The 140,743-nt window shown below is 41.8% G+C and overlaps 3 protein-coding genes, 1 long non-coding RNA gene and 2 pseudogenes across 6 annotated transcripts; 4 read left to right on the forward strand and 2 right to left on the reverse strand.

Moving 5' to 3' along the window:
- The first annotated feature begins 4,284 nt into the window (after nucleotides 1–4,284).
- Nucleotides 4,285–12,989, forward strand: SNRPB (small nuclear ribonucleoprotein polypeptides B and B1). 2 transcript variants are annotated; one of them, XM_043479979.1, is made up of 7 exons: nucleotides 4,285–4,439; nucleotides 7,107–7,258; nucleotides 8,951–9,062; nucleotides 10,551–10,703; nucleotides 11,422–11,560; nucleotides 11,889–12,014; nucleotides 12,685–12,989. In XM_043479979.1, the coding sequence occupies exons 1-7, from the start codon at nucleotides 4,437–4,439 to the stop codon at nucleotides 12,693–12,695; spliced, it is 696 nt and encodes a 231-aa protein (XP_043335914.1). In that variant the 5' UTR covers nucleotides 4,285–4,436; the 3' UTR covers nucleotides 12,696–12,989. The 2 variants fall into 2 exon arrangements, with proteins under 2 accessions (XP_043335914.1, XP_043335911.1); XM_043479976.1 differs by having other exon boundaries at nucleotides 12,829–12,989.
- A 1,070-nt stretch (nucleotides 12,990–14,059) lies between these two features.
- On the reverse strand, nucleotides 14,060–14,323 carry LOC122448907 (annotated as a pseudogene).
- Nucleotides 14,324–33,743: 19,420 nt separating this feature from the next.
- TGM6 (transglutaminase 6) lies at nucleotides 33,744–79,225 on the reverse strand. Of its 2 annotated transcripts, XM_043480257.1 has the most exons (13): nucleotides 79,133–79,225; nucleotides 60,076–60,249; nucleotides 59,335–59,577; nucleotides 58,426–58,544; nucleotides 57,463–57,591; nucleotides 55,644–55,821; nucleotides 55,008–55,146; nucleotides 51,226–51,329; nucleotides 50,905–51,147; nucleotides 42,140–42,481; nucleotides 35,772–35,926; nucleotides 35,350–35,483; nucleotides 33,744–34,187 (listed from the first exon to the last, which is right to left on the reverse strand). In XM_043480257.1, the coding sequence occupies exons 1-13, from the start codon at nucleotides 79,137–79,139 to the stop codon at nucleotides 34,034–34,036; spliced, it is 2,121 nt and encodes a 706-aa protein (XP_043336192.1). In that variant the 5' UTR covers nucleotides 79,140–79,225; the 3' UTR covers nucleotides 33,744–34,033. The 2 variants fall into 2 exon arrangements, with proteins under 2 accessions (XP_043336192.1, XP_043336193.1); XM_043480258.1 differs by lacking the exon at nucleotides 57,463–57,591.
- LOC122448718 lies at nucleotides 47,735–67,775 on the forward strand. Its single transcript, XR_006271730.1, has 3 exons — nucleotides 47,735–47,746; nucleotides 48,417–48,419; nucleotides 67,537–67,775. It is a non-coding gene; the product is annotated as an uncharacterized LOC122448718 (long non-coding RNA).
- Nucleotides 79,226–105,097: 25,872 nt separating the features above from the next.
- On the forward strand, nucleotides 105,098–110,729 carry LOC122448908 (annotated as a pseudogene).
- A 6,454-nt stretch (nucleotides 110,730–117,183) lies between these two features.
- Nucleotides 117,184–117,797, forward strand: LOC122448744 (activated RNA polymerase II transcriptional coactivator p15). Its single transcript, XM_043480323.1, has one exon. It carries the CDS (start codon nucleotides 117,228–117,230, stop codon nucleotides 117,609–117,611), a length of 384 nt encoding a protein of 127 aa, XP_043336258.1. The 5' UTR covers nucleotides 117,184–117,227; the 3' UTR covers nucleotides 117,612–117,797.
- The last annotated feature ends 22,946 nt before the right edge of the window (nucleotides 117,798–140,743 follow it).

A 140,743-nucleotide genomic window follows, 5' to 3' on the forward strand; every position in this document is an offset into this window, starting at 1 on the left:
AAAATCCAGATGCATATCACAATTATCTTGGAATTTTTTGAAAACTACAAATGCCTAGGTATTGTTTTTTTTCCACCAGAGCTTCATACATGTTGGTAATGAGCAGTCATGTTTAAAAACAATTGGACTATATGATGATCTTTTATTTTATCTAGTTTGTTTCACTTTTTCTATTTCATATTCAGTGCTTCCATTTCATTTAGTTGGTTTTTCATTTTCTCCATCTCTTTTTTTAAAGTGTTCTTTCTTAAGCCTTTATCAAGTGTAGTAGAAAAGCTTTTGTATACATATATATAAATATTATGTATAATATATGTATTAGAAAATTTATTAATTTTTGCCTAACCAAAAAAATTTATGACATTTTGATTCCACTTGTTTGACTTAGTATGAATAGAATGCTAGATTTCTAACTAAAAATAGATATGCAACAAAAAAAAGGTTTACTGTATAACAAAGGGAACCATAGCCAATATCTTATAATAACCTGTAATGGAAAATAATTTCAAAAATAATATATGTGTATATGTATAATGGAATCATCTTGTTGTGCATCTGAAACACTGTAAGCCAACTATACTTCAATAAAAAAATATATATATTTTTAAAAAATTAAGAAAAAATCTTTTTATGTGCAAATAAGTTCAGAAACACATCATCACCTCAAAAGTACAATTTTTGTGCAAATTAAAGCAAATAAAGTTTAATTTATAGCAAATTAAGTGGATTAATGTGTCAATCATACACTTTAATATAAAGTAAATCAAAAGTACCTTATTATGTTGAGTTATTAAAAATGAAGATGAAACTACACTATGTGTACAAATAAACAGTATGTCTACAAACAAACAGTATGTTTATAAACAATCTAAGAATCAGACATTGCCCTCTAAGGAAATTTCTAATGGTGAGAGAGAGCAAATAAGAATGAGTTAGAACTAATTTAGAGAAATCTAAGCAGTATAAGGGAATATGACATTATTCTTTAATTTACCTTGTGAGGAATCAGAGTAAATATAGTTAATTCTAAGCATTTTAGGTGAAATCAAGCTCAAAATCACTCATTCATTTCAAATGAAATTTCTTATTGCTCCTTAGAGATATTCACATGTAACAGTCGATATATTCAAACAAGTACAGATTCAAGTGTAATCAAAAGGACCTTCTTGGGATAACTTAGAGTGTATCTAAGAGTTTATGTGAAATCAAGATAAAAATCATCCATTCATTTCAAACAGCTTCAGAAGTACTTTGTAAATTTTATGTATGCAAACAAGCTCAGAAAACATACATTCATCTCAAAATTTCCTGCTTCCCTCAGTCACCAGGGGGAGCTCCTCAGGCCTGGCACAAAGGCCGGTCTTTTCCTCATGACAGACAAGCTGATTTGACTGCTGGCAAAATCTCAGCTCTCTGTCCCCCTCCAGAGGCTGAGTACGTATTTCAGTTCCAGAAACTAAGTCCTACTCTCCCATTTCAGAAGCTAAGACCCCACTCCCCACACCAGAAGTTAAAGATCCCACTTCTCCATCTAGAGGCTAAATTCCCACCACATGCCCTACTGGCTAGGTCCACATATCCCCTTTACAGAGGCTGAACCCCAGTTCTGGCTGCAGAGGTCACCTGATGCCACACAGACTACATCCTGCTTCTCTCATCTGAGTCGGTCTCTGCTTCTCCATCCAGGAGCTAGGTCCTCAGAGCTCTCATTAGAGGTTAGAGGTCCACACCCCTCCTTCTAGAGGCTGAGTCTGGACTTTGGCTCCACAGGCAGTCCCTAGCTCTCACTTGAGAGGCGGAGCCCCTGCTTTCTCTCCAGAGGATGAGAACTCACTGCTGGCCCCAGAGCCTGAGTCCCTATCCCTCTTCCAGAGTCTGAGTCCCTATTTCAGATCCAGAGTCTAGTGTCAGCTTGTGCTGCTAGCAACTGTCCCCATATTCTGCTTCAGAGGCTATATACGTGCCCCTTGTCCCATAGTCTTCAATTGCTACTTTTCCTTGCAGAAGACAAGTCCTTACATTCACAAGTACTTTTAATGGGGTGCCAACAAAACTACTGGAACCAGAGCCAATCAGTAATCTTCCCAGTTCTCTTCTCCTTAAGGTGAGTTAGAGTGTATTTAGTCAAAATTAAGCAATATATTAATAAATACAAGCTCAGGATCAGACATTGTTTTCAAGAGTAATTGTAACTTCTTAGGCAGTCAGAGTATAGCTGGTCTAAATTAGTCAATGTATGTGAAATCAAGCTTAAAATCACTCACCCACTTATAAATGAAATTTATAAACTTCATAAGTGATATGTAAATTTTATATGTACAGACTTACTCAGAAATACATATATGACACAAATATACAATCCCACATCACTCTACCTAACCCTCCAAACTGGAAATAATTATTTTGTATTAGGTTAATCATGTTTCCATTATGGCTTGTAATTGCAATAATCTTTTATTTTTTGTCTTGCTACTGATTGTGAAAACTGATAGATGTCTTCTACTATTGTGATTTTTGCTTAGTACAATAATTGCATCATGATTAGTCAACAGAAAATAGTAGAATTCTGTATCAGTAAAACTACCATTTAATAGAAAAACCTGTAGTCACTTTTTAAAATCCAGATGCATATCACAATTCTCTTGGAATTTTTAAAAAAATACAAATGCCCAGGTATTGCTCTTTTTCCTTCAAAGCTCCAGATGTGTTTCTAATCAGCAGCCATGTTTAAAAACAAGTGGACTATATGATTATTTTTTACTTTTACCTAGTTTGTTTCCCTTTTTCTATTTCATATTTGGTGCTCCCATTTCTTTTAGTTTATGTTTTCCAATTTCTCTCTTTTTTTTTTTTGACGTTCTTTCTCAAGTCTTTACCAATCATAGTAGAAAAACTTTTGTATACATATATACATAAATAGTATGTATAATATATACATATTTTAGAAAACCTGTGAATTTTTGCCTAAATAAAAAATTTGACATTTTGATTCCACTTGTTTAACTTAGTCTGAATAGAATGCTAGACTTCTAATTAATATTCACTTAAAATTCTGAAATACTTCCATGTATTTTGGCATCTAGAAAAAAAAGTCTAAAAAGTTTATTATCTTAGTGATTAAAAAAATTTGAATTAGGCTTGACACTTCTAATCCAATTCTGAATATATAAAGAAATATTATGTTGCAAAAAAATAAGAAAATTAGCGTGTGATATAGTATTATTAACTAAAGTACAGATTTTGTCCAAATCTCAAAAATACAAAAAAAAAATTATGGAAATTCAAAATATAAAAAAATTAAAACATTAATTTTCTTTTTTATGTCTACCTGAATGGTCATATTTTCTGTAATGCATTGGAAATACATTATTTTTGTGTGTGTTAGGACATTTTAGTAAAGGTTATTATTGAAAAAAAAAGTCATGGGACTGGATGGGATTGACTGATAAATTCATTCATTCAAATATTTATTAAGCCCTTGTTTTGTGCTAAGCAGTATTCTTCTAGGCACTACAGCAATGAACAATGCACAAAGAAAAATTCATATCCTTTGAACTCACATTCTAATGCGGAGGGACAATAAAATAACACATATACAGTATGTTAGTAATCAGTGTTAAGAAGAAAGGTGTTAATAAAACAGGGATGGGTGGGAAGGTTGCAGTTTTAAAAAAGGACGGCCAGGAAAGCCCTCAGTGGGAAAATGTTACTTGAGCTTAATTCATGAAGGTGAGGCTGTCAGCTGTTCACATACCTGGACGACTAGCATTCCAGGCAGAGGCAACAGCACATGCAAAGGTGCTGAGCAGAAGCAGGTCGAGTAAGCTCACGGAAAAGCAGGGACTATGGCTGTAGACAAGAGATGAAAATGAAAGTCGCTCAGTGGTGTCTGACTCTGCGACCCCACGGACCGATACAGTCCATGGAATTCTCCAGGCCAGAATATCGAAGTGAGTAGCCCATCCCTTCTCCGGGGATCTTCCCGACCCAGGAATCAAACCGGGGTCTCCTGCATTACAGGCAGATTCTTTACCAGCTGAACTACCACGGAAGTCCTGTAGACAAGACAGCCGGGATAAAGTACTGGGAGATGAGGACCGAAAGTTAACGGGCTGGGACGCGGGGGAATGGGTTGTGAGGGTGGGTGGTGAGGGTGAAGAGGAGCAGCTCTAGTACCGACGGAAGCTAGGAAGCTGTCCAACAAAGAGGATCCGAAGATAGCACCGCCCAAAGCTCCGCCCTGCTCTAAACTCATAACTCTGCGCTTCTGCCGGAACTCAAGGGCCAACTCCGGGACCGGAAGCAGCTTTCTACCCGACCCCATTTTGCCCGCGGTTGCATTTCCGGTAGCGGCGGCGGGAAGCGAGTTACTAGCGGGCTTCTAGGCCTCCGTGAAAGCGAATCCGGCGGGAATCCGAGCCATCAGAACCGCCACCATGGTGAGAAGGCGCAGACCAGCAGCACGGGAGCTCCTGAGTCTCTTGTGGGGTGGGGACCGCGATTAACCGGGAAGGAGGTCATGGGTTGGCCGCTCAGGGGGTGAAGGCCCGGGCCGCGGCGCCTCCGTCTGGGTAGGAAAGACTCAGACCGTCGTCCCTCGGTGGTTTGGGGGAGGAGAAGGCTGGAAATAAGGGACCGAGGCCAGAGTCGCTTGGTGCGCTCGAGGTTAGCGCTGGGGCTCTGCAAGCGCAGTGGCCTTAGCGCTTGGGAACCCATAGGCGCTGAGTAAACTTTGCGGCATAAATGTATGTGGGGGGCTTCTGAGCAGGCACTAACGCCGTAGAAGGACTGAGGAAGACCCAGTGAGAGGCTCAGACTTGTGAAGGGTGAGGGTCCGAGGAGTTGCGGAAAGAGGTGGAAGGGCTTGTGGCCGCAAACAGTCTTGATTCCGGTAGATGGGGAGGAGGGAACGGAGGAAGAGTGAGCGGAGGAAAAGTTCAACTCTTTTGTGCAGCATACATTTATTTATGCTTGAGTATGCCTGACTTTTCAGGCCCTGGGGCTACACAGTGAAGTGTTTCCTTTCTTCACCGAGTTCACTCTTATTTGGAGACACGGGTAACATATTTAGGAGTGGTAATTCAGCGTTAAGTAAAAGTAACGGCGGGGGCGCCTGGCAGAGTCCTAAAAGACTCACGCTTTCCCCCAGCGAAAATGCGAGAGAATAGTATAGATCCGAAGGACTGCAAGAACAAAGCGTGAAGGGTAGCACTGTTGAAAGTTCTTAGAGGAGAAAGGGAAGAATGGGGTGGGAGGAATTGGCGGGAATCTGATTATTAAAGGCTTTACATGCTATTTAATTTCGTTGGTGGTAAGGGATGCCACTGAACGATTTTTAACAAGCAAATGGGCACGTACTTATTTGTGTTCAGAAAGATAACTGTTGTGTAGCTGTTATATATTGGGTGTACCGGAAGCAGGATGTTGTTTAGAGAGTTGGTTAGAAGATAGGCACTGGATTCAGGCTGACTAGCTTTCAGCACAGCTTAACCTCTTATAGCCTCGTGACCTCATCTGTAAAGTCTGATTTTAAGGATTAAATGAGATAAGTAGTGTTTGTGGCAGTGCCTGCCAGTCAGCACCCAGTGCGAATTAGCTGTAGAAGACAGATGGAGCAATAAATGTTACTGTAAAGGTTCAGACCCAAGTGGTTAGAAGCTGTGATTACAGTTTAGTTAAAATGGTCATGTAAAAGAAACTGCACCACATAAACTTGAGTCTTCACGGTGACAAGAGTCAAGATTCTGATCCATGCATTTGTAGGTTTAGAAAACCTGTGCTTGTCCAACCTCACAGAGATGAATAGCAAGCACAGTGCCTGGTACCTCAAAGGCTCTTGGATGAGTTAGGACTGGTCAGACTAATGGGAGGCTGATATAACAAATGCCGGGTTGTTTATTCATAGAAATGTAACTGCCAAGGGCACTTGACAGTCCTCTTGTGAGGTCTATGTACTCTATATTAGCAGAACTACATTTGAAGGCAGGCTGTGAAGCTGAAAATGTTGTTGGGTTAAGGAGTATAGCAGCTTACATATTCTCATTATGTGTTCAAACTCATTAGCACTCTGACTACTAGGAGGTTTTCTGTTTCTGAATGTAGTCTTGGAGATACACTAACAAATCACTGATTTGGGGGGTCCATTCTCCTTTTCTAAGCTGATCATCCCCTTTCTGATAACAGGCTCTTCATTGATTGGGTTCTTAGGGCCAGTCCCATTCCAGCTCTTTTACTCGGTCCTTTTTTTTTTTTTTTTAGCTCAGTCTTTTTAATGAGATGGTGGTGTTCCACAGCACTGGAGTTGCCTGTAATCTGCACAGTGGCAGATGGCCACTAGTCTCTAATATGCATGGGTTTCAGTAGTTTGGAGCCATCTTACCCTCTCACTTCTGAAACATATACAACATTCAGTTCAGTTCAGTCGCTCAGTTGTGTCCAGCTCTTTGTGACCCCATGGACTGCAGCACACCAGGCCTCCCTGTCCATCACCAACTCCCATAGTTTACTCAAACTCATGTCCATTGAGTTGGTGATGCCATGCAACCATCTCATCCTCTGTCGCCCCTTCTCCCACCTTTAATCTTTCCCAGCATCAGGGTCTTTTAAGATGAGTCAGTTCTTCGCGTCAGGTGGCCAATATATTGGAGTTTCAGCTTCAGCGTCAGTCCTTCCAATGAATATTCAGGACTGATATCCTTTAGGGTGGACTGGTTGGATCTCCTTGCTGTCCAAGGGACTCTCGAGTCTTCTCTGACACCACAATTCAAAAGCATCAATTCTTCAGCACTCAGCTTTTTTTTTTTTTCCTCAGCTTTCTTTATAGTCCAACTCTCACATCCATACATGACTACAGCATAGACAAAGATATACAACATAGACAAAGGCAATTGTTATATGAAAAAGATGATTTTACGGGAAGGGAGAATAACAGGTCAGGTTTGAAAACAGGTGAGAGAATTCCTAGGAAATGGCTGTGGTTGAAAGATAGAACTGAGAATACTGAGAAAGAAAAACAGAAAAGAAGGCTGCAGCAGAAGTTTTAAGGAAAGACAACAGGTTTGTGGGTCCAAAAGAGCTGAGTCTCATTCCTGCTGATTTCTTTGCAGACCGTGGGCAAGAGCAGCAAGATGCTGCAACACATTGACTACAGGATGAGGTGTATCCTGCAAGATGGCCGTATCTTCATCGGCACCTTTAAAGCCTTTGACAAGCATATGAATTTGATCCTCTGTGACTGTGATGAGTTCAGGAAGATCAAGTAAGGAGGGGCTGTGGGGGGAGGGGCTGAGTGGATGGGGAGTGCATTGGGTGGGTGGGCCAAGTGGTAGGTGGGGACCAGCTGGCTGGTTCCTCTCAGTTTGCTCTCCTGTTTTACAGGCCAGATTAAAATGGAGAGTTTCTTAAATCTCTTTCCTTAGTCTTGCTCTTTACTTCTAGCAGAGTACAAGTTGTAAGGAGGGCTGCCAGGCTTTTTATTTCTCTGACTTTGTGTGCCCCTGGGTACTGGGGTAAAGGGCTCTCATGTTCTCCCCACAGGTGTGTAAGGGGGGAGAGCTTGATTTTCTGTCCTCATTGCCTATTTGTAAAGCTGTAGCCTAAAGGGCTCTCACAGTGCAGCCTGGTCTGAAACTGCTTTAAGAAGCCTCTGACCCTCTTCAGGGTAAGTGCTCAACTCCCCTTGTGGGTTTGGGGCCAGTGATTTTTGTTGTCATTTATAGAAACAATTGGAGAATACAGTCCCATAATTTGTTAGATAATTCCCTTGTCTTAGGACTCACAGATCTTAAGCTTCTAGCTTAGTAAAAGATGTGGTCTAGTGTTTCATTCTGTTTTACAGTCAAGGCATCTTGAGGCCCAAAGAAGTTATATAATTTCCTTGACCATTCCGCTCTCTTTTGCCACTGGAGTGTCCATAGTATGTTGCCAGTGGCTGTCAATTCCCTTTGATTCTCTTTGGGACTTTTGTTTCCTTTGTGGCATGAGGTCAAGAAGTATAGGACAGAAAATGTAGTGATGGCTGAGTGCCAGGTGCACATTAGAGAGTGGCCAACAGTTTTAAATGAGACTAACTTTATTCTGGTAATGAAAATGTGCCCATTAGAAAATATTTTTTAAAAGTACATAGAAATATATGAGAAAAAAGATACCCAGAAAGGATTTTTTTTTAATTGTGAAAAGGCAGTACATGCTTTTTTTAAAAAAATAAGATTCATAGATAGGTTTTAAAAAAGAGGAAAAAATGATCACCCACAGGAAATTTATATAAAATATCATTAAAACGAAACCTTTAAGTAATTTTAAAAAATCAAGGTATTTTGTATTTCCTTTAATTTTAGAATATTGACTTTGACTTTCCTTTCCCTATCTTGTTGCAGTTACTTTTTCCCAGTCTATCTTGTTTATATTTTGCTCATCTTTTTCTGCTTGTGGATATTTGGAGATTTGTTTTTGTTCTTTGAGGATAGAAGTATAATTTCTATGTAGCTAATCTCTTAACCTTTTCCTTTATGGCTTCTATTTCTAAAGTGAGGTGAGAGAGTTATAGTTCTGTGGGGTTGAATTAATACTGGAAGGATACTGCATGTAAGTAGTTAGTGGGATTCAGTTGACTTGAGGAATTGTTTCAACTGCCTTCCTGACATTGTTAAGGCCTTAAGGTGAAGGAAGAAAAAGGGTAGTGGCAACAAAGAGTTGACTGAGGAAAGGCTTTCACAGTGGCTTTGTGAGTGAGCCAGGGCTGGGCTTTCTTGACTTTTGTCCTATCTCTTGGTCTGTGCATCCTCTTGGCATGGGACACAACCATCTAATGGGGGGAGGTTACAAGTTTAGCCTGTCAGTAGATTTAGTGTAAAACAAGACTTGGAGGGCCCGTAGGTAGGTGAACATGAACTTTACCCTTTTTCTAATGCTTATTTTTTTTGTTTGTTTCTTCTCCTAAACCTGTCTTTAGACCAAAGAACTCAAAACAAGCAGAGAGAGAAGAGAAGCGAGTCCTTGGTCTCGTGCTACTTCGAGGGGAGAACCTGGTCTCAATGACAGTAGAGGGACCACCTCCAAAAGATGTAAGTCAGAACTTGAGAGCCGGTGCAAGGCCAGGAACCTTGTGCAAGGGAGGTGCCACCCTGAGCTGGGGCCTGTGTGGGGTTCTCTGTTTCATTGCAGTACTCACAGGTATCTTCTGGTTTCTGTTTCCCTTATACGGATAATAAACTAGAATCTTAAAGAGGTTACTTTGCAAGTCAGAAGTAAGGAACTAGGATTTGAGGGTTTGTAACTTTAAAGCCGTCTCTTCCTTAGTTGAAGTACATAGTCAATAGAAGAGGCACTTAAGGCCTCCTGGGTCAGTTCTTAATGTGATGACAGTCTAGTTGGACCATAAAAAATTGTAACTCCAAACAATAGAATACATGTATATTTTTTGTATAGTTATGGAATAATAGTTAATATTTAAGTTAATATTTAATTAAGCATCTGCTATTTGCCAGGCCCTTCAGTATTTAATCCATGTAACAGTCTTTTGAGATAAATTATTCCCACTTTATAGATAATGCAAATTGAAATTTAGTAACTTGCACAAGCTGGAAAGTGCCGAAACTGTCATTTGATTCCAGGCAGTATTGGTTCATTAACATCAGCCTCCCTTTAGAAATAGAAGAGGCTTTAGAGAATCTAACCAAATTTGTTTTCCCCTTTTCATTTTAAGATACTGTTTGTTAAAGGAATAATCTTGTTACCTTGTTTTAATTTTTGTCCACATATATATATATGTTGGGTTTTTTTTTTACTTGTAATAGCTATGTATCATTCTGCTTTTTAACTTAACATTGTAAACATTTTTCCAGTTGCTGTATTCAAAAGTCATGTTAATGACGTAAAGATACTTTCAAGTGAGTGCAGAGTAGTTTATCCTAGTTATTTCCTTCTGTTTAGACTCTTATATACAAAGGATGTTAACCATGTTTCTGATTCAAGGCCTATGTACCTATTCATAGCTTTGGTATCTATTTCCAGTAGAATTTGCTACTCTAATATAGCCAGTTGTAAACCTTCAGGACCACAACCAGTTTTGTTAAAACCTCTTCATTGGCAGATAAGGAAACAGTACTAGAATGGTAGGATTCAGTTCAGTTCAGTCGCTGTCGTGTCCGACTCTTTGCGACCCCATGAACTGCAGCCCACTATCCCTACTATCACCCACTAAGTGAGAATCAGAGCTAGGTCTGGACCTCATATCTCTTTGTCAGGTCAAATAATCTATCATAGACACCCTTTTGGGTGGAGACTTGGCTGTTTGTTTATTTAATTTTCATAGGAATGCATATTGGTTGAGTTGTGCAGGTTTCTCTTGACTTAAAACTCTTAAGTTCTTTTAGCCTGCTAGGCATATAATCTTGGATGGAGGAGGATTGGTGTTAATAGGAATGGATAGTATTTATAAGAAGGTGTTTTGATGTCCTGTAAATCTGAGGGGTTCTCTTGGTATGATATTCCAAAGTGTACTTATTATTCTCTAGGCCACAAGCATATTAACATATATATTTATTTTTCAGACTGGCATTGCCCGAGTGCCACTTGCTGGAGCTGCTGGGGGCCCAGGGATTGGCAGAGCTGCTGGTAGAGGAATCCCAGCTGGGGTTCCTATGCCTCAGGCTCCTGCAGGACTTGCTGGGCCAGTCCGTGGGGTTGGCGGTCCATCCCAACAGGTGAGGAGTTGGAGGAAGGGGCGCCAGCTTCTGTAGTTAAAGGATAGAGTGAAGATCTGAGTCCAGAATGACCAACTAGGCTGTGATTGTCAAGCTATCAGTATTTCACTGTGCTTCATACATGGTTGAAAAGTCAAGCAAAAAGGAAAGCTTGCTATTATGCATTATGTTGATGCTGTAAGAGATGCATGAAAAGTTTTTGACAAGCTGTTTTAGAGTAAAGTATTTCCATGACAACATTTGAAACCTTGACCCTTGAACAATATGGGGATTAGGAATGCCAACTCTGCAGGTGAAAATTTGTGTATAACTTTACAGTTGGCTCATTATATCCATGGATTCAAGCCAAGATTGTGCACAGTACTGTAGTATGTATTTAGGGAGAAGAATGCATATAAGTGGACCCTGGCAGATTAAAACCATGTTCAAGGATCAGCTGGACTATAGCTTTTACAACCTATTGTCAGTCCTGTTTGAGCATGCAAATGCCTTATCTAATTTGGATTGGGCATCCTTAACCTAGGCCTGGAAAACAGGAATTGAACTTAAATCATGCTTGATCTCCTCTGGCATAATAGGTTTTGATATGAAGTCGGATGCTTTGAGTTGTAGCTCAGCGGATTTGGTGTCTGCTGTTTGTTTACCAAGTTGGAGGGGAGAGAGGGACACTGCACTGCACTGCACTGTTCCGCCTAACTTCTTTCCTCTGTCTTCCTAGGTGATGACCCCACAAGGAAGAGGTACTGTTGCAGCAGCTGCAGCTGCTGCCACAGCCAGTATTGCAGGGGCCCCAACCCAGTACCCACCTGGCCGTGCAGGTCCTCCACCACCTATGGGCCGAGGGGCACCCCCTCCAGGTGAGGAGCCCAGGAGGAGTCCATTGTTAATTGATAGAAGATGCCTTAGCTGGATTTATGATGAGACATAACCTTGACTGAAACTGATGATGAGTTTGTGTAATTAAGCAGGATTACTCTGAGATCCAGCTTGGTTGACTGACTTTGGAACTGGCCAGACAAGAGCTCTCTCTCTGGCTCAAGTCCTAGTGCTAGGAAGGGCTGGAAGGGTGGAATGGTCCCTCTGTCTTAGAATGTGGTGAACAGTCTTGTCCGTTTCCTGCTACCTTTTTTCTTTTCTTGCTATGATGGACACTTGAGCTGTATTCTTGGGACTTTTCTCTTGCAGGCATGATGGGCCCACCTCCTGGTATGAGGCCTCCCATGGGTCCCCCAATGGGGATCCCACCTGGACGAGGAACTCCTATGGGCATGCCGCCACCGGGGATGCGGCCTCCTCCCCCAGGGATGCGAGGTAAGTGCCTGTAGCAGTGGCGTTGATTCCCTAGAGCTATGTTGGGTTAGGAATTGGAGAGAAGGAGTTTGACCATACCTTCTTGGCTTTTATGCCTTAAGTTTAGGGAAGTGAACACTTAGAGGACAACTTTGTTCAGAAAGGAAAGAGGGACCTTACCCTCCCTCCTAGAATAGTGAGAACCTCCCGGTACACAGTACTTCCAGTGTCTAAGGCAGTATTCTCTGGTCATTGTAAAATAGTGCATTTTGTTGCATGACCAAGAAAGGTCTTAGGCCCTTTGGTTTGGGAGTGGCTAGTAATTAAGGAGGGATTCTGGGCTTTGCTGTACTATTTATTATGGATTATCTGTTTAACTCCAGTTTGAGAAATGCTGATGTAGATCAGTTCTCTTGTTTTATAGGTGAGAAACAGGCCCATAGAGAGCTCAGTGTCCAGGCCAGGGTTCTTTTCATGAAGCCACAGTGGCCTATAAGTTAACCCGTGGCCAAACTGGCTGATCACTGTATTTACAGTTTTCTGTTACTGAGCTTTATAAGCATAGGAGCCCATGGCCCCAGTGAAGTCCCCCTCTGATCATTTGGTAATTGCCGGGTGTGGGGAGGCTGGGGTAGGGTGGGGATTTGAGTTGCAGATCAGGCACTGACTAAACTTCTTACTCTTACTTCAGGCCTTCTTTGACCTTGGCCACAGAGTTATGGAAGTAGCTCCACAGAGGCTTGGGCCCGATTCTCCAGGGCCACGTTACCACACCTGTTTGTTTGTTAAGCCGTTGTTCGCGGAGTCTCACCGGATTGTCTGGTTTCCCTTACAGGGCCCCCTCCCCCGGGAATGCGCCCACCAAGGCCCTAGGCTCATCTTGGCCCTCCTCAGCTCCCTGCCTGTTTCCCGTAAGGCTGTACATAGTCCTTTTACTTCCTTGTGGCCTGTGACACTAGTTTATAATAAACTCTTTAAGAGAATATTATAAATGCACCTAGTATGTTTGTTTATTTTCAGAAAAACTGTTGATGTATTGGGTGCTTGATAAAAATCAAGAAGGGTTGCCTTGGAAAAACTAGCCCTAATCCTTAGCTGTTTCCCTTGTAAAATACTGTATTCATTTGCAGGGATGCACAGCCTCATTCAAGAGAATTATTAAACTGTAAGCAGACATTTTCACCTGTTCTACTGGCAGAACTGATTTTGTTAAAATTAACATTAATACTGTATTGGTGAGGATTGTGAATTGGTATGTCCTCTTTGGAAGGCACTAATCAAGATAACTTCTTAAGCAGCACTTTATTTTCTTTAGAAACTAAATTTACAATTCCATCTTAAAGTTGAAAATTGGCAACAAGTCTTTACAATTTAGGATTTTCCTCCATAGCCTCTCTGAAGATCTTAATTCCTAAACTATACCATGAGCTCTGAAATGGTGTTCACCACACCATTCTGGAAGTTTTCACATCTTAAATGTGAGATCTGACACCTCTTGTTAACAAAGGGAACTGTTAAAAGCTGTCTTCCTCTTGGCTAACGCAGTCCACCAGCAATGTTAACAATTTACTATTTAAAAACAAAACTACTCTCAAGCATTGCTTGAAACTGTTAGGCTGGGAATCCTTTCCAGAGCATTCACTCCCTGAGAGAAAAGAGAGATCCTAACCAGTTGCTTCTACGGACAATAACCCTAGTTCGGTGTATGTAACGTAATGTCCTTTGAAGCATAACTCAAAAGGTCAGGAATCCTTGGTCATCCTGACAAACTTAATGGTATTTACGTACAAGATATATCTAAAACTGATCCCAGACCAAGTATTGCAACCATAATCCCAAATAATTCCATTATTTAGCACACGAAATTCCTACTGAGTTGCCAGAGCTAGCGAGAAGCAAAGAGTGATGGTTCATCATCTTTTACAAGTAAGAAAAAAAGCAAGAAGTGAAAGGAAACTTCTCCTTCCTAAATTTGTCAAATTGATGGCTATCTTCATGTCTTTGATATGACTGAGAGTCCTCAATTTCCTGATTTGAGGAGTCCGTTTCCAAAGTTACTGTCAAGATCAAGACGCACTTTCAGGTTTTTCTTTGCCATAGCCCAAGAACTCCAGTCTTTCAATAGGAATCTCCTTCATTGCTTTCTAAACATACTGCTGGTAGCACTTGAAGAGGCCAGTGCATGGGTCCCTGGAGCCGTCCCCGTCGAGGAACTTACTGGCAAACCAGCGATTGAACCACTGGTTGTATTCAGCTTTCAAGTTGGTGCAAGCTTCCCCTACACTGTTAACAATGTCAGTGTCTGTGGTGGTTGAGCAGTGCTTTATCATTTTTCTACAGTAAACTACGAAGCAAATACTGAGACTTCCCTGATCCAGTGGCTAAGAATCTGCCTTCCAACTCAGGGGACAATTCCTGGTTGGAGAACTAAAATCCCATAGGCCTTGGAGCAACTAAGCCCATGTGCCTCAACTATTGAGCCTGCATGCTCTAGAGCCTGCATGCCACAAGAGAAGCCTGTGCACTGCCAAGAAAACCCATCACAGCCAAAATAAAAAAAGTATGAAGCAAGTAATAAAAATGGAATCCTATTGGAAGAGGAACAGTTTTGATATAACTTTCTCCTGGGGTCATATGTAGAAGACATTGGATAAAATTCTAACACATGACATTAGGAATAGGAGGGAAATTTACAAACATGATAGAGGTTTTTTGTTGTTTTTTTCTAATGGGAAAAAAAAAAAAAACACCCACAGCTAACATAATGAAAGGTTGAAAACTTTACCCTTAAGATCAGAAATAAGTATCCCCACTTCAACCACTGCTATTTAAAATTATACTGGAAACTCTAGCCAGAGTAATAAGGAAGAAAAAGCCAAATTGGAAAGGAAGATTGTATAGATTCTGTATGTGGAAAATCACAAAGAATCCATAAGAAAGCTCCTAGATGTGATAATTTAATTCAGCAAAATTGCAGGTTATGAGATTGCACATAAATTGTATTTCTATATACTATCTACAGTCTGAAAAAAGGTAAAGTCCATTTATAACAGCATCCAGGAGAGTAATATAATTAGGAATCAATTTAACCAAGGTTGTGAAAGATATGTATGCTGAAAATTAAGAACATCCTGAAAAAATGGAAATACCTACCATATTCATGAATTGTAAGACAGTATTAAAATGGCTGTGTTTCCCAAAGAAATATAGATTAGATGCCATCTGTAACAAAATTCCAAGATATCTTTTTGCAGAAATGAAGCTCATCCTCAAATTCTGTGAAGCTGCAAGGGACACTGAATAGCAAGAACAATCTTGATAACTCACTTCTTAATTTCCAAACTTAACTACAAAGCTTGAGTCATCAAAACTATGGTACTGGCATAAGGATAGATACAGACCAATGGAATAGAATTGAGAACCCAGAAATAAGCCATTGCATATTTGACCACGAAAGTGTCAACACCTTTCACTGGGAAAAGGATAGTCTGTTTGACAAGTGGTGCTAAGACAATCAGAAAACCACTTAGAAAAGAATGAAGTTGGTCACCTGCCTTACTTCATATATCACTCATTAACTCAAAATGGATCAGCAGTCTATAAGAACTAAAACAAAATTGCTAGAAGAAAACAAGTCTTGATGACCTTGGGCTGCATTCTTATATTTGACACTAAAAGCTCAAGGGAAAAAAAAAAAATGGATTTCATCAGATTTAGAAATTGCATCAAAGGACATTATCAAGAATGTGAAAATGTAACTTACAGAATGGAAGAAAATATTTGCAAAGCATATATCTGATTTGTGTTTAAAATCCAGACTACTAATTGTATATAAAGAACTTTCAAAACTCAACTATAGATAAACAGCCCAATTAAAAAGTCAACAAAGGAATACACATTTCTTCAAAGAAGACATACAAATGGACAACACATGAAAAACTTCATCATTGGTCATTAAATTCAAAATCAAACACACAATGAGATATCACTTTAACCCACTAGGATGACTTTAATGGGGAAAAAAATCTGGTAAGGATCTGGAGAAATACTGCATTACTGGTAAGAATGTAAAATGTTGCAGCGACTATGTAAAATGATTTGGTGGTTCCTCAAAAAGATAAACAATTATCATACAATTCTACTCTTAAGTATGTATCCAAGAGAAATGAAAATATATGTCTACACAGAAGCTTGTATACGAATGTTTGTAGTAGAATTCATAACAGGCAAAAGGTGGGAACAGCCCAGCTGTCCATCAGTGGATTAATTGATAGGTAAATTGTGGGCTGTACATTCAATGGAATATTATTCAGCCATAAAAGGAATGAAATATTGATACTGCTACTACTTGGATGAACCTTGAGTATATTCTGCTAAGTAAAAGAAATTGATCCCAGAGAGACAGCAGTGAGCAGCCCTTAAGAGGGATCTTACTTTCCTGCTCAGGAATTGAACATGGGTAGCTTGGATGAAGGGGCTTCCCAGGTGGCACTAGTGGTAAAGAACCCATCTGCCAATGCAGGAGACATAAAGAGATGCGGGTTCAATCCCCTGGAGGAGGGCATGGCAACCCACTCCAGTATTGTTGCTTGGAGAATCCCACGGACAGAGGAGCCTGGTGGGCTACAGTCCATAGGGTTGCAAAGAATTGGACATGACTGAAATGACTTGGCACACAGGCACGCAGCCTGGATGAAAACCAGGAATCCTAGATACTAGACCACCAGGGGCTAGAGGTTAGAAGGAAAGTTCCCCTCTTACCCTTTTGAAAGAATGTTTCAAGGAGGCAGAAACTGAAAACAGGTGCAAAGTTTATTATTTGAGACAGCATGAGATGTGGGAGAGCACAACAGAGAAACTTTATTTAATACAGGTGGATGAATCTAGAGCATGTATACAGAGTGAAGTAAGTCAGAAAAATAATGTATTAACACATATATGGAATCTAGAAAAAGGATATTGATGAAGCTATTTGCAAGGAAGGGATGGAGATGCAGATGTAGAGAATGGACTTGTGGATGCAGTGGGGGAGGAAAAGGGGGACAAATTGATAAAGTAGCATCAGTATATATATATATATACTATCAGGTGTAAGATGGATAGCCAGTGAGAAGTTGCTGTGTAGAACAGGGAGCCCAATCTGGTGCTCTGTGATGACCTGAAGGGATGGGATGGGGGGGGAGGAGGGGAGGGTTGTGTGTATAATTATGGCTGATTTGCATTGTATGGCAGAAACCAACAGTACTGTAAAATTTTTCTTAAAAATTTACATATACTATATGGCGTTAAAAAAATACTGCAAAGAAAACCAAAACTGAAGCAAGCCAGAAATACACAGCTAGAGAAAGAGTATGGGCACCCTCTACTGAGGCAGGACACAGATTAGAGGTGATTTGTTGTTCAGTCGATCAGTCATGTCCAACTCTGTAACCCCATGGACTGCAGCACGCCAGCTTCATCTCCTGGAGCTTGCTCAAACTCATGTTCATTGAGTCAGCGATGCCATTTAACCATCTCGTCCTTTGTTGTCCCCTTCTGCCTTCAGTCTTTCCCAGCATCAGGGTCTTTTCTAATGAGTCAGCTCTTCACATCAGGTGGCCAAAATATTGGAGCTTCAGCTTCAGCATCAGTCCTTCCAATGAATATTCAGGGTTGATTTCCTTTAAGATTAACTGGTTTGATCTTGCTATCCAAGGGACTCTCAAGAGTCTTCTCCAGCATCACAGTTCAAAAGCATCAATTCTTTGGTGCTCAGCCTTTATGGTTCAACTCTCTCATCCATACATGACTATTGGAGAAGCCATAGCTTTGACTATATGTACCTTTGTTGGCAAAATGATGTCTGCTTTTTAATACGCTGTCTAGGCTTGTCATAGCTTTTCTTCCAAATAGCAAGCATATTTTAATTTTATGACTGCAGTCACCATCCGAAGTGATTTTGGAGCCCAAGAAAATCTGCCACTGTTTCCATTTTCTCCCCATCTATTTGCTATGAAGTGATGAGACTGGATGCCATGATCTTTGTTTTTTGCATGGTGAATTTCAAAGCCAGCTTTTTCACTCTACTCTTTCATTCTTGTCAGGAGGCTCTTTAGTTCCTCTTTACTTTCTGCCATTAGGGTGGTGCCATCTGCATATCTGAGGTTGTTGATATTTCTCCCAGGAATCTTGGGTCCAGCTTATGATTCATCCAGCCTGTCATTTCACATGATATACTCTGCATAGAAGTTAAGTAAGCAGGGTGACAATACAGCCTTGATGTATTCCTTGCCCAATATTAGCCAGTCCATTGTCCCATGTCTGATTCTAACTTGCTTCTTGTCCTCCATACAGGTTTCTCAGGAGACAGGTAAGGTGCTCTGCTATTCCCATCTCTTTAAGAATTTTCCACAGTTTGTTGTAATCCACACAGTCAAAGGCTTTAGTGTAGTCAATTAAGCAGAAGTAGATGTTTCTCTGGAATTGTCTCACTTTTTCTATGATCCAGTGAATGTTGGCAATTTGGTTTCTGGTTCCTCTGCCTTTTGTAAATCCAGCTTGTACATTTGGAAGTTCTCTGTTCATATACTGTTGAAGACTAGGTTGAAGAATTTTGCACATTACTTTGCTAGTATGTGAAATGTGTGCAATTGTACAGTAGTTTGAACATTCTTTGGTATTGCCCTTCTTTGGGATTGGAATGAAAACTGACAGTCTTATGTACCTCTTAATTTGTTACCCCTTTATTGCCCCCCCTTTTCCTCTCTGTGTTGGTAACCATGAGTTTGCTTTCTGTGAGAGAGTGAGTCTGTTTCTTTTTGTTACATGCACTAGTTTGTTGGATTTTTTAAGATTCCACACACAAATGATATCATACAGTATTTGTCTTTATCTGATTTATTTCACTTAGCATAGTGACCTCCAAATCCATTCATTTTGTTGCAAATGGCAAAAATTCCTTCTTTGCTATGTCTGAATAGTATTCCTTTATATATACATGCATATGCTATATATGTATAATATATATACTAGATCTTTAGGTGTATCTGTATGAAAGTGTTAGTTCCTCAGTTGTGTCTAACTCTTTGTGACCCCATGGACTGTAGCCTGCCAGGCTCCTCTGTCCATGGAATTCTCCAGGCATGAATACTGGAGCGGGTTGCCATTCCCTTCTCCAGGGGATCTTCTTGAGCCAGGGATCGAACCCAGGTCTCCTCTATTGCAGGCAAATTCTTTACCATCTGAACCACCAGAGGAGCCCCTATCTATATCTGTATATACCGGACTTCCGTGGTAGCTCAGACAGTAAAGCGTCTGCTGACAATGCGGGAGACTCGGGTTCGATCCCTGGGTTGGGAAGATCCTCTAGAGAAGGAAATGGCTACCCACTCCTGTACTCTTGCCTGGAAAATCCCATGGACGGAGGAGCCTGGTAGGCTACAGTCCATGGGTTTGCAAAGAGTCGGACACGACTGAGCGACTTCACTTTTCACTTCATATATGCCAGTTCAGTTGCTTCAAGGGAAACAGAAATGGATAGGAGAGTTTCTACTCTATACCATTTAGAACTTAAAATATTTAACAATGTGAGTTCATTACCTAGTTTAAAAAATTAAGTGCATTTTAAAAATTCAAAATTGTAAAATAATGAATGTACTTAATAAAGCAAATCCACCAGGAGGCAGCATTGCTCTGCCAGGAGGAAGGAAGCAGCAGATAATGTGAGCTCAATCTTATTCATGGATGCTGGGGTTGTGGTTTTTTTTTTTCCCTCCCTAATACTCTGTATTTTCTAATTTTCTACAAAGACCTATACAGAAATAAAATACACTTAAGGAAAGAAGGAAGTGTCAAGCCCTGCCCCTTTTTAGCTATGTCTGTATGTATAAACTCCTGAAAGTAGGGTTACCGAGGGAGGGAGAGTGGGGCTACATTTAAAAAGTTGATAGACCTACCAGGTAGCCCTCCAGTGGTATTACCCTACACCACTCACAATGGTGAGTGTATAGTTACAGTGTTAAACATCTTATTCAGTTTAAGTTCAAAATAGCTTCCTTGTTTTAATTAGTATGTATTTAGCTAAAGGGACACTAGTCATATTTTCATATATTTAAAAGTAATTTACATTTATTTTTCAGTAAACTACTTCCTTCACTCTACCAAGGGCTGGAAGTTAGTCCATGTTGTTTCCTACTTTGTGCACTGAACACATGCTGTTGAATGAATTAATGATGAGTAACTTTTCTAAGCTCATTTTCCTCATCTATTAAGTGGGAGTGTGTCTTCTTGTTGTCTCATGGTGGGCAGCATTGTGCCCTTCACCAGCTTTGATTTGTATATCTGAGACTGATCTATCTGTGCACCACAAGTGTTTGAAACGATTTATTATAGATGTAATGAGGCTTTCTGGGGAGGCAGGGCAGGGTCCCAAACAGGTCTGAAAATGTTTTGAGAGAGCAGGGTGGGGCAACTCTCCCATTTCACTGTGGTTGTTGGGGTAGGGGATGATGTGGTGAGGTCCCATAAAAGGGCCAGGGCATGTATGGCTTGGACATCCCGCAGGTGCCAAGGGAGGGTGCCCATAGTTTTCTTATGAGCTTTGAAGCTGTCAGCAGTCAAACAGCAAAAAAGAAGTGGGCCTTGGTATGATAGAACCTTATCTCTTGTTGTTTAGTCATTAAGTAGTATCTGACATTGACTCCATAGACTGTAGCATGCCTTATATCACTGAAGATTAGATGAGGTAATATACACAATAAGCTTGCCATAGAGGAAATGGTCAATAAAGATTTGCCATTATTATTATTTTTGAGTCTTTCAATTCTAGCTTCATAAGAAGTTTTTTTCCCTTGTTTTTTCATTTTGAATGTAACCTTAGAATTTTTTTTTTCTACTGATCTGTTGTCGCTGTAGATCTCATTGTAGAGTGAGATCTATAGTGACAATATTGACAAATTTTCTTACATATCATATGGCTTACTTTGAACCATACTTACCTTGAGTCTTTGTTTCATCCCACTGAACCAAGTACAGTGCTTTGCATGAAGTCTAAGGAAGAAAATGCCTGTTTCCAGAATCCTCATATTGAACTCAGCCCAATGCTGAGTGCTTCATATATGTCATGTCAGGGAATGCTATTTGACATGAATGAAAGAGAATATCCCTGTGGTATTGGCTGGGGAGGCTGGTTGGTAAATCTGAATATGTGTATATCTGCTCCTAGATAAACACTCAACAGAAATTCTGACATATGCTCACAAGAAGACATGTATAGGAAAGCACACAGTGACTATTCATAACAGCCAAAACTGGGAAGTACCCAAAGATTCATTGACAGTACATAAACCAACTTGTAGTATATTCACACACTGGAATGTTGCACATCAAGGAGTATGAAAGATACACAGTAAAACAATGAAATATGGATGAATCTTCTATAAAAATGTCAAGTGACAGAAACCAAAGACCAATCACAAAATACATATTGTGTAATTCCACTCATATGAAGGACAAAAACTAATCTTTGCTTCTTCAGTCTAGGATGTTTACCCTTAAAGGGGGCACAAAGGGAGTTTTCAGGGTGCTTGGTAGTGTTCTATTTTTTTGATCTGAGTGCTGGTTACCTAGGGGGGTTCAGTTTATGAAAATTCAGGAAGTTTCACATACAAATGCGTTTCTGTGTCTATGTTAAGCCCCTAAAAAAAAAAAAAATCCTCATAGGGAAAAATCTGAAAGGAACAAAATATTAATAGAATTCTTTGTACTTGATGAGCTAACATCCTTGAAGGTGGAGAAAGATAATAAATAATAAATACCCAAGTAAATAATTGCTTTGGAGAAAAGGATGAGGTCTGAGTTGCAGAGTGATGTGAGCATGATGCTATTTAATGAAGTTGGTCAGAAAAGGCCCTACTGATAAAGAGCTATTTGAGCAGAAACCTGTTGGATATAAGGGAGCAAGTCATGCAGAAAAGATTGGGGATTGAGAAGAAGGATTCCAGATGGAGGGCACAACAACTGCAAAGGCACTAAGGTGGGAGTGAGTTTTTCTGAGACTATCAAGAAGGTCACAGGCTACTTACCAATTGATTTCAGTTGTTAAGGTTTGTCAGTGGAGGATACTTGAAGAGACATTGCAGGAAGAGAGGGCTTTCTGTCCTGGTTCTGCTGTGCTCTAGAGGATTTCTGCAGGGAAAGTGACTTTTAAAAAAAAATGTATTTTTAATTGGAGGATAATTGCTTTACAATGCTGTTTGTTTCTGCCCTACGGCATGAGTCAGCCATAAGTATACATATGTACCCTCCTCTTAAACCTCCCTGCAACCCTGACCCCACCCCACCCCTCTAGGTTGTCACAGAGTACGAGGTTGAGCTCCTTGTGTTATATAGCAACTGCCCATCAACCATCTGTTTTACCTATGGTGATGTATATGTTTCAATGCTACTCTCTCAATTTGTCCCACTCTCTCCTTCCCCTGCTGTGTCCACAAGTCTGTTCTCTATTTCTATGTCTCTATTCCTGCCCTGCAAATAGGTTCATCAGTACCATTTTTCTAGATTCTATATATATGCGTTATATACAATATTTGTTTTTCTCTTTCTGACTTTCTTCACTCTGTATAACAGGCTCTAGTTTCATCCACCTTAGTGGAATTGACTCAAATTCATTCCTTTTCGTGGCTGAGTAATATTACATTGTATTTATGTACCACATCTTCATCCATTCTTCTGTTGGTGGACATTTAGGTTGCTTCTCTCTGACAAAAATTGTAGCGATATCTTTTTCAATCCATTTCCCTGAATAATGATAATAAAAACAAAAATAAACAAGTAGGACCTACTTAAAGGCTTTTGCACAGCAAAGTCAACCATAAACAATATGAAAAGACAATGCACAGAATGGGAAAAAATATTTGCATTTCAAAAATATTTGCAAAATGATGCAACTGACAAGGGATTAGTCTCCAAAATTTACAAACAATTCATGTGGTTTAATATCATAAGAAAAAACCCAACAAAAAATGGGCAGAAGACCTAAACAGACATTTCTCCAAGGGAGACATACAGACGGCCAACAGGCACATGAAAATGATGCAAATCAAAACTACAGTGAGATACCACCTCACAGTCAGAGTGGATACCATCAAAAAATAATAAATGCTGGAGATGTGGAGAGAAGGGAGCCCTCCTACACTGTCGGTGGGAATGTAAATTGGTACAGCCCCTATGGAGAACAGTATGGAGGTTCCTTAAAAACTAAAAATAGAGTTATCATATGATCCTGCAATCCCACTCTTGGGCATATATCCAGAGAAATGTGGTCTGAAAGGATATATGCACCCCATTGTTCATTGTAGCACTGTTTACAATAGCCATTTACAGTGTAATTATTGATAGGTATGTTCTTATATCAATAGTCTCAGATATGCAGATGATACCACCCTTATGGCAGAAAGTGAAGAGACACTAAAGAGCCTCTTGATGAAAGTGAAAGAGGTGAAAAAACTGGTTTAAAATTCAGCATTCAAAAAACAATGGAAACAGTGACAGACTTTATTTTCTTGGGCTCCAAAATCACTGTAGATGGAGACTGCAGCCTTGAAATTAAAAGACGCTTGCTCCTTGGAAGAAAAGTTATGACCAACCTAAACAATGTATTAAAAAGCAGAGACATTACTTTGCCAACAAAGGTCTGTATAGTCAAAGCTGTGGTTTTTCCAGTAGTCATGTATGGATGTGAGAGTTGAACCATAAAGAAGGCTGAACGGCAAAGAATTGATGCTTTTGAATTGTGATGTTGGAGAAGACTCCTGAGAGTCCCTTGGATAGCATGGAGATCAAACCTGTCAATCCTAAAGGAAATCAACCTTGAATATTCATTGGAAGGACTGATGCTGAAGCTGAGGCTTCAATGCTTTGGCCACCTGATGCGAAGAGCTGACTTGTTAGAAAAAACCCTGATGGTGGGAAAGATTGAAGGCCGGAGGAGAAGGGAATGACAGAGGATGAGATGGTTGGATGGCATCACTGACTCAATGGACATGAGTTTGAGCAAGCTCTGGGAGATGGTGCAGGGCAGGAAAACCTGACATGCTACAGTCCATGTGGTCACAGAGTCGGACACTACTGAGCGACTGAACAACAAATGTTCTTATTGCTATGTTGTTTAGTATTTTTTGGTTGTTTTTGTTCCTTTCTTCCTCTTTTATTTTCTTCATTTGTGATTTGATGATTATCTTCTGTGTTATTTTGGAAACTTTTCTGTGTTTTTGGTGTGTATCCATTATAGGTTTTTTGTTCATATACAACTGTATATATAAGTATATATACACATACACATATGTATATGTGATTATTTTAAGTTTATGTTCTTTCCAGTTTGAATGCATTCTTACAATCTTGCATTTTTACTCTCCCCATAGTTAGTGTTTTTGGCATCATATTTTACATCATTTTTTGTGTGTATCCCTTAACTAACTACCTATTGTGGATATAGGTGGTTTCACTGATTTTGTCTTGTAACTTTTCTACTAAATTTATAATTGGTTGACCTTTACTGTATGTTTGCCTTTATGAATGAGATTTTCCTTTTGTAATTTTCCTTTTTTCTGATTGTGGTATTTTCTTTTCTACTTGGAGAAGTCCCTTCAATATTTCTTGTGAAGCTGGTGTAGTGTTGCTGAACTCTTTTAGCTTTGCTTGTTTGTAAAACTATAAAGTCTGAATGATAGTCTTTCTGGATAGAGTATTCATGCTTATAGGTTTCTTCCTTTCATCATTTAGAGGGATGGACCCTATAGGGAGGACTCCAAAATGGTACCAGCCAACAGTACTGTCCTTGTAGTAGAACAAACTCTCAAAAATGGTCATCATGAGCATCCCTTTCCCCAAGGGGAGTCCCAGTTGCCTCCTGCCTCTCCAGGAGGCTTTCCAAGATCAGCAAATGGGTCTGACCCAGGACCCTCATATTACTCTTTCTGAGTTGGGCCTCAGAGTGTGGGATTTGTGTGCAAGATTTTGAATGAAGTCTCTGGTTCCCACAGCCCTTGCTTTCCCATACTCAAGCCCCACTGGTCTCCAATCCAGGCTTCTGGGAGCTCATCTTTCTGCTTCAGGACCTCCAGACTAGGGAGCTTGATGTTGGCCTCACACCCCTTGCTCCTTGGGGGAAACCCCTCCAATTGTGGTTATCCTTCTGTTTGCGGTTGCCTACCCAGGTGGGTGGGTCTTGACTATACTGCATCTCCACCCCTTCCTTCCCTTCTAATTGTAGTTCCTTCTTTGTGTCTTTAGTTATAGAAAGTCTTTCCTGCCATTTTTCAGGTCATTCTCATAAAGAGTAAATAGTTGTAATTTTGGTGTGCTCATAGGACAAGGTAATCTCAGGGTCTTCCTACTCCATGATTTTGGCCACATTTTGAGTAATTCCAAGGTTTTTGACCTGAAAAGCTGGAAAGAAGGAGGTTCCACTAACAGTGGGAAAGGACAGGAGTCAGAGATTCAGTTTGGATGTGTTATGTTAGACACAAAAATTGAGAAACATTTATTTAACAACATCTACCAAGCCTTGACATGAACAATGGAAATTCATGGCATATTAGCTGTTCTCCCACTACCCACCACCACCACCTCTGTAGTCCTACAAGGACATGGTAGGCCATGAGGACTAATGAAAGGGACAGACTTTATGGGAGAAGAGTACAGAACCACTTGCCAGGGTGGTTGTAAAAATCAACAGTGACATCAGTGGCAAATGATTAGAGAAGGCCAGCAGCACAGCTAACCTAAGGTCTCTGTAACGGTTGGGGCAAGCAACAGACAGATAAACCAGCCAGAAGTTTAACAAGGGAGATCTAGGAAGGAGTCAACCAGAGTGGATCTTTGTAAGATCTCTGCTTAATTCCTGGTGGCTGTGCTCATGCTCACGGCTGTGAGCACCTAAGGAGAGACCAGAGAGGACACCAGCCAGCTACTCCTTCCGTGTTGGAGGTGAGGTAGTGTAAACACAGAGCATAAAATGTGGACCCGACTTGAAAGTTGCTTGAACTTTAAACGTGTTCTCTGAACCACTCATAGATCCATCAGCAAAGAATGGGTGTCTTACTGGCTTAAGATGCTTTCAGCACAACCTCTGACTAATCACATGTTGTCCAAGAGTGACCTCTAGGAAGTCAGGCTTAAAAGTAAAAGCAAGAATTAAAAAGAACCCTAAGTAGAGACATCATCCAGCACACAATGTAAGGGAAATAGATTTCATGGAGTTAATCCAAGCAAACAAATCCAGGACACACAAAAACACTATTAACAACCACCCCTCCTGTGGGATTAGAATTCTGAGTTGCAATGATACATAAAATGTCCAATCTTCAACAGAAAGTATAAGACATGCAACACACGCATACACACATACTCACACCCAGGAAAGTGTGACTCCCACAGAGAAGAAAGCAGTCAATAACACAATCTCTTTGGGGGCCCAAATGTTAGACTTAGCAGAACAAGACTTCAAAGCAGCTATTATCATTATGTTCACCTAACAAATCTGTAGAACATCCAGCAAAAACAGAACACACATTCTTCTCAAGCACACATGGAACATTCTCAAGGATAGACTAAATGCCAGACAACAAAAGAAACCTCAATCAATTATTTTTCAGATTAAACTTTTTATTTTGCGGTAAGTATAGATTTACATGCATCTGTAAGAAGCAACATGGAGAGATCCCACATATTCTTTACCTAGTTTCCCCTAGTGGTAACATCTGGCAAAACATCTTGTATGGTATCACAACCAGGATATTAACAATGCATCAAGAGAGAGAATATCCCATCACAAGGATCCTTGTTATGCCCTTTTATACCCACACTCTTTCTCCTTCAACTACCTCCTTAACCTTTGGCAACCACTAATCTGTTCTCTATTTCTACGATTTTGTCGCTTCAAGAATGTTACATACTGTTGGCTCTCTGCATCTATGGGTTCCACTTTCATGGATTCAACCAACCATGGACTGACATTCTGCAACTGGCTGAATTCATGGATGCAGAATCACTGGATGAATACAATTGACAGTACTGTGTTGTTTTGTATAAGGGACTTGAGTATGCTTGGATTCTGGTGTCTGAGAAGGTCCTGGAACCAATCCCTATAGATATTGAGGGATGATTGTACATGGGATCAGATAGCAGGTGACATTTTAGAATTGACTTTTTTCACTCAGCATGGTTCTAGGAGATTCTTCCAGGTGTTGCGTGTATCAGGTCTGTTCTTTTTTATTGTTAAGTAGTATTCCACAGTATGGATGTACCACAGTTTAACTACTCACCAGCTGAAAGACATCTAGGTTGCTTTCCATTTGGGTCTTCTACAAATCAAGCTGCTATAAACATTTATGTACAGGTCTTTATGTGGTCACATTTTTCGTTTCTTGGAATAAGTGCCAAGAGTACAATTGTTGGGTTATGTTAGTTGCATGTTTTTTAAAAAAGTTTTTTTTTTTTTTATTGCCAAACTATTTTACAAAGTAGCTGTAACATTTCATTTACCCCAGCAATGTAAAGAGTTATCATGTTACTCAGTATCCTTGCCGACATTTGGCATTGTCACTATTTTTAAAGCCATTTTGTTGGTATGTAGTGCTATCTCTTTGTGGTTTTAATGTGTAATTTCCTAATGTCTAATAACAATATATTTTCAGTGCTTGTTTGCCATCTTTATCCTATTCAAGGAAAAGTTTATGTATATTTCACGTTTTCTTAGAGAGGTTTTTGCTGTTCTTTACATATTCTAAATGCTAGTTCTCTGTCAGATACATGGTTTGCAAACATTTTCTCCCAGTGTGTAGCCTGTCTTTTCATTCTCTTAACAGAATCTTTTTGTAGAGCAAATGTTTGATTTTTGATGAAGTCTAATTTATCAGTTTTTCTTCTTGGAATTTTGATAGGAATTGCATTAAACCTGTATATCAGTTTGAGTAGAACTGACTTTTTAATTATGTTGAGGCTTTCAATTTATGAACATGGTATGTCTCTCCATTTATTTGGGTCTTCTTTGATTTCTTTCACCAACATTTTTATAGTTTTCAGCATATAAATACATATGTTTTGGTAACTTTACATCTAAATTTTTTTAGTGATTATAAATATATTTTAAATTTTAGTTTGGATTAGTCATTGATGGTACATAGAAATACATTTGATTAAGGAATTGGCTCACACAACTATGGAGGCTGACAGATCATATATATATCCTATTGATATATATATATATCCTATATATACATATATATATATATCAGAATCAATAGGATATCTATATATCCTATATATATATATCAGAATCAATAGGATAGCTATATATCCTATATATATATATCAGATATATATATATATCCTATTGATATATATATCCTATTGATATATATATATCCTATATATATATATATCCTATTGATTTTGTTTCTGCAGAGAACCCTGACTAACATGAGCATCACCACCACCACAATCACCCCTCTGCCTTTTTTGCTTCAATTTAAGAAAAAGTCATAAATTGGAGGGAAGGGACTGACTACAGAGGGGCATGTAACAATTTGGGGGAGATAAAAAAAGAGTCTGATAACCCACTCTGCGGGACCAATAGATAGAATGCCAGGCATCTTTCTGAGGGACAGCCTTTTAGGCCTACTGAAAGGATGACACAGACGAGAAGCTATTGAAGTGGTCAGGTTCAAGGTACTGGCCTCTGAATCCCCTCTTGTTGGTTGCTATACAGGAACTGAAGATCAGGGCCACTGACCAATGTTAAAAGGAAGGTATTGAGCTGCAAGACACTTTGGATGTATTGGCTTCCACTTTGTCCCTTGAACACATCATGCTTATTTCCACCTCTACCTCACTGCCTGTGTGAGTCAAGGTTCTTGGTTGCAACCAATAAAAACAAAAACAAAAACTGACTCTTGTTGACTTAGGCAAGAGGCAATGGAGTTGAAATTATGTATAGAGAGGATGCTAACAGGCCAGACATAGGGAAATATGGGATTCCATGAGTATCCACAGAATTAAAAAGCAGGCAGCAGGTAACAGTATGGCAGACTATATATTTCCAAAAATATCTACAGCAGTATTTCCAATCCTATAAGCTCTTCCAGAATCTTTCCACTTCTTATCATGAATCGGGTCTACTTCTCCTCCCCTTGAACCAAGAGTAACTTTGTAACTTCTTTGATGAATAGAATGTGGCAGAGTGACACTGTTGATCCCCAATCCTAGGTCATAAGGGCAATATGGCTTCCATCTGACTCTTTCATGAGGTTCTCCTCCTTGAAACCCAGCCACCATGTTGTGAGGAAGCCCAGGCTTATGTGGAGAGGTAGTAGATACATATTTTGGCCCACAGCCCCAGCTTAGGGTCAGTCAATAGCCAGCACTGACCACCAGAAAGGTAAGTAAACAAGCCTTCAAATGATCCCAGACCTAGGTTTTGCACAGCCCCAGCTTCACTAGGTTGAGCAGAGGTGGCTATCTCTACCAAGCCCTGCCCAAATTGCAGATTCATGAGAAAAATAATTATGGTCATAATTTAAGCCTTTATGGGTTGGTTTGTTACACAATGACTGGTAATAGGAACATTCACAACCATGTCATAGCAGAAATCACATGGTTATGACACTGCCCAGGGCTCTACCACCATTAAATAAATTAGTATGTGTACTTGAAACAGTTTCTGGCATGTAAGGAACTCTCCAGGAAACACACTCATTTAGGTTTTGATCATTATCTTTATTTTTATCATCAAAATTTCAGCTTATATGTCACTTCCTCAGAGAATCTTTCTCTGATGCCATTATCTCCCCACCATCTGGGGACAGATGGCCTTCAGTTTTATTTATTTGTTTTTTGTCATGTGTCACTAAATTTAGTTAGCTTATTTACTCACAAATTTGCTTATTTACCTGTGTCTCTCACTTTACTTTTTATACTTTAAAAAATGTGATTGAATACCTCTGTTTACCAGTTGGAAGGTAATCCCCTTAGTGCAGGGAACTTGGGATCTCACCACTCTCCTTGGGTTGAGCAGACTGCAGGGTGGTGGACAGGCAGATGTGCTATCCAGATCATCCATCAGTGGAGGACTTCTTTGCCCAAATGCTAGAAGTGCTGTCTGCAGACAACCTTCAGCTGTCGGCCACTTTCAGAGTTGGCCTTAGCTGTAGAGCTGCCCAAAGTCATGCTCATTTTGGGTCAAATTGGTGGCAGATGGTGGCAGATAAAAAGGCCCAGCCATCTCAGCTAAAGCTGGGATAACTCTGACAGGTCATTCTAGCTCTAGAGCTGCCCATGGATGCACCCAGGCTGTCACTAGGCCTGCATCATGGGTTGATTTCTCCTCTGGCCTCTTCTCCTCCTTCCAACCCCCTCCATGAGGTTGGTCCCTAGGTCACCCGTCAGTCAACACCATGCACCCTAAGTTCTATCTCAGAGTCAGCTTCCTGGGAAGCTCAGTCTAGGACAGCTGAGCTTAAGGGAGATGGGCAGTTGGTGTTTGCAGGGAGATTGAGGTATCTGGGGGCCCCATAAGAGGAGACCATCTTGGATGACACGTGGAGCCTCCCTGCTGACAGGACTGTCTTTTGTAGTAAGAGTGGGAGCTGATCTTCTGCCCTGGTGGCAGGTGTTCAGCAGAGCTCCTTCTGTTCTTGGCAAACATGTAAGAGAAGTGAATGCACAGGGTGGAGGAGAGAGCCCTGGTCGGCTGCCAGGCTTTTATATTTATTCCCGGAGAAGTGGGCTGTGAGTGCACACTCTCACAGAACAACAGAGCTGGAAGGATCCAGGACTTCACCATGCTTCTCAAATATTTCTTCCCAAGTACCTCAAAGGGAAAGGAAGGTGAACTCACACCCCTGGTTCAAGAAGACAGGTCATGTTTGCTAAATGACATCAAATATACTGAAGGGGTACGTGGGTCCCCATTTGAGAAGCTTGGATCTGGATGAGAAATCCAAAGCCAAGGCCTTAGAGCTCAATCTGGCTGGGGTCTGATGGAGGTCAGGACTTGGAATGAGGCTGGATCAGGGCTTAATATGGGATCAGAGTTCTGTTTGGGACCAGGATTCAGCCTGGGTTCAGGAGTTTATCACAGGTCAGGATTAGAGCTGTCTGGGACTAGGATTGTCTGGGGCTAGGTCAGGGTTTGATCTAGGGTTAATCAAGTCATGGTTTAGCTGTGGTAGGAGCCAGGACTCAATGTGAAGCCAAGATCTAGGATTCATTCTAGCATCAGGGTCTAACCCAGTCTAACCAATCATGACTAGTGATGGTTCCATCTAAGGTCATGAGCACAAACTGGAACCTCATCTGAATTCCTTGCGAGGCCTGCTCAGGGCTTGGCCTCAGTCCAGGTATGGGCTTGATCTTAGGCTGAATGTAACCTGGCATCAGGACTCAGTCCTGAAGCAAGCAGCTAAGCCAGCCTGTTGTTCTGCAACAGAGTCAGCAAATCACAACCTGTGGGCCAAACTTAGCATGCCACCTGTTTTTATAAATACAGTTTTATTGCAACACATCCACACTTATTTGTCTACCTCTTGCTTATGGCTGCTTGCACACTGTGAACAGTAGAGTGAAGTAGTTGAAACAGAGATCATATGGCCTGAAAAGTCCCAGATATTCACTATCTGGTCCTTGACAGTAAAAGCTTGCCAACCCCTGATCTAAGGGCTTGGAGGACTCTCTGGCATGAGAAAGCTAGAACATGCCCTAACTCAGTGTTGAGAGCCTCCCTAAAGGTTATGGCGGTGTTTAAGAGACCACTCAAAGGACCATGGAGGCCTGAGCCATGGTCCCCACAGCCAGCTGACTAAGGTTTTGCAGTCTTGAAATCCCTGTTTGGCCTTTCTCCATGAAGGGCGCTGCCAGGGTGTTGCCCTACCACCTAACAGGTAATCCCTACCTGTACATTTTTCTTTGCAGCTTCCAAAGTAGCATTTCCATCCACACTCTCCCTTGGGCCATCTCTCAATGTCCCCACCTATCCAACCTCTGACCATGGTGCTCTCATTGGCTGCTGGGGTGTCTTCTGCTTTCAGATGGAGCTGGAAGGACCTGGTCAGTTTTGTCCCAGTGAAGCACTACCTTGGCCCAGCTGAGAGTGCAAAGGGGTTGAACTAGAGACATGACTAGCTGGCAGGTACCCCCATCACCTTCAGCTACTTTCCCTTCTTCAAACACACATGGACATGCTAGCTCCAGAGCTGCCTGTGGGTACAACCAGGCTGTCACTGGGCCTGTATCATGGGTTGATATCTCCTTCCTCCTCCATCCCCTTCCCTTCCATGAGGGTTGATCCCAAGGTCACCCTTCAGTCAACACCCAGCATCCTAAGCCCCATCTCAGAGTCAGTTTCCTGGGAAGCTCAACATGTGACAGTTGAACTTAAGGAAGACAGACAGTTGGTGTTTGCTGGCAGAATGAAGTGTCTAGTGCCCCCAGCTCCCAAGGCCCCTTCCTGTTGCTCAATCTTAAGGAAACAGCTGCCTCCTCTGAACCTCCACCTACCTTTCTTATATGGGTTGTTATTTAGTTGCTAAGTTGTGTCTGACTCTTTTGCAACCCCATGGACTGTAGCCCACCAGGCTACTCCCAGGCTATTTCCCAGGCAAGAATACTGGAGAGGGTTGCCATTTCCTCCTCTAGGGGATCTTCTTGACTTAGGGATAGAATTCATGTCTCTTGTGTTGTAGGTGGATTCTTTACACTGAGCCACTCTATGGATCAGCATTTAAAACCTCTGGATGGTTTGGAGAGGAGTCCTGGAATTTAGGACCTGTTTCATTAAAATGTACCCACTCATCTGGATTCTCCAAGCTGTCCACTCCAGTGCTGAGTGGAATCATCAGAGAGATGTCTTCATAAGGCTTTGGTCATTAAGACCACCCATCAGACACTGTTTATGTGTTTGTCTGACCACCTTTCAGCAAAGACCCACTACACGAATCGTTCTCACCCAAATCATGCCCAGGAGGTGTCTCACTGCAGAGGTGCCTGTTTTTTTTTGTTGCTCAGATTACTTAAATTATATGCTTAGTTACAATTCCTTGGCTATCTAGAGCATTTTGGAGCCGATTTCCATGTCTGATACAGTCATCTTCAGGGCCTGGTGGTGTCCTCTCTAGTCCTCATCCTAGTAGTTCCTATTTTGCTTTGACACTAAGAGAGTATGCAATTGTGTGCAGGGGAAGCTGCTGGGGAGTTTTTCAAAGTCAACACTATAGTTCCAAAGAAGTAAATAAACACTTAGTGTACTGAGCTGGTCATATGTGACTATAGCTAGATTAGATTTGGGGCTCTATCCCCCAACACTCGATGATCCCTCCTCTATCTTCAGCTTCTTTCAGGCAACAGTAACCCTCCCCCTGGCCCCCAGCTGCTGGGCCTGTGTCTTCACTGAGGGAAATTCTCACATCACTTTAAGCCCAATGCTTTTCAGGAACATGACTTTGGGGTACAGTTTTGCTGGTGTAAATGGTGTGTACACGAGCTTCAGATCTACCTTGAGCTCATCCCATGGTCATAAGCAAGGTTCTCTCCTCTGTGTAGGATGGAAGTGTTGAGGGATGTTTAGGTGTCAGTGCCAACACTTCTGGGTTCTCTTTCAGAGCTAGGAGGAGTTTCTGGATCTGGCTGTGGTCAGAGCACTGAAGTGTCGAGAGACAAGCAATGAGAGCACAGGGATCAGCCAGGCTGATGGTGAGCTGGCAGGAGATGGCACATCTGGGTGGGCCAAGGTTACTGTGACACTCAATTCTTCAGTCTCCCAGCAACAAGCGTGATGAGATGGAGGTGGGAGACCCAAAGTTTAAGGGTTACTGAGTCTAACACCTCATTTTACAGATGAGGAAAATGAGACTTAGGAAGGGAGGGACTTGCCCAAGTTCACAGAGCAGGGCAGAAGCTGAAGCAGGACTGGAATCCAGGCCTCCTGACTCCTATATGGGAAGGGCAGAGAAGTGGACAGGAGAGGAATAGGGACCTTCTCCTCCCTTCTCAGCCCTTCATGCCTGTCATTTAGCTGTGGCCACGTGGACGATCACAAAGCCCTTGATGTCCGGGAAGTGGGGGCTGACGAAGTCTACCTGCAGCTGCCGTGGGCCGCTCTTGAAGGGGGTGATCTTGAATTGGACCGAGGCCTTCTCTTGGGGCTCCAAGCTGGGCACACTGGGGAAGGAAGATGGGAGAAAGGCAGACCATCAGTCATGTCTCCTTCCTGAGCCTGTTCTGCCAGTCCGTGGCACTCCAGAGCCCTCAGGATCAAGGTCATACCTTGTGGCTTGACATTCAAGCCTTTCAATATGCTTTCAGCTTAGTCATCCCTTCCACTACTTCTCACTTATTTCAACCAGTCAGGCTAGTCTCCTCCCTGTGCCCTGAACATACCTTACACTTACCCTCCTCTAGGCTTTTGGATGGATTGTTTCTCCTATCTAGGGTGCCTTCCCCATTCCAATTACATCCAACGCCCAGATTAACTTTTTCTTCTTCCAGGAGACCTTCCCTAACAATACCAGCCATGGAGACCTTTGACTGGGAAGGTCTCCACCGTTCTTGATACCTGAAAAGCTCCCTAAGTCATCATTTAAGGCCCAGTTTAAAGATCAGTTTCACTGGGTATTTCCCCTGGTCCCACCCCACTCCCACTTAAAGGCTGCCTCTGAGCCCCTAGACTTTGGGGAATCCATCCTTTTGCACAAATCACACTGTCTTCATGTGAAGGGCCATATGTTGCTAGAGTCCTTCTCCAGGCAGAACTCCATCTGTTCATCTTGGTGTTTCCAGCAGTTGACATATGGGTCAGGGTACAGGAACATATGAGTGTGACTGAGTGAATGAATGAAAGAATGAATGAGTGAATGAATGACTGAGAATGAATAAGCAAATAAGTGAGTACATGGATAATTTGAATATGTGTGAATGAGTGAATGAATGCATAAATGAATGAATGAGTGAATGAATAGGTAAATAAGTGAGCAAATTAAAGAAATAATATGGATGAATGAACCAGTCAAAACTGAGTTGAGTAGATAAATGAATGAATGAGTGAAAACATGAATAGAAGAGTGAATGAGTGAGTGAAGGAAAGAGTAAATGAATAGGAGTGAGTAAATGAATAAATAAATGGATAAATGAGAGAAAATATGAATGTGAATGAGTGGATTAGTTACATGACTGAATAAGTTAAATGATTAAATAAATAAATGAAGAAATGAAAAACTAATGTGTCTAGGCAGTGGGCTGGTTTCTCCCTCCTCCCCTTGCTGGCAGTGTCTTTATGGCTCATTTCATAAGGAAGGCGGCCCTCCCACCCCAGGCTGACACTTACTCGATGCTGAGCTGTCCCTGGAGAAGGCCACTGCCCTCCACCATTAGCATACAGTCTTTCACTCTCTCCGAGAGAGGGTTAAGCACCATCACTTCCACTGCAACTGCCACCCCCACCACGGCTGGGCCAAGCACCTAGAGGGACAATATCCATAAGTTATACTCCCTCCTCCGCATTCTCCCAGGAAACCCATGATCCTGGCTGGGTCAGGGAATGGGTAGTTAAACTTGTCTATCCTTTGCTTCTACATACCCCATCACTGAGACCTATCAGTATATCCACCCCCCTCCATTCATACCACTTGTCACCATCCTTGAGAGCTGAAGCTAGAGCTAAAAGCACAAATCCCCAGCCTCTGATGCCCTCCTTCAGATCTGCAGGAGGCCTGCCAGGAACAGGTGGCAGATTCAGACAGTAGTCACCTTGATGGTAATGAAGTCCTCCAGAGTAATGTCCTTCTCCACCAGGAGCTTCTCTCCTTTGGTCACGAGGCACATGGCAGCCAACAGGATCTTCTTGTCCTCTGTCAGGTCTTCCTTATATTGAGAATAAGATATTGCAATTGGGATCTTTTTCTCTGGAAGGGAAAGCAGAGGAATTGGGAGTCCAGTGTTCTTTTTCAAAGAACCCAGAAGAGGAAGGGAAGGTTCAATTCATAGTTACACTCTCTATGAACCTTGCAACCAATGTGAGATAGTCATTATTATCATCAGTTCACAGATCAAGAAACCTAAGGCTCAGAGAGGGTAATTCCTTGTCCAGTGTCACATAGCAAGTACATCAAGGAGCCAGGATAAGGTAGGATTCAAATTCAGGCCAGTCAGCTACCGTGACACCAGACTGTCATCTCTAAGAGCTTCTGGAGATGTGTTTAAAATTCCCCCAATCATTTCAAATGGAGATATCACAATCCATCAATGATTCATCCATCAGGAATTCACTCACTGTTCAATGAGCGCATACTATGTCCCAGGTGCAGAGAAGAAGGAGGCCAAAGGCCTCCCTCAAGCTTCCTACTCAATGAGGAGGCCAACTCCTTACAGCTTCTCTAAATTCTCTCTCCCCATTAAGGCCCAGTTCTAGTCAGGCCCACCAACTGCAGAAAGCCTTCACTGATTCACTTACCCAAAGATCCTGTGCCCTCTGCCTTTGGAGCACCTATGGTTCTGACCAATTCTATGTCTTTCTCATCAGCCACAAACTCCCTGCTTATGTAATCTCTTCTTTTGAGCATGTGTCACACAGGCCATAGGTGACTGTTAGTCATATATATATCTGATGACTGTATATTTTTTCTTTAAGGCACAGCACATTCTTTCCAGTTTGCCTAAACTCTACCATCCCCTACTACTTTATCACCACCGTTTCCTTTATATCTGTTTCCTTCCTGTCCCCAAGGGCGTCTGAGTATTCACCCTGTGGGAAAGATCCATATATGTTTCAAACTCTCTGTTCCTCAGAGCTTTGCATATAATACATGCTTCTTGAATGATCCATGAGTCAAAGTTCTACCTTATTTTAACTGGTTCTCTAAGTCTAGCAGGTTCTACCAGGAGAACCTATACTACAACAATAATAATAATTTTAAAAGTTAAATTTTACTGAGAGATTAAATTGTGCTAGGGACTTTCAAGTGCATTCATGGATTATCTCATTTAATCCTCACAACAATTGCACGAGCAAGTATTATTATCCCCATCTTATAATAATATCAACAATACTGATGATCACTACCATAAATTAAATGTTCTTTAGTGGTAGGAATTGTGAGAAATACTTTATATATGTTATATCATTTGTTTCTCGTATGGTAAAGATGAGTGGTTCTCAAAGTGTGGTCCTGGGGCCAGCAGCATCAGCATCTCTAGGGAACTTATTAGAAGTGCAGATTTTAAAGCTCCAGAGTAAAGAATCACCAGATGCTCCCAATTATTCACATGAAGAGAGCTTTGGACATTAGTTCAGACCATGGGAGAAGGGAAGAGAAAGACTGTTCCATACAATATTCAGAACAGAGCTTCGTTAAGTTCTCTGGGTCATGAACTCCACTGGCAATCTAATAAAAGCTGAGACTCTTTTCATTAACAAACATCAACAGTCCCATCAACCATTAGATATAACTGATAACTATAGACTACTTCATCCAACAAGAGCAGAATACACATCCTTCTCAAGTTCATACTGAATGTTCCCCAAGAATGATCACATTGTGGGCTACGAATAACACATGAACAAATTTTAAAGAATAAAAATTATACAGTGTATCCTCTCAGACCCCAATAGAATTAAACTTGATATCAGTAACAGAAAGATAGCTGGATGACTCCAAAATATTTGGAGATTAAGCCACACACTTCTAAATGACACTTAGGTCAAAGAACATACCTCAAAAAATTTAAAAACATTTTTAACTAAATGAAAATGTAACAAATTGGGGAATGCAGCAAAGCATTGCTTATATAGAAATTTGTAGCACTGACTACAGATATTAAAAAAGAAGAAAGACCTAAAATCAACAAATCTGAAATCTCCATCTTAAGAAATTAGAAAAAGAAGAGCAAACTAAATCCAAAGTTATCCAAAAAAAAAAAAAAAAAGAAATAAAATTTAGAAAAAATTTAAGTCAGAAATCAATAAAATTGAAAACAAGAAATCAAAAGAGAAAATCAACAAAACCAAAAGCTATTTTCCTAAAAAAAGATCAAAGACATTACAGGAAAAGGAAATTACAGACCAATATTTCTCATGAATATTGATGCAAAAATCATCAGCAAAATGTTAGCAAATTGAATCCAACAATGTATAAAATGAATTATATATCTCGACCAAGTGGGACTTATTACAGGTATATGAGGTTGGCTCAACATTCAAAAGTCAACTAATGTAACCTATCACATCAACAGACTAAAGAAGAAAAGTCACATGAACATATCAGTAGATTCAGAGGAAGAATTTGACAAAATCTAGCACCATTTCATTACTAAAATTCTCAGAAAACTAGGAATAGTTGAGGAAGTTTTCAACTTGACAAAGAACATCTACATAACTATTACTCCAAAAAAAAAAAAAAACCCTACAAAAACCTACAGCTAACAACATACTTAATAGTGAGAAACTCAAAGCTTTCCTACTAAGAAGGAACAAGGCATGGATGTCTCTCTTACCACTAATCCTTTTCAACACTGGACTAGAAGTCCCAGCTAAGACAAAAAGACAAGAAAAGGAAATAAAAGGTATATCTATTTGGAAGAAAGAAATGAAACTGTCTTTGTTCACAGATGACATGATCATCTATGTAGAAAATCTGAAATAATCAGCAACAAAAAACTCCTCGAAGTAATTATACTAATTACTAATTATAGCAAGGACACAAGACATAAGATATATCTTGTATGTATAAGATAACATACAAAATTCAATTACTTTTTAAAAATACCAGCAATAAACTATTGGAATTTGAGGTTAAAAATGCCACTTATATTAGCAGCACCAAAATGAAAAACTCAGGCATTAATCTAACAAAATATGTCAAAGATATACATATATGAGGAAAACAAACAAACAAAAAAACTGATGAAAGAAATCAAAGACTAAATGAATTAATGGAGAGATATTCCATGTTCATGGATAGGAGGACTCAATACTATCAAGATGTCAGTTCTTCCCCACTTGATCTACAGACAAGGCAAACCCATCAGAATCCCAGCAAGTTATTTAATGTATTTCAGCAAACTGATTCTAAACTGATTTATGTGAGGAGGCAAAAGACCCAGAATAGTCAACATCATATTGAAGGAAAAGAAGAACATCAGAGGATCAACATTACCTGACTTTAAGACTTAGTATAAAACTACAGTAATCAAAACAGTGTGGTATTAATGAAAGAATAGACAAATAAATCAGTGGAACAAAATAGAGCTCCGAAGTAGATCCACACAAATACAGCAAACTGATCTTTGACAAAGGAGCAATGCAAATAAAATGCAGGAAGAGCTAGACATCCGCATTTAAAAAAAAGATTCTAGACACATACCTTATACACTTTATGAAAATGAAATCAACATTGACCTTAAGCCTAAATGCAAATTGTGAAACTATAAAATGTCTGAAGTGAAGTGAAGTCGCTCAGTTGTGTCCGACTCTTTGCGACCCCAGGGACTGTAGCCTACCAGGATCCTCAGTCCATGGGATTTTCCAGCCAAGAATACTAGAGTGGGTTGCCATTTCCTTCTCCAAAATGTCTAGACAATAACAAATGAGAAAGCCTAGATAATTTTGGGTATGATGATGATGACTAATTTTTTAGATACAACACCAAAGGCATGATCCATGAAAGAAAAAATTGGAAAGTTGCACTTGATTAAAATTAAAAACTCCTGCTCTGTGGAAGGACTGTCAAGAAAATGAGAAGACAAGCCACGAACTGGGAGAAAATATCTGCAAAATACACATCTGATAAAGCACTATTATATAAAATATACAAAGAACTCAAAATTCAACAATAAGGAAATGAACAACATGATTAAAAGATGAGCAAAAAATCTATACAGACAACTCACCAAAAATATATAGATGCACAAGAAAAGATGCTCACATCATACATCACTGTGAAATTTCAAATTGAAACAATGAGATAGTACCACATACCTATTAGAATGGCAAGAATCCAAAATATTGACAACACCGAATGCTGGAAAGGATGGGGAGCTCTCTGTGAATGAGGAACTCTCATTCATTAATGGTGGGAATGCAAAGTGTTACAGCCACGTTGGAAGATAACTTTGGCAGCTTCTTAGAAAACTAAACATAATCTTATCATACCGTTAGCAATCATGCTCCTCAGTATTTACCCATATAAGTTGAAAACTTATCTTCACACAAAAACCTGCACATGGGTGTTTATAGCAGCTTGATCCATGACTGCCAAAACTTGGAAGCAATCAAGATATTCTTCAGTAGGTGAATGGATCAGTCAACTGTGATATATCCATATCAAGGAAATTCAGCGATAACAAGAAATGAGCTGTCAAGCTATAAAAAGCCATGGAGGAATCTTAAATATACATTCCTAAGTGAAAGAATCCAATCAGAAATGGCTACACACTATATGATTTCAATGATATGACATTTGGGAAAAGCAAAACTATGGTGACAGTTAAAATATCAGTGGTTGCCAAGAGATTTGAGGCAAGGGAGGGAGAAGTAAATAGATGAATAGCAGGGAATTTTAGGACAGTGAAACTATTCTGTGTGATATTCTAATGTTGGATACACGTCATACATTTGTCAAAACCCACAGAATGTACAATACAGAATGAACCCTAATGTAGACTATGGACTTTAGTTAATAATAATGTACCAGTATCAGTCAATTATAACAAATGTACCACACTCATGCAAGATGTTAGTAACATGGGAAGATGGGAGGTCATGAGGGAATATATGGAAACTCTTGGGGCTTTCTGATCATTTTTCTGAAACAAAAACTTTTTTAAAAAGTCTGTTAATTTAAAAATTATAAATTTTTAATGAATTACATGTATTAATAGTTACACAATTTGGCTTAGTAATTCCATTTTTGTGAATCTATTCTGAAAAAAAGCAGTCCAAAAATCTAGACCACAATACAGGAATTTTTTTCACCAGAGTGCTCACTTTAGTCTTTTTTAAAAAATAGCAGGATGGGGGACACAAGTACACTCATGGCTGATTCACGTCAATGTATGGCAAAAACCACTACAATGTTGTAAAGTAATTAACCTTCAACTAAAATGAATGAATTAATTAAAAAATAGCAATAGATAATAACTACCTCAAAGAAGGTAACAGATAAAATAAATCACCATATATTTATTACAGATTATACATCTATTAAAATTATGTGAGTGAAGAGCTTATAAAAATATTTAAATTACAATGTAATATGAAAAGAGCAGAGCACTAATGAGTGTTTGTGATATCATTGAACTGTTTTTCAAAAAGCAACAGGCTTTAAAAATTTGGAAGGAAAATATGTTAACAATTTGTAGGCAGGTGGCAGGATCATAGGTGATCTTTCCCTTGTGCTAAATCTTTAATGAATATGCATTATTTTTAAAAAGAAAAAAAGTCAGGAAAAACTGTATGTTAATTAATATTTCCTTGTGAAGTGTTATTTTGTGGTTTAGATTTTGTGAAAAATAAGTGAGAGAAAAGCAAAAAATATGGGACACCTCCTTCACATATTTTCACACCTTGTCAAAAAACACAAACTTCACTTACCAGAAAAGTGGTTCAGGGAAAATATCTTTGACTGAATCTTTAGGGTTCAGAAAGTATATGAGAGGGAGAGGGAGAATATATGGGACGAGAGGGAGAATATATGCGACGAGAGGAGAGGGGAGAGGATTCAGGGTGGTTGTAGGTTGTGGCTGATGCCTGCAGAATACTCAGGACAGGGTCTCACGTATGTAGGCACTTAATAAACAGCTCTTACTGGTCTCTTGAGAAACACTGGAGCCAGATGAGCTCCAAAATTTGTTGGATTTTAAAAAGGTAACACAAGACATATCCCACATGTTATGAAATGCTCCCAGCAGGTATTTATTCAGTGGGTAAGTATTCAAACTGAGTGGGAATACTCGACCATTACATGTTTGCCACTAGATGATTATGAACTTTTATTATTATCCTTATTATTCAGTCCCTCTGAATCTCAGTTTTCTCATCTATAAACACTCAGAAATATCCCCTTCTCTCCTGGGAAAAGGGGCTGGGCTGACCAGGTCCCATCCATCTGGGGTGTTCTTACCTTCTTCTGGCCCTAGCTTCACTGTGTGGGATTCGTGCAAGATCTCTGCCACTGGCCTGCGGGTGTAAAGGATGGTGGCACCACTCAAGTTGACTTGGACCCGCTGGGCCCGGGAGGTGAGGCTGGTCAAGCACAGGGCCAGCTTCAGGTCATGGCCCAGCACAGGTGGCTCCAGCACCTTGAACTTGCCGGTGATGCTGGGCTTGGTGGCAGGCTCCAGGAGGTCATCACGCCAGAGACCACGGCCGCCCCCTCTGCGGACCCGGGCCCTCCTTCCAGAGGCTTCCACGCTGAACAGCTTCTTCATGGCATTGCTGTACACTTGCCTCTCCTTCCGGGACCCTGCAGGGCGTGGGACAGCATGAGGCAGGCACCCTCTTCTCTGCCACCTGTCCCAGGGCCAGCTCTTCTCATTCCCCTCTTCTCTAGGCACAACCACTGCTCCATCCCCACTTTCATTTACCACGGCTGTCGGAGGTCTCAAATTGGCAGCCCAAGAGCCATATGCAGGCCTCAGCCATAGGCATTGTGTTTGGATCTGGAACTACTTAAATAAATTTTTAATCAGTTACCAACATCAGATTAGAAAATTTCACATAACAATAGAGATTGGCAGCCCTCTGACATATGGATGTGAAGTCTCATATGATAAAGATAGCTGACACTTTTGTAGACTTACTATGTGCCAGGCACTGTAGTTCTAGATGATATATATATGTATATATGTATATTATATGTATATATATATTTCCTCCCTGACCCAGGATGAAGGTACTATTATCATCCCAATTTTACAGATAAGGAACCCAAGGCACAGGAAATGAAGAAGACTTGTAAGAGAGCTAAAATTTGAACCCAGGCAGTCTGGTTCCAATTCCTGTGTTCTTAATCACCCCCTCTTCCCAATCTCTACATGGCAATCATGGTCTTGAGCTGAGGAAGCTGTGCTTTCTCCAGATGGGAACATACCCGCTGGTTCTCCACAGTCTGCACTTGTAATTCTCCTGCTGCTGGTCTGCCACACTGGGGTGCCGTCTGCAAGCTCCTGAAGCCATGAGCTTAGGATCCCTGATCTCCTACTTTCCCTGTTGCTAGCACAGACCTCTCTTCTGTTTTTTGATCTCCAGATCAATATATGACTGGTCCACTGGCCCACTTCCACCCCCGGGATGTCCCACAGGCGCCTCCAACCCAACCAAGTATGCCATCTTCTGCCTGGCAGCATTCCCATGTCAGCAAATGGCTCCACTGTTTACCCAGCATACAAGTCAGAAGCTGGACATGTCCTTGACTCTTCCTCAATCTTACTACCCACAACGGGTTGGGTGACAAGTTCCGCCCAGCATCCTCACTGATCTTTGGAATCTGCCCCCTTCTCCCCTCACTGCTTTCCCCTCAGACCACCATGTAAACTGTCTCACCCTCAGGTCAGTTTGCCGCTAGGTGACTGTGAACTTTATTATCGTTTACAGTCCCTCCAAGTCTCCATTTCCCGTCTATGAAGTGGGGAGAAGAGGTGCACAGGTGAGGCCTGAACTCAGAGCTCAGGAATGTTCCTCCCTTCTGGAGGATGTGGGCTTCACGTCCACTCCAGTCTTTTTTCTACCCTGATCTGTTCAAGACCCAACTCTGACGCTTCCTCTTCCTTGAGCTCCTTCCCAAACGTTCTCCCAAGTACCTCCCTACTGTGTGGCCTGGGCTTGAAGGGACTCGTGTGGACCTAAAGTTTCTTTAACATGTCATGTTTTATTATTAAAATTTATGTGAAGTTTTCACTTTACTCCATAATTTACTTATAAAATATTTTTACTAAGAAAATGTTTCCTTTCTCTGCCAAAAATTCTAATGTGACTTTCTCAGGGAGGCCTTCTCTGACCACCTGATTTTTTAAAAAACAGCTTTATTCGGATATATTTTAATTTGCCAACACGCAATGTACAGATTTAAAAGGACACAAGCCAATGTTTTTTTTAATACATTCGCAGAATTGTGTACCCATCACCACAATCTAATTTCATAACAATTTCTGTCACCCTTAAGAAACTCTATAACCATTAGTGGTCACTTCCCATTCCTCCCTGCCCTGCCCCAACCCTAGGCAACTGCTATTTTAATTTCTAATTTGCCTATTCTGGGCATTTCACATAAAGGGAATCATACAATGTGTGGTCCTTTGTGACTGGCTTTTTTTTTTTCCCTTAACATTTTTAAGGTTCATCCATATTGTAGTATATATCAGTACTTCATTCCTTTTAATTGCTGAATAATATTGCATTATTGGAGAGGGCAATGGCACCCCACTCCACTGGAAAATCCCATGAATGGAGGAGCCTGGTGGGCTGCCGTCTATGGGGTCGCACAGAGTCGGACACGACTGAAGTGACTTAGCAGCAGCAGCAGCTTTGCATTATATGGACAGACCACGTTGTGTTTATCCACTGATGTTAGGGTTGTTTCCACTGTAGCTGTGTTGAACAATGTTGCTACGAATGTTCATGTGGAAGATTTTGGTGGATGTTTGTTTTCATTTCTCTTGGATGTATATCTGAAGTATACCTGCTCGCTGGTGTGGTACTCTGTGTTTAAGTTAACATCGTGAAGAACTGTCAAGTTGTTATCCAAAGTGTTTGCACGGTTTCACATTCCCACCAGCAGTGTATGAGAGCTCCAATTCCTCTACAACCTCACCAGCTCTTACTGCCTGTCTTTTTGATTATAACAGTTCTAGTGGATGTGAAGCGGTATGTTGTTGTGGCTTTGAATATTATCAATGATGTTAAGCATAATTATTAATGATGTTAAGCATCTTTTCATGTTTTTTGGTCATTTGTATATTGTCCTCAAAGAAAGGTCTATTTAAATCTTTTGCCCATTTAAAAATTGGGTTATTTATCTTTTTATTATTGAGCTATAAGGATTATTTATACATTCTTGATACAAGTCCCTTATTAGATACATGATTTGAAAATATTTTCTGTTCTTGGGCTATCTTTCTTCTTTCTTGATGGCACTATTTGTAGTACAAGTTTTTAGTTTTAATGAAGCCCAATTTATCAATTTTTTCTTTTGTCATTTGTGTTCTTGATGTCATATCCAAAAAGGCTCTGTTAAACTCAAGCTTATAAAGATTAACTCCTGTTTTCTTCTAAAACCTTATAATTTTAGCTCTTTGATATAGATCAGGGACCCATTTGAGTTAATTTTTGTGTATGGTCTGATGTAAAAAGCCAGGTTTATTCTTGTGCACGTGGATAAGCAGAGGTCCCAACACCATCTATTGAAAAAGGCTATTCTTATTTGCTCTTCACTGAATTGTCTTGACATCCTGTCAAAATCAATTGAGCATAATTATAAGGGTTTATTTCTGGATTCCTCATTCTTTACTATTGATCTATATGTATGTCCATTTTCATGACTGTATCACACTATCTGGGTTATTGTATATTTATAGTAAGTTTTGAATTTGAGAAGTTTGAGCCCTCCAACATTATTCTTCTTTTCCAAGATTGTTTTCGTTATTCTGGGTCTCTTGAATTTCCAAGTGAATTTTAGAAACAGCTTATCAATTTTGGTAAAAAAAAAAAAAAAAAAAAAACTCAGCTGGAACTTTGATAAGGGTTTCTTGGAGACTGTAGGTCAATTTGGGGGCATTGCCATATCTTAAAAAAAACTTTCAGTCCATGAAAATGGGAAATCTTTCCATTTATAGTTTCTTTCACCAATGCTTTGTAGTTTTCAGTGTACTAGTCTTGTTCTCCTTTTGTTAAATTTATTCTTAAATATCTTATTCTTTTTTTTGCCATGCTGTGTGGCTTGCAGACCCTAAGTTCCCTGGCCAGAGGTTGAACCCAGGCCCCACCAGTGAAAACACCAAGACCTAGCCACTGGACAAACTGCCAGGGAATTCTCAAAGTATTGATATTTTATTCTTTTGGATACTATTGTAAATGAACTTGTTTTCTTAATTTCATTTCAGATTATACATTTTTAGTATCTTGAAATAATATTAATTTCTAAAAATTGATTTTGTTTTCCATAATTTTGCTGAAATCATTTATTGGCTCTAGTAACTTTCAGTGGATTCCTTAGAATTTTATGTGTACCAGATTATATCATGTGTAAGAGATAATTTTACTTCTTCCTTTCCAGTTGGGTTTTCTGTATCTATTGAGATGATCATGTGGTTTTTGTCTTTTTTTCTATTGTTATGGTATATTATATTAATTAGTTTTTAATATTAAATCCATCTTACATTCTTGCAATAAATCCCTTCCTCTGTGGCATGTAATCTTTTTTATATGTTGCTGGATTCAGTTTGCTAGTATTTTGTTGATAGTTTTTGCTTCTATGCTCATAAGGGATACTGATCTCTAATTTTCTTTTCTTGTGATGTCATCATCTGGTTTTGGTATCAGGATAATACTAACCTCATAGAACAAATTGGGCAATGTTCCCTCCTCTACTATTTTTTGAGGAGAAGTTTGTGAAGAATTGGCATTTAATTCTTCTTTTAATGTTTGACAGAACATTCACCAGTGACATATGGGCCTGGTCTGTTTTGTGTGTGGCAGGGGAGTTTTTAATTACTACTGCATTCTCTCTACTTATAAACTTATTCAGATTTCCTAATTCTTCCTGAGGCAGTTTTGGTAATTCTTAGAGAAATTCGTCCATTTTATCTAAAGTTATCTAATATGTTGGTCTATAGTTGTTCATAGTACCCCCAATGAACTGTTTTATTCACAGCTCTTCTGACACCACATGTGTGGTAGTTTCCCATACATACACAAGAAGGGAGGGAGGGAGAAGGGCACAGTACAGAAGTGGAGAGACAGCAGTTAACAGAGAGGGAGGGAAAGGGTGGAAGGGGTGTTCCCTAGGGGCTGGTCACTGGGTCTCTGTAGATCAGCCTCTGAGCTCCATTCCCACAGTCACTGGATCACTGTCCTCTGCCTGCCTGGCCTGGCCAGGGCCTGATCAGCATGTGCTGGGTCTTCCCCCATCACAGGCTGCAGTGGGCAGAATAGTGTCCCCGTAAATGGTATGTCAAAGTCCTAATCCCCGGTACCTGCAAATATAACCTTATTTGGAAATAGGGTCTTTGTAGATGTAATTAAGACTCCTGGGATAAGATCATCCTGGATATAAGGTGGGACCGAAAGTCAATGATTGATGTCATTGTAAGAGAAAGGAGATGGTGATTTGAGACACATAGGAAGAAAGGAGGAAAGATGGAGGCAGAGACTGGAGTGATGCAGCCACAAGCCAAAGAACGGAGGGGCCACCAGCAGCTGGAAGGCTCAAGGAAGGAATCTCCCCTTAGAGACTTTGGAGGGAGTATGCTAACATCTTGGTTTTGTACTTCTGGCCTCTACAACTGTGAGAAAATAATTTTCTGATGTTTTAAGTAGCTACATTTGTGGTAATTTGTTATGGCAGTCCTAGCAAGCAATATGCAGGCTCGGAGGCAGATGGCTGAACCACCAACCTGGCTCCCCTGCAAGTCCCTGGCACCAGCCTGTAACTGAGATCTTGCCTCTATGCTTAGAGCCTCTGACTAAAGATCAGTGGGGGGAAACTGCCTTCCTCTGCTCTACTCTAAAGCCTGTTGCAGAAAGCCCACCTGAATCTGAGGACAACCAGTGTGTTCTTTGTAAATACAGTTTCCTTTGCTTGGAAAGCTGGTTCTTCTTTGCTCAGCATCCAGGCTGACTCAGGGGTAGGGACAAAGCACATTGCCCCAGGGGCTCTGAATCTTTATGCTTCAGTGGATGGAGCAAGTAGACAGGCCTTGCCATTTCATCCATAGAATGGGATGCCCGTGGTTTGGATGAATAGCACTGCTTAGAGTGAATCTGGAGTCAGGATGCAGAGGGTCCTGTCTTCCCAGAATGCCTTCCCAACCCTTTATCTCCTGGCTAACTCTTGCTCCCTGTAGATGCTCTTCATGAACTCTCCTCCCTGGCTGGATTAGCAACCCTTTCTCTGTGCTGCTTCAGCCTTCAGGCCTCCCCTACACTGTGCTGATCACCTTGCACTGTCCTCACACTTACCAGATGGTGAGTTCTCTGGGCTCTTCTCTTTCTCCCTTGCCTCTGAATCATGCCTGATACTTAGGAGGTGTTTTTTGTTTTTTTTTTTCTTAGGAGGTGTTTTATATTTCTGGAATACATAAAAGAACCTGGCACAGTGCATGGCACATTGGGGTACTCATGGAAGAGACAGCAGTCTAGCAGAGTGAAGGAGCAGAGGCTCTGAGACTAGACAGAAGCTCCAGTTAGTGCCCTGCTCTTCTAGGCTTTGGAAACTTGGAGAAGCTACTTAACCTCTCTATGATTCAACTTGCTTACCTGTAAGATGGGATATTTATGAATATTAAATGAAACAAGTCATGGGCATTGCTTACCACGATGCTTAACACAATTTAGATACTATTATTTGCCTAGATGTAAAATCACCTGCCCCACAGTGGGCAGTCAATCAACAGTAGGTTATATTATAATTAGATAGTGCAGCCAAGTGTAGAGGAAGAACATCGTTGTGTTCCTTGGCTGAGTCCATTTTTCCTCTCTGCACCTCTGCCTTTCCCTCTGTCAAATAAACGTTATACAAGTGTCTGTCTTACAAGCTTGTGGGAACTTCTTTGTAAGCATTTGTTAAATGAAAGCATTAAGTAACATGTGAACATGGCCAGCCCACAGTCTGCACTCAGCAGTGGTGATTGCAGTTATTGTCATCACACAGCAGGATGTTGATTTCTCTCATGGCCATGGCTGACGCTTAGGACAGAAGGTCCCAAAGACCTTGTATTCTAAGTTCTAGAAACTCCCAGAAGGTGGGACCAGGCGTCAAACTGCGGGACGTGTGAGAGAAGTAGGAGTTGAGAAGAGGCCTTGCCACATACCGCCCCTCTGCTCCCCACCCCGTGACAGTGAAGAGGCCTGAAGAGGAGAAGGTCATCAACGACAAGGGCCATGTTTCCAGGGAAGGAACTAAGGGAATATGGTAGTGTGTGTGTTTACGTGTGCATGTGTGTGCATGTGTGTGCGGGGAGGTGTTTACAGACAGAATCAGTGTTAAAGTTTGGGGTATTTGCAACAAGAAGGAGCTGGCTGGTAAAGGCTGGCAGTGCTACAGAAAGGGGAAGCTGGCATTTCATTCTGGCAGCATTTCATTTCATTCAGCTCTTTACTGAGCTGTGTGTTCCCTGAGCACAGACTAGAGAACTGAAGGAAGACGGCAGCTGGATCATGGCCCGTCAAGAACTCTCGCCTTACCAGCTTCTGAGGGGGACACAGCAGCTGGATGAATCTGGAGGCCACAGCTCTCCAGAATCTGGGGACAGAAATGGTCATGCATCAGAGAGAAGCTATGGGATGGCCAGTGGGGCGGGAGGGGGCCTGCCACAAGAGGGGCCAGTGTCTCAGGAATCAGCAGTGCTGGGCGCTGGCACAGGCGTGAGTCCTGAGGTTTCAGGCCGTAACAGAGTCACCACCTGTCCTCCCAAAGCTTCGGAGTGAGTAAGACAGCAGCACCCGCCTGCCTTCAGGCTTTGAATCCTTGCAGCATGAAGTCAAAGGCATTTCCTCTCTCCTCTCCTCCTTGGCCTAACACTGGAAGACTCACACTGGTGTTCTCAATTTGGCTGCGCATTGGAATTGCCTGGGGTGCTTTTAAAAGTCCCAATGGCTGGGCCACATCCTCTAGAGACTGCAATTCAGTTAGCCTGGGTGCAGTCGGGTTGCTGTGGTAGGTTAAAAAGGCCACATACTTTCTTTGCAACTCTTCTCATCAAGAGGTAGAGTGTACTTCTTGTCCCTATCATCTGGGGTGGTGGTTTATTGTTTGACCAACAGAACGTAGCAAAGGTAAGTTCTAAGTAAAGCCTCAAGAGACCCTGTAGCTTTAGATGTCACCTGATGGGCACACTGGAGGGTGAGAGGCCCAGTCGGCCCAGCAGTCCAATCTGAGGCCCCAGACTAATGTGAGAACCCAGTGGACACCACGTGGAGCAGATGAGCCACCTCAGCTGATAGACTGCCCAAATAGTTGACCCATAGAATCCTGAGCAAAGGGTAACTGTTGTTCAATCTGTATAACTAAGACTGTACCCGAGGTGACTTTGATGTACACCCAGTGCTGCAAACCACCATACTAGAGGGGAGATAGCTCTTATACAGCAGTCTTCTGGGGTCACCGCCCCAGTTTGTGCTCAGAGGAGGGGAGGAGACTAACTCTGATTCAAGTTTGAACTTGAAGTCTTGATTACCCAAACAACATTCTGAACAGGCAGAAATGGCTGAAAAATGCACAGTCAGATCATAGCATCATTAAGGAACCTGTTACTTAATGGGAAAAGGTGACTTTTAAAGTTTAAAGCTGGAGGCAGATGATAAACAGGAGTTACTATTATTATTATTTGGTAGGGCCTACTGCTATGTATCCTAAGTGTTCAATAAATAATACATGTTACTATCATCACTATTATTAGTGATTATTATTATCACATGTCAGAATACTTGACACAGTACATGCAATATATATGTTAAAGGAAATGTAGCTGTTGATATTGTCAGATGTGAGAAATCTATTTAGTAAACAAAGGAAGCTGTTAATATAAGCTAAAGACACTTGGCTCAAAGCATAGAGACAGTGCCCAACCCTTCTGTCACCACCACACCTTATGAGAAAGGGCCTGGCTATGTTGCCCATCTGCAGCAGCCTGGTCACTGGGGAGGCAGATGGAGGCCGCTATGCGCCCTTACCTTCTGGATACTTGTAGAGGCTGGTGATGTCCACGCGGGAGTCGCTGCCCACCGCCTTGGTGCTTATGCACCGCCCGATCTTCTTCGTGTCTGAGTACACACGCTCCCGGCTCTCATCCTCATTCCAGAGCCAGGTGATGTAGTCCGCATTGACCTCCGCAAACACGAAAGGACCATCGTGGGCCAGATGCACGTCGCCCTCGCGGATGGCGGTGACTGAGGCTGGGCCACACCGGAACACCCCTGCGCAGGAGGGGTGGGCGTGAGTATCTCCAGGGGTCAGAAAGCGGGAGTCCGGGACCCACCCGGCTGAGCCCGTACCTTCGCTCTCCTCCTGGGGGGTGGCATCCAGAACCTGCCAACCATTGTAAGAGGGGCCCAGATCCTGCCGGGCAAACCAGCTCTCATTCCAGACATGGAAATTCCTGCCGCAGAGAGAGGATGGGGCAGGGTGGCCTCTGGTGAGCAAGAGAGGTTCCCCAGAGAGGGCAAGTGCCTGCTGCCGGGCAGACCCTGGGCCCTGCTCTGTGGTTGAGTTTGTGAACCGTCATTCAGCTGTATTGATGAATACACATCATTCACACAGGTACAGGCATTTTTATCCCATTTCATTCACTTTATCCCGCTTTATAGATAACTGTTTTTTAATTTTTTTTTTTTTTTTAACAAATTGAGTGTTTATGGCAACCCTTGTCCGTCTCACCTGTTTTCCCACCAGCATTTGCTCACTTCGTGTCTCTTTCTGTCACCTTTTGGTAATTTCTGCAATATTTCAAACTTTTTCATTATTATATTTTTTATAGTGATCTGTAATATTTGATGTTACTAGTACAACTCGCTGAAGGCTCAAATGATAGCATTTAGCAATAAGTATTTTTAAAATAAGGTATGTATATTGTTTTTCAGACATAATGCTATTGCACACTTATTAGACTATAGTGTAAACATAACTTTTATATGCTCTTTTGGATTAAAAAATTCATGTGACTCACTTTATTGTGATATTCACTTTATTGAAGTGGTCTGGAACCTAACTGGCAATAGCTCCAAGGCCTGTATGTATACATAAATGTGTCTATATCTATATCTATACCTATGTCTATATCTATATCTAGATCACCTATATCCATATCCTGTTGTTCAAGGTCCAAAAATACAACAGCAAATAAGATAGAAGTTCCTTGTTCTCATGCAGCTTACATTCTAAGGAAGGAGACAGATAGGAAGACAGGCAAAATTAAGTAAGCAGATAATAAAATAATAAAGTAACAATAAATAAATAAAACAGTAAAGTAACAATAAATGCTGTGAAGAAAGAGAGGAGCTTGAGCTAGAGAATAACTTCTGGAGATCTTCTCTAAGTAAATGACATCTAAGATGGGACTTAGAGAGGAAAGAATTAGTCATAGGATGAGTGAAGGGAACAGTGGTCCAGGCAGAAGGAACAGCATGTGCAAAGGCTCTTGAGACAAGAAAAAACTTAGTGTATTCAGGGAACAGAAAGTATGTGTCTTTGGGCTGTGTCAAGCACTAGGGTAGGTAGGTTTCAGATTATGCAGAGTTCTGTAGGCCTTGGTAGGGACTTTAGGCTTTAAGTTTCCTATGTTAAATATGAGAATATGAGGTTAGGAAAAGTGACACCATTTGCACAAGGTCATACAGTAGGAAGCAGCAGAGAGAAACCCTGATTAGCTTGAGTTGGTGTCTTTTGTCTTTACAGCTGGCCTCCAAACTGTTCTTTGGGAAAATATTATAAAAAGCCTTTGGAAGTAAAAGGGAGAACATGTATAACCTGTATGGCGACAGAGATCCCAATAACAAAAGAATGGCCTGTCCATTCTGCATAAATAAAGAGAAGAATGAAAATGTTTTTGGTGCTATTGCAAAGAGAGGGAGTGAAAAGAACCAAAAACAGGAGAAGAAAAGGGGAGAAGAGAGGCAGAGAGATGGTATGAGGCTGGACACCAGCTTGGGGGGAAGGGGTCCTGGGCATGCTCCCCTGGGGAGCTGAAGGACATCCTAAGAAGAGGGATACTGAGGCTGGCTGTGTTTCTTTCTATACTGTATGCACTTCACTATTCCCCTGCTCTTTAGAAAGTCGGTTTTTCTTGGCAACTTGCACATGTATGAACAGACATTTGGACAAGGTTGTTCATGGACACCTCATTTGTAAAGGCAAATGTTTGGTCTGGCCACATGAGGTGGTTAAATAAGCAATGGTTTTGCTGTCCCGTTGAAAAGCAGGCCAGGTTTGTAATTTCTCTTCCACTCACTAGCTGTGTGGCCTTAGGCAAGTTACTTGATCTCTCTGTGCCTTGATTTTCTCATCTGCAAAACAGAGACAACAATACTACCTTGCTCACAAGGTTGTTTGGAGGAATACATGAACTTGTACACAGGTACGACTTTATTTTTTTAGGCTCCAAAATCACTGCAGATGGTGACTGCAGCCATGAAATTAAAAGATGCTTACTCCTTGGAAGGAAAGTTATGACCAACCTAGATAGCATATTAAAAAGCAGAGACATTACTTTGCCAACAAAGGTCCGTCTATCAAGGCTATGGTTTTTCCAGTGGTCATGTATGGATGTGAGAGTTGGACTGTGAAGAAAGCTGAGTGCCGAAGAATTGATGCTTTTGAACTGTGGTGTTGGAGAAGACTCTTGAGAGTCCCTTGGACTGCAAGGAGATCCAACCAGTCCATTGTAAAGAAGATCAGTCCTGGGTGTTCATTGGAAGGACTGATGCTGAAGCTGAAACTCCAATACTTTGACTACCTGATGTGAAGAGTTGACTCATTGGAAAAGACCCTGATTCTGGGAGGGATTGGGGGCAGGAGGAGAAGGGGACGACAGAGGATGAGATGGCTGGATGGCATCACTGACCCGATGGACATGAGTTTGAGTAAACTCTGGGAGTTGGTGATGGACAGGGAGGCCTGGCATGCTACGATTCATGGGGTCGCAAAGAGTCAGACATGACTGAGTGACTGAACTGAACTGAACTGAATGCCTTGAAGATATAGTGGACTCAGTTCCAGACCACTACAGAGATGTGGATAGCACAATAAGGTGAGTTGCACAAGTATTTTTGGTTTCCCAGTGTGTATAAAAGTTATGCTTGCACTATGCTGTCATCTATTAAGTGTGCAATAGCTTTCTGTCTAAGAAAACAATCTACATACCTTAATGAAGCTGTTGAAAAAATGATGCTGATATATTTGCTTGACACAAGATTGCCACAAACCTTTGATTTGTAGAAAAACGCAATATTTATGAAGCACAGTAAAAAGAAGAGTAATAAAATGAGGTAAGCCTGCATTGCAGCACTTAGAACTGGGCCTGGCATAGACTGTGCTCACTGAGTATGGTGTTGTTAAGTTTAAAACAATATAAAAATAAGGAAACTTTGTATGTACTGATATGGGATTGTTAAATGTAGAGCAAGATGAACAATATTACATTATGTTGCTGATATTAAGTAGGAGGGGGAAGAGGGGGTGCGTGGGGACTGTGCATATGTGTGTCCCTGTATCTGCAGGGCTTCTCTCTGAAGAGATGTAAGAAACTAGTTTCAGCCTTGCATCCAGGAGGATGGGGAGGCTTGAAATGGGTGTGGGAGACTTAAACACTGTAGCCCATTTTGTACCTTTTGAATATTAAAGCACTGAATGTATCTCCTACTTTAAAAAAAATTAAAATGAATTTTGTGAAGCTTTGTGCAAAGAATTTTGTTTGAGCTGAGAGAGGAGCTTGTTTCCCACACAGCATAGTGAACAAGCAGCTGACAGAGAGCAGGAGCAGGCTACAGAGGTGACCCTGAAGAGGCAGTCACGTCCCACGAATCTAGGGGAGGGCTCAGAGTCCTGCAGAGCAGAGACTTGGGGGTACAAGGTCATTCAACCTTGAGCCCCGTTCTTGGCCTCTGAGTTACATGTCCAGAGCCCCCTGTATCTCAGAAGAAGAGTCAGACTGCTGGAGACCAACCCCTCCTCTGCAGGGTGCCTGCCGCCCCTTCCAGAACTGGCTCAGACCCAGTGGATCTGGGCTGCAGATCTGGGTGGGCCACAGGGTGCCCCTGGGACCCAATAGCTGGGGACTCACCACATGCTGTCTTCCGTCAGGTCTTCCAGCGTTCGCCCGAAGGAGTCCACGTACTTGTCCACACTCAGGTTCCTGTCCGTGTCATGGGCCGAGTTAAAGTTGGACACAACCCGCGTCGCGATCCCCAGGCACCTGAGGACTGAGGAGCAGGACACTCACAAGGCTCCAGGACCGGCCGGGACACAGCCTCAGGGAGGGGTGGTCTGGCCCCTCCTAGCAGGCGGCCTGTCTCATGTCTGGCCACAGCCCCCTCCCTGGCTCTGCCAGGGCTGACTCCTGTCTCCAGGCTCAGAAACACCTCCATCTTCTGCACATTCTCCCAGGGGACTTCGAGAGTCACCACTGCCACCCCCATCTGAAGCCAAAAGGACCTTGAAAGCTGTATAATAACCCTTTAATAGCCATAATAGCCCATGAGGACTGGGGGCCCGGGACCACAAGACTCTGTCAAAGGCACTCAATGAGCTTGAGATTCCTCAAAGATCAAAAGTTGCATAAGTGAAGGATCTGGTTTCTCTCTCCATTAACCTATCTAATAAAGATATTTTTGGTGTGGGGGAGGGATTCTTATGAAGATACACGCAGCCAAACGCAGTTGAGTTGACCAGGGGTTGGGGGTCTTCTTCCTTGGGGTACCTGTGCACAGGACTCCAGCGAAGACCCAGCACTGGCCGTACTTGACTGGCTTGAACCTGCCCTTGAACCACTTGTGCAGAATGGCCACGCTGCCTCGCCAGTGCAGGGGGCTGGTGCCGCCGCCGTACTTGCCCTGCCACTGGCCTTGGACCACGCCCCGGTCGTTGTTGCTGTTCACCTGGGCAGAGGAGGCCACCAGTCCACCATCTGGCAGGGCTCCCCCTTTCAGGAACTTCACCACCATAAAATCTCCCACTTTGGGCCACCCATTTATTTGGGGCTACTCCTTTCTTTTAAACTGTCTGAAAATTGGGGCCATCTGCTGTCTTAAAATACTTACCTTTTGGTGCCATTTATCATTTTCAATTACCTTCCTTTGGGATGTTCTATTGTTGGAAATCAAATACAGTTTTTGAGCATTTCTTAAGTGATCTGTTTTTGGGGACTGTTGGTGGTAATAGTTACAGAGACAATTTGTTGTTGTGGTTTTTAGTCACTAAGTCATGTCCAACTCTTTTACAATTCTGTGGATTGTAATCTGTCAGGCTCCTCTGTCCATGGGATTTTCCTGGCAAGAACACTGGAGTGGGTTGCCATTTCTTCTCCAATGGATCTTCTCGACCCAGGGATCAAACTTGCGTCTCCTGCACGCATCTCCTGCACTGCAGGAAGTTTCTTTACTGCTGAGCCAAATGTTTACTATGTGCCAGCCACTGTTCTAAGGGCTTAGTACACACTATATTAATCTTTTAAACCTATGATGTAAATTCTATTATCTTCCTTTTTTTCAGATGAGGAAACTGAGATGCATAGAGGTTAGGGAACTTGCTCAAATGGCACAGAAAGTTAGAAAGAGGTGACCTGCGAGTTCAGGACTTTGACTTGGGAGCCTGTCAAATCCCACAGGCTTGTAATGCTCTACTGTTTGGGACTGTCCCTGCTTTTGATTTTCTGTACTCTGACATCTCTCTGAAATCTTGAGGAACTGAGAATATCAAATATGAAAAAAACAGTTTTTGTCTGTTTTTGGAATCACAGATACCCAGGCACTGACTTTAACAGCTACTTGCTATAGAGAGAGTTAGTAGCCCCTGTGGCTACCTTCTGAGGAGGAAGCACTGGCCTGTAACAGGTTAAAGATGGCACTCTTCCCACAGCAAGGTGGTTCCATGTTCCTTCTCCCTGAATCTGTGACTGCTTTGACCAAGGACCATGGTAGAAGTGATGCTGCGCCTGTTCCCAGGCCTAGGCTTTATGAGACTGGCAGCTTCTATTTCTTTTGAGAATAATCGCTTGGGGAGGCACCAGCTGCCTTGTCTGATTACCCTGAGACTACCATGCTGTGAGGAAGCCCAACTTAGTCACATGGAGGCTCTACAGGGAGAGACAGAGTGATGACTGGCCAGCCCCAGCTCATGCAACCATCCCAGCCCAGGGGCCAGACATGAGAGTGAGCAAGCACCTGGGCTTTCCAGCTCCAGCAGACACGGCATGGAAGAGAACCAAGGAAACACTGGCTGCTGGAACCAATGCCCTAGATGTGTAGCCCCCACAAACCATCCCGGACATCTTCAGGCACTCAGACACCCCAGCTGAAGCATCTTGGAACAGAGATGTTCTGTCTTCCCAGTGCCCTGCCGAAGTCACTGATTTGCAAAATTGTCAGCATAGTAAATGGCTGTTTTATAGCACTGAGTTTTGGGGTGGTTTTATATGCACCAAGAGAGAATTAAAACAAGAGGTGACAGGAAAAATCTTAGGGTTGTTCCTGGGGTTTGGCCTGGGGACCTACGAAGGCAGGGATGGTGGGGCTCCTCACCATGGCGCTGACAGCTCTGGTGACGTAGACAGGGTCATGACGGTGGGACACGTCAGTGGCTGGGTTGTCTTGGTAACTAGGGGTTCGGTCCAGGATGGAGAGGCAGATGTTCAGGATGTCCTCCTCAAACTGTCCCCAGAGAGGCTGCTCTTAGAGGTCAGAGTCACACCCACACTTCAGACCCTCTCACAACCTCCCCCAGTCATTTGTGTTGTGCAAGGGAGCTTTGCCTACACTTCCTGCCCCCCATCCCACTCCAGGGACACCACAGAGGATTCCCAAGTCTCAAAAACCCTCCTTCAAAGAGTTACCAGGAACCAGATGTTCAGCCATAATCACCTTTTTCCCCATGATTTTTTAAAATACACTTGAGTTAGTTGATAACATTTAAGAACCGGGAGGTTTTTCACATACAAATTAAGATTTCTGGTCTTTGAAAATTTGGAAAGTCTGGGAACCCTGGGCTGATTTTCCCACGTGTTGAGATGGCGTTACCCCTTAGGTGGAATTAAACCTTCTGGTATGTCATCCCTGCCCAGTCCCTGATCCCTCAATGCTTTCAACCCCTGCCCCTCAGCCTGAGAGTCAAGGTTCTCTACTTACCTGGAGCCACCTCAGACCTAATGAGTCAGCAACTTGTTGGGGAGGCACATGGATCCCAGCCACCTGAATGTTTTAATGAGCCCTCCATGTCCTTCCTGTCCACACTGAAGATTGAGAGCCCCCAGTCTAAGCTATTTATGTATACCCAATCTACCTCCCCTTCCCAAGGACCCAGTGCAGGCCCTGGTACAACTAACAGTAGAGACTGGATAAGTGGGCTTGGTCTAAGAGTCGGTCTAGCTTGTACCTCTTGGGAAGAAGAGGACACACAGGACTCCTGCACTGACTCTTCTCAGGTCCCCAGCCCTCCTTCTGCCTCTCATGCCTCTCACCCCCCTTCTGGTCTGGGCCCCTGGAGACCTGCCCGAAGTTCCAGCCTTGGGCTCGGATGCGCTTCTCCACACCCCGGAAGATGATGCCGCTGTCGTTGAGCACATACTCTTGTCTCTCTTCCTCTGAGTCCAGGAACACATCATCCTCTGAAAGGCAGTGGTCAGGCCTGGTGTGAGGGATGGGAAGGTGGAGCCCTGGCCTCACTGGCCTGGGGAAGGGGCTACATCAGGCATCAGCTGCAGGATGGTACCTAGAGACAGCTGGAACAGGAGCAGGCAAGAGGGGCTTGCCAACTCCCAGGTTGCCCCCTGGCCAGGCCCTATTCCACCTGGCTGGTCTTTCCTCAGGCAGGGACCAACCCCACCCCAGGCCCAGATGGAAGGAATTTAGGAGTCCGGATGTCTTTGGATAACCTGACTTAATGCCAATTAAATATTAATAAGAATTGTTATTCAAGTTACTGCCTACTGACTTAACCCTTAATAAGAGTAGTGACCCCAGTACCCCTTATGATATACCGTGCATACTACAAGCATTAGCTCTATGGATTCTCACCATAACCCTAGTAGGTAGACACAGTTATTATTCCCATATTACAGATGAGGAAACCGAGACTCACAGAGGGCAGCAACTTAGCAAAGCTGGGGCTAAACCAAGGCTGTCTGATGGCTAAAGCCTGGTACTTACCCACTTTTAGGTCTTTCCTGTCATTAAGCCCATCTTTGCCCCCTGGCCTCCACACGCTAATTCCTGTCCCTCTGGCACAGCAGCTTTGGAGCATCTGCTACCAGCTTCCTCTGCCCAGGCCTGCCCCCACCTGGGCTCCAGGCTCTTGCCAGCCCTTAAACTCATCCCCCTGTCCCCTAACCTGCCTCCCAGACTTCCCTGAAGGACAGTTTCTGGGAAAACCTCAGCCTCAGACTCAGGAGCTCCTACCTGGGCACCATGGGTTGAAAAGGAGAATAAACTCGCCCAGCTTCCGGTCACTCTGTTTGCGGCGAGAGGAAACCCTGGCGCTCAGCTGGTAACGGCCAATGATGGCATTGGGAGGGCTGGCAAGGCTGAAGGTCACGGAGTTCTCTGTCTGAGCCTCCTTCACTGCCATCCAGGTGTCAGCCCGCTCCAGCTCAGACGTCTGGAACACGGCTTTGGTGCGGAGGGCCTCAGAAGCCTGGGGTCCTGGCAGAGAGGAGAGGGAATCAAGAGAGTCAGTCAGCTCCAGGAAGCTCAGCTCTGGAGAAATGGAAAAGCCACAGGCCCGGAAGGCCAACCTTCAGCACCTGAACTGCTGGACACTGCTATGGGGAAGGACCTGACCAAGATGCAGGAGGGCCAGGGGCAGAGTGGAGTCCACGCTGGCTGCCCTTACTCCTGCCCACTTCCCCGATCAAGGAGGAAGTGACAAGCCTCTCTGAAACCAAAGATGCTTGAGGAACTTCCATACCCTCCCAGAACCCTGGATTTCTTGGTGTGCGTAGAATTCCAGAGTTGTCATCTCACCTGTCCTATTGCCTGCTGGCAGCACCTTCCAACCATCCCCAGAAAGCTCAAACCACCTAATAGGGACTTGTTTTCTGCAAAGTCTGGGCTGATGACCACAGGGTTTCGAGTTGCTGGTCACCAGACCCATCTTTAAGACTGCAGATTAGCAGCAGAATGCACTGACCAGTCAGGTACCTGTCTCCACGGTGAAGATGACTGTCTCCTCGCTCTCCAGCGGTCTGTTCAGCTCCAGTGTGAAGGTGAACCTCTGGCCCCTGCGGACCACCAGCTCAGAGCCGGGGTACTCCTGGGTGTGGTGTGCCGTGCCGTTGCTCAGCTGCTGCCAGTCCACCTCAGTGACTCTGATCCCTGGGCAGGGAGAGCACAGGGAGATGGGACCCAGCTCTTGAACATTTCCCATTCACGCCTGGCTCACCTTCCGAGAGCTTCAGCCTGCCTGTCATTTGCTCTTGGAGTCACTATTTACCAGGTACAGTAGTTTCTGGTAAATTGTGTACCAGAAGTAGTTATTCTCGGTTGTTCCATAGTGAGTTGGGTTGTTGTCCACTGGGTTAAGCTCTGAACTAGCCAGTACTGAACCCTTGTTCCCCATGTGAAAATACAGGGCTTGGTTCCTGTGAGCCTCTGGTCACAACTTTTTCATCAACTGAACAAAACATAAACTTGTTTTATGTGTTTCTGTTTAAACACACCTTATTTAGTAAATTGTTGATTCATTAATATTGAACTCATGGACAACAGCACTGGAATTAATGCCTGAACAAAGCTGATCCAACACATGTGTTTTCTCCATAAGGCACGTCACACCTTCCTGAGCTTAGGAATACTGGACAGCACTTCAGAGCTAAACTTGGAATCATTTTAAACAGCAAAAATCAGCAACAAAAGGGACAAAAATGCAAATTACATAGCATCAGATAGACCATGAAAGCCACTTGTCTGAGAGCTGAAAAAGCAAGGCAGAGTGTGCTCATCTCTGGAAGGTACTCAATGAACATGTCTAGGATGAATGAAGATATCAGGGCCAAGGGAAGTGAAGCCACTTTCCAAAGGGCACACAGTCAGGCTAAGGCCAGAGTTGAATCTGTGAGCTGGTTTCCTACTTTTGACCACTGGTCCACTGGCTTTCACACTGTTTCCTTCATGACCCATTGAAGAAATAGTGTTACCTGTTGCCCCAGTGCCTGCAAACACGTTCTGCTGCTGCTAAGTCACTTCAGTCGTGTCCGACTCTGTGTGACCCCATAGACGGCAGCCCACCAGGCTCCTCTGTCTGTGGGATTCTCCAGGCAAGAATACTGGAGTGGGTTGCCATTTCCTTCTCCAATAAACATGTTCAGATATAGATAAATTGGAAGTTTCACTAATATTTTCCCTTATTTATTATGATGAGTAATGAACGCTGAAATTTTATGTCCTTTTCTGTCAAAGCTCTTGAGCCACAGACCACCAGGGACACAGTAGAAGTTGAACTAGTCTCGTGGCGGTGAGCTCCAACTCCCTGGGGAACCAGGAAGCGCTCAGAAAGGGGGTCCTGGAGAGGGGTTACTGTGGGATTTGGGTTGTTTTCAGGTGGTTTTGGTGACAGTTGAAGGAAGCAGGGCTTTGATCTCGACTGGATGCTGTCAGGAAGCAAGACAAGTCTACGTTTATCTTAATTATTCTTATGTAGAGTGGAGGCTGACGCTGTCAGCGGTGGAGTGGCAGCATTCATTAGCCAGAATACAGGGGTGTTTACTCATTCTAGGGTGTGGACAATGTTCGTGGTCTCTGGTTTCACACAGGATTATGGAGTGCTCTTTTTTGTCTTGACCTGTCACGGCCGCATTACATTGATGGTGTTGGTGTTCTCTGAAATTGCTCATATTCAACAGAGAACACCGTGGCCAGCTCTCAACTTCACTGAAGCCTGACTGACATGCTAGGCTGGTTCTTGGATTCCATGGCTGCTTTTCTCTTTTGATTTTTTGTCCTTTTAAAAAGTTGACTTTGCTACTTATTTGACTCCTGGCCCACGATGGGTACCTTCTGCTGTTTGGCAAACACTTTGTGACTGTCACAGTCACCTTGTACATCCTGGGCTCCCTCTACTTAGATTTCAAACTCGGCTACACATTGGACACCTGAGAAGCGGGACCAATTTGCTCTCTGGGTCCCTTCTTTAATTAATCCAAAGAGTTTCTCGGGCATTGAAATCTGAAGAATCTCTTCAAAAGTTTGCAATTGCAATCTTGGTTGAGAATCACTGGTCTAGAGCCCAGAATCTCATAGACTGAGGACTTCTGAGAGAAGAGTCCTCCTCTATCCTCTGACACTCAGCATCAGTGGCACAGGGAATATCACTAAAGAAAGATGGGGCCTTGCTCTTGAAGCAGCTTAAGTTTAATCCTCTTTATAAAGAGCCATTTCTAGTGGGAGTAGTTCAGGGGGTGGCACTGCCCATGGAAGATTTTTGGATATTTGGATAAACTTTGTTTGATTTTTGCAATGATGGCTTTTAGTGAAGAGAGACAGGATGTCAGACACCTGAAGTGCCAAGACTAGGACAGTCATTGCAAGTCCCATGCATCATTCAACTGCCTCGTTGGATATACCTATGGAGAAACCTGTTTATTAATATCTGAGCCCAAAATCCAACTCTGTTTTCCATGTATATATTAAGTAAGTTTTGGTTTAAAATTTGCTGAATTCATTAGAATGCAACTATTGTGTCAATTGAAAATTGCTCTTTATATTCTTTGGAACTTTCCCAAATTCTTCATTCTAATTTTGGAAAGTCCTGACACAAATGTCAGTGCTGTGTGCATTGAGTCCCCACACCAGACCACAGAGGTGAGTCTAACTTGTTGCTGTTGAGTCCACGGTGCTCCAACACACAAGGTAGCATCTGACCCCACCTCATGTCTTCCGGTTAAGTGTGAACAAGCATTTAAATAGCTAGAAATTCATTTCGTTTACCTTTTATAGTTAGGTTATAATTTTTTTGAAAAGTGATGCATGAGGAAGGTAATATTCATCAGTTTAACTTCAGGGCAATGAAGGGACATTCTAAAATATTTATAATAATAGGAGGGTATTAGGGACAAGAGAGTTGATGTTTTCAATATCTGCTGCTGCTTAATAAATCAGCTCATAGCTCAGCAGCCCTTTGAAAACAATAGCCATGTATTACCTGTCATGGTTTCTGTGGGTCGGGAATTCAGGATAGGCTCAGGCAGCCAGTTCTTGCTTGGAGTCCCTTGTGCAGATGCAATCGCTAGTCAGCCAGGGCTGCATTCATCTGAAGGCTTGACTGGGGCCAGAGGAGCCACTTCGACAGTGGCTCCCTCACATAGCTGGGCAATTGGTGCGGGATGTAGGCTGGGGCCTTTGCCTCCTTTCCTCACGGGCTTCCCCACGGCACCATGGAGTGTCCTCACGGCACCTGCTTCACCCTGAGCAGGTGCCCGAGAAACCGAGGTGGAAGCTGCGATCTCCTTTATAACCTAACCTTAGGAGTTGCACATTGTCACCTCTGCCGTACACTGTTACAAAGGTCTGCCCAGGCTCAAGGGGATGGAACACACCCTACCCCTTGATGAAAATGGGTCTATGTTACGTTAGAAGAACATGTGAGATGAGATGTATATTGATATGACCATCCTGTAAACACAATCTGCTACAGTTGAGGAGCACTGAAGTAATATCAAATATTCTCTGCTGAAGGGTGCCTGCCACAAGACTCTTGACTTTATTTTATTTGGTGCCTAGCATATAGCAAATGCTCAGTAATTGTTGACTAGACTATTGGATAGCTTTTATTTGCTAAAATTTTCCATGAACCAAGCACTTTTCTAAATGTTTTATAAATATTAGTTGATTTTATCTTTGTCAAACTTATGGAGGAGGTATTATTATTACTATTCTGACTCCACAGATAAAGAAACTGAGGCCCACAGTCACACAGTCTATTAGTGATGGAGCTGCAAATCTGGCTTCTGAGTCTGGGCTAAGTTGCCTTTAGCTTTGACCCCAAAGGAATCACAAATCCAGAAGCCCCAGACTCCAAAACACAACATAGTCTTGGACCATGCAAATCAGAGTGGTGGCTTGTCTGGGCCAAGGTCTGGAGAGAGCCAACTAAAGTACTTGGCTTTTTAAAGACTTTAGGATCTTCATTTAACCTTTTGGTTAGGGAAGTGACAGATTGTTTCCAAGTATTATCTCCCACCCCACATACTCTTTTTAAGATGACATTGATCCTCTTCTCATCAAGGAGGGAGGACTTGTGGCTAAAGTAGAGTTACAACATGCAGACTTCTAAGGCTAGATCATAAAAGCTGATATAGCTTCTGCACGAATCCCTCGAGTTCCCTTGATCTTGGAACTTAATGACCATACCATTAGGAAGACCAAATGGCCCTTGGAGAAGCCCAAGTGGAGAGAAACCAAGGAACCTATTCCCCACCCCTCTCCCATTTTCCCATTTCTGAGTCCTAGAGTAGCAAACCTTAGAGTCATTAAGACTAGGGTTAAAATCCTAGGTATGCACTTGCTTACTGTGTGTTCTTCAGCATGGGTTAACTTCTCTCTTCCATAAAATGGGTATGATAATGGATTTGTCTCGGTTTCAATAATGAGGTTGAATAAGATGAAGTGTGACCAGAACTCAGTACATAGGAGGCGCTCATTAAATGTCCATTTTGTTCCTCCTCCTGTTACATGACGTGATGGTTAATTTTATGTATCAACTTGGCTGGGCTGTAGTGCTTAGATATTTAGTCAAACATTATTCTAGATGTTTCTGTGAAGGTGTTTTTTTGGATGGGATTAACTTTTAAATAGGACTTCCCTGATGGCTCAGACGGTAAGGCATCTGTCTACAATGAGGGAGACCTGGGTTCGATCCCTGGGTCGGGAGGATTCCCCGGAGAAGGAAATGGCAACCCACTCCAGTACTCTTGCCTAGAAAATCTCATGGACGGAGGAGCCTGATAAAGCACATTATCTTCTACTATGTAGGTGGGCCTCATCCAATCAGTTGACAGCCTCAATAGAACAAAGACTGACCTCCCCTGAGCACAGAGGAATTCTACCAACAGACTACCTTTGGACTTGAACTGAAAGTCTTCTCCAAGTCTTCAGCCTACCAAATTTTGGACTTGCCAGTCTCCCTAAATATGCAAGCTAATAATTCCTTAAAGCAAATTTCTCTCTCTCTCATACACACACACACACACACACACACACACACACCTGTAGTCCTCTTTCTCTGGAGAACCCTGACCAATACACAGGGTGAGTTTGGGATACTGTATTTTTCAAAGATGGTTTCACTTATTTATATAGATGATACATGGATAGATTCTAGCCTACATGCTTTTCTTATAATGTGATTGAAATGTCTTCCACTGAAGGATGATGTCTATGTTCTCTCATTGATTCTGACAATATATATGGCAAAATATGAATACCATGTGCTTCTAACACTAAGATGTAAACAGGATACAGCTTCTGCCTGGCTATTTTTCTCTCAAGACAAGCACCTTTGTACCCCTGAATTTTAACTATCTATCTGTCTAATAAGTTGCTGCTGCTGCTGAGTCGCTTCAGTTGTGCCCCACGCTGTGCGATCCTATAGATGGTAGCCCACCAGGCTCCTCGGTCCCTGGGATTCTCCAGGCAAGAACACTGGAGTGGGTTGCCATTTCCTTCTCCAATTCATGAAAATGAAAAGTGAAAGTGAAGTCGCTCAGTCGTGTCCGACTCTGAGCGATCCCATGGACTGCAACCCACCAGGCTCCTCCATCCATGGGATTCTCCAGGCAAGAGTACTGGAGTGAGGTGCCATTGCCTTCTCTCTAATAAGCTGCAGCAACATGAAAACCCCCGTGATGGAGAGGCCACAAGGAAAGACCAAGATGTACATGTCTGAGGAACCTGACAACAAGACATAGGCAAGAAGAAGCCTTTGGATGGTTCTGCCCCAGCCATGGTTGGGCTGCAGTGATGGGGAGACCCCAGGCAGGAGCTGCCTGTCTGAGCCAAGTCCAGTGTCATAACTTCAAGTGATAATGATGACAAATGACTGGTATTGTTTTAAGCCAGTGTCTTGGGGTGATTTTTTTATACCACCACAGCAAGAAAGAATTTCAGAAATTATACCAGCTTTCTCTACTTCAAGAGGTGGAGAGAGAAAGTCAGCTTAGAACAGATTTTATCTGGAATAAATTCCCTTGAGTGACTTCCATTACTTACATCTGTCTTTGGGCACCAGGTACCCAATTTCTGGGGTAAGGCATACAGATCCTGTGTGGCCTGGCAAAGATGGCTCCTCTAAGTCCTGCTTGGTATATGAAACTAGACAAGTTGCAGGTACATCTACTATAAGGAGGATCTCAGGAAGAGAAGAATCGAGGTCCCTAAGCTCTTGCCTTTTGAGGTTCAATATTACTGGAAGTTTTTTGATAAAATGAACTTGTCTTGATTGAGGTTGGCAGCTGATATTGCCCAGGTTTACATCTCTACTCTGACTTCTTTGAAATCCAAACAATATATCAATCTTCTGCTTGCAGTCTCCATTTGGTGGTCTTATAGGCAAATCCAATCTAATGTGCTCAAAGCGGAACTCTTGATTTCTTCCTCCCTGACCCCCAAATCCATGCTGTCATGAATCTTGGTAGACAACACCCCATCTGCCCTGATGCTCAGGCCCAAACCAAAGAATCTTCTTTGATTCCCCTTTGCTCTCACATCCCTTATCCAAATCACCATCAAGCTCAAATGGCACCACTTCCAAAGGTGTGTTCTCAGTTATGTCTGACTCTTTTGCAACCTCATCGACTATAGCCTGCCAACTTCCTCTGTCCATAGAATTTTCCAAGAAAGAATACTATAGTGGGTTGCCATTTCCTTCTCCAGGGGATCTTCCTCACCCCGGGATCGAACCTGTGTCTCCTGCATCTCCTTCACTGACTGGCAGATTCTTTATCACTCCACTGCATACCTCAATGGCTCAGTGCATAAAGAAGCTGCCGGCAATGTAGGAAACACAGGAGATGTGGGGTCAATCCCTGGGTGAGGAAGATCCCCTGAAGTAGGAAATGGCAACCCACGCCAGTATTGTTACTTGGAAAATTTCATGGACAGAGGAGCCTGGTACTGTCCATGGGGTTGCAAAAGAGTCAGACATGACTGTAGCCAGTGACTGTAACTCACCACCTCTAAAACCTGCCCCCAGTCCATCACAGGTCTCCTTCTCCACCACTAGCCTGGGCCAAGCTACCTGATGTCTCTCTTGTCTAGATGGCACCAGCCTTCTAATTGCTATCTACTTGTGAACAGCTGGGCTGGTGCTACCGTCTCAAACTCAGGCCTGGAACTCATAGAAAAGGCTACTGTTGCTTGACCTCAGCTGGCAGGCCTAGACTGACATCATGTTTGGGGGAATGACTGAACATGAGAAGGGAACTTACATACTGACATGTGTCCCAGTTTGAGAGCTCCTGCAGGCACCACTGTGGTGAGTGAGTGAGGACTGTGCAGGACCAGTGTTTAACACAAACCCCATGAGTCAGGAAGCCACTAGCTTCCCTGGTAGCTCAGATGGTAAAGCGTCTGCCTACAATGCAGGGGGTTCGATCCCGGGTCGGGAAGTGCGGGGAGCGGCTTGAAAGAGCTGACTCTGGGAGCTGCCTTGATTGATTATCAAGGGTCTGTTCGCAGACATAGCTCTCTGTCCCGCCACCCCTCTGGAATTTACTATCCGAGTTAACTCCTAACAGACCATTAGTGAGCCTTGAATGCACACAAGGTGCAGATAGATTGCTTTGCACGACTGCCCTTAAGATAAGTAGGATGCCTTTGGCGCCATGAGAGAGCTCTGGTGATTGTTATCTTAAAGATGATGTACATGGGGAAGAATTTTCTTTGGGATGCCTCTCTTCTTGGTTTAGTATATATGTAACCCTGAGAAATAAAGAATCATCGTTGACTGCAGCGATCCTCTCGACCCCATCTGTTCTGTCTCTTTATTTCTTAGCCTAAAGGAACGCGTAGTGTTGCTCGCTGAAATCTTCTGGCTGGCCCGGCAAGTGGCGCCCAACAGCGTGGAGCTCAACAAAAATTCCTTGCGGCCGCTGCCCGTTGAAACTATTAAGGTAAGTAAGAGTGTGTATTTGTATATTGAGGGGCAGGAAGGAATATTGTCGAGAGTATAAACCATGGGACAAGATCATAGTCGTCAGTTGTTTGTGCATATGTTACAGATAATGTTGAAGGATCGGGGAATGCAGGTTACTAAAACAAAATTGCAGACTTTTCTTAGTTTTGCTGAGGAAGTATGTCCCTGGTTTCCACAGGAAGGGACTATGAGTTTAGAGATATGGAAAAAGATAGGGAAACAGATTCAAACATATTATACTCTCCACGGACCTATTAAGGTTCCTGTGGAAACATTTTCATTATGGTCTTTAATAAGAGACTGCCTTGATTTTGAACATGAGGAAGGGAGTAAATTAAAACACATGCTCCCACCCAAAGAACCAATTTATGCTACTCCTAAAGTTTATGCTACTCCTAAAGGGAAAGGACCCACAACCTTTGAATTAGAATCTGCCAAACCTTTGAAGGAAAATGAGCGAACGCTGACCCCAGAGGATGAGGAAAGTTTAGAGGAACAGGCAGCTGCTTACCATAAGGATGATCATTGGGAATTACTTGTAACTGACGATTCGAATGTGCAGGCAGTAGCTGCCCCTCCGACAAAGGGTCTGGAGGCACTCATGCAGAAATTATTAATAACAATAAAAGAAGAAATAAAAAGGGAATGTAGGGATGAAGGCGCTGGTGCAATCTCTACTGCGCCTCCTGCTTATGCACTCTCAACTATTGCTGGATTAGATCCTCCACCTATTTCCAAACCTGAAAATTTGTTGAATATAACTTGTGAATCACACAGTTTGTCCCCCTTGCAAAAGGCTATGCAACAGGCCCAAAGAGCTGGAGAAACTGTTCAGGGATTCTCCGCTGCTTTCCCGGTATTCGAGCATGAAAACCAAAGGTATTATGAAGCTTTACCTTTCAAACAACTAAAGGAATTAAAACTTGCCTGTGCCCAATATGGACCTACGGCTCCTTTTACCCAGACCATGATAGAGAGTCTAGGAGGTCAAAATTTGCCACCTAGTGATTGGAAACAAATTGCAAGAGCTTGCTTATCAGGAGGGGACTATTTATTATGGAAATCAGAATTTACAGAACAATGTGGCCATATAGCTGAACTAAACCAGCGACAAGGGATCAATACTACATATGAAATGTTGGTAGGGGAAGGGGCCTACCAGAATACCAATGCTCAATTGAACTATTTGCCTGGAGCATATGCTCAAATTTCTAATACTGCCCGGCAGGCTTGGAAAAAGCTCCCTTGCTCTAGTAGTAAGACTGAGGATCTTTCAAAAATTCGTCAGGGGCCTGATGAACCATATCAAGATTTTGTGGCTCGTCTTCTTGAAGCAGTAGGTAAGATTATAGCTGATGAGCAGGCTGGAATAGTGCTTACTAAACAATTAGCCTATGAAAATGCAAATTCTGCCTGTCAGGCTGCACTTAGACCGTACAGAAAAAAGGGAGGTCTATCAGATTACATTCGTATATGTGCTGATATCGGACCTTCCTATATGCAGGGTATTACCCTGGCTGCAGCTTTACAAGGTAAAAGCATAAAAGAAGTATTATATCAACAGCAAATGAAAAATAAACGAGGATTACCTAGTAGAGGAAATACTGGCTGTTTTGTTTGTGGCCAGCCCGGACATTGTGCCGCCTTTTGCCCCCAACGAGCCAATTCAGGGAATATTAAAACTCCTAATTTATGCCCTAGGTGTAAAAAAGGAAGACGATGGGCAAAAGATTGTAAATCTAAAATTGATGTCCAGGGCAACCCACTTCCCTTGCAGTCGGGAAACTGGGTGAGGGGCCAGCCCCTGGCCCCGAAACAATGTTATGGGGCAATGCAGGGAAATCAGATGGTAGAAGGCGAGTCACAGACTTGTTCAGAGCCACCTCAGGGAGCGCAGGCTTGGACCTCTGTTCCTCTTCCTACACAGTACTGACTCCCGAAATGGAAATGCAGGCTCTGCCCACTGGGATATACGGCCCTTTGCCTGATGGAACCGTGGGACTTTTGCTCGGACGTAGTAGCTCCACCATAAAAGGACTGCTCATAGCTCCTGGAGTAATTGATGCTGATTATACAGGAGAAATCAAAATTATGGCCCATTCCCCACAATGCATTACCACCATAGCTAGCGGACAGCGTATAGCTCAATTGATATTGGTCCCTGCGGTGCAAACAGGAAAAGCATTGGCTTCCAGGAGATGGGAAGGTGCCTTTGGATCCTCTGACGCCTACTGGGTCCAGGCAATAACTAATAATCGTCCTGAGTTCACGTTAAGAATAAATGGAAAGTTCTTTACAGGCATTCTGGACACAGGAGCTGATGTTTCTGTTATTGCTGAGAGACACTGGCCCCGAGAATGGCCTAAACAGATAGCTATATCAACATTGCAAGGAATTGGTCAAACTAATAACCCTGAACAAAGTACAGAGCTGTTACATTGGACTGACCATGAGGGTCACGAAGGAGACATTAGACCTTATGTCCTCCCAAACCTCCCTGTAAATCTGTGGGGACGAGATGTTATGACTCATATGGGAGTATATTTATACAGCCCCAGTGATCAGGTTAGCAATCAGCTTTTAGATCAAGGGCTTCTTCCCACCTCGGGACTTGGAAGAAATAATCAGGGAACTGTTGCGCCTGTTCAGACAAAAATGTTACCAAAAAGAAGTGGACTTGGGTATTTTTAGAAGGGACCTCTGATCCTCCTGTAATTCACGCAGATCCTATTACTTGGAAGTCTGAGGAGCCTGTGTGGGTTGATCAGTGGCCCCTTTCCAAAGAGAAAATTGAAGCTGCCCAACAACTGGTGCAGGAACAGTTAGAATTGGGAAATATTGAACAGTCTAATTCACCTTGGAATTCACCCATTTTTGTTATTAAGAAAAAATCTGGGAAATGGAGGCTTTTGCAGGATCTGCGAAAGGTTAATGAAACTATGGAAGTCATGGGAGCATTACAACCAGGATTGCCTTCCCCATGGCTATTCCGAGGGATGCCCACATAATAATTCTAGATTTAAAAGACTGCTTTTATACTATTCCTCTAGCACCTCAAGATTGCCCTCGATTTGCTTTTAGTGTTCCATCTGTTAATTTTTCCCAACCAATGCGCAGGTATCATTGGAAGGTTTTGCCACAGGGTATGGCCAATAGCCCCACCTTGTGCCAGAAGTTTGTTGCAGCAGCATTGCTTACGGAGTTTTTCTGCTATGGGCCTACCTAAATGCATCAAAACAGACAATGGCCCTGGATATGTTGGCCACAATTTTCAAACCTTTTGTGCCCAGCTGCGCATCGTACACAAGACTGGAATCCCATATAATCCACAGGGCCAAGGAATTGTTGAGCGGGCACATCAAACCCTTCAGCACTAACTGAAAAAATTAAAAAGGGGGAGTTTGTATGCTATTACACCTAACAATCTTCTTAGTCATGCTTTGTTTGTTTTAAATTTTCTGAGCCTCGATAAAAATGGAAAATCAGCAGCTCAACGTTTTTGGCACTATGATAATAAAAAGGCACGGTCATTAGTCAGGTGGAAAGACCCGCTAGAAGGCAGATGGCATGGGCCGGATCCAGTTCTAATATGGGGGAGAGATCATGTTTGTGTTTTCCCGCAGAATGCCGAAGCGCCGTGCTGGCTCCCGGAAAGGTTGGTACGCACGGCAGAGGAGATCACTGGAGGAGCGAATGAGACTGCTCACAATCCAGGAGACGGTCCCGCTGCCGACAGCTCAGCAGATACAGGCACTATTACAGATCGCATGTGAGAATGCTTCCAACCCTTCCCCTGCCTCTCCTACTAGTATATTAATTTCATTATTACTCCTTTTAAACCAGATAAGTTCCATGGAAGCCAGTATCTTCTGGGCGTATGTTCCTGATCCCCCTCTTTTACAGCCTGTTGGATGGGAAATGAGTTCTGTTCCTGTGTATGTGAATGACACAATACTTTTGGGGGGGTTTTCTGATAAGCATATTTTTCCACAGAATGCCAGTATTTCTTATACGGGATCCTCTTCACAATTACCAATGTGCTTTTTCCGAAATCATAATGTTTCAGGTTGTCTCACTGTTACAGATGTTGGATATTCTGATTACAGCACTGGCTGGAGTGTGGATATTCCTGGTGTGACCAGGCTCACAGGGCATGCACAGCGACGCAACGGAACGGGACCCCAGGATATCCCATTCTGTGGCCTGGGGCATAAAGGGAAACATATAGCGGTGCCATGGAAACTCTGCCGGAATGAGACTGCTACGGTGTATTCTATTCCTAACAGCACGCACTCACTGTGGGACTGGTTGTCAGACTCAGAGAGGAACCCCGGAAAGGAAAGTAACAGACAGTTTGCAGCGAGAATTTGGAATCTTGGCGGCACCCTTGTTTATCAAACTGAGGTCTGGAAGTTGCTGGCCGCTTTTGAAACAAGCGGATCCTTCATGCAGACTGGAGAAAAGGTTAAAGGTGGATTTTTTTGGAATGCAACTTGGAGATATCCTCGGGCTTGTGTACCTTATCCATTTATGATTATTGCTGGTTCTGTAAATCTTACTAAGAATAATAGTCAATATTATATTCATTGTTTTAATTGTACCCTAACCAATTGCATTTGAGGAATAAGAAATAATTCTGGAGTCTTGATAGTTAAACAACCACCTTTTGTTATGTTGCCTGTAAATCTTACTGAACCTTGGTATGAAGAGTCAGGGCTTGAGCTGTGGAATAAGGTGCGTACAGCCCTTGCTAGGCCACGAAGGGGGATAGGATTAATAATTCTAGGAGTAGTAACACTTATAACTTTGATTGCTTCTGCTGTTACTGCTTCTGTATCTTTAGCTCAATCTGTGCATACTGCTAGCATTGTAGACGATTTAGCAAAAAATACTTCCAAAGCTTTAGGGATTCAAGAAGATATAGATAGAAAATTAGAGGATAGACTAAATGCGCTTTATTGATACAGTAAGATTTTTGGGAGAAGAAGTGCAAGGTTTAAAGCTAAGAACAAAAATTAGATGTCATGCTAACTATCGTTGGATTTGTGTTACACCAAAAATTTATAATGATACTGAAACTCCTTGGGACAGAGTGAAATCACATTTAGATGGTATTTGGCATAATGAAAACATTTTCTTAGATCTAATACAACTTCATCAGGAAATTCTTGATATAGAAAATGCTCCTCGGGCTAGTATGGATTTGGCAGAAAATGCTGAAGAGTTTGTTAACAGTTTGTTTTCCAATTTTCCTTCGATAACCTCACTTTGGCATCTTTTTTCAGGGGTCGTGGCCATGCTTCTGGTATTAGCGCTTTTTGTGTGCATTACTCCTTGTATCATAAAGAAATTTGTCAAAGAGCTGTGGGACTTCAAGGCTGTCCTACACAGTAATTACTTACGCCAAAAGAATCAGGCGTGCCATTTTACTAAATAAAAGAGGGGGAGCTGCGGGGAGCGGCTTGAAAGAGCTGACTCTGGGAGCTGCCTTGATTGATTATCAAGGGTCTGTTCGCAGACATAGCTCTCTGTCCCGCCACCCCTCTGGAATTTACTATCCGAGTTAACTCCTAACAGACCATTAGTGAGCCTTGAATGCACACAAGGTGCAGATAGATTGCTTTGCACGACTGCCCTTAAGATAAGTAGGATGCCTTTGGCGCCATGAGAGAGCTCTGGTGATTGTTATCTTAAAGATGATGTACATGGGGAAGAATTTTCTTTGGGATGCCTCTCTTCTTGGTTTAGTATATATGTAACCCTGAGAAATAAAGAATCATCGTTGACTGCAGCGATCCTCTCGACCCCATCTATTCTGTCTCTTTATTTCTTAGCCTAAAGGAACGCGTAGTGTTGCTCGCTGAAATCTTCCGGCTGGCCCGGCGGGGAAGATCCCCTGGAGAAGGAAACAGCAACCCACTCCAGTATTCATGCCTGGAAAATCCCATCGACTGAGGAATCTGGGGGGCTACAGTCCATGGGGTCGCAAAGAGTCGGACATGATTAAGCAACTTCACTTTCACTTTCACTTTCCTGAGTCAGGAGCCCAGCACTAGTGCCAGGGACTTCCCCAGAAGCTGGCCCATTTGAAAGTAGAACTGAAGCTTTCACATGAAGTGAGTCCAGTAGCTCTTGGGCAGAATAGACCACACAAGCCCCAGAAATTTGAGCTCAGGTGGTCTCTGTTTAGTCTGAAGACACAGGAAGAAACTCCATGTACCTTGTACATCCTTGTACAAAAGGTTGTCTAATCTAATACCAGCAAAGTTGGAAGTGCCACGAGAAGCCCAGGTTTCCATTTTATTGACAGAAACTGAGACCCACAGATGAGAAAAGAAGGAAGGGCTTCCTGCTTGAGGGCAGATTGGAGCCGCAGCCTATGAAATTAAGCCATTTCCTCTGTGGGGACAGGCTGGAACAGAATGCAACTGCTGTGATTTTTTTTTTCCAGAAGATGAGTCAGGAGCAGGGGATGAAGCTATTATGTGATAATTATCTCCAGCATGCCCCAGGGCTGCTTGGTGGGTGGGGGGAAGGGCTTAGGATGTGGTGAGTGTTCCTGGACCCTGGGTCATGGGTTCAAGCCCTGAGGAGTCCATCTCAGCATCCTCTTTCCCTGTCACAACCCAAAGCAGCTCTCACCAGCCTAGGGGCATCTGTATGCTCATCACAGGGAGTGGGGTGCGTGAGTGGGGTGCATTTGGTGTTGATGAGTAAGAACTGCCGTCATCACTATCCTCAAATCTCAGAGACTGTCTCTCTCACAACTTCCTGCCCAGATCAATTCCCTTAGTCAAATTCTCAATGGAAACTTGATCATAGTTTCAGCTTCATAGTCCAAGTGGTGGTTCGTCTGCTGCCCCGATGTTAAGAAGTCTTTTCTTCTGCTGAACCAAGGTCTGTTTTCTTACAACTTCTCCCCACTGTCCCCACTCTTGCCCTTACCCCCACAAAACACACCTGTTCCAGTTGCCCCTTGATTTTATAGTGCTATTATTGAGAAGTCCTGCCCTGTCACCTCTACCAGTTCTACATTTGCCCTAACCCAGGAGGTTACAGATCTGGTCCCTGGGTGATCTGTCCCCAGAGCTGCTACTTAGATGATCTAAGTCACCTGTACTGGTCAACATTACTCTCCCATGACCTGGTGAGCTGATGGTCAGGGCTGGGGGCCAGGACCCTAAAGGGAGAAAGCAGCAGGTCTGAAGTTACAGCCAATTCTTCCCTAGGAGAGTCCTCCCGAGCCCTCATGGGACTGACAGACTCAGGGGAGGGGAGTTCTATGTATGGGGCAGCCCAAAGCAGGGAGATGGATGTATATGTAGGAGGGTTTTGGGACCCCATCAAAATAAACCCAGTGGTTACCTACTCCATGTGCTCAGCTTGAATTTTCCTCTCTGAGATGTATGTTTCTGTCTTCAGAAAATCATCAAGGCAGTAGGATTATAGCTGTTTGCCTACACGTTTCTCTCCTCCACTGAGAGGTAAGCCCCATGAAGGCAAGGTCTGGGTTTCATTCTCTGTGGGTCGTTAGAGCCTGGCTCAGGGCCCAGGGCATAGTGGATGCTCGGTGAACGTGGTTGGAGAATGAATGGCTGGGATAAGAGCAGCTGATGCTCACAGCTACCTGGCATGGCCTCAAGGATCAGCATGCACGCCTCTCCACCTGCTCATGCCCCAGCTTCCCCACCCATCCATAATCTCTCCCTCTCAAGTTGTCACATTTCAAAGCCCGCCCTTCCTTCCAGACTTCCTTCCTTCTGCTGCCCTCCTTCCCTTCTCCATCCCACCTTCCTCTCTTAGCTTTCCTTCCCACACTGTATAGTGGTTAGGAGCCTGATTTCAGAGGCACACAGTTGAATTTAAATAAAGACTTTACCACTTGCCAGCTGTGTGACCTGAGGCAGGTGACTGACCCTTTCTGAACTTCAGTTTCCTGATGAAAATGGTGGTGATGATAATAGCTGCCTCCTTGGGTGGTGAGGATTAAATGAAATAATTCACACAGAATAATTAGAAAAGTGCTGGCACATATGAGGTACTCAGTAAATGTGCATGTTATTAATCATATTATTATCGTTATATTTGCGCAAGAACTCCTGGCTGCCATTCCAGGGTTCTGATAATCAACGCAATTCTGAATCTTTCACTTATTGGCTATGTGACTATGGATAAATTAGTAGACCTTTCTGAAGTACAGATTTCCTTACCTGAAAAGTGCCAATAACAATACTTTCCTCATAGGATTTTGGGGGGAGGATATGATTAAATAGGGTAATAGGGAAATGCATTACCTAAATCTGTAAATTCTGAGAGTGAAAGGAGAAGCCTTTAATAAACACTCTATGACAAGCTTCAGCCAGGTGAGTGGTCTTCTTACTTATGAGGTACTTAGTACAGTGCTGGGTTCACAGTTATGAGATCTGTAGATGCGATTTTATATCATCACCTCCTCCTTTTCTCCCCCACCACTTTGGCCCTCTTTTCCCAATTCCTACACACATTGTTTTTCTTTTTGTTCCCTCTTCACCTCTTGCTTAAATTACTTCATGGCCCCAAGAACCTGAGAACATTTTCAACTGTTTGAAATTGAGGGTCAGTGAGAGAAGGGATTTCCCTGTTGCATGGGGGTCAGCATGTCATTTCCCCTGGTCAAGAGCCATCAAATCCACAACCATTATGCTGGCATTTAAGGCGCACCTACCACTCCCTCCCCTGCCAACCTCACCTTCTGCTCCCCAGCTCACTTGCTCACCAGCTGGCCTAAGAAGGAGTTTCATTTAGAGAGAAGAGTCTGTGTGCAGAGGATTGCCTGCCAGCCACAGCCCTAGCCCACCCCAGCTGTTTTTCCTCTTTCCCTTGGGTGACACCAAGACGTTGATGATGCTCTGCTCCCTGGATCTCTGCTCCAGCCTGGGGATGGAACACCAGTGGGACTGAACCCAGGAGTCTCTGCTAAAGCCAACAACATCTCCCAGACTCTGGACTCTACATAATTGGTTTTTAATGGGTTCCATTATGACCCTATCCTTACTGTGCATTATGGGTGCCTGACCTTCACAGCTAAGTGATTAACTGAGGAGTTGCTGACCTCAGAAGCTGCTAACCTTGCTCTCATCAGTTGGCAGTGGCCCATCAACTCCAACCCAGTGTCCCAGACAGAGACAATCCCACATAGAATATTCTTAAAATTTCTGAGCAGAAAGATTATTGTAATTCAACAATGACAAAGAGGATCCAATTTCATTTGCTAATCAACTGATCAACTGGCAGGGACTACCTGAAGAACTATGCTGAGAATTCTGGGGCCACATCCAGGCTCTTGTAGGGAAGAGCTCTGGCATCAGCTAGTGATGTCTGTCAGGGACAGTATGAAGGAGGATGAGAGAAGGAGAGGCCTGCAGGCCACAGACTTTAGATCCAAGATCTGAGATCTCAGTCTTTCACACACAGATTGCACAGTAGGCTTGGTCTACCTGCTCTCAGGAGCAGGCTCCCAAGAAGCCAGAAGGACCCAGAAGATTGGGGAACTGAATTCAACCTACCAGTCAGCTTATACATTAGGCATGATGGATCCAACCTTGATATTTTACAGGTGGAGAAATTGAGAGAGGAACGATCACTCAGCAAGTTAATAACGACCTGACATGGAGCCCTCCATCCCCAACTTTGGTCATAGAAGGATCCTTTCTCAGCAATTAAACTTGGCTAGATTTAAGGCTGATAGATAGTATGCTAAATACTGAGGGAAGAGGGACCTCTAGGTGAGTCCCAAAATACAGATCTTGAAGGAAGCAAAGCCAGTATCTCTCATCCAGGACCAAAGGGAGAAGCCGCCGCAGTTCTTGAAACTGAAGGCTGAGGTAGTAAGGCCTGGTCATCAGAGAACAGACTTTCCCAAGAGCCAGAAGGGCCCAGGATGCCAGTAATGTCCCCAGTTGCCAGACGCCAGTAAGAAGAGGAACTTCAAATATGATAAGGAAATTAAAATACCAGCCTTCAAAGTCAAAGAGTAAATAGGACTTGATTCATATAACTTACACAATACTGAACAATTGAAAATAGAAACATCTTTTAAAGACCTGTGAAAGTAGGATCCCTGCTTCTGCTGACCTGCTCATCACTGGAGCCCAACTCCCAGCACAGAGTAGGTACAAAGTAATTATTAACTAAAAGACATATTCCTGGGGAAGGTGGGGAATTTACCTCTCACTGTATTGGGGCCCCAGGGGGAGACACATTTTCTTTTTTTTTTCATTTATTTTTATTAGTTGGAGGCTAATTACTTCACAACATTGCAGTGGGTTTTGTCATACATTGACATGAATCAGCCATGGAGTTACATGTATTCCCCATCCTGATCCCCCCTCCCACCTCCCTCTCCACCCAATTCCTCTGGGTCTTCCCAGTGCACCAGGCCCGAACACTTTGGAGACACATTTTCTGAGTGTTATGTTGACAAGGCCCCACATGAGATACAGCTGGGGCTGTGAATACTTGGTCTCATCAGTTCCTCACTGCAGGCCTATGAGATGATCTGAATTATAATACCCATTTTACAGATGAGAAAAGTGGAGGCACCAAGGGCAAATTCTCTTGTTCACACTCATATTGCTCTTTTCACCTGGGCCAGAGCTGCACTCACCCTCAGCTCTCTGGAGTGGGGATTAGAAGAGGATGCAGCCCATGGGTGCCTCAACTCTTCTCACCCAGCCCACAACCCCCAGCTCTGCCCAGACATGTTTCTGGATCCTTGTAATGTACATAGCGTGTGAGAAGATTTCAGACCTTCTACGCTTCCCTTTCTGCTCCCCCTCCTCCAGTCAGCCCCATAGGATGTGTGGGGGAGGCCTGGCCCCAGTTCAGGAAGGACTTGTTGCTGGGTGGTCGGGGCAGGCTCTTACTGTCTCTGGGCCTCTGCATCCTTATGAACATGAGCGAATAGCTCATGGCCTGGGCAGCACCATGGTGCTAAGAAGCAGTGACCCAAGTTTCTTTCCACAGACACCTGCTTCTGAAGTTCCTCTCATGGGCCTGGTGCCCCGAGGCCCCCAGGCCCTGCCCACTCACCTGCCATGACAGGGCTGCCCGACTCCTTGCTTCCTCTGCTTTGTGGTGTGTGAACCGTCAGGACAGTGTTTCTGAGCAGCCAACCAGACCCACGTTAACAAGGCAAGTGTTGGGACACTCCTAGGCAGGACAGTCAGAATTCAGAAGGAGGCGTGGCCCTGCTACTCCAGCCATGACACCTACGAGACACCTAATCACCCAGTAATTGCCTTGGTTTGCACCTAGAATTTGCCCAGTGTGGGAGGGGCTCCAGCTAAGAGGCTTCCAAATGCAAAGTCGAGAGCCAGACTGTGAAAGAAACAATCCCACAAGCCTGGGAACAAGTTTTATGGTCTGCTGTTCTTACAAGAAAGCAGAGGCTCAAAGAGGGGGCCCTAAATGTACATGGCTACCAGTTGCAGAGCCGGAATGGGCCCAGGCCTCACAGCAACCAGTCCAGGGCAGTTTTCTCCCCTCCTGGTTGAGGAGAGAAGGTTCTGGAAACCACAGTTCTCTCTTGTGTGGGCTCCAGAAGTGTCTACAGGAGCAGTGACCCACCACCCTCTCCCAGGGATGTGCCCCCACCACGCCACACCCTCCTGCACATTTGCACGTTCCAACCTGCAGAGGAGCTCAGCCTCCACAGAGGAGCCCTTAGGTTCAGAGGAATAAACTTTAGATCCAGCTGGCCCAGGTTTGAAGGCCAGCTCCTGCCGCTGGTCACTCTGACCCTGCAGAGGTGATCCACTGAGTTTTAGCAACCTCTCTTTATCTGGTGACTAAGGAAATGAGAGAGGAAACTCTGGGGCAGGGCCTGGGTGCTTAGGGAGCCTGGCTCACTGGTCCCCTGCTCTTACGGTCTCCCATACTTTAGAAGTTGAACCATTCCCGAGCTTGTCTGGCCCTTCAGTGTTGGGATCTCTGAGCTCTGTAGTGCAAAGGTGGGAACATATGCTGCCTGGGCTAAATCTACTCTGGGGATTGAAAGGAGACCCTTGGCCTGAGTTCTTGTGGGATCTTCTATCCTTTGGACTCCTTGCAGGGCCTCCCTGTGACAACCCAACTGCCTGGTGTCAACCTAGGCGTTTGGGAGGAAGTGAATAATAAAGAGGGGAGAGGCCCTCTGGTTCAAAGCAAGGCTAATACACTGATCTTTGTGAGCTGGCTCCAGCCTGGAACTTAGAGACCTGAGAGCCACTGGTGCCCCATGACCTTGGATAAGACCTCTCCATCTGAGAATGCTGTCTTCCCACCCTGTGAACCAAAAAGGACTTGCCTAAAGTATTCTCAAAGGCATTTCCAGCTCAAAGTCTAAGGTTCTAGGGCCAGAAGACTCTAGACTTGTGTGGAATGCAATGGGGGGAAATTTATTTTCAGGGGCGCTGGGAGGGGAGTTTCTCTTTGTTGGGGACTGCCTTGAGAGGAGGCCCTGGGGCCATCAGAGGCCGAGTGGGGCGGGCCAGGGAGGAAAGAGGAGGTGGGAGGGAGTAGACCCCCCGAGACGGGCACGGAGGGGCAGGCGGTGGTCTCTATACCATGCGCCCTTGCTCCCCTCTTGCTCGTGTGATCATCATTTGGGAAAGTGTATAAAAATCCCAAGGTGTTTGATGTGGTTGCTTTTCTTACAGAAAGTGGCCAAGTGGTTGCGTTCTGCCTGCTGGTTTGATGCAGGCCAAACATCTTTATGGGCTCTTTGCAGGCTCACACGCCTTTAATTACTGACATCTGGCACCTGGCTCCTTCTCTCATGCCCTGCAGCCTGCTGCCCTGGGGGCTGGGCAGACCTGGGCCCTCCGAAGCTGTTCTTCTGCCTATATAGGGTCAGACTCCTCCCTGCTAATGACAGTCTCACTCAGGGCCCTTTTATCTTTCATCTTGGGTTATCTTGCCTGGACTGGGGCTTCCAAAAGACGACAGGGGCATTCCAAAATGGCCCCTTCAACAAACCCAAACAATTCATTGTCAGATTTAGGGGAACGCAGCCTGGCAGTAGAGCCCTGGGATGAGAGCCAGGAGACTGGGTTCTGTATCTCTGGGTCAAACTGGCTGTGTGGCCCACAGCAAGTCACTTACTGTCTCTGAGACTCTATCCTCATCTATGAAATAAGGGTGTGAGCTGGATCTTATTGGTTCTAACATTCTCTGATTCTAAATGATTAGACTAGAGATGACAGACAGGAGCCAAAGACTGAGAAAACTCAGGATACTCCAGTGTCCAGCATATAGTGGGTGTTTCACAAGTTAAAATCTGTGTTATGGAATAAATATGCTTTCAAATAATTTAATTATTTTTCTTGCTGTAAAGGAAACTATACTTATAGAAAATCCAAGCAACACAGAGGAAGAAGAAAGCATACATGCATATTGCCTCAAACATATGTAAAATAAATTTAGATAAATCCTATTGTCCAGAGAAGCTCGTTTGTTACCTGCCCTTTATGCTTAACCATATAAATGCTCATATGATGCTTTCTTTTCAAATTACAGACTGCACATACACTGTCATCAGCAGTGGTGTCTCTTGTGTGAGTTTACATAATTTAGTTAACCCTCCCCAAATCGATGGGGATTTAGATTGTTTCCAGTATTTTTGTCCTTATAAAGAAACATAATACTATTTTTCCTGGTATTTGTGAGGGCTTCCTGTTTCAGTCTCCTTGACTGAAGACATCTTGAGGGCCTTGGAGTTCCCTGTCCTCTCACTTGCTCCCAGCATCAAGCCCTAGATCTGGTGGAGAGGAGGTCCTGCTAAGTAGCCCTGTCCTTTTGGTGGTGGTAGTACAGAAAAACAGAGGCCTCTTGGTGGGCCTTGGAGAATGGGGAAGAACTTTCTCCAGGAAGCGAAGCACCTAGAAGACTAGGCAGGGCTCCTGCCTTTTCAGCAATAATGGATTATCCACATGCTTGAGACCAGCAACATGTAAACACCAAAATCAATTTTAAAAATAATTAAAAATTAAAAAAATCAAACTGATCACCTTGGGAAAAATAATTTTGTTGGGTTTGTTTAATTTCAAATTTACTTGTGTTTTAGTTATAGGAATATTGGGAGGACATCATGGCTTTTCCAGGACTCAGGGCAACTATCTGGCCCTGCCTCGAAGAGTGGCAGAGACACAGCTGAGAATCTGCTGCTGCAGACTAGCAGCATCAGTATCACCTGGGAGATGGTTAGAAATGCAGGCTCCTGGGCCCTACCCCGGAACCCCTGAATCAGAATCTGCATTGTGACAGGTGATTTGCATGCATCCTAAAATTGGAGAAACTCTATTCAGACCTTTCCTGAATGAATAGAATTGGAGGAATTCTATTCAGACTCTATTCAGGGGCTTCCCTGGTGACTGGCTCAATCAGTAAAGAATCTGCCTGCAATGCGAGAGACCTAGGTTCGATCCCTGAGTTGGGAAGATCCGCTGGAGGAGAGCATGGCAACCCACCCCAGTATTCTTGCCTGGAGAATCCCCACAGACAAAGGAGCCCGGCTGGCTGTAATTCATGGGGTCGCAAAGAGTCGAACATGACTCAGTGACTAAGCACATACAATTCAGACCAGCTATTCTCAAAAGAAGGTTCCCAAGACTCCTTTGGCGAATCAGTATGGTCAAAACTATTTTCATAATATTAAAACTTTTTGGGGCCTATTTCACTCTCATTGTCTCATGAGTGTACAGTGTTTTCCAGAGGCTACATGATATTGCAAAAAATTGAATGCAAAAGCAGTATGAGAATAGAGCCTTCTATTTAAAGAGATTTGCAAAAAGAGTAAAACAATGATATTCTTATTATTTTTTGTTTTTGGAAATTTAATTATTTTTCATAAATACATGTTATTTGTCTTAAGATGCAATGAGCTTATTTGTTTTTAAGTGAGTTAATGAATAAACATTTTACAAGTTTCTCAGTGTTAATTTCCAACTTGGTAACTATCCAGAAATATAACCCACATAAACAAGTGCTCTTTGGAATTCTCAATAATTTTTAAGGGTATGAAGAGGTCCTGAGACCAAAATGTTGGAGAACTTCTGGACTAGAATATGGTTCCCCTCTAGGATTTCAGTTCTGTCCCTCAAGAGAAAAACCATAAACTGACAAATCAGAGAGGAGAGGCCTGAGGCCATGCCCTCAAGTACAGATGAGGCCATAGGACAGACTAGTCCAGGGACAGCTGTGTTGAGCTTGGGGCCGCCCACAGAGCCCCCTGGTGCTGGGAATCCTCATTTCCAGAGCCCCGTGGATCCAGCAAATACAGACAGGTGCTGCTCACGGGTGAATCCAAAGGTCTGAGCAGTCGGCTGGAAATATGAGTCCCTGTGTGCTTAGGATAGAAGTTACCTCCACGGTCTTGGGAACTTGTCCTCATAGAATCATGGTGGGTCAGAGGGACCTACCAGGACTAGACCTGGACTGATCTGGTGACAAGCCATCCCTTCCCCTCTCTGGGCCTCTGCCAACCCAGGCTGTAAAATGGAAGATGACTCTGTTCCCCTCCCACCCCTGGGTGAACTCACTGGACAGCTAAGACTGTGAAGCTCTAACTCATTGCTGCATCACCTCATCCTGAAAGCGATAACCATGGTGATGTAGACAGAGTTCAGACTCTGAGAGGGAAGTTTTTGCCCAGTAAGAAAGCAAGTTCCTCTTCTACTATCATCAGGAGACCTTGTTACTGCCTGCTGTGTATGGATCAGCAGCTGCAGGGCAAGCCAGGAGGTTAGAGATGGCCTCGTCTGGCCCTCAGCGTTCAGGCATTACCCTGTTCATCCATCTGTACTTCTGTCTAATGTCATTGAAACCACTAGGTGGTGTTTCAGGGGCTCCAAGGAACTCCAATCCTTTATGTTTCAGTGACAAAAGAATTCAGCAAGAGGCAAAGAGTAATTTGGTAGAATAGGGCACTTGTGAGGCTTACAAGTGGGTGGGTGAGAGGGTGCCTCACCCCGAGAACTTAGTGGGCTATAGTTTTATAATCAAAGGAAAAGAGGGGGAAAAAACCACTTTCTTCCTGATCCTCGAGTAGATGTCATGCTTCTGACATCAGCTCCCCCTCCAGACTAGGCAGAGGAGCCTTCTTGTCCCTACATGGTCAAGCCAGGACTGTCATAGCTCTATGGAAAAATTATTTCAGGTCTCAGTACAATGAGCATCTTTTATTTTGAAACATCACCTTTCTATAAATTATTATTTTATGCATGCAGAGAGCATGTCCAGGGATTATTAAGTTCCTGAGCTCAGCGGGCAGGATGTGGGTCTCAGGCCACCGTTATTTTATTGTTTTGCAATATGTCTCAGGCTTCTGTTGCATGGTTTTGTTGCTAAACAAGGCTGCTAGGTTTTTTGGTTAAGTAAACCTGCTTTCTTGAGTAATCATTAACTTACAGGGGTCACCCATATTTTTTTCCTACTTACAATCTCCTAGTGGGATTAACTATTTAATTATCGACTTTGTCCCTTTACTCTATCATCATCAGGACCTAGAAGCTGCTATGAAGGTATTCAGAGCTCACTGTGTTCTTGCTTTGGGTGCTCATGATCCACTCACAATTAATTTTTCTTTCATTCACTCCTTCCAAATTAGTTTGACGAATACTTCTTCATTCCCACCAAAGGGCAAATCACTGTGAAGTCTCCAGAGATATCAGTGGTTGCTGCACTTTTTCTGTCAATGTCTAGATAGCAACTGATTTTAGCTTCTCCCCTTGGTTCATGTTGAGTCACTCATTCTGTAATGGAGACAGTGTTTTGAAGTATTTTGGGCTAAATTATGTTGTCTGGAACTCCTCATCACTGAAGCCAAAGATGGAGGAGGATGGGCCACTGTTCAGCATTGGCTGCCTGATTGAATGTTCTGGTTTCTGTTTGCTTTGTCCCTCACAAGACAATGGTCTTCTGGCTTTCCTGGAAAAAGGCTTAATTAACCCTAAACTTGCATTAAGAAGAGCCAGACCTAATGGATTTTACCCTCAAGCCAAAGGCAGTCCACTCCAGTACCCTTGCCTGGAAAATCCCATGGACAGAGGAGTGCGGTAGGCTACAGTCTGTGGGTAGGCTACAGTCGCAAAGAGTCGGACACGACTGAGTGACTTCACTTTCACTTTACTGTAAGCCAAGGCCAGAGATCTCTGGATGCACTATTTAAGAGAAGTTCTTTCCATCCAGGAAGGGAAATCAACTTCTGCTGATTGTGAGAGGAGGAAGGGGGATCAAGCGAGAAGAAGCAGACAGATTTACCCACCTGACTTCACCTCTCTGGACCGAGTTTCCAGAGAGGCAGGAGGGCAGGTAGGGAAGTGTTGGTAGCTCCTACTTTGAGGGAAAAGCCAAAATTAAAAAGCATTTTGCCAACTAACATTTGATGAGAAAAGATCAGAATAGTGGTTGCCTTTGGGGTGAGTTGTTGATAGGGGTTGACTTGGAACGGTCAGGAAGGAATTTTCTGCTGTGATGGGTTGATTGAAACGGTTGATTGGGAGTCTCAGGTGTTTGTTAAACTTCAATAAATGTACATTTAAGATTTATATATTTTGTTGTATGTAAACTTAATATCCAAGAAAAAAACTGTAAGCAAATTTCAAGCTTTAGTTAATGATAGGCATGCTGAAGTGTTTAGAGAGAAGTGTATCACCAAAAAATGATATGGATGGGCAGATGTGTGCTAAAACAAATATAGTAAAATGTTAAAGGAGAATATAGGGGATAGTATACAGTACTTAATAAACAATTCTTTTAACTTTATTGCATGCTTGACAATTTTCATGAAAAACTGAAAAAGGTTTTTTTGCTTCATGTGATATCACCTGGTGTAGCTACTGAACCCCTTTTGAATGCCCTTGATATGTTTTGTGAATTTCCAGGCTTGAGTCCCAGTACCCAAAGGTAGGACACAAAAAAACTGAAAGCCCAGTCTCCTTTGTAGCTAGGATACCAGCCTAAGACCTATATGCATCAAATTACACCCAGACTCTAGCTCGGAAGTGTGCAGTTTTATGACCCTGACTCCTCACACAACCTGTGTTTATTGGCATGGGTGGTGGCAGGGACCAGCTTCTGTGGTAATTGTGCTTTTCCAGACACTGCCAAGATGAGTTCCTGCCCCAAAGGTGCTATTGGCAGGGTGGGTAGGTGGGAGTATCAGTAGCAACTATCGGTTCCTTTTGTGAGGCTAGTTGTGAGGTTCCAGACATTATTCCTGGAAGCTGAGTACTTCTGATGATTCTATGGGTCCTCCTTTTACTTTTAATAAACTCAATTTCTGCTGAAAACAGCAGTTGCAGATAGAGGATGCCTGGGAGGCAGGCCTGAAACAACCTTGTTTTATATATCAGGTAGGAATCCAGATGTTCCCACATATCTCAGGAAGTGGAGACGCTGAAAGGGCCCATGGAGGAGGTCTTCTGGTTACCTGTCTGGCATGTGAGGAGCTTTGCAGTGCTCATGATGTCCTTACAAAAAGTAAACAACCAAAAATCAACAACTCTACTTAGATCCATCAGAGAAATGAAGTTATAGGGAAAACTGCTGCCCCTTCCAGTTCGAGGGACAGACCAGCAGATACAGAGAATGACAATTTACTGAAACAGAAACCCACCAGCAGAAACCATGGCAACCTATCCTGGAATAGAAAAACCTAAGCTATGATTGATGAATTGCTGGAGGCTCAGTGTGGATAAGATCGAGAGACACAAGCTCCAAGAAACTCAGTCACAGAGAGGACTGAGCACTTTCGTGAGTTTCACCTCTAGGAGCCCCACTAGGTTCTCACAGTGAATAATGGAGAAAAAAACCTCTCAAGTTTCAGGCAGAGGGAGAGGAAAAGGAGCCGTTATGAAACATACCCTAGCTTTTCATCCTTAACAAGGCTTGTCTGTAAGAGAAACTGTTTCATTAGATGCTAACCTACTGGATAAGAATCTAACTGAATCTGGGGCAAGGGAAATACCCAACTCCAGCCTAGCCATCTGGGCTAAAGGGGTTGGGGAGAGACTGAGAAGTACTTGTGAAGGTCACAACCCGGAAACGCAGGCTTCCTAAAAGAGTGAGACCTAATCAAAGGATAATAGAATGCCTCCCCACCCCCTCAGCTTTATTTATATCAATGAAGGTGTATTTTACCAGAATTCTTTTTAACCAGTCTAACTTTCAACAAAAAATTGTACAGCATACTAAAAGGTGAAAACACAGTTTTTGAGACAGCAAACATCATAACCAGACTCAGATATGACAAGGATTTTGGAATTATAAGACTGAGAATTTAAAATAACTAAGATTAATATGCTAAGGGTCCTAGTGGAAAAAGTAGACAATAAGCAAGAACAGATGGATAATGTAAGCAGGGGGATGGAAATCCTAACAAAGAATCAAAAAGAAATGTTAGAAACACTATAACAGAAATGAAGAATGCCTTTGAGGGCTCATTAGTAGACTAGACACAGCTGAGGAAAGAATCAGTGAGCTTGAGGTTATGTCAACGGAAACTCCCAAAACGGAATAACAAAGAGAAAAAACAGGGAAAAAAAGAAGAGAACAGAATATCCAAGAATTATGGGACAATTACAAAAGGTGTAACCTATGCACGATGGGAATGTCAGAATACCAGAAAGAGGAAAAGGAACAGAAGAAATATTTGAAGCAATAATAAGTGAGAATATCTGAAGCTCCAAGGGCACCAAGTAGGCTAAGTAAAAGGGCTGATTGAACCGAGGTGGCCTAGGACTGAGATAGAAGCTGCAGAAATTAAGAACTTCTAACTGGAGGCACATGGTTGGAAACACAGCCTCCAGGCCTGGGAGCCAGCCTCATTCCCAGAAGGCCAGATGGGGTCACGGACATATCAGCTGTCACCAGTAAAGGCTTATCAGGTCACATAAATTTCTCTATAACAGAGAACTCCCTGGGGTAAGCCCCCACCCCAGGGCTCCCAGACAGTCCTGGAGAGGAACAGGAAGAGGAGAAAGAGATCCGAGAGACTGAGCATTTGTCCTGCAGGGGCTGGATCATTACGGTAGGTCACATGAGCTGGAAGTGTCTAAGGTACGGTTGATCCAAGTTTAAAATGTGTTGTTCCTGGGATTCAGCAGGACCAGGGCTCATGAAGATTCGATCAATGATAGAAAATTTAAAAGCCATATTTTCCTATCTTTTGAGAAATTATAGTAGCCACCATTTACTGTGTGCCACTCCTCTAATCTGCTTCTTATAGATCATTTGGCATATGTTGTCCTCATTTTTCAGAAGAGGAAACTGAGGCTTGGAAAGGACGCACATTTCTTAGGGTCACAAATCTAAATATCGGTGGAATCAAAATTTGAACCTGTGTAGCCTGAGTTTAGAGCCCATATTCTAAATATAGCGTTACACAGTGCATTAACTTTCCAGCTTCCCTGAAATTCTTCCATTTCCTTATTTCTGCAATAAAAAGCAAGTGCAATTTATTGGGAAAGGAACAGGTATACCTGAAATACAGCAGGAATACAAGGAGGTAGCCATGTTCTTGCCTCTCTGGTCCAGTCATCACTGTTTAAGATTCCTCTCTTTCTCTTGCCAGCCGCCAAACATATACTAGGTTTTGTGCCAGGAAAGACACCGTGGAAGGTTGAGTTAGACACACTCCTGCCACCAGGTGTTATATAGTTCAGAATCCCTTAATTAATTCTGAGACAAGCTGGGACCTGGGACCTGGGACCCGGGACCCTGTGCTGCAGTGCTAGAACTTGGACAAATATCCCCTTGAGCAGCAAAATGCAAAGAAACTATAAGGGACTAAAAATAACTACATACATGCAGAGTTGGGGCAAATTATGGACAACAAGATACGAAAGACCAAAAAAACCCAACTGCTACTTCTGAAGAATCCAGAGCAAAAGCATAGTGATGGGAGCAAAAGCAGGGTACTGTACATGACCCGTGAACACAACACTGCTAAAGCAGTGGGCAGACCACTTAAACCACCCCTCTGGCCTGACCCCTACCCTCATCCCATGTAAGGCACCAGCTCGCCCCCACGTTGGGGAGTGAGCAAGCAAAGGAAGCTGTTACTTGTTCTCATTTCCCTCTGCTGCATCGGGGGCCCCAGTGAAACCTTGCCTGAATTTGTCTGGCCTCTTATCAATTTCTGTTGATTAAGGAGGCCAAGCAGGCTTCCCTGGTGGCTCAGATGGTAAAGAAACTCCTTTCATTGTGGGAGACTTGGGTTCGATCCTTGGGTTGGGAAGATCCCCTGAAGAAGGGAATGGCAACCCACTCCAGTATTTTTGCCTGGATAATTCCTTGCACAGAGGTGCCTGGCCAGCTAAAGTCCATGGGGTCACAAAGAGTCAGACACAACTGAGTGACTAACACACACACACAAGGAGGCCAAGAACAACTCAATCATTTATAAAATGCTTATTAACACCTGCTCTTGGCAAAGTGACAATGAAGGTCTGGGGAGGTGGGCGAGATAAAAATGAGCAAGACACACTCTCTAGCCTTAAAGAAACTCAATGTTTATAAGAAAGAGAAAACAAGTACATAAAATAATTATGGACATGGTAGAAATGGATAATTCCTAAGAAGTGCATAAACAGAAAATATGTTAGCTCAGAGGTGAGAGAGGCCATTACCAGTAAAAGTTTCTTGGGAAACAGAACAAAAGTAATTTAATTCTGCTGGGAAAATTATGTTCTTTTTGTGAGTCCTTAAGTGCTCTTTTTAAAAAAAATTAAATCTCAAATCTAAAATACTCTTGCACCTAACTTCCCACTTTCCTGTCCTGAAGCATTCTTCAAGCTCTCAAGGAGATGAAAACAGAAGATGATGAAACAATTAAAAGTGATAGTCTTTTGGCTCTGACTACGTTCAGGCCAGCACAACGTGGATGGTTCTCAGACCAGTAACTTAAGAAAACCAGACATGAATTCTCCTCTCAAAACCTTATTGAGAACTCTGTGGAACAGAGAGGTGTGAGGGGTGACTTCCAGGTAAAGATGTTAAGAGTGAATATATACAGTCATTTCCTGAAACCCCACCAAAATGGCAGGAAGAAATTCCCATGCAAAAATCATAAATGCACAAGGATGGGATAACTAGGGTGAAGGTCACAGCAGCAGAACTTTAAAATCTAAATAACAGAAAGAAGAATGGCAACTTACTAGCAGATCTGAAGAAAAGAAAACCTATTCCTTACCTGGCAATAGAGAAAGCCAGGCAGTGGAGGAAACCAACCCAACGGTCATTGTGGATTTTCCCAAAGACTCCAGAACTGACAGCACCAGGCACCTCTGTAAATGAAGGTTGGAGTTGGAGATGGGGGCTTATGGTAATAAAGTAAGAATTGGTTGAAAATCTGTTTATGAGGCAGTCAGCCCCGGGTCCTTTCCTCACTCTGTGAGATGAATGATTTCTCCTTCCCTTTGCAAGGAAATCTTTACTCCTTGCATAGAATACAATAGGGACTGGCACACAGCATGCACATTTGAGGTCTAGGGTCCTGCAGTGAAGCTAAGGGTACTGAGGGGATGTTTCCATACTAGATGTTGAGATGCTGGCCCATCCGACCTCTACCTTCTTCTCACACTTTCTACCTATGATGCTGGCAGCTGGGAGGAAGCACTTCTCACAAGGCTGACCAGCTCAAAAGACCTAAAAATACTGAGTTGGAGTTTCCCCAGTGAAACAGGCCTAAGTAGTCATCCTATGACACTTGTTCCACAAGCTTCACCTACCTTCTTGAAGCTTCCCATTACCAATCACCACTTCAGTTCCCACTATTTTTTTTTTAATTGATGTATCATTGATTTGGGTTTCCCTGATGGCTCAGTTGGTAAAGAATCTGCCAGCAATGCAGGAGACCTGGGTTCCGGAAGATCCTCTGGAGAAGGGAACGGCAACCCACTCCACTATTCTTGCCTGGAGAATTCCATGGACAGAGGAACCTGTTGGGCTACAGTCCACGGGGTTGCAAAATGTCAGATACGACTGAGCAATTAATACTTTTACTTTCCATCATTGATTTACAATGTTGTATTAGTTTCCTGTGTACAACAACATGATTCAGTTATGTATATGTGTATATGTACACACACATACACACGCACACATACACAGGCTTCCCAGATGGCTCAGTGGGTAAAGAATCAGCCTGCAATGCAGGAGATGTGGGTAAATAATTCTGGGTTGGGAAGGTCCCCTGGAGGAGGACATGGCAACTCACTCCAGATTTCTTGACTGGAGAATCCCATAGACAGAGGAGCCTGGAGGGCTACAGTCCATAGGGTTGCAAACAGTTGGACACAAGTGAAGAGACTGAGCACACATGCATGTGTATATATATATATATATATATATATATATTCTTTTCCAGATTCATTTCCATTATAGGTTATAGAACATACTGACTACAGTTTCTTTGCTATGCAATAGGTCCTTGGGGTTTTCCTATTTTGTATATAGTAGTGTGTATCTGTTAATCCCAAACTCCCAATTTATCCCTCCCCCCTTCCCCCTTTGGTAACAGTAAGCTTGTTTTCTCTGTCTGTGAGTCTGTTTCTGTTTTGTTCATTTGTGTCAGTTTTAAAGATTCTACATTTAAGTGATGTTGTATGATATTCTTTGTCTGACTTATTTCATTTAGTATGATCTCTAGGTTCATCTATATTTCTGCAAATGGTATTATTTCATTATTTTTATAGCTGAGTAATATTTCATTGGAGAAGGAAATGGCAACCCGCTCCAGTACTCTTGCCTAGAAAATCCCACGGACAGAGGAGCCTGGTGCCCATGGGGTCGCAGAGAGTCGGACTTGACTGAGCAACTTCACTTTCACTATGCATACCACATCTTCTTTATCCACTCATCTGTTGATGGACACCTATGTTGCTTCAATGTCTTGGCTATCGTAAATAATAGTGTTGCTGTGAACATTGGGGTGCATGTATCTTTTCAAATTAGAGTTTTCATCTTTTCTGGATATATGCCATGAGTGAGATTGCTGGATCATATTTGTAACTCTATTTTTAATTTTTGAAGGAACCTCCATACTATTCTCCATAGTGGTTGCACCAATTTACATTTCCACATTTTCTCCACACCCTCTCTAGCATTTATTGTTTGTAGACTTTTTGAGGATGGTCATTCTGATTGGTGTGAGGTGATATACCGCATTGTAATTTTGATTTTCATTTCTGTAGTACTTAATGATGTTGAATATCTTTTTACGTGCCTGTTGGCCATCTATATGTTTTATTGGAGAAATGTATGTTTAGGTTCGTTGCTCATTTTTTGATTGGGCTGTTTGTTTATTTTTGATATTCAACTGTATGAGATGCTTGCATATTTTGGGAATTAATCCTTTGTTAGGTGCATTGTTTGCAAATATTTCCCCCCATTTCATAGGTTGTCTTTTCATTTTATTTATAGTTTCCTTTGTTGTGCAGAAGCTTTTGCATTTGATTAGGTCACACTTGTTTACTTTTATTTCTTTTGCCTTGGAAAACTGACCTAAGAAAACATTGGTATGATTTATGTCAGAAAATGTTTTGCCTGTGTTCTCTTTTAGGAATTTTATGGTGTCATGTCTCATATTTAAGTCTTTAAGCCATTTTGAGTTTATTTTTGTGTGTGGTGTGAGGGGGTGTTCTTACTTCATTGATTTACATGTGAGTATCCAGCTTTCCCAACACCACTTTCTGAAGAGACCGTTTTTTCTTCATTGTATAGTCTTGCCTCATTTATTGAAGATTAATTGACCATACGTGTATGAGTTTATTTCTGGGCTCTCTCTTCTGTTCCACGTGTCTGTTTTGGTGCCAATACCATACTGTTTTGATAACTACAGCCTTGTAGTATTTTCTGAAGTCTGGGAGGGTTATTCCTGCAGCTTTGCTTTCTTTCCTCAGGACTGCTTTGGCAATTCTCAGTCTATTTGAAATCTGTAGATTGCTTTGGGTAGTGTGGCCATTTAAACAATATTAATTTCTTCCAATCCAAGAGCATGGGATATCTTTCCATTTCTTTGATTCATCTTCAATTTCCAAACTGTTTCATAGTTCTCAGTGTTTAAGTCTTTCACCTCCCTGGTAAGGTTTATTCCTAAACCTAGGAATTTTGTGTGTGTATGTGTGTGTGTGTGATTTTAAATGAGATTGTTTTTTAATTTTTCTTTCTGATAATTCATTATTAGTGTGAAGAAATGCAACCAATTTCTGTATAATAATTTTGTATCCTGCCACCTTGCTGGGTTCATTTATCAGTTCCAATAGTTTTTGTGTGGCACCTTTAGGCTCTTCTATATAGAGTATCTTGTCATCTGCACATAATTATGATTTGACTTCTTCCCTTCCAATTTAGATATCTTTTATTTCTTTTTCCGTTCTGATTGCTATGGCTAGGACTTCCAATACTATGTTGAATAAAAGTAGTGAGAGTGGGCATCCTTATTCCAGAATTTAATGGGAAGGCTTTCAGCTTTTTTTCTTTGGTGTTTTGGCTGTAGGTTTGTCATAAATAGCTTTTATTATGTTCAGATTTTTTTTTCTACCCACAGTTTGGCAAGATTTTTTTTTAAAATCATGAATGAATGTTGAATTTCGTAAAATGCTTTCTCTGCATCTATTGAGATGATCATGTGGTTTTGTCTTTTCTTTTGATGTGGTGTGTCACAGTGATTGATCTGCATATGTTGAACCACTCTGTGACCCTGGAATAAATCCAACTTGATCATAGTGTATAACCCTTTTTGTATGTTATTTGATTCAGTTTGCTAATATTTTATTGAGGATTTTTGCATCTATGTTCATCAAAGATATTGAATTGTAATTTTCCCTTTTTGGTAGTGTCTTCTTCTAGTTTTGTTATCAGGGTGATGGTGGCTTCACACATTGACTTTGGAAGAGTTCCTTCTTCTTCTGTCTTTTGTAAGAGTTTGAGAAGGAGTCATATAAATTCTTCTTTGAATATTTGGTAGAATTCCCAGTAAAGCCATCTGGTCCTGGACTTTTGTCTGTAGGGAGTTTTAAAATTACACATTCTGTTTCACATTTAGTGATTGACCTGTTCAAATTATCTTTTTTCTTGATTCAGTTTTGACAGGCTGTATGTTTCTAGAAACTTGTCCATTTCTTCTAGGTTGTCCATTTTTTGTTGGCTCTTATGGTATTTTGTGTATCTATAGTATAGGTTGTTATTTTTCCTCTTTCAATTCTTCTTCATTTAGATCCTGTCTTTTCTTGGTGAACCTGGCCAGAGGTTTGTTGATTTCATTTATCTTTCCAAAAGACCAGTTCTTGGTTTTATTGATTTTTTAATATATTTTAACGTCTATTTTAATTTCTCTCTAATCTTTATTATTTCCTTCCTCTGCTGTGACTTTTGGTTTTATTTGTTACTCTTTTCTTAATTCTTTTAGGTAGTAGATTAGGTTGCTTATTTTGTATTTTTCTTATTTTTTTAAGGAAGGTCTGTATCACTATGAACTTCCCTTTTAGTATCGCTTTTGCCACATCCCATATTTTGTATGGTTGTGCTTTCATTTTCATTTGTCTTATGGCATTTTACAATTTCCTCTTTGATTTCATTGTTGAATTATTAGTTTTTTAGTAGCATGTTTTTAGTCTCATGTAATTTTTTGTTTGTTTGTTTCTTGCTTTTCTTTCTGTGGTTGATTCCTAGTTTCACGCTATTGTGGTCAGAAAATATGCTTGAAATAATTTCTATCATCTTAAATTTGTTGAAATTTATTTTGTATCCCAGCATGTAGTCTATTCTTGAGAATGCTCCATATACACTTGAAAAGGATGTGTATTCTGTTTTCTTGGATGTAATGTCCTGAAGATTTCAATTAAGTTTAACTGTTCTATTGTGTCATTTAGGATCTCTGTTGCCTTATTGATCTGTCTGAATAATCTGTCCGTTGAAATCAGTGAGAATGTTGAAGTCTCCTACTATTATTGTATTGTCATCAATTTCTCCCTTTACATCTGTTAGTATTTGTTTTATGTATTTAGGTGCTCCTCTATTGGGCGCAATGTGTTAATGAGTGCAATACTCTTTTCTTGTATTAATCCTTTTGTCATTATATAATGTCCTTCTTGATCTTTCTTTGTGGCCTTTGTTTTAAAGTCCATTTTGTCTTATATGAGTATGGGTATCCCCACTTTCTTGTCATTTCTTTATGTGTAAAATATCTTTTCCCATCTTCTCACTTTCAATCTATGTGTCCTTTGCCCTAAGTTTGTTCTCTTTTGGCAACATATTGTATATTTTTGTTTTATATCCAATCTTCCACTGTTTGTCTTTTGATTGGAGCATTCAGTCCATTGACATTTAAAGTAATTATTGATAGATGTGTATTTATCACCATTTTAACCTTGTTTTCCAGTTGATTATGTATTTCTTTTTTGTTATTTTCTTCTTTTTGTTTTTCCTTCTGTGGTTTTATTTTTATTTTATATTATGCTTGAATACCTTTCTGCTTGGTTTTGTGAATCTATTGTATGTTTTTGAGTTGTGGTTACCCTGGTTTTCAAGTATATTAGCCTGTCATTATATCTGTGTACTTTAGACTGGTACTCAAATAAGCTCAAACACATTCTAAAAGGTCTACATTTTCTTACCCCTTTCCCCACATTTTGTAGTTTTTATGTCTTATTTTACATCATCATGTTTATCATCTTGCTGTTCACTGTAGTTAAAATTGCTTTCACAGAATTTTCTGATTTTTTAAAAAAATGTAGGTACTGGCTAATTTAAGTGATCTTAAATCCTTGTATATTTTTACTTTTCCTATTGTCATTTTCACTTTCCTATAGATTATCTGTTTCTTTCTTTAGGTTTGAGAAGTTTTCAGTCATAATTTCTTCAAAGAAACTTTTGATCCCTTTTCTCTTCCTTCTTCTTTTGGAATCCCTATTATACATAGATTGTCATGCTTTCTATTATCCCATAGATGTCATATATTATTTTCATTTTTCTTTCTGCTGTTCTGAGTGGTGATTTTCACTATTCTACCTTCCAAATCACTTATTCATTCTTCTGCATTATTCTGTTAGTTATTTATTGCCTTTGGTTTGGTTTTCATCTTGGCAATTGAGTTGTCTAATTTCGATTGGCTTTTCTTTATAGTTTCTAGTTCCTTGTTACAATAATCAACATTTCTGTCAATAGTCTTTCTTAATTCCTTCACCATTTTTACTACCTCCTTTTTGAACTTGGGATCTGGTGGTTTGGAGAGGTCTGATTCACTGTTCTCTCAGGGGATTTCCCTTGTTCTTTTAATTGAGGGTGGTTCCTCTGCTTTTTCATTTTATTTGTATATTTCTGGCTCTATGAATTTAGAAAAAGCAGTTATCTACTATGGTCTTGAAGGGCTCCTTTTATGTAAGAGTGTCCCTGTTGCCTACGTGAGTCCAATATTTTTAGTGCAAGGATAGTTTTTGGTGTGGATGCCTACCACTCCTTTCTTCAGAGTGTGCTGGACACTATCTCCTTGATCGGGGGTATGTTTGTTGTTGTGGTGACGACAGCACATACTGGATGCTGGATGGGGCCTCCTCTTTACTCTGGGGATGTCATGACCCCATTGGGGGCAGGGTCTACTCCCAAAATATTGTAGTAGAAGTCCCCAGATCCAGTTCTAAACTGCAGTGTGAGGTAGGTGGGACTGGAGTGCTCATGCTGGGGAAGGAACTGTTGCGTATTCCTCCCCAGGAGCTGGTCCCTGGGTCATGCACTCTGAGACATCACCTGCCACCTGGTATGTGTGCCCACAATATACACTGTTATTCACACTGCCCTTAGCCCCACCCCTGCTGTGGGAATGCTGGTACTAAGCTTAGATGTCCCTCAGGTGTTGTGCTCACAAATCTGCTGGTATAACCTGCTGAAGCCATGTGCCCACACCTACTGTAGGAGTGCTGAGAATTGGCTTGGATTTTGGCCCTACTTTCACATGTGTGTGTGCCCTCAAAGCCTGCTGCTGCTGGCTCCAGACGTGCCTCAGCCACAGGCGCCAGTAATCAGCTTGGATGTCTTTCAGTCACTTTGGTCACAAAGCTGCTGGTGTAAATCCACTGAAACTGCATGCCCACACCTGCTCTAGGAGTGCCAGGGACTGGCTTAAACTTCAGCCCTGCCTCCACTGGCTCGTGCATGGTCTCAGAGCTTGCAGCTTTGGACTCATCCCCACTGTGAGCACACAGAGAGTGAGGCTGCTAAGGCAGGACCACATACATCCATTTGTGTCCTTTGACAGTGGAGTTCTGTGGTGGACCTGGACTCTATCCTGCACACACCCCAAGTTATGGCCCAGACCACACTAGTCTCTTTGGACTAGCTCCATGCAGCTGAACTTAGTCCTCACCCTGGGTTTGTCCACTGAAGCTGGAGTTTTAGCATCCAGTTGCTGTGCACTTATCAGGCTGGGAAGTGAAGCCAGATGGCTAGGAACATCTGTGCTGGTTTCTTTCAGTTCTGCCTACTATGGAGAGGCTGCTGTCCTCTTCTCTGAGTCTCTGAAGCTCCCTATCCATCCCAGTTGACCTTCCAGTTGGTGAAGGAGGTTCCCAGGGTGAGGGACCCTTCCCTCTTGGGAGGATGGGGAGTCGTGTCTACTTCATTTCATCCTTGCCCCTGATCTCTTTCCTCCCTATGATAATGGGTGGATCCTTTGGTGAAGTTGGCATCTCATCCTGAGTTTTATAGGTTGCACTCTTCAGGAGAGCAGGCTGTTGGCTTTCTTGAAGAACTGCCTTCAGAAACAGCCCAGAGAGACTTGGCAGCTGTTAGGTGGTGAATAGATAGAACAAATTCACTTTCTCTGCCTCCCTTGAGTAAGCCCATGGCAGACAATGTTCAGGTGTTGGGCAGGCCTGGCACAGTTAATGTCATGAGGATGGAATAAACCTGCCCTTTGAGCTGGGTCTTGAAAAATGCTTTCAGCAGGTACAACGTGGGCATCTTCATGACCCTGTCTTTGGTTTTCTTTTATTCTCAACTCTATAGATAAATGTGTTTAAAACAACAAATAAAAGTGTATTTAAAAACAGAAATTGGGGAGAACAAGATGGGGGAGGAGTAGGTGTATGTGGAGTACATCTCTCTCCATGGATACATCAGGAATACACCTTCAGACACGGAAGCGCATGCAGAACACCAACTGAGAGTGGACAGAAATACCTGACCAGCAGAAAAGAATATATAGAGCTACACAAAACTCAGTAGGATGAAGGAAGTAGGGGGAAAAACAGAAGTGTTACTAGGACTGGACTTGCCCTTGGCAGGTGGGGGAACTGAAGTAGGGGACTGATCCCTACATTGGGGCAATTGTTTGAGTCAGAGGAGAAACATTTAAGGCTGAGAGTGAAACAGCTGATCTGTGGCAACCTAAATGAAATGAGAATCAGACAGTCTTTGCCACAGCCATATTTACCCGGGACAGGGATATAGGTCCTCTGTGGCAACCTAAATGAAATGAGAATCAGACAGTCTTTGCCACAGCCATATTTACCCGGGACAGGGATATAGGTCCCCTAGAAGGTGCAGCAGCTGGGAGCTGGACCTTAGGGCTTGTGGAGCAATCCCAGGGTGAGGGCTCCTGTTGACTGCAGAGAGAATGACTGAGGTGATGTGAGGGAGGAGATTGTGGTGGGAAATGCCTGTGGAGAAAAGCCAGGCAGCCATGGAAGCAAGGCAATACTGCTGAGTCATGTGGAAGGGGTGGAGCCATCACCAGAGCTTCTTCCTCCCCACATGCCAGCTTCGACAGCTGAACAATAGAGAGGCTGGGCCATCAAGAGCCTGATGCAGGGAACTACAGAGTAGGACCCCACCCAGGGTGCTCCTTTAAGTGACTTGATGCGCCAGTCTACAGAACAGGACCCCAGTCAGGGGTGGGGGTGGGGTGGGGTGGGGGCCTGTATGTGCCTAATGTGCTGAACAACAGAGAATGACCCCAGGCAAGGGAGCCCTCTAAGTGACTGAATGGGTGGAGCTACGGAGAAAGACTAGTCAAAGAGGCCTTCAGATCGCCAGCTACAAGAGGTTTGGAAAAAGACTCTGATAGAGCCATAATTCCAGTGACTGAGGCAGTCTGTATCTCTGCACACTTGGCGCCACCAGGGTCCCCACAAACCAAGCAACTGCCCTACCTTCATGCTCAACACTCACTGGGACAGAGCTGCCACAGGCAAAAAAAAAAATGTCTTGTGTCTATGCATGCGGGGTTGCTTTGGTCTTGTCCAACTCTTTGTGACCCTGTGCACTGTGGCCTGCCAGGCTTTTCTGCCAAGGGGGTTCTCCAGGCAAGAATACTGGAGTGTATTGGCCAATACTGGTTGCTATACCCTTCTAGAGCACTATATTTCCTTCCCTAGCCACCAACTCCCCTGAGTACCTGGCACTTCCAGAACCCCTGTGACCCACCAGCTGCACCACCTCCACACCTGGCCCTTAGTGGGGCAGACCCAAGTCCTCCAGAGCAGCCTCAGGAGCAAACCCCAGTGGAAAACCCATATGCAGAGGTGGAAATAAAACCATAATTGAAACCCAGGGGGCTCTGTAGTTAAGGAAGAAGACCCAAAACCTTCCCACTAGCTGTACAAGCTGCAGATTAAATCCACATGATCAACTAGGCAAACTCTGTGTCTACAGAATATATAAAAGGACACTGAGACCTCCTACAAAAGAAAAGCACTAGTTCTGATAGCTGTGGACATTGGAGGCAAGAACACAAAGGAGTAGGACCAGATTAGAATCTGAGCTGCCCCCACAGCAGGTCCAGAGACTGGCACAGTGTTGGAGGGTATCCTAGGGAGGTGAGATGGACTGTGACTTCCAGCGAGGGAAAGGATCCTGACAGCAGTGACTCAAGAAAAACATCTATTGTTCTTATGTTTTGACTTGTCCTGTAGTTTCATTTGGATTTTTTTCTTTTTCTTTTTCCTCCCCACCCCCCCATTGTAGTTGTCAATTTTGTTGGCACTATGAAATCTAATTAAGCTTTTGAGCTTTTTTTTTTTCTTTTTCAGTCACACTTTTTATTGTTGTTATAAACCTCTGCCTATACTTTGGCCACCTGATGCGAAGAGCTGACTCATTTGAAAAGACCCTGATGCTGAGAAAGATTGAGGGCAGGAGGAGAAGGGGATGACAGAGGATGAGATGGTTGGATGGCATCACCGACACAAAGGACATTGGGTGGACTCTGGGAGTTGGTGACGGACAGGGAGGCCTGGCATGCTGCAGTTCATGGGGTCGCAAAGAGTTGGGCATGACTGAGTGACTGAATTGAACTGAACTACATTGGGCTTTTGCAGTTCTGTGGAGTTTTCCTCCCCCCCCCCTTTTTCTTCTTTCTTTTCTTTAATTTTTAATTTTTTAAACTTATTACTATTTTTTCTACATTTATTCCTTTGTTTGCTTTTCCTAATGCTCCTTTCCCCTTGCAGTCGATCTTTAATATATATAAATCCTATTTAACTACCTCTATTTAGCTTTGCATGTCTATTCTTTCTTTCCTTTCTGTCTTATCCTCTCAACATATTTGTTAGTTTTGTTTTCATTACTTTATTCCCCAGCTGGCATCTTGCTTTAGTTTTGTTTTCCAGTCTGTGCTTTAGTTAGTTTTGTTCTTAACTGGTGGATATACTTGTTGGTTTCCTTTGTTGGCTGGGTCAATTTATTGTACTTTATTTTTGTTGGACTGTTTTGATTTTGCTTATAGATGTATACAAAAATGTGTATATTCTGCTATTTCAATTATTACTTGCCCAATTTTGTAACTGCCATTTGTCTGGGGTTCATCTTTTGTTTCTCATTTTTGGAAATGTGTTTTAGTCTCACTTAATGCCATAACAAACCACTTGTGGAATCTTCATTCCTGACCAGAAATCAAGCCCTGAACCTTTGGAGTGGGAGCACTGACTCTAAGACCTTAGACTACCAGAGAACTAACCATAAGGGGTATCAAATAGTGAGGACTCTCACAAAGGAAATCACGTGAATACAAGACTCGGCACCACCCCACCACCAGTAGCACCCTGTGCAGGACGCCTCATCCAAACAACAAACAAAACAAAAATACAAACCCAATCATCAGCAGACAGAAGTACCACCTCACTCAGCCTTGCCCATCAGAGGAAAATCAAACAAACAAAAAACTTAGAATAAATCTCACCCTATATGAAGTTTACACAAACCACTGCACCAACCTTAGGGGAGCAGAAACCAGAAGGAAGAAAGAATTCAGTCTTGACACCTGGGGAAAGGATACCTCAAATACAATAAGTTTAAAAAAAAATAATGAAAAGGCAGAGAACTACTGCACAACTGAAGGAAAAAAATAGAAACACAGAAGTCCAAATAGATGAAGTGGAAATAGGCAAACTACCTGAAAAAGAATTCAGATAATGAATTTACTATCAGAATAATGATAGTAAAGATGATCAAAAACCTTGAAAACAGAATGGAGAAAATGCAAGTATCAATTTAGAAAGACTAAAAGAATTAAAGAATAAACATACAGAGACAAATAACACAATTACTGAAATTAAAAATACTCTAGAAGGAATCAATAGCAGAAATATCTGAAGCAGAAAAACTAATCAGTGAACTAGAAGATAAAATGGTGGAAATAACTTCTGAAGAGCAGAATAAAGTAAAAAGAATGAAAAGAACTGAGGATAGTCTCAGAGACTTCTAGGACAATATCAAATGCACCAACATTCAAATTATAGGGATCCCAGAAGAAGAGAAAAAGAAAATGTATGAGAAAATTTTTGAAGAGATTATAGTTAAGATTCCACTACCCCCCCCCCCAAAAAAAAAAAGATTTTCCCCAACATGGAAAAGGAAATAGTCAATCAAGTCCAAGAGTTGCAAAGAATCCAGTACTGGACAAACCCAAGGAGAAACATGCCAAGACACATACTAGTCAAACTAACAAAGATTAAACACAAAGAATATTAAAAGCAGCAAGGGAAAAGAAACAAGTAACATACAAGGGAAACCCCACATGTTTAACAGCTGATATTTCAGCAGAAACTCTGCAAGCCAGAAGAGAATGGCATGATATATTTAAAGTACTCAAAGGGAAAAATCTACAACCAAGATTACTGTACGTGGTAAGGATCTCATTCAAAATTGATGGAGAAATCAAAAGTTTTTCAGACAAGCAAAAGTTAAGAGAATCCAGTACCACCAAACCAGCTTTATAGCAAATGTTACAGGGAGTTATATGGTCAAGAAATACAAGAGAAGAAAAAGATCTACAAAATCAATCCCCAAACAATTAAGAAAATAGCAATAGGAACATATATATCAGTAATTACTTTAAATGTAAAAGAATTAAGTGCTCCAATCAAAAGACACAGATTGGCTGAATGGATATAAAAACAAGACCCATATATATGCTGTCTACAAGAAACCCATTTCAGACCTAAAAACACATATAGACTGAAAGTGAGAGGATGGAAAAATATATCCCATGCAAATAGAAAGCAAAAGAAAGTTGGAGTAGCAATCCTCATATCAGACAAAATAGACCTTAAAGAATATTGCAAGAGATAAGGAAGGACACTACATAATGATCAAGGGATCAATCCAAGAGGAAGACATAACAATTGCACATATCTATGCACCCATCATAGAAGCCCTTCGATATATAAGATAAATACTAACAGACATAAAAGGAGAAATTGACAATAACACAGTAAAACAATAATAGTAGGAGACTTTAACAGCCTACTCACACCAATGGACAGATCATCAAAACAGAAAATTAATTAATAAGGAAATGCAAGTCTTAAACAATACATTAAATGAGATGGATCTCATTAATATCTTCAGGACACTCCATCCAAATGCAAAAGATACACCTTCTTCTCAAGTGCACATGTAACATTCCCCAGGATAGACCACGTCTTAGGTCACAAATCAAACCTCAGTAAATTAAGAAGATGGACATTGTATTAAGCATCTTTTCTGACCACAATGCTATCAGACTAGATATCAGTTACAAGGAAAAAAACTGTAAAAAACACAAACACACAGAGATTAAACAATATATTTCTAAATAACCAATAGGTTACTGAAGAAATCAAAAGGGAAATAAAAAAATTTCTAGAAACAAATGACAATGAAAACATGACAACTCAAAACCTATGGGATGCAGCAAAAGCTGTTCTATGAGGGAAGTTTATAGCAATACAATCCTACCTCAACAAACAAGAAAAACATCAAATAGACAACCTAACTTTACACCTAAAACAACTGGAAAAAGAAAAAATAAAACTCCCAAAATTAGCGTAAGGAAAGAAATCATAAAGATCAGAGCAGAAATAAATGAAAAAGAAATGAATCAAACAGTACCAAAGATTAATAAAACTAAAAGCTGGTTCTTTGAGAAGATACACAAAATTGATGAACCTTTAGCCAGACTCATCAAGAAAAAAGAGAGAAGTATCAAATCAACAAAATTAGAAATGAAAAAGGAGAGGTTACAACAGACAATGCAGAAATACAAGGTATTATAAGAGACTATTATGAACAACTATATGGCAATAAAATGGATAACCTGGAAGAAATGGACAGATTCTTAGAAAAGTTCAATCTTCCAAGACTGAACCAGGAAGAAATAGAGATTATGACCAACTCAACTACAAGCTTTGAAACTGAAGCTGTGATAAAAAATCTCCCCCAAAACAAAAGCCCAGGACTTGATGACTTCACATGAGAACTCTATCAAACATTTAGAGAAGAGCTAATGCCTATCCTTCTAAAACTCTTTCAAAAAAATTGCAGAGGAAGGAACACTTCCAAACTCATCCTATGAAGCCACCATCACCCCGATACCAAAACCAGAAAAAGACAACACAAAAAAGAAAACTACAGGCCAATATCACTGATGAACATAGATGCAAAAATCCTCAACAAAATTTTAGCAAACAGAATTCAACAACACATAAAAAACCATGATCAAGTTGGGTTTATTCCAGGGATGCAAGGATTCTTCAATATATGTAAATCAAGCAATGTGATACACCATATTAACAAATTGAAAGATAAAAACCATATGATAATCTCAATAGAGGCAGAAAAAGCCTTTGAAAAAATTCAGCACCCATTTATGATTAAAACTCTTCAAAAAATGGGCATATAAGAACCTACCTCTAAATAGTAAAGGCCCTATATGATGAACCTACAGAAAACATTATTCTCAATGGTGAAAAACTGAAAGCATTCCCCCTAAGATCAGGAACAAGACAAGGGTGTCCTCTTTCACCACTATTATTCAGCATAGTTTTGGAAGTCCTAGATAAGCAAGAAGAGAAGAAAAAGAAATAAAAGGAATCCAGATCGGAAAAAAGAAGTAAAGCTCTCACTGTTAGCAGATGACATGATATTGTACATAGAAAACCTGAAAATTACTATCAGAAAATTACTAGAGCTAATGATTGAATTTAGCAAAGTCACAGGATACAAAATCAACACACAGAAATCACTTGCATTTCTACATACTAACAAAGAGAAATCAGAAAGAGAAATTAAGGAATCAGTCCCATTCACCATTGCAACAAAAGGAATAAAGTAACTAGGAATAAACTTACCTAAGGAGACAAAAGAACTATACCCAGAAAATTATGACCTTTATGAAGAAATCAAAGATGACATAAACAGATGGAGAGATATTCCATGTTCCTGGGTATGAAGAATCAATACTGTGAAAATTACTATACTACCAAATGCAATCTACAGATTCAATGTGATCCCTATGAAATTACCAATGGCATTTTCCACAGAACTAGAACGAAAAATTTCACAATTCATATGGAAACACAAAATACCCTGAATAACTAAAGCAGTCTTGAGAAAGAAGAATGGAGCTGGAGGAATCAACCTTCCTGACTTCAGATTATACTACAAAGGTACCATCATCAAGACAGTATGATACTGGCACAAAAACAGAAATACAGACCAATGGAACAAGACAGAAAGAACCAGAAATTAACCCATGCACCTATGGGTACCTTATTTTTGACAAAGGAGGCAAGAATATACATTGGGGCAAAGATAGCCTCTTCAATAAATGGTGCTGGGAAAACTGGACACCTACATGTAAAAGAATGAAATTAGAACACTTCCTAACACCATACACAAAGATAAATTCAAAATGGATTAAATGCCTAAATGTAAGACCAGAAACTATGAAACTCTTAGAGGAAAACATAGGCAGAACACTCGATAACATAAATCAAAGCAAGATCCTCTATGACCCACATCCTAGAGTAATGGAAATAAAAACAAAAGTAAACAGTGGGACCTGATTAAACTTAAAAGCTTTGCACAGCAAAGGAAACTATAAGCAAGGTGAAAAGACAACCTTCAGAATGGGAGAAAATAATAGCAAATGAAACAACTGACAAAGGATTAATTTCCAAAATATACAAGCACCTGATACAACTCAATATCAGAAAAACAAACAACCCAATCAAAAAGTGGGGAAAGACCTAAACAGACATTTCTCTGAAGAAGACGTACAGATAACTAACAAACACATGAAAAGATGCTCAACATTGCTCATTATTCAGTTCAGTTCAGTAGCTCAGTCGTGTCCGACTCTTTGCGACCCCATGAATCACAGCATGCTGGCCTCCCTGTCCATCACCAACCCCCGGAGTTTACTCAAACTCATGTCCATCAAGTCGGTGATGCCATCCAGCCATCTCATCCTCTGTCGTCCCCTTCTCCTCCTGCCCCCAATCCCTCCCAGCATCAGGGTCTTTTCCAATGAGTCAACTCTTCCCATCAGGTGGCCAAAGTTTTGGAGTTTCAGCTTCAACATCAGTCCCTCCAATGAACACCCAGGACTCATCTCCTTTAGGATGGACTGGTTGGATCTCCTTGCAGTCCAAGGGACTCTCAAGAGTCTTCTCCCATCACAGTTCAAAAGCATCAATTCTTCGGTGTTTCAGCTTTCTTCACAGTCCAACTCTCACATCCATACATGACCACTGGAAAAACCATAGCCTTGACTTGACGGACCTTTGTTGGCAAAGTAATGTCTCTGCTTTTTAATGTGCTATCGAGGTTGGTCATGACTTTCCTTCCAAGAAGTAAGTGTCTTTTAATTTCATGGTTGCAATCACCATCTGCAGTGATTTTGGAGCCCAGAAAAATAAAGTCTGACACTGTTTCCACTGTTTCCCCATCTATTTCCCATGAAGTGATGGGACCAGATGCCATGATCTTAGTTTTCTGAATGTTGAGCTTTAAGCCAACTTTTTCACTCTCCTCTTTCACATTCATCGAGAGGATTTTTAGTTCCTCTTCACTTTCTGCCATAAGGGTGGTGTCATCTGCATGTCTGAGGTTATTGATATTTCTCCCAGCAATCTTGATTCCAGCTTGTGCTTCTTCCACCCCAGTGTTTCTCATGATGTACTCTGCATATAAGTTAAATAAGCAGGGTGACAATGTACAGCCTTGACGTACTCCTTTTCCTATTTGGAACCAGTCCGTTGTTCCATGTCCAGTTCTAACTGTTGCTTCCTGACCTGCATATAGGTTTCTCAAGAGGTGGGTCAGGTGGTCTGGTATGCCCATCTCTTTCAGAATTTTCCACAGTTTATTGTGCTCCACATAGTCAAAGGCTTTGGCATAGTCAATAAAGCAGAAATAGATGTTTTTCTGGAACTCTCTTGCTTTTCCGATGATCCAGCAGATGTTGGCAACTTGATCTCTGGTTCCTCTGCCTTTTCTAAGACCAGCTTGGACATCTGGAAGTTCATGGTTCACGTATTGCTGAAGCCTGGCTTGGAGAATTTTGAGCATTACTTTAGTAGCGTGTGAGATGAGTGCAATTGTGTGGTAGTTTGAGCATTCTTTGGGATTGCCTTTCTTTGGGATTGGAATGAAAACTGACCTTTTCCAGTCCTGTGGCCACTGCTGAGTTTTCCACATTTGCTGGCATGTTGAGTGCAGCACTTTCACAGCATCATCTTTCAGGATTTGAAATAGCTCAACTGGAATTCCATCACCTCCACTAGCTTTGTTCATAGTGAGGCTTTCTAAGGTCCACCTGACTTCACATTCCAGGATGTCTGGCTCTAGGTGAGTGATCACACCATCGTGATTATCTGGGCCGTGAAGATCTTATTTTGTACCGTTCTTCTGTGTATTCTTGCTACCTCTTCTTAATATCTTCTGCTTCTGTTAGGTCCATACCATTTCTGTCCTTTATTGAACCCATCTTTGCATGAAATATTCCCCTGGTATCTCTAATTTTCTTGAAGAGATCTCTAGTCTTTCCCATTCTGTTGTTTTCCTCTATTTCTTTGCATTGATCACTGAGACAGGCTTTCTTATCTCTCTTTGCCATTCTTTGGAACTCTGCATTCAAATGGGAATATCTCTCCTTTTCTCCTTTGCTTTTCACAGCTATTTGTAATGCCTCCTCAGACAACCATTTTGCCATTTTGAATTTCTTTTCCATGGGGATGGTCTTGATCCCTGTCTCCTGTACAATGTCACAAACCTCCGTCCATATTTCATCAGGTACTCTATCAGATATAGTCCCTTAAGTCTATTTCTCACTTCCACTGTATAGTCATAAGGGATTTGATTTAGGTCATACCTGAATGGTCTAGTGGTTTTCCCTACTTTCTTCAATTTAAGTCTGAATTTGGCAATAAAGTGTTCATGATCTGAGCCCCAGTCAGCTCCCGGTCTTGTTTTTGGTATAGAGCTTCTCCATCTTTGGCTGCAAAGAATATAATCAATCTGATTTCGGTGTTGACCATCTGGTGATGTCCATGTGTAGAGTCTTCTCTTGTGTTGTTGGAAGAGGTTGTTTGCTATGACCAGTGTGTTCTCTTGGCAAAACTCTACTAGCCTTTGACCTGCTTCATTCTGTACTCCAAGGCCAAATTTGCCTGTTACTCCAGGTGTTTCCTGACTTCCTACTTTTGCATTCCAGTCCCCTATAATGAAAAGGACGTCTTTTCTGGGTGTTGGTTCTAAAAGGTTTTGTAGGTCTTGATAGAACCGTTCAACTTCAGCTTCTTCAGCATTACTGGTTGGGGCATAGGCTTGGATTACCATGATATTGAATGGTTTGCCTTGGAAATGAACAGAAATCATTCTGTCATTTTTGAGATTGCATCCAAGTACTGCATTTCGGACTCTTTTGTTGACCATGATGGCTACTCCATTTCTTCTAAGGGATTCCTGCCCACAGTAGAAGATATAATGGTCATCTGAGTTAAATTCACCCATTCCAGTCCATCTTAGTTCACTGATTCCTAGAATGTCGATGTTCACTCTTGCCATCTCCTGTTTGACCACTTCCAATTTGCCTTGATTCATGGACCTAACATTCCAGGTTCCTATGCAATATTGCTCTTAATAGCATCGGACCTTACTTCTATCACCAGTCACATGCACAACTGGGTATTGTTTTTGCTTTGGCACCATCCCTTCATTCTTTCTGGAGTTATTTCTCCACTGATCTCCAGTAGCATATTGGGCACCTACCGACTTGGGGAGTTCCTCTTTCAGTATCCTATCACTTTGCCTTTTCATACTGTTCATGGGGTTCTCAAAGCAAGAATACTGAAGTGGTTTGCCATTCCCTTCTCCAGTGGACCACATTCTGTCAGACCTCTCCACCATGACCCGTCCGTCTTGGGTGGCCCCACACGGCATGGCTTAGTTTCATTGAGTTAGACAAGGCTGTGGTCCTGTGATCAGATTGGCTAGTTTTCTGTGATTATGGTTTCAGTGTGCCTGCCTCGTCCAAGGTAAGGAGCAGCAACTGTGCTTTGCTGGAGTAGCCGTGAAGAGATACCCCATGTCTAAGGTAAGAGAAACCCAAGTAAGACAGTAGGTGTTGCGAGAGGGCATCAAAGGGCAGGCACACTGACCATAATCACAGAAAACTAGCCAATCGCTCATTATTAGAGAAATGCAAATCAAAATTACAATGAGATATCACCTCACACTGGTCAGAATGGCCATCATCAAAAAGTCTATAAACAATAAATGCTGGAGAGGGTGTGGAGAAAAGGAAAGGCTCTTGTACTGTTGGTGGGAATGTAAACTGATGCCACCATCATGGAAGACAGTATGAGGAGTCCTTGAAAAACTAGGAATAAAACCACCATATGACCCAGCAACCCAACTCCTAGGCATATATCCTGAGGAAACCAAAACTGAAAAAGACACATGTATCCCAATGTTCATTGCAGCGCTATTTACAATAGCTAGAACATGGAAGCAACCTAGATGTCCATCGACAGATAAATAGATAAAGAAGTTTTGGTACATATACACAATGGAATATTACTCAGCCACAAAAAGGACACATTTAAGTCAGTTCTAATGAGGTGCTTGCATCTAGAGCCTATTATACGGAGTGAAGTAAGCCAGAAAGAGAAAGATAAATATCGTACACTAACGCATATATATCAAATCTAGAAATATGGTACCGAAGAATTTATTTGCAGGGCAGCAATGGAGAAACAGAGAGAGAGAATAGACTTATCCTCAAGGCGAGGCTTGGCCTCTGGAGCAGAGACGGGGGGAAGGGGCGGCGGCGGCGGCGGCCCTCGGGCCGGCTGGTGAGGCGATGGCGGCGCCGGCCCGGGGGCTGGGGCAGCCTCGGGCGGCGCTGGCTGCAGCGGCGGCGGTGCGGGCGCCGGCTCGGGCTCTGGGGCCGGGGGCCGGTTGCCCAGCCGGGTGCTGGAGTTGGTGTTCTACCTGGAGCTGTCCGAGCTGCGCCCTGGTGTGCAAGCACTGGTACCGCTGCCTGCACGGCGATGAGAAGAGCGAGGTGTGGCGGAGCCTGTGCGCCCGCAGCCTGGCAGAGGAGGCTCTGCGCAGGACATCCTCTGCAACCTGCCCAGCTACAAGGCCAAGATACGTGCTTTCCAACATGCTTTCAGCACTAATGACTGCTCCAGGAATGTCTACATTAAGAAGAATGGCTTTACTTTACATCGAAAACCCCATCGCTCAGAGCACTGATGGTGCAAGGACCAAGATTGGTTTCGGTGAGGGCCGCCATGCACGGGAAGTGTGGTGGGAGGGCCCCCTGGGCACTGTGGCAGTGATTGGAATTGCTACAAAACGAGCCCCCACGCAGTGCCAAGGTTATGTGGCATTGCTGGGCAGTGATGACCAGAGCTGGGGCTGGAATCTAGTGGACAATAATCTACTACATAATGGAGAAGTCAATGGCAGTTTTCCACAGTGCAACAATGCACCAAAATATCAGATAGGAGAAAGAATTCGAGTCATCTTGGACATGGAAGATAAGACTCTAGCTTTTGAACGTGGATATGAATTCCTGGGGGTTGCCTTTAGAGGACTTCCAAAGGTCTGCTTATATCCAGCAGTTTCTGCTGTATATGGCAACACGGAAGTGACTTTGGTTTACCTTGGAAAACCTTTGGGTGGATGACAGTGGCTTTCTTGGGATGAAAGACAGAGTGGAGGAGATATCTGCTTGTGGGAAGTAGAATCATGAAGTGACAGTGTCATACATGCATGCCCAAGAAACATCCTGAAAAACACATGATATTGTTAACTGGAGAAGCAACTCTACAGCAGAGATGATCTTAGTGTTTCCTCTTTTTACTGGGCCAGAAAAATCCTCAGGGTTGCAGTTGGTTGAGTGGGCAGTTGACATATGCATGTTTCAAAAGATTTTGTCTCTAAGTTAGCAATGTGTTATTTCCAACTTTTAAGGTGAGATCATAGTGATGGTGTCAAAGGGATAAGATAAGGAACTAGCAAGAGTTTTTAAGTAGTGTGTTTGTGAAGAAAGATTGATCCTGTTTTACAACTGCCTGTTTTTTCTCCAGACCCTTTTTTCCAACCAGCTTGACTATTGGAAAAATATGAAACTGGTTGGGTTTTATTTAATATTTTTAATATATTGAGAGCATGGTCTGCCTGGACTGCACTTCTCTAACAGTGAGATATAAAATTGTGCAGCTATTTTAAAAGTTGTATATACAGTATGTGTGTAAAAAAAAAAAACTTAAAAAAAACAGGGCAAAGGAGTTGCTTTGTTCTAGTTCAGTTTCTTAAAAACCACTACATAGTACAAAATTAGAACAACATTAGGGACAGTCTGGTAACTACAAAGAAGAGGATTTTAAGAGATGTGTTGTATTGGCTCGTTTTGTATTATATTTGGCTTACAGTTTCCATAGCTGTTACAGTCTGATTTATTTTTTTAACCATCAAAATTATTGTAAATGTCCCTCATCTCCAGGCTAAGATTGAGGGAAGGCAAATCTATTTCTAATCATACATATATCAGTAATAATAATAATGTGCATCTGGTTTTATTTTTTTGACCTTCTGAGAAAGTGTCTTGTAAGAATAAAGAACATTGCCATTTGTTCTTATAGGCCTCAAATATGAAAGTTGTTAGTCACAGACCTTAAGAAAATAATTGATCAATGACCCTTTTATTTTGTAACTTTATAATGCTGTAGATATTATAATCTTTTTAAGTTCATATTGTTTACATCATGCAACAGTCTAAGCCTCAAACTTGTCATTGGGGTTGTCAAGAAAATGTTTACTCAGCCACCTGAAACAGTGCCAGCCTGAACCCAGCTTAAGAATGTTCTTAATCTCATTATAGATAATTGCCCCCATGGGACTTGAAATAAAACATCTTATGCTGGAAACTTCAGGTTGGCAATATTTTGAAGGTTTCATTGTAGTAGAAGAGTTTAACATTAATTCTCATTCAGAATTTTTGACTAATAAATCTGATTTCACTAATACTTTTTCAAATTAATAATTCAACATACATGAACTGAAATTTTCTTTTGTTAGAAAAGAAACAGAAACAAATATCTTTCTGTATGAAAGTATAAATTGTATGGTTTCAGATACATCTTTGTGATAAGAATTGACTAAGGCAAGTGGAATCTTTGTACGTTTTAGGTTTTGCTGTATGCATATTTTGTTTTGCATCTAATAAAATTAGGGACAGCAAAAAAAAAAAAAAAAAAGAGAATAGACTTATGGACATGGGGCAAGGGGAGGAGAGGGTGAGATGTATGGAGAGAGTAACATGGAAACTTACATTACCATGTGTAAAATAGATAGCCAACAGAAATTTGCTGTATGGCTCAGGAAACACAAACAGGGGCTCTGTATCAACCTAGAGGGGTGGGATGGGGAGGGAGATGGGAGGGAGGTTCAAAAGGGAGGGGAGATAAGTATACCTATAGCTGATTCATGTTGCGGTTTGACAGAAAACAACAAAATTCTGTAAAGCAATTATCCTTCAATTAGAAAGTAAATAAGTTTAATAATAAATAAATTAATTAAAAAACAGAAAGTGAAAAGCTCATAGAAATAGAAAGTAGCAAAATGGTTGCTGGCAGCTGGAGGTGGTGGGTAATAAGAAGAGGTCATAAAAGGGTACAAAGCTCTCAGGATCTAACATAAAACATGGTGGCTTTAGTTGATAACGTTGAATTGTATGCAGTAAGTCCTCTACATATGAACCTTCAAGTTGTGAAGTTTCAAAGATTCACACGTGTATCTGGTTCCAGCAAGGAACCAGAACCTGTACCATCAATATCAGGCATGAGCGAAATTGCAGCTTGCCCTCCATCTCCTATTGCTGATGATCTTTCAGCTCTACCATCTGTCACCTGATCTCCCTCCTCCAGTCAGTAACTCTTCTTGCCTATTCACTCTATGCCAGCCCTGTGTGCCAGTTGTTGTAGTATACTATTGTACTTTTGAAGGTATTGTACTGTAAGATTTAAAATGTTTTCATTATTTTTGTTTGTTTTTTATGTATTATTTGTATGAAATGTATTATAAACCTATTATAGTACAGTACTGTATAGCTACTTGGGTTTCCCAGGTGGCACTAGTGGTAAAGAACCCACCTGCCAATGCAGGAGACGCAAGAGACACGGAGTTCAGTCCCTGGGTCAGGATGATCCCCTGGAGGAGGGGATGGCAACCTACTCCAGTATTCTTGCCTGGATAATCCCATGGACAGAGGAGCCTGGTGGGCTACAGTCCATAGGGTCACAAAGAATCGGACACAACCGAGGCGACTTAGCACCCACGTCTCAATCCTGACTGTACATGGAAAGCACCTGGTTTCTGGGTCTGGCGATTGCTAGTTGCTGAATGACGGAAGCTGACTCTGGTCTAGGTCTCCCTCTGTTGGTTATCAGAAGGATTGCAGTGGGTTCAGAGCAACCTTGAATCTTTCAACATCCAGGCTGCAGTTCAGCATCTATCCCTGTGATTCTTCAGAGAAGGAAGCCTTTGCTTTACTCTGGGCAGACCCTCAGAGCTCTGAGTTGAGCCCCAGCCTAAGTTTCTCCCTGGAGCCACAGATTCAGCCTTGATTAGACCTCTTCTGACCAAAGGAGAAATCAAATCTTACCTCCTTCTAAAGTCCTCCCTGTGATCTCTAAGGCAGAATGATTGTGTCCTCCCTGGAACTCTCAAATCCCGGTGCTCTAGGGTGGGAGTGGGGATGGGGAACTCTTTGACTAAGACAAATGCCTGACCCTGGCAATAATAATTAAAGCTGACCTTTTGGCTCCCTCCCCCCACCCAGATTCCCCATGTCTTTATTTAGTGATGGATTATGAACCATCTGCTGGCAGGCTATGTGAAGGATTCTTTAAACACCTTATAACAGCTATTCTTTAGAAGCACATTCTTAGTTCTACTTCATTAAGACTCTGTCAAGAATTCCTTCCCATCTTTCTCCAGCTTACTTCTCACTAATTTTAAGTGCCTACCATGTGCTGGGCATGCTGCTAAAGACTTCACGTGGATTATCTCATTTAGCTCTTAGACAGGGCCTCTGAGTTCGATTCTACCATTGGCGCCTGATACAGATGAATAAATTGCAGTTTTGAAATGGTAAATTGCTTCTTGAAGCTGTGTCGCTAAAGAAGAATGAAGGAAAAGACATGTAAGTAACTTAAATATCCATCGACAGAGGAATGGATAAAGAAGATGTGGTACAAATATACAACGGAATATTACTTAACCATTAAAAAGAATGAAATAAGGCCATTTGTAGAAACATGGATGAACCTAGAGATTATCATACTGAGTGAAGTAAGTCAGACAGAGAAGGAGAAATATCGTATGACATCCTTTATTTGTAGAAACTAAAAAGAAATTATACAAATGAACTTACTCACAAAATAGAAACAGATTCACAGAAAATGAACTTATGGTTGCTAGGGGGAAGGACGGAGGAAGGGATAGTTAGGAAGTTTCGGGTGGACATGTACACGCTGTTATATTTAAAATGGATAACCACAAGAACTTACTGTATAGCACATGGAACTCTGCTCAATGTTATGTGGCAGCCTGGATGGGAGGGGAGTTTGGGGGAGAATATATGTATGACTAAGTCCCTTCGCTGTCAACCTGAAGCTATCACAACATTGTTTGTTGATTGGCTATGCCCCAATACAAAATAAAAAGTTTATTGAAAATGTAAAATATAAGAGTTAAGGCAAAACTAACACAGTTCTCGATGATTCTAAACTTCTTCACTTTAGCTTCTATGGTCCTACTGAGGCTAATTAAGGAAGGAAGTTGTTGATATTAATAATATTAAGGGATATAAATAATAAAAAACAAATCAAACAAAGTAATATTAAGAGAGTTGACTTGAGTATACATTACTGTATGTATAATGGATGACCAGTGCAAGTTCGATGTGTGAAGTAGGACACCCAGAGCCAGTGCTCTGTGACAACCTGGAGGGATGGAATGAGGAGAGGGGGGCGGGGTCAGGATTGGGGAGACACATGTATACACATGGCTGATTCATGCTGATGTATGGCAAAAAAAGACAGCACAATATTGTAAAGTAATTACCTTCCAATTAAAATAAATAAGTTAAAAAATCAAGAAGTGGTATTTTCAAATGAAGATTTTGTATACCAAATACAAACATTGTGTGTGTTTCTAGAATATGAATAAGTCATTTAAGTATGGAATGTAACCTTGTGCTTTTGAGAGTTAAAGAAAATTTAGCATTTGATTTTTTTAACTGGGTGACAGTTAAAAATGATCTGACTTACAGAATCATTTTTAACATAGCACAGAATACATTGCAAAAATGGACTCCTCTTCCTTGGTGTTAACATCTGTTAGATGTTAACTTCTTTCATACTGAGAAATTAACATTGGCAAATGAAAGGGGAAAAAATGGAATGAATTACAGATTTTATTTTCTTGGGCTCCAAAACCTTCATGGATGGGGACTGCAGTCATGAAATTGAAAGATATTTGCTCCTTGGAAGGAAAGCTATGACAAACCTAGACAGTGTATTAAAAAGCAGAGACATCACTTTGCTCACAAAGGTCCAAATAGTCAAAGCTATGGTTTTTCCAGTAGTCATGTATGGATGTGAGAGCTGGACCATAAGGAAGGCTGAGTGCTGAAGAATTGATGCTGTTGAACTGTGGTGTTGGAGAAGACTCTTGAGAGTCTTTTGGACTGCAAGAAGATCAAACCAGCCAATCCTAAAGGAAATCAACGCTGAATACTCATTGGAAGGACTGAGGCTGAAGCTGAAGCTCCAATATTTTGGCCACCTGATGCAAAGAGCCAAATTATTGGAAAAGACTCTGATGCTGGGAAAGATTGAGGGCCTAAGGAGAAGGGGGTGACAGAGGATGAGATGGTTAAATGGCATCATCAACCAATGGACAAGAGTTTGAGAAAACTCTGGGAAATAGTGAAGGACAGGGAATCCTGGTATGCTGCAGTCCATGAGGTTGCAAAGAGTTGAACATGACTTTGTAACTGAACAACAACAAATACCCTGAACTAAACCACAGACCTTGTTTGTACTTCATCCATTTTCCACTTCTGTCTTTATTCCAGGTTTCAACTCAAGATCTCAAAAAACTGACCTTCACTGGACACTTAGCTTTTTGCCAACTGCTGTTCTAAGTGCTCAACACATTTAAGTCACTGATCACAACTCTATGAGGTGGGTACCATCATTACCACCATTATCTGCATTGTATAAATGAAGGAATTCAGGCACAGAGAGTTTAGGTAATTTGTCCAAAGTCATACAGTTAGTTGTGAGACAAACCAGGATCTCCAGGGTGTCTGGAACTAAAAATTGGGGTCAAAACCAGTAACACTAAGATTGATGTCAAGGAGATTACCACTTATTTTTTCTTCTAGGAATTTCATGGTTTCAGGTCTTATGTTCAAGTCTTTAATCTACTTTGAGTTAATTTTTGCGTATGTGTAAAATAGTGGTCTAGGATGTGGCTGTCCAGTTTTTTATCAACACGATTTTTAAAAAAGACTGTCTTTTCTCCACTGTATAGTTTCTACCCTTTTATTATAAATTAGCTGTTTGTATATTTGTGGTGTTATTTCTGGACTCTCAATTCTGTTCCATTGATATGTTTCTATTATTATGCCAAAACATCTATTTCTGCTTTATTGACCTTGCCAAAGCCTTTGACTGTGTAGATCACAATAAACTGTGGAAAATTCTGAAAGAGATGGGCATACCAGACCACCTGACCTGCCTTTTGAGAAATCTATATGCAGGTCAGGAAGCAACAGTTAGAACTGGACATGGACCAACGGACTGGTTCCAAATAGGAAAAGGAGTACGTCAAGGCTGTACATTGTCACCCTGCTTATTTAACTTATATGCAGAGTACATCATGAGAAACGCTGGGCTGGAAGAAGCACAAGCTGGAATCAAGATTGCTGGGAGAAATATCAATAACCTCAGACATGCAGATGACACCACCCTTATGGCAGAAAGTGAAGAGGAACTAAAAATCCTCTCGATGAATGTGAAAGAGGAGAGTGAAAAAGTTGGCTTAAAGCTCGACATTCAGAAAACTAAGATCATGGCATCTGGTCCCATCACTTCATGGGAAATAGATGGGGAAACAGTGGAAACAGTGGGTAACTCTTTTTCTGGGCTCCAAAATCACTGCAGATGGTGACTGCAGCCATGAAATTAAAAGATGCTTACTCCTTGGAAGGAAAGTTATGACCAACCTAGATAGCATATTAAAAAGCAGAGACATCAGTCGCTACTGAGCGAGCTGGAGGCAGTTTGGCTACTGGAGCGGAGCAATGCCTAAGTCAAAGGAACTTGTTTCTTCAAGCTCTTCTGGTAGCGATTCTGACAGTGAAGTTGACAAAAAGCTAAAGAGGAAAAAGCAAGTTGCTCCAGAAAAACCTGTAAAAAAGCAAAAAACTGGTGAGACCTCCAGAGCATTGTCATCCTCCAAGCAGAGCAGCAGCAGCAGAGATGATAACATGTTTCAGATTGGGAAAATGAGGTATGTTAGTGTTCGGGACTTTAAAGGGAAAGTCTTAATTGATATTAGAGAATATTGGATGGATCCAGAAGGTGAAATGAAACCAGGAAGAAAAGGTATATCTTTAAATCCTGAACAATGGAGCCAGCTGAAGGAACAGATTTCTGACATTGATGATGCAGTAAGAAAACTGTAAAATCAGAGCCATATAAAACCTGTACTGTTCTAGTTGTTTTAATCTGTCTTTTTACATTGGCTTTTGTTTTCTAAACATTGTTTTCCAAGCTGTTGTATATTTGGATTGCAGAACAATTTGTAAGATGAATACTTTTTTTTAAATGTGCATTATTAAAAATGTTCTGAGTGAAAAAAAAAAAAAAAATTAAAAAGCAGAGACATTACTTTGCCAACAAAGGTCCGTCTAGTCAAGGCTATGGTTTTTCCAGTGGTCATGTATGGATGTGAGAGTTGGACTGTGAAGAAAGCTGAGCGCCGAAAAATCAATGCTTTTGAACTATGGTGTTGGAGAAGACTCTTGAGAGTCCCTTGGACTGCAAGGAGATCCAACCAGTCCATTGTAAAGAAGATCAGTCCTGGGTGTTCATTGGAAGGACTGACGCTGAAGCTGAAACTCAATACTTGGCCACCTCATGCGAAGAGTTGACTCATTGGAAAAGACCCTGATGCTGGGAGGGATTGGGTGCAGGAGGAGAAGGAGACGACAGAGGATGAGATGGCTGGATGGCATCACCGACTTGATGGACATGAGTTTGAGTAAACTCCGGGAGTTGGTGATGGACAGGGAGGCCTGGCGTGCTGTGATTCACGGGGTCGCAAAGAGTCGGACATGACTGAGCGACTGAACTGAACTGATCATACTTTTTTGATTACTATAGCTTTGTAATATAGTTTGAAATCAGAGCACGTGACACCTCCAGTTTTGTTTTTCCTTCTCAAGATTGCTTTGGCTCCTGAGGGTTTTTTGTGGTTCCATACAAAGTTTAGAATTATTTGTTCTGGTTTTGTGAAATATGTTTTTGAATAAAAAAAAATATTACTTATTTTCTTGGTTTTCCTGGGTCTGTGCTGTACTTGGTCTTCCTCTAGTTATGGTGAGTGGGGAGCTACTCTCTAGTTGTGGTGTATGGTCTTCTCATTTTGGTGACTTCTCTTGTTCTGGAACATGGGCTCTAGAGCATGGGCTCACTGGTGCATGGGCTCAGTTGTCCCTTGGTGTGTAGAATCTTCCTGGACTAGGGATCAAACCTGTGTCTCCTACATTGGTAGGCAGATTCTTAACCACTAGACCACCAGGGAAGTCTCCCTTTGGAATTTTTATAGAGATTACATTGAATTGAATTTGATAGTAGATTACTTTGGGTAGTATGGACATCTAAACAAGTTTAGTTATTCTCATTTATGAGAATAGACTATCTTTCCATTTACTTGTGTGTTCAATTTCCTTCATCAGTGTCTTATAGTTTTCAATGTACAGGTCTTTAATTTCCTTGGTTAAATTTTTCTTGTGTATTTTATTTACCTATTTTTGATGCAATTGTAAATTGGATTCTTTCCTTAATTTCTGTTTCTGATAGTTCATTATTAGTGTATAGAAATACCACTGACTTCTATAGCTGCTGCTGCTGCTGCTGCTAAATCCCTTCAGTTGAGTCTGACTCTGTGCGACCCCATAGACGACAGCCCACCAGACTCCCCCGTCCCTGGGATTCTCCAGGCAAGAACACTGGAGTGGGCTGCCATTTCCTTCTCCAATGCATGAAAGTGAAAATTGAAAGTGAAGTCGCTGAGTTGTGTCCAACTCTTAGCTACCCCATGGACTGCAGCCTACCAGGCTCCTCCATCCATGGAATTTTCCAGGCAACAGTACTGGAGTGGGTTGCCATTGCCTTCTCCGGCTGACTTCTATAGACTGATTTTCTATCCTATAATTTTACTAATAGTTCTTTTTATAGAATCTTTAGGGTTTCCAATAATATATAAAGTATCATACCATCTGCAAATAGTGACAGCTTTACTCCTGTCTTTCCAATTTAGTTGTATTTTATTTCCTTTTCTTGCCTAATTGGTATCATTAGTATTTACAACAAAATGTTGAGTAAAAGAGATGAGAATGGACATTTCCATCTTATTACTGATCTTAGAGGAAAAGGTTCCAGCTTTTCACCATTAATTATGAAGTTAGCTGTGGATTTGTCATATATAGCCTTTATTATGTTGAAGTATGTTCCTTTGACTCCCACTGTGTTGAAAGTTTTTCTATATATGGATGTTGAATTTTGTTAAATGCCTTTCCTGCATCTGTTGAGATGATCATATGCTTTTCATCCTTTATTTTGTTAATGTGGTGTATTGCGTTGATTGATTTGTGACTGTTAAACCATTCTTGTGTCCTTGCAATAAATCCCACTTAATCATGATGTATGATGCTTTTAATGTATTGTTGAATTGATGTGCTAGTATTTTGTTGAGGACTCTTGCATCTATCTTCATTGAGAATATTGACTTGTAATTTTCTTTTTTTATGATATCCTTTTCTGGTTTAAGTAGCAGGGTAATGCTGACTTCATAAATTGAGTTTGGAAGTACTCACTGTTTTTCAATCTTTTGGACAAATTTGAGGATAGGTATTAAGTCTTTTTTGAATGTTTGGTAGATTCACCAGTGAAGCCATCTGGTCTGGAATTTTATTCGTTGGGAGATTTTTGATTACTAATTCAGTCTTTGTACTAGTAATTAGTCTATTCAGATTTTCTATTTCTTCATGACTCAGTCTTGGAAGATTGAATGTTTCTATGAATTTATCCATTTCTCCTAGGTTGTCCAATTTGTTGGCATATAATTGTGGTAGTCTTTTATCTTTTCATATTTCTGTGGTATCAGTTATAACGATTCCTCTTTCTTTTCTTATTTTGTTTATTTAGGACTTCTATTTTTTTCTTGGTTAGTCTAGGTAAAGATTTATTAATTTTGCTTGTCTTTTCAAAGAATCAGCTCTTAGTTTCATTGATCTTTTTGTTTCTCTTCCATTTATTTCTACTCTTATCTTTATTATTTCTTTCCTTCTCCTAAAGTTGAACTTCATTTGTTCTTCTTTTTTTAGTTCCTTTAGGTGTGAAGTTAGGTTGTTTAATTGAGATTTTTCTTATTTCTTGCAGTAGACCTGTATTGCTGTCAACTTCTCTCTCAGAACTTCTTCTGTATCCCGTAGATTTTGATATGTCATATTTTTGTTTTCATTTGTCTCTATGTATTTTTTTATTTCCTCTTTGATTTCTTTGATGACCCATTGGTTATGTGTGCATGCTTAGTCATGCAGTTGTATCCAATTCTTTGTGACCCTTTGAACTGTAGCTCACCAGGCTCCTCTGTCCATGGGATTTTTCAGGCAGGAATACTGGAACTGGTTGCCATTTCTTCCTCCAGGGAATCGCCCCAACCCAGGGATCAAACCCACTTCCCCTGTGTCTCCTCCTGCATTGCAGGCAGATTCTTTACCCACTGAGGCATAGCATGTTATTTAATCTCCACATTTCTGTATTCTTTCAGTTTTCTTTTTGTAGTTGATTTCCTGTTTCATACCATTGTGGTCAGAGAAAATGCATGATAGAATTTCAGTCTTCATGACTTTATTGAGACTTGTTTTGTGACCTAACATGTGGTCTATCCTGAAGAATGTTCCACGTGATTTCAGAAGAATGTGTATTTTGCTGCTTTTGGATGGAGTGCTCTATGTATATATCTACTAACTCAATTGTTGCAATGTGTCATTTAAGGTCAATGTTTCCTTGTTTATTTCCTGTCTGATCTACCTGTTGATGTATGTGGGATGTTAAAGTCCTCTACCATTATTGTATTGCTGTCAAATTTTCCCTTTAGGTCTGTTAACACTTGCTTTACATATTTTGGTGCTCCTTTGATGGGTGCATATATATTTATAAATATTATATCTTTTTTCTGGATTGGCCTTTTATCATTATGTAATTCCCATCTTTGTATTTTATAACAGTCTTTGTTTTTAAGACTTAAAATTTTTTTAAATTTATTTTTATTTATATATTTTTGGCTGCACTGGGTCTTCATTGCTGTGCACAGGATTTCTCCAGTTGTGGTGAGCGAGGGCTTCTCATCGTGGTGGCTTCTCTTGTTGTGTAACATGGGCTCTAAGTGCTCAGGCTTCAATAGCTGTGACACAAGGGCTCAGTAGTTGTGGCTCATGGGCTCCAGAGTGCGGGCTTAGTAGTGGTGAACAGGCTTAGTTGCCCTGTGGCATATGGAATCTTTCTGGAGCAGGGATCAAATCCATTTACTGTGCATTGACAAGTGGATTCTCAACCACTGGATCACCAATAAGTCCTGTTTTAAGACTTTTTTAGTCTGATATAACTATACCAGCTTTTTCATTTTCATGGAGTTTCTTTTTCTGCCTTTAACTTTTAGCCTGTGTGTATACTTACTTCTGAAGTTAGTCTCTTGTAGGCCGCATATAAATGGGTCTTGTTATTTAATTCATTTACCCATTCTATATCTTTTTATTGGAGCATTTAGTCCATTTACATTTAAAATTATTATCAATAAGCATGCACTTTTTGCAATTGCAATTTTGTTAATTGCTTTCTGCTTTTTTTGTTATTTAATTCACTTACCCATTCTATATCTTTTTATTGGAGCATTTAGTCCATTTACATTTAAAATTATTATCAATAAGCATGCACTTATTGCAATTGCAATTTTGTTAATTGCTTTCTGCTTTTTTTCCCCAGAATTCTTCTCTGTTCTTTTCTTCTTCTCATTCTCTCTTCCCTCATGGTTTGATGCCTTTCTTTAGTGTTAAGTTTAAATGCTTTTCTCTATTTCTTTTCTATATTTCATTTTGTAACTACTGTGAGATTCATATATAAAACCCTGTATGTATGATGCTTTTGAATTGTGGTGCTGGAGAAGACTCTTGGAGGACTCTGGAGAGTCCCTTAGACTGCCAGGAGATCAAACCAGTCAATCCTAAAGGAAATCAACTCTGACTATTCATTGGAAGGACTGATGCTGAAGCTCCAATATTTTGACCACCTGATGAGAGCCGACTTTTCCAATGAGAGCTGACTCATTGGAAAAGACCTTGATGCTAGGAAAGACTGAGGCATGAGGAGAAGTGGGTGACAGAGGATGAGATAGTTGGAGGGCATCACTGACTCAATGGACATGAGTTTGAGCAAACTTGAGAAGATAGTAAAGGACAGGGAAGGCTGGCTTGCTGTGGTCCATGGGATCACAAAGAGTTGGACATGACTTAGCAACTGAACAAAAAAAAATGTTTATAACAATCTGTTTAAGTTGATAGCAGCTTAAATTTAAACACATTTTTACCCCCTCCCACCATGTTTTATATTTCTGATGTCTCATTTTACATTGTTTTATTTTGTGTATCCCTTAATTAATTATTGTAGTTTTAGTTAATATTTACTATTTTTGTCTTTCAACCTTTGTATTTGCATTATAAATAATTGATTCACTATCTTTACTATATATTTATCCTTTTCAGTGAATTTTTACTTTTGTATGTTTTCTTGTTGTTAATTAGTGCCATTTCTCTTCAGCTCAAAGCAGTCTATTTAACCTTTCTTGAAAGGCTGATTTAGTGATGATGAACTTCAGCTTTTTATTTGGAAAGCTCTTGATCTCTCCTGATCTGCTGATAGCATTATGAGGTTTCCCTTGTATATAAGAAGTTGTTTTTCTCTTGCTGCTTTTAAGATCCTCTCTTTAACTTTTACCATTTTAATATAACGTGGATTTCTTTGGGTTTATTTTATTTGAAACACTCTTTCCTTCCTCACATTAGGAAAGTTTTCAGCCATTACCTCTTCAAATTTGTTTTCTGGTCCTTCTGTCTTCTTTTTCTGGGACCCCCAGTAATGCAAATGTTATTCTCTTTGGTGTTGTCCCAGAAGTCCCTTAAGAAATCTTCACTTTTTAAAATTCTTTTTTTTTTAATTTTTGCTGCTCTAGCTGCTTGATTTTCCTTGTCTTCCAATGGGGCCCAGAAACACAAGCCCTTCTGGCCACCAACACCCGATGTTCAAGTAGTGTCCCTTGTGTGGGGTGCGTGCACCTTCTAGATCTAGTGGGGTGAGGCTGCTGTGGATGAGAGCCAAGATAGGGCAAGCCCATCTGCTAGATCTGGTGGTTCCGGGGCTGTGCTGAACAACTGCTGGACTGGGGTGAGGTCACACTCTGAGTCTGGTGGGATGGGGTCTGTGGTGAGTGAGCAGTGCTAGTGTATAAGATTGAGAGTGCCAAAAATGATGCCTGCTAGCACCAGGCTAACAAGGCAGAAGGCGAGTTAGAAAACTGGCACCTGCCAGCACCTCCGTCCCTGGAGAGACCTCCAAAAGACCTTCACCCTCCAGTATACATCCTAAGATGAGTTAGCAAATCTCCCTCGCACATGGCCCAGGTGCATCTCAAGCTGCTGCTTCTGTGTCAGGACTTGGAGAGAGTGAGTCTGTGTATAAGCACGAGTGGAGGCTGTTTCCTACCGTCCTCCAGCTCTCCTGGATGTAAGCCCTGCCAGACTCCAGAGCCAGTCATTCCAGGGGCTCACCTTTCTGGATCAGGTCTCACAGGCTAGAGGCCCCCCTGTGGGGCTGAACCACTCACTTCTTAGGGAAGAGCTCTGTGTTTGCAGCATCCCTCCTGCTTGTGGGTCACCGTACTTGGGGGTGGGGTGGGGGTGAGTCCTAGGAAGATGGCACCTCTGCCTCTCTTATCCATCTTGATGTGCACTTTTCCTCCTCTTTTGTCTTTTGTTGTGGAATAGCTGTTTTGCCCATCTTTGGGTCTTTTCTTAGAGAATTGTTCTATAGTAGTTGGAACTTTAGTGTGTCCATAGGAGGAGGTGCTCTCAGGATCCTCCTCTGTCATCATTTTAAACTCTTTTCCTGTGGTGAAGTTTTGACTGTCATGCCAGTTATGTGGCCATCATTTGCTCCTGCTCATTTTCTAAGCCTGGTCCTCCATCTTCTCTCTTTAATGAGAGTTCCCTTTGTCCTTTTGATATTTTCTCCTCTCCAGCCAGAGTCATTTTCCTTTGCTTGCAAGCAGGTCTACCATGCTTGGTTTCATCAGGTCTCAGCTGAAACCGCCCTTTAGAGAGACCTCCTCCAACCAGAGGGGAAGTAGCCTATTACTCCCCAGGACATCTGTGTTTTTCCTTCATGCCACTTATAACAACCTGTCATCATTTTATTTGCTTGTTTACCTGCTTCTGTCTGATTCCCCATTATGATGTAAACTTCATGAGGCCATGGATCATTGTGTTCTCGTGTGTGCAGTGTAGTGCCTGACAGTAAGTGTTTAAGATGGTTGTGACTGAATAAATGCATAGATGGCTTATGGATGCATGGATGGTTCAAGAGGCTTGTTTTGGGACAGAGCTAACCTGGGAGGCACCTGATGGGCAGATAAGCCTTAGGTCACATTCCTTCCTTCAGAGTCATCTCAAATCTCCCAGTTCTCTTCCTCCACGATGAGCAGGCATATCATTTCTACAAGACAGCATCATGCAGAGAGAAACTTATTCTTAAGCAGAACCGCAAGGGTTGTTCCTGTCCTCCATTGGGAGTGTTCCTGCTTTCCCAATAAACAGCCAAGCACAAAGTGTAACAATAATAAGATACTATTTAGATAAAAGGCTATAATTGGCTTTAATGTTTGTGCATAATACCTACTTAGACATTGATAAGCCTGTAAATGATAGGGACACGTTAATGACGCTGGAAAATTATTCACCAGGCTGACATGCACCGAAGCTTGTGACAGTTACTATAAATGCATAACAGATTACCCCCAAACTTTGTGGGGTAAAATGTTCATGTATTGTTCTCATGAGTGAAGGTTTCAGACAGGGCAAGGTGGGGATGGCTTGCCTGTGCTCCGTGAAGTCCAGAGACATGGCTTGAAGACTCAAGGACTGAGGGTAACTCAGTGTCTAGGGCTGTAAGCTACTGAAGGTTCACTTACTCACATGGTTGGCAGTTGATTCTGGCTGGCAAACCTTAGCTGGTTCATGCCTACATGAGTCTCTTCATGTGCTTTGGGCTTCCTTACAACATAGAGGCTGGGTTCCAAAGCTGAGAGAGACAGAGAGAGAGAGAAAGAGAGAGAAAGAGACAGAGATAGCCAGGCAAGAGCCATATTGTCTTTTATGATTTAACAGAAGTCATGTACTACTACCTCTGCTGTATTCTGTTCATCAAGGCAGTCTCAAAGGACAACTCTTTGACAAGGGGAGAAATTAGATTCTACTTTTTGATTTAGTCTGCAAGAACACATGAAACTATAATTGTGGTCTAGTTTGGAAAATATTATCTGCCATACTGTTCCTCCCTTACTCTGCCCTGCCAAGTTGAAATGAACTCTGGCCAGTCAGAGTCAGGCTTTTCCGAGTCTTCATCTACTTGCCTCTCCAGCCTCACATCTGTCAAGTTTAGCAACACATCTTCCCTTCTCATGTCTCCCTATGCCAAGGTCCAAGGCCTCCTGCCTAAATATGAAGAAGTCCCAACATCTCTCAAGGTCAACTCATCTGAGAAGTCCTTTTTGATTGCTCCAGTCACCCATCCGCACCTCAAGTCTTTTCTTTCTGAAACCTGCTCTTCCTTCCAGGACTGCTCTGGGACTCTGAATACCTGGGACATCAATCAAAAAGATGCTTCCTGTGCTTAGGCCAGGGTGCCAGCACAGTGGATAGGGAGCTAGACACAGAGAGGTAGCCAGTGGGGGGCCAGAGTGAGCCTGGAGGGAGAAATAAAGAGCTTCTCTTCTACAGTTCCCCACAGCTCACCTGGTGCTTGTTCAGTCACTCAGTCATGTCCGACTTTTTGTGACCCCATGGACTATAGCATGCCAGGCTTTCTCTGTCCTTCACCATCTCCCAGAGTTTGCTCAAACTCATGTCCATTGAGTTGGTGATGCCATCCAGCGATCTTGTCCTCTGTCATCCCCTTCTCCTCCTGCCTTCAATCTTTCTCGGGAAGAGCAAAAGAGCTTGCTCCCTAAGACCTGGAATCACTGAATTGCTCAGGCTAATAGATGTTGGTGTCAGTTACATGCCTCCTTTCTTCATATCCCACATCGAATCCTTTGGGATGTCTTATGGGTTCTGTTTTCTCCACCACTTCTCAGTCAAGGCATTGCTACCACCCTAGTCTGAGCCACCGTCACCTCTCACCTGGGTGGTTACAGTAACCTGATTACTGGGCTCCCTGCATCAGCCAGAGGGTTTCTTTTGAAACACAAGTTAGATCCTGACACTTCTCTGCTCAACACGCCCCCGGCCCCTGCCCGGACCCTCAATCTCACTTAAGATAGAAGCCAAATTGCTACGGTGGTCTCAAAGACCCTGTGGGATCTGTGCCCCCCACCCCACCTCTCTTTCTTCATTCTGATTACTCTCACCCCCACTTCCCCTCTACCAGAGCATTGCTTCCTTATGTTCTGATTACATACCAGCGATACTCACATCTCAGGGCTTTGCCCTGCTGTTCCTGGAACTCAACGTTTTAGATCTTTATATAGCATTCCTTCACAGTGCATTTTAGGTTTCTATCTAAACATCATCTGTCAGAGGGTTGCCCTGCCCAGTCCCTCCCCAACCCATGGCCCTATCCTGACTTTTATTCATTAGTGTACCAATAGTTACTGTCAGGAAGCATTTAACAAGAGGCTTCCTCTGTGCTGTTTTGGATCTGTCAGGAACCCTCTGGCCCTTATTAATCCCTGAATATTCAGGAATTAAGAGGAGAGGCACGCCTTTCCCGGGGCTGAGGAATCCAGGCATTTCTCATTACGGTGATAAGTACCCTCTTCCTTTTCATGAACCGTACAGTAAAAGGTGATTGTTTGCAACTCTCTCTTTGATAGGGATCGCGTTATGTTTTGTAAATCTGGAATTTTAATCTTTATCTTTGCTGAGAATAACTACCTTATATATGTCCACACCTTGTTGATTAAAACACCTTTGCTCCATCAGAGCTTGGGTCCCCGTGTCTTTCTTTCTGTTCTTTCTCTCTCTCTCTATTTCTGGCTAATTCCTTGGAGCGCTGAGGCCCGCTGAGCTCACTTTCTTGCCCAGGCTTCTAAGACCCTCTAGAGAAGGCATACTGTGCCTTCACCCACTTGTGAGGGCTCCTGGTGCCTACGTGCTGCAGCGCGAGCCCTAAGAATAGGACTCTATTAGTTTTCCGTGTAAACCAGGGGATATCAGCCTCTTTCTCTCTCTTACTTTCTTATTGTCGACTCCGGACCACCAGGTTCCGGTCCATTAAAGGACCAACAAGTTACTTAAAGATATATTTATTTGTTGGACTGTGCATTTTATTATCTATCTTCCCACATCTACTCCCATACCTCTGTCTCCAACAAACTTCCAGAAAACACAGATGATCATCTGTGCTGAGTCCCTAGAGTCTGATCACAGTAGGGGTTTATGAATCATCTATGATTCAATAAAATCTTGGCATTTAATGGTGTGGTGACCTGGGAGTTTACTCACATCAGGTGACTTGGATTGCTCATGTCATACACAGAAATGCCAAAATCTTGTAGAGTTATGCCCCCAGTCTCCACAAGGGTATCAAGATTAAACAGAAGGTGGGACTTTCAGTCTGAAGTGTGGACCATCAGATGATTTTACAAAAGCCTGTAATTCTCACCACAGCACAGTAGGAGACCTCAACTTCCCTCCCTCAAGAGCCCAGAAATTGAGAGGTGCACACTCCAAACTGACAACTTGTGTGTTTTCTGGAAAAAAAGAATAGAAGAGTGGGGAAGAGAACTATTTTCCCACTCTCTTATTTGCTGAAGCATTTAAGGAATTTTAAGGAATTTTTATGCTGTGACTGTATTTGTATGAAATATTTTAATAAATGTATCTGTATATGTTAAATATTTTTATTCTACAAAAGAGAATAAATGTTGAAGCTGAAGCCCCAATACTTTGGCTATCTGATGCAAAGAGCCAACTCATTAGAAAAGACCAGGAAGCTGGGAAAGATTGAAGGCAGGAGGAGAAGCGGATGACAGAGGACGAGATGGTTGGATGTCATCACTGACTCAATGGACATGTGTTTGAGCAAGATTCAGGAGATGGTAATGGACAGGAAAGCCTGGCATGCTGCAGTCCATGGGGTTGCAAAGTCAGACATGACTGAGCAATTGAACACCACCACCAACAATTTACTAGAGGTTGGCCATCAAGTTAAAATACATAAACAATATTACTTAATTTTATTCCAGGTTGAACGCGCTTGGTTACATCCTGAAGCATGCTGACACTGCGGGTTTATTCAGTGAAAGTCGGAGACACAGTTTACCTGGGACAGCATGCAGGACTCCTGGAATTGCTGTGTTAATGCTTAATTTCATTGCAGTTTTGCAGAAGACAAATTATGCTGTACAATAATTCAAACATGTTGAACTTAAGCAATGTCACTGAATAGATCATATATTATAATGTGATATCAATAAATCATTTTTATACACATTTGCCTATGTTTCTACCTTGCATAATGGCAACAATTGACAGATAAATGACTGCAATAAAGGTGATCATAAAGGTATGTGAAGGCTAGTATGAGAGCAGAGTGGAGAGAACTTGCTAAACCTCTGTTTCTGCACTGGTATAAGGAGGCGGGTAAGTAATGTCTGCCTATGAAAGCTGCAAGGAGGAGAAATGACATAATGGCAGGAGGACCCCCTACTTAGGGGGTAGGATCCAGGAGATGATGGTTGATTTCAGCTGTTTGAGGTTTGCTTCTCAGGCAGGTGTGTTCAAAGTTGGGAGGAGCAGTGGCCTGGAGCCAAAAGCAGGGTGGGTGGAGAGGCTGGTTCTGGGAAGAGGGACTCTTAGCTCCCCTGCTAATGGCATGTATTCAATGTGGAAAGAGAGAGCCAGGAATCAAGTCATTGCAGGAAAGTAGCCTGGGAGGAGGCATCCAAGGATGCCTCTCCAGGGCTGGGTTCTGTGGAAGAGGCACACTTCCTTGAGTTTCTTGTCTCTTACCTCCCTATCTCTGTAAACCTGTGATGGCATTTATTACTGGCTACCTTTTCAGAATTTGTGTAGGTAGTAGAGCATAACATAGAGGTTAGGCACTAGAGCCAGTCTACATAGGTGCTAGCACTGCCACTTACTAATTCTCCTGTGACCTAATTAAGTCTTGAAGTCTTGGTTCCCTTACCTATAGAGTGAAGATTATTGTTACTCCTTTCTTCAAAGATTTGTTGGGAAGCTTAAATAAACAAATACCTATATAATGCTTAGAATAGACTTCCAGCGTCCCAGTCTAGCATGTAAGAAGCTTGAAAGTCACCAAGTACTATCAACAAGTAAAAACCTGAACAAACTGATAAAAAAACCCTCTTCTTAGATCCATAAGAGATGTGAGGTCACATGGCAAATTGCTGTCCCCCAAACTGAAGAGACTGGTGAAACAGAGAAATCCATGAGCACAACTTCTATTGGAACCAGTGCCAGGGTAGGAAAACCTGAACCGAAGTGACTGTTATGTTCTTTTTTTTTTTTTGCTTTGTTTATAGGATTTTAAAGGTAACTCATCTTAAATGAAGTCAGTTTTTACAGGATTAATATAAAGTAAGTAACTATTAAAGGAGGCTCAGTGTGGACAAGTCTGAAAGTTAAAAACTCCAGGGGACCAGAATTGAAAGAGACACTTGTACCCCAATGTTCATCGCAGCACTGTTTCCAATAGTCAGGACATGGAAGATGTCCATCGGCAGACGAATGGATAATAAAGCTGTGGTACATATACACAATGGAATATTACTCAGCTATTAAAAAGAATGCATTTGAATCAGTTCTAATGAGATGGATGAAACTGGAGCTTATTATACAAAGTGAAGTAAGTCAGAAAGAAAAACACCAATACAGTGTATTAATGCATATACATGGAATTTAGAAAGATGGTAACGATGACCCTATATGTGAGACAGTAAAAGAGACACAGATGTAAACAACAGTCTTTTTGGACTCTGTGGGAGAAGGCGAGGGTGGGATAATCTGAGAGAATAGCATTGAAACATATGTATTATTCTATGTGAAGTAGATCACCAGTCTGGGTTCGATGCATGAGACAGGGTGCTCAGGGCTGGTGCACTGGGGTGACCCTGAGGGATGGGATGGGGAGGGAATTGGGAGGGGGGTTCAGGATAGGGAACACATGTACACCTATGGCTGATTCATGTCAATGTATGGCAAAAACCACTACAATATTGTAAAGTAATTATCCTCCAAATAAAATAAATTAATTAATTAAAAAAAAAAACCTCCAGGGGAACCCAGTCACAGAGGATCCCAACACTTCTGTGGGCTTTCTCGCCAGAAGCCTTACCAAGTTTTCTTGGTGAAGATCAGAGAAAATTCCCCTAATGATTTTCTTGTTTTTATTAATATTAATTGATCTAAAAGATAGTAGTTTATTCAAAATAATAATGGCAACAATATATTTGATTGTGTATTTATATATCATGTATGGTATATATATATATGTTTGCATAATAGCAAAATGAAAGACAGCAGTGATATGAGGGACAGGAAGAAAGACTTTGGATTATTATTATAAGATACTTGCACTTAAAAAAGAACAAAGGGTATGCTACACCAGGAGATAAAATAGAATAATATAAAAGGATCAATTAAAAGCACAAGAAGCAGAAAAATAGTGAGAGAAAAAACTAGGAACTATGAACAAAGACAACAAATAGAAAACAGTAATAAATATGGTAGATAGCAACCCAACTATATCCAGTTACTTTGAATGTCAATGATCTAAATACACCAATTAAGGCAGAGATGGTTAGAGTGGATTGAAAAACAAGACCCAGATATATTTTGTCTAGAAGAAATCCACTTTAAATATAAAAATGTATATAGATTAAAAATAAATGAATGGAGAGAGATACACCATAATAACACTAACCAAAAGAAACTGGGAGTAGCTATATTATTTTCAGGCAGAAGAGATTTCAGAACAAGGAAAGTTGTTAGAAATAATAGAGGGCATTATATAATGATAAAGGGGTCAGTTCTCCAAGGAAACAGAACAGTCCTCAACATGTATGTGCCTGACAATGAAGCATCAAAATATGTGAAACAAAAATGGGCAGAACATGAGGAGAAATAGATAAATCCACTATTATAGTTGGAGACGTCAGCACGTCCTTATCAGAAATGGGCAGACCCAGCAAGCAGAAAAGCATAAGGATTTTCAACAATGCCATCAATCAACTGGATATGATCGGCAATTATAGATTAATGTATCTAACAACAGACTACACATTTTTCTCAGGCTCATATGGAATATTCACCAAGATATAACATATTCCAGACCATAAAATAAGATAGATCATATTCTAGACCATAAAACACCTAACTATTAAAGGAATAGAGATCGTGCAATGCATGCTCTCAGACAGCACTAGAATTAAATTAGAAACCAAAAGCAAAAAAATAACTGGAAAATCCAAAGATACATGGAGATTAAACAACACAATTCTAAATACATGAGTCAAGGAGGAAATTTCAAGAGAAATTTAAAAATATTTTGAGCTAAATGAAAATGTAACTTAAAATTTGTAAGATGCAGCAAGCCAGTGCTTAGGTGGAAATTTATAACACTGAATGCATATATTAGAAAAGGAAGATTTACAATCAATAATCAAAATTTCCACTTTAGGAAACTAGAAAAAGAACAAAGAAAATCAAAAGTAAACAAAATAAAGGAAATAAAACTTAAAAATTAAGAAATTTAAAAACAAGAAATCAAGAGAGAAAGCCAACAAAACCAAAAACTGGCTCTTTGAAAAGATCAGTAAAATCAATAAGACTCTAGCCAGGCAAAATAAGAAGAAAGAGAGAAGACACAAATTACTAATATCAGACATGAAAGAGGGGACATCATTAAGTCCCATGAGAACTAAAAGGAAAATAAATATTATAAATAACTCTATGCCCACAAATTGTATTAATATAATCTAGATGAAATGGACCAATTCCTTGAACACACAATCTGTCAAAATGCACAGAAAGATCTGAAAAGGCTTATATGTATTAAATTTCTATCAAAGAAATTGAATCAGTACAAAACAAAATGCACCAGTCCAGATGGGTTCATTGGTGAATTCTACCATTTAAGGAAGAAATTATACCAATTCTCTACAGCCTCTTTCGGAGAGTAGAAGCAGGGAGACTACTTCCTAACCCGGTCAATGAGGCCAGACAAATACCAAAACCAGACAAAGACATTACAAGAAAAGGAAATTATAGACCAATATCTTAGGAACATAGATGCAAAAATCCTCAACAAAATAATAGCAATATAAATCCCACATTGTGTAAAAATAATTATGTACCATAATCAAGTGGGATTTATCCCAGGTTTGGGAGGTTGGTTCTACATTCAAAAATCAATTAATGTGGAAGGGATAAATTGGGAGATTGGGGTTGACATATACACACTACAGTAAAATAGATGACTAATAAGGACCTACTACATAGTGCAGGAAACTCTACTCAATACCCTGTAATGACCTATATGGGAAAAAGATCTTAAAGAGTGGCTGTTTGATCCCTGTGTCAGGAATATCCCTTGGAGGAGAGAATGGAAACCACTCCAGTATTCTTGCTTATAAAATCTCACGGACAGAGGAGTCTGGTGGACTACAGTCCATGAGGTTGCAAAGAGTTGCACACAACTCAGCACTATGTATATGTGTAACTGATTCACTTTGCTGTGCAGCAGAAACCAAGACCGCATTGTAAATAAATTATAATCCAATAAAAATTAATTAGAAATCAATTAATGTAACCCATTACATCAGTAGGCTAAAGAAAAATCACATAATCAAATCAACAAGTGTAGAAAAAGCATCTGACAAAATGCAACACTCAATTAAAACCTTCAGTAAACCAAGAATAGAGGGGAATTTCCTCAACTTGATTTTTTAAAAAATCTACAAAAGCCTACAGATAGCATCATACTAAAAGCTTTCCCACTAAGAACAAGAACAAAGCAAGGATCATACTATCAGCTTTCCCACTTTTTTTCAATATTGGAAGTTCTGGCTAATGCAAGAAGAAAAAAAAAAGAAATATATACAGACTGGGAAGGAAGAAATAAAGCTATCTTTGTTCATAGATAACATTATTATTTATGCAGAAAATCCAAAAGAATCAGTCACAACAACAGCAAACTCCTGGGACTAAGAATCTATTATAGCAAAGTTGTAGGATTTAAAGTTAGTATAAAAGTCAATCATTTTCTTATATACCTACAATGAAAAGCTGAATTTGAAATTTTAAAAACCTACAATATTATTTAATTCACCACCCTCCAAAATAAAATAGATAAAATTCTAAGAAAATAATACAAGATCTATATAAGAAAAACTATAAAACTCTGATGAAGAAATCAAAGTACTAAATATAGGACACATAGTCCATATTTATGGATAAGAAGACTTAATAATGCCAAGATGTAAGTTCTTCCCAATTTGATCTATAAACTCAAAGCAATTGCAATCAAAGTCTCATTGAGTTATTTGGTCTATATCAACAAAACGATTCTAATGTTTATACAGAGAGGCAAAAGACCCAGAATAGCCAACACAGCATTGAATAAGAACAGAGTCAAAGGACTGACACAACTCAACTTCAAGACTTGCTGTAAAGCTACAGTTATCAACACAATATGGTATTGCTGAAAGAATAGACAAATAGATCAGTGGAATGGAATAGAGAGCCCAGAAATAGACCCACATGCATATGAGGTCTGTACACAAAGCTAATCTTTGACAAAGGAGCAAAGACAATACAATGGAGAAAAGATAGTATTTTCAACAAGAGTCTGAAACAATTGGACATCCACATGTAAAAAAAGTGAATAAACACAGAATTTATAGCTTTTACAAAAATTAACTCAAAAATGAATCATAGACCTATATTAAAGATCTAAAATGCTAAAATTCCTAGAAGATAACATAAGAGCAAGTCTAGATGACCCTGGGTTTGGCAATGACTTTTTAGATACAATGGCAAAGGCATGATACATGAAAGAATTAATAAGCTAAAGTTCATCAGAATTAGTAATTGCTCATCTACAAAAAACTGTCAAGAGAATGAGAAAATAGCCACAGACATTAGTAGAAAATGTTTGCAAATGATATATCTGATAAAGGACTATTATCCAAAATATACAAAGAACTCTTGAAACTCAGCCATAAGAAAATAAACACCCTGATTAAAATATTGGCCAAAGACATTTACCAGACACTATATCAGGGAAAATATATAGATGGTAAATATGCATATGAAAGGATACTCCACTTCATATGTCATCAGGGAAATGCAAATTAAAACAATGAGTATATGGAGCAGCAGGAACTCTCATTCATTGTTGGTGGGAATGATAAGGTATAGCTACTTTGGAAGAGAAGTTAGCAGTTTCCTATAAAAATAAGTATACTGTTATCACACGATCCAGCAATTAGGCTCTTTGATATTTTCCCAAAAGAGTTAAAAACTTATGTGCACACAAAACTCTGCCAATGGATGTTGACAGCAACTGTATTCATAATTGCTGCAAGTTGGAAGTATCCAAGATGTCCTTCACTGGGTGAATGGATAAACAAACTGTGGCACATCTAGACAAAGGAATATTGTTCAGCACTAAAAATAAATTAGCTATCAAGTCATGAAAACACATAGAGGAAACTTAGGTGCATATTACTAAGTGAAAGAGGCAGGGCTGACAAAACTACCTGTTGTATGATTCCAACTATATAGCATTCTGAAAAAGGGCAAACGATGGAGACAGTAACAGGATCAGTGGTTGCCAGCCATTAGAAGAGATGGAGGGAGCACAGAGGATACTTAGGACGGTGAAACTACTGTGGTACTACAGTGGTAGACTGTACCACTGTATTATAAAATTATCTGAACCCGTAGAATGTACAACAGCAAGAGTGAATCTTAATGAAACAATGGTCTTCTGTTGATAATGATGTGTCAACCTAGGCTCATCAATTGTAACAAATGTACTATTCTAGTTGTTGATCAGTTGATTAGTCATGTCCAACTCTTTGTGACCCCATGAACTGCAGCACACCAGACTTCCCTGTCCTTTGCCATCTCTGAGAGCTTACTCAAACTCATGTCCATTGAGTTGGTGATGCCATCCCACCATCTCATCTTCAGTCGTCCCCTTCTCTTTCTGCCTTCTTTACAAGCATCAGGATATTTTCTAATGAGTCAGCTCTTTGCATCTAGTGGCCCAAGTACTGGAGCTTCAACTTCAATATCAGTCCTTCCAACTAATATTCAGGGTTGACTTCCTTTAGGATTGACTGGTTTGATCTTCTTGCAGTCCAAGGAACTCTCGAGAGTCTTCTCCAGCACCACAGTTCAAAAGTATCAATTCTTCAGCACTCAGCCTTCTTTATGGTCTAACTCTTACATCCATACATGACTACTGGAAAAACCATAGCTTTGACTATACAGACCTTGGTTGGCAAAGTCATGTCTCTGTTTTTTAATATGCTGTCTATGTTTGTCATAGCTTTTCTTCCAAGGAGAAAGCAGCTTTTATTTTAATGACTGCAGTCACCATTCACAGGGATTTTTGGAGCCCAAGAAAATAAAATCTGTCACTGTATCCCCATCTATTTGCCATGAAGTGAAGGGACCAGATGTCAAGATCTTCACTTTTTTAATGTTGAGTTTTAAGCCAACTTTTTCACTCTCCTCTTTCACTTTCATCAAGAGGCTCTTTAGTTCCTCTTTGCTTTCTGCCATAAGGGTGGTGTCATCTGCATATCTGAGGTTATTGACATTTCTCCTGGCAATCTTGATTCCAGCTTGTGCTTCAGCCAGTCCAGCATTTCCCATGATGTACCCTGTATGGAAGTTAAATAAGCAGGGTGACAATATACAGGCTTGACGTACTGCTTTCCCAAATTTGAACCAGTCTGTTATTCCATGTCGGGTTCTAATTATTGCTTCTTGGCCTGCATACAGGTTTCTCAGGAGGCGGGTAAGGTGGTTTGGTATTCCCATCTCTTTAACAATTTTCCACAGTTTGTCATGATCCACACAGTCAAAGGCTGTAGCGTAGTCAATGAAGCAAATGTTTTTCTGGAATTCCCTTGCTTTTTCTATGATCCAATGGATATTGGCAATTTGATCTCTGGTTCCTCTGCTTTTTCTAAATCCAGCTGGAACATCTGGAAGGTCTTGGTTCACATGCTGTTGAAGCCTAGCTTGGAGAATTTTGAGCATTACTTTGCTAGTGTGTGAGATAAATGAGGGTGAGATAAATTGTGTGGTAGTTTGAACATTCTTTGGGATTGCCTTTCTTTGGGACTGGAATGAAAACTGAACTTTTCCAGTCCTGTGGCCACTGCTGAATTTTCCAAATTTGTTGGCATATTGAGTGCAACTCTTTCACAGCATCATCTTTTAGGATTTGAAATAGCCCAGCTGGAATTCCATCACCTCCACTTGTTTTGTTTGTAGTGATACTTCCTAAGGCCTACTTGACTTTGCACTCGAGGATGTCTGACTCTAGGTGAGAGATCACACCATCGTGGTCATCAAGATCTTTCTGATCTTTAAAAAGATCATCAAGATCTTTTTTGTATAGTTCTTCTGTGTATTCTTGCCGCCTCTTCTTAATATCTTCTGCTTCTGTTAAGTCCATACCATTTCTGTCCTTTACTGTGCCCATTTTTGCATGAAATGTTCCCTTGATATCTCTCATTTTCTTGAAGAGATTTCTAGTCTTTCCCATTCTATTATTTTCCTCTATTTCTATGCACTGATCACTTAGGAAGGCTTTCTTATCTTTCTTGCTATTCTTTGGAACTCTGCATTCAGATGGATATATCTTTCCTTTTCTCCTTTGCCTTTTGCTTCTCTTTTTTTTTTTCAGCTATCTGTAAGGCCTCCTTAGACAACCATTTTGCCTTTTAGCGTTTCTTTTTCTTGGGGATGTTTTTGATCACCACCTCTTGTATAAAGTTATGAACCTCCATCCACAGTTCTTCAGGCCCTCTGTCTATCAGATCTAATCCCTTCAATCTATTTGTCACTTCTGCTGTATAATATTAAAGATTTGATTTAGGTCATACCTGAATGGCCTAGTGGTTTTTCCTACTTTCTTCAATTTAAGTCTGAGTTTTGCAACAAGGAGTTCATGATCCAAGCCACAGTCAGCTCCTGGTCTTGTTTTTGCTGACTGTATAGAACTTCTCCATCCTTGACTGTAAAGAATATAATCAATCTGATTTTGTTATTGATCATCTGGTGATGTCCATGTCTACAGTCATCTCTTATGTTTCTGGAAGAGGGTGTTTGCTATGACCAGTGCGTTCTCTTGGCAAAACTCTGTTAACCTTTGCCCTGCTTCATTTTGTATTCCAAGGCCAAACTTGCTTGTTACTTCAGATATCTCTTGTTTTCCTACTTTTGCTTTCCAGTCCCCTATGATGAAAAAGATGTCTTGTTTTTGGTATTAGTTCTAGAAGGTCTTGCAGGTCTTCATAGAACTGTTCAGCTTCTTCCTGCACTAGTGGTTGGGGTATAGACTTGGATTACTGTGATATTGAATGGTTTGCCTTGGGAACGAACAGAGATCGTCCATCATTTTTGAGATTGCACCCAAGTACTGTATTTTGGACTCTTTTGTTGACTATGAGGGCTACTCCATTTCTCTTAAGGGATTCTTGTCCACAGTAGTAGGTATAATGGTCATCTGAGTTAAATTCACCCATTCTGGTCCATTTTAGTTCACTGATTCCTAAAAGGTTGATGTTCACTCTTGCCATCTCTTATTTGGCCACTTTCAATTTACCTTGATTCATGGACCTAACATTCCAGATTCCTGTGCAATATCATTTACAGCAATGGATTTTGCTTCTATCACCAGTCACATCCACAACTGGGTTTTGTTTCCACTTTGACTCAGCCTCTTCATTCCTTCTGGGATCATTTCTTTGCTCTTCTCCAGTAGCATATTGGGCAACTGCCGACCTGGGTTTTCATCTTCAGTGTCATATCATTTTGCCTTTTCATGCTGTTCATAGGGTTCTCAAGGCAAGAATGCTGAAGTGGTTTGCCATTTCAGTAGGAATATTTATAATGGGGGAAGCTATGCATATGTGGGAGCAGGGGAAATATGAGAAATGTCTGTACCTTTTGTTCAATGTTGCCATGAATCTAAAACTACTCTAAAAAATAAAATCTATTTATAGAGAAAGGGAAAGAACAAAAATAAGAATAATAATGACTGCTACTCAGGAATGGTATATAGGACTCAGTAAGATAATGGATGTGAAATACTGAGCACAATATCTGGCACATAGTAAGCACTCAATAGATTTTCAAAAATCCTTAGAACAGTAACTTACAGATTTACCCTCTCAATGAAGGTTAGATAACACATTTTTTTTTAGTGATTCCAACTGGTCACTTCATTCATTTATTCATTTATTCATCTACAATATCATTTACTTCTTTGGTCTTTAATGAATATCTATGTGCACTTCATCTACACCAGACACTGCTAAGTGTGGAGGATGTGGAGCTAAAGGAAACCTGGTTTTTGCCCACGACAAGTACTAGTCTAAGATGGGGAGAGATGACCCAGATGACTTTAAGCCAAGTGGTCTAAAAAGACACAGTGAATGGAGTCATAGATGAAGCAGGGGCCAACTGTGTTTGGGTGCAGTGAGGTGGGAGGGAAATGGAGAAGGTTTCTCAGAAGAGGGAACATTTTCCTGGAGAGCACATAAATGTATGCATGGAAATGGAAAAAAATGGATCCTTTCCTGTATAACAAACCGCAGGAAAACATACTGACAAAACAACCACCTGCTCTGTGGCTGGTTAGGCTCCTGAACAGTTCCTGCTGGTTTTCACTCCCTTTCAATTTCTTCAATAGATATAGGGAATATTTACTTTTATTGAATGAATTTTGATAATTTGTGTCTTTTAAGGAATTCATTTTACCTAAGTTGCCTGATTTATTGACAAAACATTGTTCACTTATTCCTCCATTTCGTTTAAATAGCTGTAGCTTTTCTCATGATATTTGTAATTTGTATATTGTTTAATTTTTCCCAGTCAGTTTGGCTAGAAATATATCAGTGTGATTCATTTCAAAAAAACCACTTTTAGTTTCTCTGGCCAATAGGATGTTTGCAGAGGTGAAATGTATAATTTCAACTTTTGACTTTCAGATTGTCCCCTCGATGGGAAAGAGGGGGCCCATCAATTTGCCTTTTCTTCCTTCCTGCTGGACAGCCTGTGGCTTTTGCCTTGAGCTGTAACTGTCACCTGGAACCTGTAGGTGGAAGCTACATGTGGAGGATGACAGTGAGGTAAGACAAGGAAGCCTATGTCTCCCTAACTGTTTCCCTTGGCTCTTATACAAGAGAAATTAATGCCCATCCTGTTTAGGACCCTGGCAGTTTGGGTTTCCCTGCTGTGGTCGCTGAGCACAGATCCTAACCAATGGAGCAAATCCACCTGATTTTGGGGTTCAGCAGGCAGGCCCACTGCACCTCATACTTCACTACCACCTCTAGCTTTAAGTCTACCAGAAATAAATGTGGTGCTGTGGCCTTGGCCTGCTGTTACTTTGTTTTATTGTTCAATTCTTCAGAAGCCAAGTTGCGGAGGGGTGTTTAGTTATAGCTCTAAGACACATGTGCTTGGGGTTGATTAGAAATTCTACATGGACTTCTCCCATCACACCTTAGGAGGTTTCCCTGAGGATAGGAACCCAAAGGCAGGGTCATGCTCTTGTTGGTTTTTCATCTCCCTGGAGAGCGACTGGCAGAAAGGACGCATTCAGGAGACGCTGGCTAATGCTTGACAGAGTTAAGGTCTGGGACAGGCCTCATGGAGATGGGAGCAAATGGAAACCTCTGGATTTCCTTGTTTCTGATAGAAACCAGAGCAGAAGTATGTCTATTTAACCCCGCCTCTCCTCACTCTGAACTGGAGCCCAGACCCAAGGGGCGCTTGAGAGAGGGGCAAAGCATCAAGAGATGAGATGAGCTTCCCCCTCCACAGCTGGGAGCCTGCTGTCCTACAGAGACTGGGAGGCCCAGCTGCATTCAGACACCAGAAATGGACCCTGGTGAGAGCTCCTTGACACTGGGAGCAAACATGGACACAGATTCTGGTGTTGACTGCCCACCTGGGGCACTTGAATTGGGCAGCTGAGGCTGAAC

Source organism: Cervus canadensis, chromosome 10 (genome assembly GCF_019320065.1).
Source record: "Cervus canadensis isolate Bull #8, Minnesota chromosome 10, ASM1932006v1, whole genome shotgun sequence".
In the NCBI taxonomy this organism is placed as follows: Eukaryota; Metazoa; Chordata; class Mammalia; order Artiodactyla; family Cervidae; genus Cervus; species Cervus canadensis.

Coding starts and splice junctions, on each gene's coding strand:
- SNRPB (XM_043479976.1), top strand. Junction 9,063..10,550: donor AGGGACCACCTCCAAAAGAT/GTAAGTCAGAAC, acceptor TTTATTTTTCAG/ACTGGCATTGCCCGAGTGCC. Junction 10,704..11,421: donor TTGGCGGTCCATCCCAACAG/GTGAGGAGTTGG, acceptor CTGTCTTCCTAG/GTGATGACCCCACAAGGAAG.
- TGM6 (XM_043480257.1), bottom strand. Junction 51,330..55,007: donor CTGACGGAAGACAGCATGTG/GTGAGTCCCCAG, acceptor TCTCTGCGGCAG/GAATTTCCATGTCTGGAATG. Junction 35,484..35,771: donor AGGACTTCATTACCATCAAG/GTGACTACTGTC, acceptor TTGTCCCTCTAG/GTGCTTGGCCCAGCCGTGGT.
- LOC122448744 (XM_043480323.1), top strand. CDS start 117,228: ATGCCTAAGTCAAAGGAACTTGTTTCTTCAAGCTCTTCTGGTAGCGAT.